Below are 132,443 nucleotides of genomic sequence, written 5' to 3'. Positions count from 1 at the left end.
CTCCCTCCCCTAAAGTCTCCGGTCCCCGTTCGCACTCACTTACTCAGGCAACCGTGAGACTGCTGTCGGTAAGGGGTCTGTTCGCACACCTTCGTTCTTGGAGATCAGTGAGCTGTGGCTTTTTAATTCTTCTCAGTTTGATAATTGTGGGTGGATGGAGGTAATGGGGCTCCTTACTTCTCCGCCATCTTGCCGCTCCCTGAATCCATTTTTCTAATAGTTCTATTACCATAAATGTTTCCTGCCTGTCCATTTGTGGTCAATCCAGGCTTTCTCCCTCAGACTCAGACACTACTTACCTGTCTCTATGAAAGTGCCTTTTCTGGAAATCTCACATAAATAAATGGTAGGAGTGGAATTGCTGGGTTGTAAGCTTAACTTTGCTATACCAAAATGTCAAACAGACATATAAAGTAGACATATAGTATAGTATAGACATATAGAAAGACATATAGTATAGAGTTTATACTATACCAAAAGGTACTATAGTCAGCAATTCCTCATATAGGTATATACCCCCCAAAATGGGAAACATATGTTCACCTAAAACCTTGCACACAAATTTTCATACTAGTAATATTCCTAATAGGCAAAAGGTGGATGGATAAACAAAAAGTGACAGTATATCCATACAGTGATATATTATAAAGCCATGAAAAGAACTGAACCAATACATAATACAATATGTATAGTCCTCAAAAACATGCCAAGTGAAACAAGCCAGACATAAAGGAACATATTTTATGATTCTACTTATATGAAATGTCCAGAAGAGCAAATCCATAGAAACAAAAAGTCCATTAGTGGTTGCCAGGGACTTAGGGGGGTGGAGAAAGTGGGGAGTGTCTGCTAATGGGAAGGGTGACAGGGTATCTTTTTCGAGTGATGAAAATGTTCTGGAGTTTAATAGTGGTGATGTGCAATGTTATGAATATGCTAAAAACAAACTATACATGAAATACACTAAAAACAACTGTACACTTTTAAAAGGTGAGTTTTATGATCCATGAAATTTTCTTTTAATAAAAAATGCAGCAAACAAAACATACTATCGCATGCAAAAACATGAATAAATCCCCAAAAATAGATAAGATTAAGGGAAGTAATTCAAATGCCAAGGAATACATACTACATGATTCTATTTATGTAAAGCTCAAAAACTATTCTAGATGTTAGGAATCAGGATTATGAAAACATCTGAGGACAGCAGGGTATTGACTGAGAGGGAACACAAGGGGAACCTCGGGTGGCTGTTAATGATCTACTTGTTGATGTGGGTAGTGGTTACATAAATTTTAAATTATATTAAAATATCAAAAGAAAAAAATCAATTGACCATAAGTGTAAGGTCTGTTTCTGGACTTTCTATTACATGTATTTCTTTATGCCAATACCACCCATCTTGATTACTAGATTCATGAAAAATGTTGAAACCAAGTCATACTCTAACTTTGTTCTTTTTCGAAATTGTTTTGGCTAATCTCAGTCTATTGCATTTCTGTATCATTTTTCAAATGAGTGGTCAATGTCTACAGAAAAGTCTTCTGGGATTTTGATAGCAGTTGTGATGAATCTCTAGAACAATTTGGGCAGAATTGCCTTCATAAAAATAGACTCTCTCACTCCATGAACATGGACTGTCTCTCCATTTTATAGACCTTTACCTCAATAATGTTTTGTAGTTTTCAGAGCACAAGGCTTACACTTCTTTGTTTATATTTATTCTTAAGTGTTTTTTCTTTCTGATGCTATTGTGAATTGGATTGATTCTCCAATTTCATTCTTGAATTACTTATTGCTAGTATAAATAAATCCAATTTATTTTGTATATTGATCTTATATTCTGGAATCTTGCTGAACTCATTTATTATTTCTAATACCGGTTTTTGTATGTGTGGGGTTTTTTTGTTTTTTATTTATTTTTGAGAGACAAAGAGAGACAGCATGAGCAGGGGAGGGTCAGAGAGAGAGTGAGAGGGAGACACAGAATCCAAAGCAGGCTCCAGGCTCTGAGCTGTCAGCACAGAGCCCAACGTGGGGCTCGAACCCTCAAACCGTGAGATCATGACCTGAGCCAAAGTCAAATGCTTAACTGACTGAGCCACCCAGGTGCCCCTGTATGTGTGTTTTAAAAAAGATTCCTTAGGATTTATATAGACAAGAGCATACTGTCTGCTAGTAAAGACTGTTTTATAAATGCCAGGGTGCATGTATCCCTTTGAATTAGTATTTGGTAAATATTTAGTAGTGCAATTGCTGAATCATAGGTAATTTATAGCAGCATTATCAGCAATAACAAAATTATGGAAATAGCCCAAGTGTCCATTGACCTATTGACTGATGAATGGATAAAGTGAGATAGATAGATGATGATGATGATGATGATGATGATGATGATGATGATGATAGATAGATAGATAGATGATAGATATAATGGAATATTACTCAGCCACTAAGAAGAATGAAATCTTGACATTTGCAATTATATGGAAAGAATTAGAGAGTATAATGCCTAATGCCAAGCAAAATAAGTCAGAGAAAGACAAATGTCATATCATGTCACTCTTATGTGGAATTTAAGAAACAAAATAAATGAGCAAAGAGGAAAAAAGAGAGAGAGGCAAACCAAGACTCTTAACTATGGAGAATAAACTAGCTGTTAACAGAGGTGAGGTGGGTGGGGGAGTGGGTTAATTAGCTGATGGGGATTAAGGAGTGCACTTGTTGTGATGAGCACTGGGTGATGTATGGAAGTGTTGCATTACTACATTGTACATCTGAAACTAATGTAACATTGTATGTTAACTAATTGAAATTTAAATAAAACCTTTTTTAAAAGTCTGTTTTATTTCTTCATTTCCAATTTGATACCTTCAACTTCTTTTTCTCACCTCCAGTACTATGTTGAAAGGAATGTTGAAGATATCCTTTCCTTGTTCCAAAATTTAGAGGGAAACATTTGGTCTTTCACCATAAGTATGAAGTTTGCTGTAGATTTTTTGTAGCTGCACTTTATCAGACTGAAAAATTGCCCTTCTACTCCTACTTTGTTCAGGGCTCTTCTTTCATAGGCAGGAGTAGATAAGACTAGATAGAATTGAGAATGAGGTAGGGGCTGGATGATGAGCACTGAGATGGTGCTGGGGATGGGGATGGGATGAGTTGACCCAATAGGACAGTTCATCAGAAGATGTTGGTTCTGGGTTCATCAGGAGATGTTAGTTCTGGGGAAGGGTCATTTTGCCCAAAGGTGGTCAAGGTCTGGGGGCCTGTAGGGAGGGGGAAACCTGACTAAAGTGTAGTCAACCCAATTTAACAGGCATTTTGTCTGGATTGGTCAGTTCAGCTAGTCATTTCTGAGTCTGGGTCATCCTTGGTCACAGATACATAAGATCATCTCAAGTCGCATGGGTAAGGCTGGTTCTTTGGGAGGATTTGTTGTTGTTGTTTTCCAGGAACATTGCATCAAGTAAAATTCAGTGTCAGAAACACTAGAGACCTTCCTTTTTTTCCCCCTTTGCCACCAGTCAGGCCTGCAACACTGAGGAGGTCTCTCCTCAACCTAAAAAATATTTGAGAATGTTTTTTTTTTTAATCTCCCTGAGCCACCCATCCTGCTTTCCCCTACTTTGTCTCTCTCAAATGAAATGCCCTTCCCTTAGTTCTGGTCAAAGGCCATGCCCTCCTCAAATGGAATAAGAATTGCCCATGCCTGCTCCCAGATGACAGTTACCCAGGACAGTTCTCTCTCCTGTAGCAGTTCTGAGACACAACGTCAAGGCTAACTATCTGTATGCCCAGCACATAGTAGATTAGGTCATTTATCTTTGGTTTGTTGTTTATAATCTTTTACTGAAGCCTAACACATTCAGAAAAGTACACAAATCCTAACTGTACAGCTCAATGAATTTTCACAAAGGGAACGTGTGATGTAACCAAAATTCATATGGAGAAATAACATTACTAATATCACAGAAGACCCTTCATGCCTATGCCACCTCCAGTCTATACCCGAATGTAACCCCAGCTTGAATTCCCATACCATAGATGAGTTTTGCCTGTCTGAGCCTTAGGTGTACAAGGTGGTATTTTCATGTGACTGACATCTTTCTCTCAACATTATGCCTGTAAGACCCATCCATGTTGTAGTGTGCAATTTGTAGTAGTTTTTCACTGTGAATGCTGCATCATACTACATTGTACAAATTTACTGTCAAATACAACACATCTTGATTTAGGTAAGGAGAGACTTTCTTTAAAAGGACCATTGTAACAAAGGGAGGAACAACTGCAGGAGAAGGAAGGCTCAGACAGGTGAGATCTCAGAGTTCTCAAAGATTAGGCAGAAGGAAGTTCCTCTGATAAAGAAAGTTCAAAAGAATTGCCTGTTAGTGGGTTACTTGGTTCTTGTCCCAGATGCACCAAAGAATCAGAGACCAGAGACCAGAATGGGGAGAGTTTTCTGAGTAGATAAGTGCAGTACACTTTCAAGAATGAAAGTGGGCCACTGCCAGAGCAAGGGTGGCAATGGCCTCAAGAAGCTCTAGTTTCATTCTTTGAAGTCTGCTTTATGTGCATGGAAATTTGACTTTGATGGACATTTATTTTGATGTATTTTATTTTTATTTATTTATTTACTTACTCATTTAAATTTACATCCAAGTTAGTATAGAGTGCAACAATGATTTCAGGAGTAGATTCCTTAATGCCCCTTACCCATTTAGCCCATGCCCCCTTCCACAACCCCTCCCGTAACCCTCTGTTTGTTCTCCTTATATGAGTCTCATGTTTTGTCCCCCCCGCTTGTGTCTTATTATCTTTGCTTCCCTTCCCTTATGTTCATCTCTTCTGTGTCTTAAAGTCATCATGTGAGTGAAGTCATATGACATTTGTCTTTTTCTGACTGACTAATTTCTTATTATTCTTATTATTATTATGCTTCTTCTAAAGCATAATACCCTTTAGTTCCATCTACGGAGCTGCAAATGGCAAGATTTCATTCTTTTTGATTGCCGAGTAATACTCCATTGTATATATATGCCACATCTTCTTTATTCATTCATTCATCAATGGAAATTTGGGCTCCTTCCATACTTTGTCTATTATTGATAGTGCTGCTATAAACATTGGGGTGCATGCATCTCTTAAAAACAGTATACCTGTATCCCTACTAGTGCAATTGCTGGAACATAGAATATTTATATTTTTAATTTTTTGAGGAATCTCCATACTGTTTTCCATAGTGGCTGTACCAGTTTGGATTCCCACCAGCAGTGCAAAAGCATTCCTCTCTCTCCGCATCCTCACCAGCATCTTTGTTGCCTGCGTTGTTAATGTTAGCTATTCTGACAGGTGTGATGTGGTATCTCATTGTGGTTTTGAATTGTATTTCCCTGATGATGAGTGATAAGCATTTTTTCATGTGTCGGTTGGCCATGTGGATGTCTTCTTTGGAGAAGTGCTTCTTCATGTCTCTAGCCCATTTCTTCACTGGATTATTTGTTTTTTGGGTGTTGAGTCTGATAAGTTCTTTATAGATTTTGGATAAAACTACTTTATCTGATATGTTTTTTGCAAATATCTTCTTCCATTCCTTTGGTTGCCTTTTAGTTTTGTTGATTGTTTCCTTTGCTGTGCAGAAGCTTTTTATTTTGAAGAGGTTCCAATAGTTCATTTTTGCTTTTGTTTCCCTTGTCTCTAGAGATGTGTTAAGAAATTTCTGTAACTGAGGACAAAGAAATTTTTGCCTGCTTTCTCCTCTAGGATTTTAATGACTTCCTGTCTCACATTTAGTTTGAGTTTATTTTTGTGTATGGTGTAAGAAAGTGGTCCAGGTTCATTTTTCTGCATGTCGCTGTCCAGTTTTCCCAGCACCGCTTGCTGAAGAGACTGTGTTTATTCCATTGAATATGTCAAAGATGAATTGACCATGTGTTTGTGGGTCCATTTGTGGGTTCTCTATTCTGTTCCATTGATCTGAGTGTCTGTTCTTGTGCCAGTACCATACTGTCTTGATGTTTACACTTTTGTAATACAGCTTGAAGTCCAGTGATTGACATTTTTTATTAACAGCTGGCGGTTATATAACATTTTGGCCTGCACATGCACCTACCCATGATGCATTCTGTTATCATTGTGTTTATTTAATTGGATACTCTTTCCTGCTTTGTCAAAGATTAATTGGCCATACATTTGTGGGCCCAGTTCTGGGTTCTCTATTCTATTCTATTGGTCTATGTGCTTGATGATGACAGCTTTATAGTAGAGGCTAAAGTCTGGGATTGTGATGCCTCCCATGTTGGTTCTCTTCTTCAATATTACATTGGCTGTTCAAGGTCTTTTTTCGTTCCATACACATCTTAGGATTGTTTGTCCTAGCTTTGAGAAGAACGCTGGTGCAATTTTGATTGGAATTGCATTGAATGTGTAGAATGCTTTGGATAATGATGACATTTTAACAATGTTTATTCTTTCAATCCATGAGCATATGGATTGTTTTTCCATTTCTTTGGGTCTTTTTCAATTCTTTTCATAAGTTTTCTAGAGTTTTCATCACACAGCTCTTTTGTGTTTTTGGTTAGGTTTATTCCTAGGTATTTTATGGGTTTTCGTGCAATTGTGAATGATATCAGTTTCTTGGTTTCTCTTTCTGTTACTTCATTATTGATGTATAAAAAACACACCTGATTTCTGTACATTGATTTTGTAGCCTGCGACTATACTGAATTCATGGATCAGCTCTAGTAGGCTTCTGATGGAGTCTGTCGGGTTTTCCATGTAGACTATCATGTCATCTGCAAAAAGTGACAGTTTGACTTCATCTTTGTCAATTCTGATACCTTTTATTTCCTTTTGTTGTCTGATTGCTGATGCTAGGACTTCCAGCACTATGTTAAACAACAAAGGTGAGAGTGGACATCCCTGTCATGTTCTTGATCTAGGGGGAAAGCTCTCAGTGTTCCCCCATTGAGGATGATATAAGCTGTGGGCTTTTCATAAATGGCTTTTTATAATGTTTGAGTAAGTTCTTTCTATCCCAACTCTCGGGGTTTTTTATTAAGAAAGGATGCTGTGTTTTGTCAAATGCTTTCTCTGCATCTATCGACAGGATCATATGGTTTTTATCTTTTCTTCTATAAATGTGGTGTATCACATTGATGGATTTGTGAATATTGAACAAGACTTGTAACCCAGGAATGAATCCCATTTGATCATGGTGGGTAATTCTTTTTATTTCTGTTGAATTTGATTTACAAGTATCTTGTTGAGTATTTTTGCATCTGTATTCATCAAGGATATTGGCCTGTAGTTCTCTTTTTTTTGCTGAGTTTCTGTCTGGTTTGGAAATCAAAGTGATGCTGGCCTCATAGAATGAGTCCAGAAGTTTTCCTTCTATTTCTTTTTTTTGGATAGCTTGAGAAGAATGGGTATTCACTTTGATTTAAATGTCTGGTAGAATTCCCTAGGCAAGCCATCTGGCCCAGGGCTCTTATTCATTGGGAGATTTTTGATAACTGTTTCAATTTCTTCACTGGTTATGGGTCTGTTCAGATTTTCTATCTCTTCTCATTTGAATTTTGGTAGTGCATGTGTGCTTGTCCATTTCTTCTAGGTTGTCCAGTTGGTTGGCATATAATTTTTCATAGTATTCCCTGATGGCTGTACTTCTGAGGGATTGGTTGTAACTGATCCATTTTCATCCGTGATTTTGTCTATTTGGGTGCTCTGTCTTTTCTTTTTGAGAAGCCTAGCTAGAGGTTTATCAATTTTGTTTATTTTTCAAAAAACCAACTCTTGGTTTCATTGATCTTTTCAACTTTTTTTTTTTTTATTCTATATTGCTTATTTCTGGCCTGATCTTTATTATTTCTCTTCTTCTGCTGGGTTTGGAGTGCTCTTGCTGCTCTTTTTCTAGTTCCCTTAAGTGCACTGTTAGATTTTATATTTGTGCTTTTTCTAGTTTGTCGACATAGGCCTGGATTGCAGTATACCTTCCTCTTAAGACTGCCTATGTTGCATCCCATAGTGTTTGGATTGTTGTATTTTCATTTTCATTTATTTCCATGTATTGTTTAATTTCTTCTCTAGTTGCCTCATTGGCCCAATCGTTCTTTAGTAGGGTGGTCTTTAAGCTCCATGTTTTTGGGGGTTTTCCAAGCTTTTTCCTGTGATTGGCTTCAAGTGTCACAGAGTCATGATCTGAAAGTGTGTATGGTATGATCTCAATTCTTTTGTATTTATTGAGGACTGCTTTATGACCCAGTATGTGGTCTATCTTGGAGAATGTACCATGTGCACTTGAGAAGAAAGCGAATTCTGTAGACTCAGGATGTAGGGTTCTAAATATATCTGTCAAATCCATCTGTTCCAACGTGTTGTTCAGGTCCATTGTTTCTTCAGTGATTTTCTGTCTAGTTGATCTATCCATTTCTGTACATGGAGTTTAATACTCCCCTGCAATTAGCACATTCTTATCAATAAGATTATTTCTCTTTGTGATTAATTGTTTTATGTATTTGGGTGCTCCCAAATTCTGTGCATAGATGTTTATAATTGTTAGCTCTTCCTGATGGAGAGACCCTGTAATTATTATATAATACCATTCTTCATCTCTTGTTACTTACTGCCTTAACTTTAAAGTCCAGTTTGTTCATGGCAAGCATCAGGAGGTTTCTATAGGATAAAAAATTTTAGACCCAAGTACTGTCTCCATCTAGAACCAAATACTTGACCTTTGCTGCCTATCTGCTCGTACTCATGGGCCTTTGTCCCACATTTTTCCTTAAGCCCTTCTCTCTAGCTTACTTCTTAACTCAGGCAAATGATTAGTGAAACCGCCCCTCAACCAATAGTGACCACCCTGGCCCAGACAAGCCAGATGAGTTTGAGCTTAACCCCTGACTCTTGCCTGCACAGAATGACTTCAAGAATGACCAACAATTACCTTTACCTCATTATAATACTAAAATCTCCACCCCAGGAGGAGCCCAAGCCTCATTTACATAACATACAATGTTTATATAGGTATGTTTCCTTCAAGTACACACACAACCTTATACCCACCTCTACATAGGATGACAAGGCTTCCCTACCTAAAAATTTATCCTAACCCTAAATAAAAGGAACCCACCCACCCTTGCTCAGGGAGTCCTGGCTTTGGAAGCCATTCCCTATGATCTCTTTATTTGCTACAAATAAAGTTTCCTTTATGACAACTCAACCTGATGCAGTTTCTGACTTAGCAAGAAGCAAACTCACATTGGTTCAGTTAAAATACCAGCACATTCATTCTGGCCTATGAGACAAAGAGGAAAATATTTCATATTGAGGCTATCCCAGGAAATGTAGGACATTGAAAACAGGAAGGAAAAGGGGACCATAAAAACTTCTGAGAAATTAAACACACACACACACACACACACACACACACACACACACACACGAAGCCCTGACATTCAAAAGTTAGCCAAGCACTCACAGCTAGGCCATGTTGTTCTATTAGACATAAGTCTACAGAATACCAGTCTTAGGCACGATTGTTCTGAGACCATGATAAAATGAAACAAAGCAAGGCCATTTTTAATTCTATCTAGGCACAGACAAAAACAAGGTTCCAGTGCCACTCACAAAAGACCCCCTCTCCTAGGCCAAAATGAGTGACTGTTTCCTGTTTGCTTTATCTTCATTCTAGTCTACCGTCTCTACACATAAAATTTATTGGAATACCTAACGTTAAAAAACAACATTCAACATAGTAAAGTTGAAAATTTATTGGCTTTATTCAACAATTCATGAGCTGGGCAGCACCCCATCTTAGCATATTGAAAGAATCTCTAAGGAGCTGTACAAAATGGAAAGCTTTTATAGGCAGAAGGTGGCAGAAAAAGGAAGTTTCTATCAAAGGACATTGTTTCAGGTAGAGCCACTTTCCTTCAAGGGAAGGCAGGGGTCTATCAGGCAAATTATCTCACTACTGCTGACCAGGTAATTCCAGATTGACTGGTTAAAGGTCACATTCCTGAGGGACTGAAACTGCAGTTAGGTTAAATATTAAGTCTTCATTTGCTGATGTAGGACTTAGCACAAGTGACTCCATCTGTGGCCTATTATTTCTTTTTTTACACTAATCACAGAATTGCCCTGGATTTTTGACATCTAATCCAAAGCACCTGGGCCTGGAGTCTTGCATGCTATTCCACTGCTGCACTCTGACCTTCCCATGTTCGTGAGATCTTGTCCTTCTCTCTTCCCAGCTGCCTGCCTTTCCAGCCTCTGCCTCTGCTTACTTGTTTCTCAACTTGAACAGATGTCTTGCCCATGAGTCCATGATTTAACTCCTTGAGGGAAGGAATCTTTGTACCCTTAGGATCTAGACCGGACATGAGCAAGTCACATAAATATTTGCTGAAGAAATGAATAAGTGAAAAGTAAATAATAATAATAATAATAATAGGCAGTAATAATCTTTTATTCAACAAGCAAAATTTTGGGGGCCATGGACCCCTTGGGAAGTCTGGTGAAAGTTATAAATGTCTTCTCAGAATGTTTTTATATGTACAAAATATGTAAGATTATTACAAAGGAACTCAATTCTATTAAAAAGTAATAAAAATATTTTTAGGAATCAATTTGCAATATAGAAATAAATGTGCTGCTTTATTGACACACTTAATAACAAGATATGGACTCTTACCTAATAATTACGATAATTTTCTAAATACTAAGGAGCATAAATGGTAATTCAAGGTATCTACATCAACTATGATGTGATATGAAAACTTCTGAGGTTTCTACCAGTAATAAAGTTACAAGTCCTGTTAATCTTACAGGGATCTGTAGCCTGCATTCATAATAAAAACTTGATTTAAGTTAGTGATCAGGAAAAATATGAGTTCTGTTATTTTTTCCCATCCAGGTTCACAGACCCCGTGCCTGTTACTGATAACCTCCAGAAAAAGCGAACCTCTCTACCTGTTACTTGGGTGTCTTTCACTTCCAACGCTGCAACCACCGCCTGTCCACAGTAGAGGGCGCCAACAGCAAGGCGCTCCCCTTGCACCTCGGAAATTGGATCCCGAATTACCGGCAGCGTCAGTTAAGAGCCTGCAGGCTGTGATTGAAGAGCTTGCAGTTATTGGGAAAGTCATTATAAGTATAACCAAGAATGTTTTATCTAGATGATTAGTTGTATTTTACAAAATATGTGCATCGAGATAGCAAATTATTCCCAAGGTATAAAGGGATTAAGTCTGTCCACACAGCTGCCCCCTGCTCTGTCCAGGCAAGAGGGTGTGCAGTGCCTGCTCTTTGCTTACTTATTACCTTTTGGTTTCCCTTTGTTTCCTAGTACTCATCGTAAGTGTCTATTCTGTTTTATTTCTCACTACAATAAATGGGGCTTGTTCACGCATCCCTTTGGAATTGGTTAATGCAGTGAGCACAGAAGAAATGATACCTTTCTGATGTGCTGGTGGTAGGAAGTGTGAGAGAGTGACTAGAGGGTGGACCAATAATCCTGGAGAGAGATGATTGTGGCAGTGGAGTTGTCCAGAGCTACCTGGTGGGCATAAAAAGCCAAGAGCATGGTGGTATCATTCCCAGAAGCCCGTGGGGGGTGGGGAGGGCAGAAGGTGCAGGAGGAGCTGTTTGGAGAGGGCATGCATTTGTTCTAGTGTGGATCTGGAGCTTGCGGGCCAGGAGAGACTTGGAGTGGAAATGAAAGAGGAAGCCAGGTGACAGATCTAGGCTGGAGTTAAAAATCAAGAGGCGTTGATCCTACTGACAGCCATGGCAGGAGGCATGAGAAAGAATAGAGGCCCAGACCTGTGTCTTTCAGAATCCCAACACAGAGGAGGAGAGTCAGACATAGAGGCTCAGGAGGTGGGACAAAACCAGATGTGGTATCATATTACAAATTCAGTGTGTTGATGCTTCAGAGAATTGAAAAATATGGTGACTGAATAGTGTTCATGGCTTTTACTATATGGAGGTCACTGGCAAATGTTGTGAAAGGTGTAATGTGTATTGTGTGATTCCCTCATCAACGCACATGGATGCTACAGCTTCCACCCTGCCTGAACTTGGGGTTACAAGATGATCCAGTAATTCCACTTCTAGAAACATAACCAAAGAAAATGTAATTTTGAGAGATATCTGTGTCCCCACCCCACTCCCAACTTCATTGCAGCATTATTTGTAGAGGTTGCTGTCAGGCAAACAGGCTTGAGCAATAAAATACAGACAGGCCCATCAGGGAAGCCACCTCAAAATACCGATAGGCCCTAACTAATCAGTGGGCTACTTACAACTAGGCAGTTACCAAAAAAGGGAGCATTCCATAGGTCACCATACCCACGCACCTTCCCTCTTTAAGAATGGTCCCCACCCACTGCCTCCTTCCAGACAGCCTCTTCACTGCTGACCTTCCCACGGCTTCCCTGCAGTGTGTCAAATAAACTTCTATCTCCTTTGTTCTGCCTCGGGTAAATTCTTTCACCTCCAGGCCACTGGTTTCCACCTGATCATCGCCCCACATTTGGGTGGACCCCACAATTATCCAATTGAGAGACACCATATTTGGTGGCTAGCACAGAGAGACTTTGTGTCCACCTTCCCCCCAACATCTGGCAGACCCCACATGAGGAGTTTTTGCCAGTCTGGGACTCCTCCCATTTCTCTGGGAATTTCCCTGCACTTTTCGTCAGTGGACCCACTCTAGTACTCTGGGGAACTGACCACCTCCCACTGAGGTTAGTTTTGGGGAAGCATTCCAAGCCCCAAGGAGGAACCAGCCATACTTCCATTGCCCAAAAGGGTGAGGGATCTCCCTCTTGCCCTTGCAGGGACCCCTCCCTCACTCTCTTTTCTCTCTGGCTCTTCAGCAGTTTAACCCTAGTACCTCACAGACAATGAAGGCCTCCAGCCAGGGTGGCTTCTGGTGTGGTCTAAAAGTTGGTGAGTGAATAGGACAGGCAGTAACCTTCTGATGAGGGTGAAGAGCCCCCTTCCTCTGCTTTCTCACTTCATCCGCTGAAGTCTGCTCCCAGAGTCCAGCGGAACTAGCGCTTGCCCAAGGCAACTTCGCACACGTTACACACTAGGTCAGGACCCTTTCCTGAGGCTAGTTGCCTCTTTACCTCTCTTCATGCAGATCCAGCCACAATTTTTATCTCTAGGCAAGCAAGTTCCCACCCATCTGACTGGTGGGTCCTCCCCCCGCCTTTTTCTGACTGCGACTGGCCAAACTGCCCTCTGGCTCTCCTTGGTGCCAGGGGATGCCCCAACAGGAAGTGGCATACCATTTTCAGTGACCCTCTTCTGGAGGAACCCCCCCCAGTCCCCACCTGGGTGGGATGCCCCAAGAGTAAGTTTCCCTGTATTTGCTGTGACCCTCTTGGTGGGACGCCTCAAAAGAGTCAGTCCCCTCTTATAGGTCCAGTCCTTTTCCAGGTCAGCAGGACGCCCTGAGCAAAATAGTGCCCACCCACCAGTTGAAGCTCCATTCTCTTTGGCAATCTGCAGCAGGTCTTACTATGGAACCCCCTCTCTTCCTTCCACCTCACCCTTGGACTGTGTTCTTAAAAGCTGGAACAAATTAAACTCCCAGATCAAGAGGTATCACCCTCTCAGGGAACTCCCTCTCTTGTAATACTAATTTCCAGCTTGCCCTCCCTTGCTAGAACTCCTCAAAATAGTGGGAAGTCCTATAACTGTTTTGCTTAGTTTTGTGGCCCTAAATCAGGACCCAGACTTAAGAGCCTATTAGGGAATGTGCTTAACCACTAATTAGGCTAAATAAACTTCCTCCTGACATATTGGAGGCTCTCTCACTGTTCCTTCTCCTAAGAGACCAAGGTTACTCTTACTGTATGTGGGGATTCTTCCTCATTCATTTCCTGGGTTAATATGCTGTGATAGTTGGAGCCAACTGTCTTTGGTTAGTTCTACCAGGGGAAGGGGACTCTATGGGATAATCCCAAGCAGCTGCACAGAGTCTGGCATGGGGCTCGAACCCACCAGAGATGATGGCCTTAGTTGAAGTCAGAGGCTTAAAGGACTGAGCCACCAATGTCCCCCAAATTGATTGACCCATAATTCAGTATTTAAACTAACTGAAACTCTTATTCTACCAAGGTTTACTAAAGGTAAAAAATAAGATTGTGTTACCTCTGTTACAAATTGTCAGTCAAAAAGTGACCTGGAGCACCTAGGTTGCTCAGTAGGTTAACTGTCCAACTCTTGATTTTGGCTCAGACCATGATCTCTTGGTTGGTGAGATCCAACTCCATATCTGGATCCTGGCTTACAGCAAAGAGCCTGGTTGGGACTCTCTCTCTCTCCCCCTTTCTCTGCCCCTACTCTGCTCAAACACACACATTCTCTCTCTCAAAATAAAAAAAAACATTTTTAAAAAATGACCTAAAATGATCGTTAATTTTATCTGTCTCAAAATTTTCATGAATAAGTGTTAAGGTAGTCTTTCCTTACCTGAAACTTTTGCTGGATGATAAATTGGGATTGAATTCAAAGGACATCTAAGCCTTTTCCAAATGAGATGAAATACGAAATCATTGATTACTGGACATCAGTTTGTGTTTTTCACTTCCTATTGCGGAGAAAGTAAGGATATTTGAATCTGTTGTTACCACGTTTTGTGCTTAATTGATTCATAAATTTGCCATCTAAAGAATTCTGGTATAACAGTTAACTGTTACTGGCTACTACTTAGTTTTCACTGGAGACTAAGGTTTCTAGGAGTCAAGACTGAAGAAAATAAGGGAAGCAACTCTGTATGTAAGAAAGGCATAAGGAATGGGAATACATTTTTGTTGAAGGTAAGTAATTTTGTCCTAAAATGCGACTGTTTGGAGCGAAATGACTTGGGGTAAAATCTAATTGCAAAGGAAAGTTGTAGAAAGTTTGTGAAGGGAAATTTTTGGAAAAAAATTTTATGTTGCCAGGACAGGCTAAAGTTAAAATAAATGGATTTTGAAAGTACACTGGTGGACAGAGTCCACTAAGAAGACACCCTCATAGGTTCATGATTGCGAACTGGGGAAGATAAAAACGGGCCGGGTCCAGAGGCCTGGAGGGGAAGGAACCCCCTCTGCGGAGAGCTATGGAGAGATGAGGGGAAGAGAAACAGAGGCTGAAACCACTCCTAAAAAAGTCTCTGGAGGTGCATCCACCTTGCTACAAATGGCCATATTTCATTCTTTCTCATTGCCATGTAATACTCCATTGTATATATGTGGAGAGAGAGAAAGAATGTATCATTGGTCTGTTTTTGTTAAGGAAATGTAAACAAGGTTGTTTTCTCTTTTTTCCTCTGCCCTGAAAAAACAGTTTCTATGTTTTATTCTTATCAGGTCTTTGATTTTATGGGTAATCCTATTCAGGCATGTGCTTTAAAACTTTCTTAGGTTTATAAAAAATTTCCCAGAGATTTAAATAGTAAACAAGTCTCTTTGAATAGCTAGGCTTGTTTATTTTGTATTTTAGTTTCAGGTAAAGGTCATCACGTGATATTCTGATTTTTTAAGTGTTATGTGTCACACAAATAACCGAATTCTCTTGTCAGCTACTTCATAATGAACTCTCATATCAGATCATTAGCAATGTCCCTTTCTGAGTTTTTGTCATTTATAATTATTGTTCTGATGCTCTTACAAAAGTTTTGTCTTCAAGGAGATTCATGAAAAGGACTTTTTTTTTTTTGACAAACACAGGCATTTGATATCTTTAAGATTGTAAAAGTGAAATGGGAAAAAAATTTCCAGACTTAAACTAAAATAGGTACATTCAAACTGAACAAGAATTAGCAACATGGTACTAAATGAACTAGAAGAGGAATATAGTTTTGTGACTCTTGTTTGAAACGTTGCTGTTTTCTAATGTTCTTCCAGATTAAGGAAATTTTCTCATATCTATGACTTACAAAAACGTGATAAGTATTCATTTGTAAATTGAAACATTCTTCTTCTTCCATGGCAATCATATCATTTGCATAAGTTCAATGAGAATCTGTTCTTGTAACAGGACACCATTGGAAACATTGGTTGTTTTACCCAGACTTTGACTGGAATGTCCTATTTGAGAGAGACATCCATAGATTCAGATATGACCAGACAGCTTTAAGGAACTATGGTTAACTTTATGAAACGTGGAGTCATAAAGCCTTTGGAAATGTTAGCTTGATACCTTGCTGACAGAGTTCCTAGCAGCCTTACCAGGCTGAGCAAATAATGTCACCTGGAGGGTGCAGGAACCTCAGGATTTTGGGGTTACCTTGAGAAGAGAAATTCACCCAAATCTGAAGGTATTGCAGTCTTGTCTAATGTCAGGTGTTTGGTTTGGCTTCTGGTCTAGAAAGACTACTAAAAGTTCAATTGAGATTCCTCATAAAAAAATTCCAGCAAAGCAAATTTTACTTTTTAAGTTTATTTATTATTATTATTTATTGAGAGAGAGAGAGAGAGAGAGAGAGAGCGAGCAGGGAGGGGCAGACAGAGGGAGAGAAAGAGGATCCCAAGCAGGTTTCATGCTAACAGTGGGAATGGGAACCCAAGTTGGGGATTGAACCCACTAACTGTGAGATCACGACCTGAGCCAAAACCAAGAGTCAGATGCTTAACTGACTGAGCCACCCAGGTGCCCCTCTAACAAAGCAAATTTTAAAAGATCTATATGGCTAATCACTGCTCTTGCTGAGCTTATGTAAATAAATAGGCCAAGTTTATTAAAATTACATTGTTTTCCAAGCATCTTGGTTTGACAATCTCTGGAAATAAGGGTGATTTTAAAGAGAGAAAAATATGTTTTGGGTTGCATGGGTGGATCCATCGGTTAAGCTTCTGACTCTTGGTTTCAGCTCAGGTTATGATCTCACAGGTTGGGAGTCTGAGCCCTGGATTGGGCTCTGTGCTGACAGCTGCAGAGCCTGCTTGGAATTCTGTCTCCCTCTCTCTCTCTGCCTCTGCCTCTCTCTCTCTCTCTCTCTCTCTCTCTCTCTCTCTCTCTCTCTGTCTCTGTCTAATTCTCTATCACACAAACATTTAAAAAAATAATAAAAAATATGTTTCAATAACACACCTTTGTGGATGCCAAGTTCTAGTTCTGATTGTCTTTAAATGTATATGGACTCAGCTGGACAACTTTGAAGTAAATTGCCACAATAGCCCATGTATGAACAATCTTCATGCTGGTTATTCTGTGGGGATAATAACAGGACCCGATGGGGATATGATTATTTAAACTGCTGGAGAATGAAATGGATTCCCCAACAATTATATAACTCAGCTAGCACCTTGACCAAGTCCATGTGGCTAGAATAACAAAATTGCTCCTTAAAAGCCAGAATATACCCCACTTCATAGGATTAACTACCGTTTGTGGAAATAATGGGTGGCCCCACTTTGACTGGATTGGGTGATGCAGGTGGGGATGCCCACGTTCCCAGACAAGTCTTCTATTTGCCAATGATTCTCACATTGAGGACATGTTAAGGCTAGACATCAGAAAGCTTCCTGATGATTTTATCCATTAGCCATATTTGTCCCAGAAGCCACTTCTATTGATATAAAATAGAGGCTTAAGCCAAGCATACAGCAGCCACCTTTAACTCAACGTGCAATCACCCACAAATTCAAACAATGGCCCTTGATAAATCTGACTGCAGCTCATGGAGGAACCTATGCTTTATTAAAACAGAGTGTTATCTATATGCTCCAAATCACCACAAAAATGTGACTGAGTTACTAACTGACATGAATACTCAATTGGTACTTTAAACAATCCGTCTCTTTCCTTTAATGATTGGTGGAACTCCTGGTTTTTGTCAACTATCAAAGGACCCTTAGTTGTGCTTCTTTTTCTTTTTGTTATTCTAATTATACAGTGTGTTATATCCCTAGGGCACGCTGTCTCCACCATTAATGACCACAAAAACTAGTACAGTCCAAAACCTAACCCCTCTTTCTCAGATAATATACATCCAAAATTTACATCCAGAGATTGGGTATACCTTAAGACTTTCACAGGACAGACAAAAAGCCTGTCTGCACTGGGCCTGATCAGGTTCTCTCCACCACTTCAACAATAGAAAAACTTCACAGCTTCTCCTCGTGGATCCATCTTTCCAAAATCAAGACCTCTCTGACCCCAGACAAGGAGCCCTTTACTAAGTACAGCTGCGAGCAGGTGGGAGACCTATGTCTATTATTCAAAGGAGACCCTGGTGATACACATCCAGAGGCCTAGAGCCCCATGAGTCTGGACCATGGCCAATCTCTACTCTCTACATTAGATCATTTTAATGATATTATCTTGGAAAAATGCCCCTAAATAATTTCCTCCCAAAACTCTAACCATTTCTCCTTCTCAAATCCAACACTTCATTCTCTACCTTTCTCTTCAAGGTGAGCTCTCTGAATTTATTTGGTCAGAAATCATAACGTACCTGGAGCTATTCCCCTCCCCAATCCCTTGATGTCCTGCTCTCACAATACCATCATCACCCCTTTGGGAGCTAAGTTTTGTCTTTCTCACATCATAAGCTTCTTTTAGTTTTCTCCTTCCAGGACCATGCAACACAAGGATGGTTTTCCTGGAAAGGAACCTGTTCATGACTATCCCAATTCCTTCCCTTCTTAGGATGCCTGGCCTCAATAATCATACCCCTAGTTATTGGTTCCCTCTCCCCTTCTTTAATTTCTTTGTTAAATCTGTCTCTTCTAGAATTCAACAGTCCCATATACAAATGACGCTTCAACAGAGATTCCAGCCCATATCATCAGAGGCCTCCCAAGTCCCATGGACCTGGCCACCACGGACTTTCACCACAGTTGCCTATCAGCATGTTAATATAATACCATGCTCTAGTCTATACCTGCACAGAACCCTTGACGAACCAACAATTTTACGTAGGGACATCTCTACGACCCTCCTTCAGCAGGAGGAAGCTACTGGGGATGAGACCTCCAACCAAATGCCTTAGATTGCCATTGTTGACCTGTGAAGAGTAATGAAGAGGCTGCTTTTAGGCAAACATACTTGAGCAATGCAGTATAGAGAGGTCCACCAGGCAACCCACCTCAAAATATCCATAAGCCTTAACTAACTTACTTACAGCTACTTACAGCTAGGCATACTTACCAAAAAAGGGAGAATTCCCTAAGTCACTACCTCCTCACCTTTCCTTTTTAAGAATGGCCCACACACGGGGAGCCTGGGTGGTTTAGTTGCTTAAATCTCTGACTCTGGCTCAGGTCATGATCTCACAGGTTGTGGGCCCAAGCCCCATGTCAGGCTCTGAGCTGTCAGCACAGCTGACACAGGAGCCTCCTTCTGATTCTGTGTCTCCCTCTCTCTTTCTGCCCTTCTCCCACTCGCGATCTCTCTCTCTCAAAAATAAACAAACATTTTAAAAATTTAGAAAAAAAAAAAGAATGGTCCACACTCACTGTCTTGTTGCAGACAGCCTCTCTGCTTTCCTACCCAATGCTTCCTTGTGGTGTATTCAATAAACTATTTCCTTTGTTCTGCCTCAAGTGAATTATTTTCACCTTCCATGCCACTGGCTTCCATCTGATCATCACCGCACATTTGGAGGCCCATGTCTAATGGAGAGACACCCCACTTAGACACCACATTATTCACAATAGCTAAGATGTGGAAACAACCTAAGTGCCCACTCATGGATGAATCAATAAAGAAAATATGATATATTTTAATGGAATATTATTCAGCCTTGAAATATAAGGAAATCCTGCCATTTGTGACAGCATGGATGAAACTGGGAGACATTATGCTAAGGGAAGTCAGCCAGACACTTATCTAAGTACGTCATGATCTCACTAATATGTGGAATATAAAAAAGTCAAACTCAAAGAAACAGAAAATAGAGTTGAGATTACATGGCACTGGGAGTTGGAGAAACAGGAGATGTTGATCAAACTTTCAGTTATAAGATGAGTAAGTTCTTTAGACCTAATGTACAGCATAATGACCATACTTGATATATTGTAGGGGTGCTTGGGTGGCTCAGCTGGTTAAGCATCTGACTCTTGATTTCAGCTCAGGTCCTGATCTCATGGTTCAAGAGATAAAGACCCACATCTAGTCCTGCACCAGGTTTCATGCCGTCCTCGAGCCTGCTTGGGATTCTCTCTCTACCCCTCCACTGTGCTCTCTTTGCCTCTTTCTCAAATAAATAAACTTTTAAAAATATGCATATTAGTATACTTAAAATTTGCTGAGAGTACATCTTACATGTTATCACCACACACCAAAAAACTATGAGGTGATAGACATGTTAATTAGCTTGATTGTGGTGATTATTTCAAAATGTTTGTGTACATCAAACATTGAACTGTACACCTTAGATATTTACAATTTCTATTTGTCAACCACAGCTCAATAAAGCTGAGGGAAAAGCTAGGTTATAGAACAGCACTCACTCTGCAGGGCCTAGGGGTGCAGGGGCTTACACACACAGGAGAGCCAGACAATAAAAAAGAAAACCAAAGAGTGACCCAGATGATTTCAGTTACTGATAAAGACCAGGTCAATGTTTGAAAAATCAATCAATGTAATTCCCCATATTAACTAAAAAAGAAAAACCATTTGATTATTTAGTAAATGCAAAAGAAGCATTTGACAAAATCTAAAATCCTTTTTTAAGGGATATTTAATAACAGGCTTTACTTATTCTCCAGTAAAAACTTACATAATGTTTATGATTAAACAACAAGATATAAAGATTACACAAAACATTTTCTGGATTCATAACTTCTTTATTGAGGTATAATTGACTTATAACATTATATTCAATTGTACATAATGATTTTTTTAAGTTTCTTTTTTAATGTTTATTTATTCTTGAGACAGAGAGCAAGCAAGGGAGGGGCAGGGAGAAAAGGAGACACAGAATCTGAAATAGGCTCCAGGCTCTGAGCTGTCAGCACAGAGCCAGGCTCAGGACTTGAACTCACAAACTGTGAGATCATGACCTGAGATGAAGTCAGTCACTTAGCTGTCTGAGCTACCCAGGTGCCCCCAAGTGTACAAAATGATGATTTAATATTTGTATATTTGATAATGTAGTAGATCCTACATCGGTACCTGTTTTTATTAACCAAAAGAAATCCAAAGAAGATTTCATTTTTAAGGAAAAAGCTGTGCCCATACTAATCCAGGTCTTTTGTTAAAGCAAAGTAGTGTAACTCAAACTTTTGGAAAGTGGGCAATACTCTTCACTTTATGCCAGTTTGGTTTAAAAAGTCTCATAGGAATGTTCTACTTTTTTTTTCAATGTCTATTTATTTATTTTGAGAGAGAGCAAGCTGGGAAACGGCAGAGGGAGAGAGAATCCCACACTGGCTATGTGCCGTTGGCACTGAGCACAAGGTGGGGCTCTATCCCACAAACCATGAGATGATGATTTGAGCTAAAATCAAGAGTCGGCTACTTAGCCAACTGAACCACGCAGGCACCCCTGGAACATTCTACTTTTGAAAAGCAGAGAAACCTGTATTGCAAAAAGTCTAGTTAATATCTGTCACTATACATAATTACAAATTTTTGTTTCTTTTTTCTTGTATCTAATATCCATTTTTTTTTTAAAAACTCAGCAAACTAGGAGTAGAGTTGACTCTCAACCCTAGAAAGGGCTGTCATACTCAATGTTGAAAGACTGAAAGCCCTCCACAAAGAAGGAAAGGATTTCCACGCACTTCTATTGAGGATTTTTTTTTTAATTTTTAAATGTCTATTCAGTTTTTGAGAGACAGAGAGAGACAAAGCATGAGCAGAGGAGGGGCAGAGAGAGAGAGAGAGACAGCATCTGAAGCAGGCTCCAGGCTCTGAGATGTCAGCACAGATCAGGCTCCAACCCACAAACTGTGAGATCGCGCCCTGGGCAGAAGCCAGGCACTTAACCGACTGATCCACCAGGTGCCCCTATTTAGGATTGTTTTAGACATTCTAGCCAGTGCAACAAGATGAGAAAAGTAATTAAAGGCATCCAGATTGGAGGGAAGAAGTACAGTTTTCATTTATCATAATGATGTAATAATATCTATGGGGAAAATCCAACAGAATCTCCCCCAACACACAAAAATACTAGAACTAAATGTGTTTAGCAAAGTTGCAAGATACATCATCGATAGCTAACATAAATTGTATTTCTATATACTAGATATGAATAAATGGAAATTGTTTTGTTTTTAAAAATAAAATAAACGGCTAAATTCTGTTGTATTACTTTTAGACATGGCTGAGAAACAAAAATTGTGTGTAATTACTGAAGAATTATAATGAGGAAAATGGTGCAGACACAATCTGCATTTTGCAAGCATTACAGAGTTACAGCATGCCTCAACATCTGAGTACTCATGGTTTGGTTTGGTTTTCTGAAGAAACCGAAAATAAATGAATCATTTCCCCATTGGCTCAGCCAGCCTTTTCAGGGCAGGCCCTAGACTTGGGATAGCCTCCAGCTAAGCAGGTTACCTATGAGAAAAAAGACTCACTCTTAAAACTGTGATGTTTCTCTCCTTTCTCTTCTCTTTTCTAAATCCTACATGGCCTTTATTTGAGAAAATCAGCCGGTTAATTCATCTGTGTCATGTGCATGCGCAAGGGAATCTCAACAATCTCAACAAGTGGGTTTGGCAGCTATTACCTGACTCTTCACACAGCCCCTCCTAATAGGTTGCAGTAATTCCTCAAACTAGCCTCTGGGTAAAAGGTGAAAGCCTTCTTTTAAAGCCATCTGAAGTTTCTTAGAAGGAGGTGTGGACAAGTACCAAATAACATGGGGTTTTTTTTCCGTTTTTATTTAAATTCCAGTTGTTTTACAGTGTAGTATTAGTTTCAGGTATGCAATATAGTGATTCAATGCTTCCATACAACACCCACCACGAGCTCACCACAGCAAGTGCACTCCTTAATCCCATGACCTATTTAACCCATTCTCCCCACCCCTGCCCATCCCCTTTCAGGTAACTATCTCTTTTGTTCTCTATAGTTAAGAGTCTGTGTCTTGGCTTGCCTCTCTCTCTTTTTCCCTTTGCTCATTTATTTTTATTTTCCTTAAATTCCACATGAGTGAAAACAAACAAACAGAATTAAGAAAAATTCCTCATGAGTGAAATCATATGGTATTTTTCTTTTTCTGACTGACTTACCAAAAAGACACGTGTAGATGAGCTTCTTTGGTTTAGTTCCTAAAGGCGACTACACCTGCCTCACGTCCTTCACCTATTGTTCTCTGTTTAAAATTTCATAAAAGTAGGGTGAAATAGCAGGAATTTATGGCATGAAAGTATAATGATTATACTTCTTGAGTATTTTTACAAAGCAAGTTACAAAACAGTGCAAAGTATTTTTGTTAAAATAGTGCATATATTAAAATATGCACGAAAAGAATCTGAAAAGCTCTAAAGCAAAATATTAACCATTGGTTAATGTTAACAATTAACATGGTTGAAGGTGATTTTCATTTTCCTTGTGCTTCTTTATGCTAATTATTCTTATGCCTGTCTAATTCATCTATATTGTACATATATTGATGGAATAATTCTTAAGTGTCTCAAAATACAAATGGGAAGTCCCAAGGAACTAAGACGAACTGGAGGAAGTTGACTGCCCACATGACACCAGCAGCAGGGACAGCACCAAGGTGCCTCTGTTCCTGCCCACTTTGGTGCAATGTAACAGCAAGCGCATTTAGTCTCATGTTGCTGAAAGGACACAGGTCTGAGACAAACTGACTCCATGACAGGCTTCAAGTTTCCCCTCGGACCTTGGAGGCCTAAGTGTCAGTTTCTCAGAATCATTAGACAATAAAAGGGCATAGATTGCTCAACCAGGGACCACCCTAGTAACACCCAATCAGAAGCGGCCAGCTAAAATGCTTACCATTCCTAAGGGCAGGCCTAGAGATAGAAGCTATAGATAATCACTTATTGCTAAAGGCCAGTTACACCCTACATGAAGGTCCTGGGTCCACTCTGTAATTAGTTAACACTCTAAATATTGTGATTGGGTCCCGCCAAAAGTAACAAACACTCCAAGCAATGTGTATGGTTAAAGTTACTACCAATGATGTTAGGCGATAATGATTGGATCACTGCACCTGTGTCTCAATTTCCTGTAACTCCCCCTTCCCAAAGCCCATAAAAACCCTGCTCAGCCCTTGTTCGGGGCTCTCAGCGTGGATCCACTGCGTTGGTAAAGTCTGTGAGCCCAAGTTTAGGCCTGGCCAGCCTAAGCCCATAATAAAACCGCCCTTTGTTTTTACATGTGTGACTCGGTCTCCCTGGTGGTCTCTGGTTTTGGGGAACCATATTGAAATCTGGGCATAACATTGCCAAATGAAAACAGAAGGTTAGCATTCACATACAGGAAGGAAAGAAAGCCAGAACTCCCTCTCTTCACTGCAGGGTCACGTTTTTAACAAGTTACTAAAACAAAAAGACTGAAGGAACTTGGAAAGGCACTTTTTATGGGAGATGCTTCTATATCTGGTTCTTGTGTCTGTAACTGTGATAGGCAGAATTCAAAGATGGGCCCCAAGTTTCCCATGCTGGTGTACAAACCCTGAATACTCCCCTTCCCTTGAGTAAATATGAAGGGATATCATGCCCATGATCATGATACATTTTATGGAAGAAGCAATTTTGCAGATGTAATAAAGTAGTGGTCAGTTGACTCTGAATGAATCCAAAGGCAAATTATGATGAGTGGGCCTGACTTAATCAGGTGAAACCTTCAGCAAGCAGGAAGTATCAGAGGAGGCTGCACTCTTGGCCTAAAGGGAAAAGTAAACTGTCCTATTGTGAAAGGGCCAGTGAGCCAGCAAAGGGGGGGGGGGTCTGAGAGCAGCATCCAACCAACAGCCAGCAAAGCAATGGGGATTTCAGTCATACAACCACAAGGAACTGGGGTCTGTCTACAGCTAATAAGGTTGGGAAAGAATCCTGAGCCTCAGAGAATATGGCACAATGGGCAACACCATGATTTCACCTGGTGAGACTTGAGGAAAGGACCTTGCTAACTTGTCCCCAGAATCCTGACCCACCAAAACTGTATGATAATAAATTTGTGTTATTTTAAGCCACTATATTTGTGGTAACTTGTTATGAAGCAATAAAAAACTAATACAATGGCCTTTTGAATTAGTGAACTCATCTTTTTAAAAAACTGTTATTGTGCAAAAATATCTTTGTTGTACAAATATTTTTATATGTGCAAAGATCTTAAGTATACAACCAAGTGAATACATGCACACATGTGCCCATCACCCAGATCAGGCAGTATGTTCCCAGCACCCAAAAATGTTTCTTCCTATCACTCTGCAGTCAGTATCTGCACTTTTTCCCCCAGGGTAACAGTATCTCTAACTTCTATCAGCAGAGTTTTGCTCGTGCTTGAATGTCTTATGTATGCAATCAACAGAAAATAGGATATTTTATGCCGTTTTGTTCAGTATTAATGTCAGTGAAATCTGTTGTTTGTAACAGTAAACTTGTTTAAGTCTGTCCAGCTGTTGTAACAAAATATATGATTCAAATCTGTATCTACAGTAGGTAGACTTACTGGTGCAAGAAAAAAAATTAATGGAAAATATTGATACTGATCACCAAGTATTGATAGTTATTTCAAGTTGTGGGATTTTGGATGAATTTTGAATTTTTTTTTCTATATTTTCCTGGATTTGCTGAGGTGGTTTTGTTTTTTTAATGGATTTTTATAGTGGGGAGGGAAAGGAGGATTCCCTGTATAGAATTCCATCTAGCGTGTTTTTTCAAGATCGACACCTCCAGCCAGAACCCTTATTTAAAAGGGTGGAAATTGGGGCATTCACTTTCAAATGTCCCCTCTCTGTAAAGAGAGCTTTCCTACTATCCCTACTTTCTAATCTTATACTCTAATAAACTTTTGTGTGCTGTTATTAATTAGTTAATTAACTAAAAATGAAAGGAGGGAAATCTCAGGTAGCAGAGTTGCACGTGTGGAGGCCTCTGACACCCTTGCCACTTCTGAAAGTGCTAGTGTTACTGCCAACCAAAAAATTTATGTTTTTTTTATTATAAAAAGGAGGTGCAAGGCTCTTCTCATTAATTTCTGAAAATAATACACACAGTTTAATTTGAAAAAGACTGAAAACAAGGTGAAATTATAGAAGGCTTGCCCTGCATTCAGGCCCGTTCCCCAAAGTGGTAGAGACTTGTTGAGTGTCTTTCCCAAAACCAAGGAGTGGAGTGTGCGCTTCACTTATCATTCTCTGTCAGGGCTCATGGAGCCCAAATTCCATGCCTGATGGCTCTGGTTAAACTAATCCTGCCGGTCAGGATATGGTTCTGATCTAAATGTGTTTTTTGTTTGTTTGTTTGAGAGACAGAGAGAGGCCGCATGAGCAGGGCAGGGTCAGAGAGAGGAAGACAGAATCCGAAGCAGGCTCAGGCTCTGACGCGGGGCTCGAACCCACGAACTGTGAAATCATGACCCGAGCTGAAGCCCGAAGCTTAACCGACTGAGCCACCCAGGCGCCCCGGTTCTGAACAAAACCTGTAAATTTTCCTCAATGCTTCCTTTTCCTGAAAAACCCTTGTTTTCAGTTATCAGCAGTGAAAAAAGACACCCAAGAAAGCCCTGTAGAAGGGTAGTGTGGCTGAATGGTCCAGGACATTAAAGGAGGGCTCCAGCCTCTCTGGAGGCGGCGGTTCAAATCCAACCGTTGTTGGTTTTTCTCACGTACTGCATGCTATTTTGCTTTGGGTCACAAAAGAGGAATCCGAGACAAAATTGGGAGCGCTCCATCTTCAGTGTCTAGGATTCCGTTTTAGCAGCGTGAGGTAAAGGAATGTTAGGTGCTCTGTGCGGTCTCCATGTGCTCGGGCTGAGGCGGAAAAACGGCTGTGTAAATACCGTTTGTCTCCATCCTGGAAGAGCGCGCATCCCTGTACAAGCCGAAGTGATGTGGAAGTCCTGAACTGGAGCTTGGTATGTCCCATAGAGTCTCCAAATGTACTCCGATGTAATACATTTAAATATGATGGTGGGTGTTATAAATCAGGACCGAGTTTGAATCAGAGTCTCCAAATTTTAAATAATAAAAAAAAGATAAAAGGCCATGCACGTTGTTTCCACCAGTTTTGAACTGGCAACCTTTCACGCGTTAGGCGAACGTGACAACCACTATGCTACGGAAACCCGACAAACTAAGGCTCCCTGTAAGACTCTCGATTATGAAGAAAGCCCCCATGGGTACACTAGATGCAAAGTTTTGCGACTGAGACAGCATTAGATCCCACATCCGCGGAAATCAACCGCGGGCGGCTCTGCCCCCAATCTTTCACCTACGACCCTCACTTGTGGCTCGGTTCACTCACTCTTAAACCTACTCTTCTTCCCAAACCCCAGGCCACTCGGAACTCTTGCTCAACACCAAAACAACCGAGGTAAGGGGAAACCTAGCCAGAAAGTTAGTGGAATTGCAAAAGCGGGCTCGTCCGGGATTTGAACCCGGGACCTCTCGCACCCAAAGCGAGAATCATACCCCTAGACCAACGAGCCACCCGGTGGCTCTTTTCCTTTTTATCAGCTCATAATCTGATTCTCCAAGGAGTAGTTTTATCACTGATTTCTACTTTCGTCATATTTAAACTACTCTCTGGATCAGAGTCTCCCAAACTCGACCTACCCCTGCCCCACAGTCTCGGCATCCGCCATTAATCTCACCCGTAGGGATGCTCGCCCAGCATAAACGGTCTGTGTCCCTTGGTCCCTTTGGAGTCTGGAATCCGAAGAAGCGGCTTACTGGCAGCAGGCAGGAGCAGCAGGCTGGGGCGCCTTTCCGCTTTGGGGACCGGGAGACCTTGCCCAAGAGAACCCAATCAAAGCGCAAGTCTGGAGCCCCAGGGTCTGGGCGCAGAGGCCGGAGGAACCCAGGGCTTCTGGAGAGAACAGTGCGCCAGGTTTGTAGGGAACGAGCGCGGGACGGACTGGCTCCTGATCCGCGACAAGCGAAATGAAGTCGAGGTAGTCCCTTCAGGTGGGGCGCCTGGTAAAAGGGCGAGAGTTTTTCTTTTTCTGTTTTATGAAAATATGAAAAGCAACACACACTTATTTGCAAAAGCTTCACAAAATGTAGGGAAGTGTACGGCAGAAGATGACCAGAAACCCCGCCTCCTTGAGGTGACTGGCTGCGGTGGTGGGTACGCAGCCCGGGAGGTTCGCACTAGAGCGCGCGAGCACAGTGACCACGCAGGCTGAGTGCCCCGGGCCTCGGTCCTCACAGCTTCGTCCTGAGATTGCACTGGAGCAGCCATCGGCTCCTGCCGAACCAGGGTCCTGGGCTGTGCGGGCGCTGTACTCCCGCGTCTCAGGCTTGCTTTCCCTAAAAGGGCTTTAATTGCACTGGGTTATTCAGTGCATACACCAGTGATTCTGATTCCCTGCTGTAAAATTCACGAAAATCCACTGAGAGCTGGCCCAAAGGTTTATATTTGTGCAGCCACCAGAGACATTTCCTACACAATGGCAGTTACAAAAAAGGAGTGGGAGACGAATGGCGGTTAACTTACTCCAGGGTAAAACAGTGCTAATTTATCTACTGCCACTCCACGATCTTGTTCATCCCTCAGCAGCATTCGCTGCTCCTCTCCGCCTTTTCCTTGGAAATCACCATGGTAACCCGCCTCTTCGCCACATGGCGTTGGCATTGTCCTCCTCTCCTTTCGCATGCACAAAGCGTTAGATGGGCTCTCTTCCGTCCTAGGCCACCTTGTGTTCTCGGCCTCCGTTACTACCACCTCTGTGTTGTAAGCATTTGCTTCTCTTTTCTATGGAATTATATAAAGAAAAGTGAGAACAAATGTCCACAATTTGTAACACCTGCCCTAAAGACTGTAACGGTCACATTTACTTCCGGTCTTTTTTACCCATTTAGTTTTTCTTGTAAACAAAACAATAGAAGCACACAACTGCTGACGTTCTGACTTTGATTTATTTATTTATTTATTTATGCTATTAAAGGAAGTCAAGTGTACAAAATGAAACTAAATCCCCAGTGAACAACGGGGCGCTGCCCGATAGGCAGAGCCAGGCTCACTGGGGGTCTGGAGCACCATCCCGCCACGGGCCTTCGACCTGACCAGGCAGCCTTGGCTCCGGCAGAGGCGTCACCACGCCTCGCCGCGCTATCCCAGCCCGCAGGAGTCCTCTCTCCGAGTCAAACGGGACCTTCAGAAAGGTCCCCATGTGGAAACGCGGCTGACTCCTGACAGCACTCTAGCACCATTTGGGTTTCGAAAAAACCCCGGCCCGGTGCAATAGAGTGGAGAAAAACACTTGCGGAAACCTGGGTAGATGCCGGAAAAGAGGTGAAGGGGAATAGGTGGGGAGCTTGTTGAATGGCGGCCACAAGCCTTTGCACCAGCCGGCTCCAATCCGAAGAGCCAAGAGTGCTTCAAGAGCCGGACCGACACGCCCAGGGTAGGCACCCGCGCGTCCCGGGCTCCTGGGACTCATCGACCCCTACGTGCCTGCGCTACTGGACTACCACCTCACTATGGAAGCTACATTGTGCGGACCAACGGCGAGCTAAGACTAAGGTTTAATTAAACCTAGTCCCCCTCCAGACTAAAACAGATTCCCAGGGTACGTTGTTGAGAGGTGGGCACAGACAGGTGGTTACCACGTAACGAAGAAGACAAAAGAGACTAGCGTGAGTCCCTGGCCTGAGTGGGTAAGAGGAGGGGAACGGAAAGACCAGCCACGAACTTGCAGAGAGCGCGCGAAGTTTACGAGCGAAGGACCGCTGTGGAGAAGGCGCGCGGAGCCAGCGGAGCCTGGGATCGCAAGGTCACGGACCCAGTGGGTCTGGCTCTTCAAAAAGCTAAGCCGCTTCTATCCGGTGGGCATCTACGGGTCAAGGAACAGCCAGCTCTGCCTAAGGCCTGGCCTCCCAGAAAGGCGGAAATTTCGTGTTGGCTCAAGCATCTTCGCTTTTCCACGTTTCAGGAAAGGGTGAGGAAAAATGCAGACAGGCCCCAGCGAGATTTGAACTCGCGACCCCTGGTTTACAAGACCAGTGCTCTAACCCCTGAGCTATGGAGCCAACAGCAACAGCGCGACTTGCGCAAAAGCACTTAATACTGTCACCATCTGCCGCGCAGCCGCAATGAACCAAAAGGAGGAGCTAAGCAGTAAGAGGCAGGCCGGAGTCACTCCGCGCCTAAAACCCAGTTTGGTCCTCGCTGCCTCTCCGGCCACATCAAAAAGTGTCAGTGGCGTAGGCCAAGCCGCAAATCCTGGAAGACAGATCCGATCGTGTGCTAGCTCTGGCTGAGAGAGATAGGGTAAGAGTACTACAGGACGTGGACGGGGGCGGGGCCTCCAGTGGGCGCAGCAGTCTCCCCCGGGCTTGGGTCTCAGGGGCAAAGACCCGTTGGATAGAGAGGCTTATCTTGTTTGAGAGTCCGAAGTCACGGCTGAGAGGGAGGAGTTAGGGTAAAGGTGTCTGTAGGCCTGTTTGGAAGGAATCCAGGTCCTCGCTGGTAGGGTGGACTGGCAGTGGGCAATGAGAGAGAGGCTGAGGTGCTGGAGAAATCAGAAGGCCACGGCCTGAGGAGGTGCTGGTGGGAAAAGGACTGGATAAGGGGCGGGGTCTCTAGCCCCTGCGGCACCTTTAGGCAAGTTAGGAAAAGGCAACCTTTGGGGCCCACCTTAACTCTGGAGGTGCTGGTTTGTAAGGGTCCCTAAAGGCCCAGGGGATAGAGGGCAGGGTGAGAGTCCAGGTGAGAGACAGGAGCCCTAAACCTGCAACGGTCAGAAAGTGGCGGCTGTACAAGATATGGAAGCAGCCCAAATGTCCATCATTGATAAATGGATAAAGAAGAAGTGGTATATTTATATACAATGGAATGTTATTCAGCCATAGAAAGGAATGAAATTTTGCCATTTGCAAGGACATGCATAGAGCTGGAGAGTATAATGGTAAGTGAAATAAGTCAGAGAAAGACAAATACCATATGATTTCACTCATGTGTGGAACTTAAGAAACAAAACAAAACAAATGAGCAAAGATAAAAAATAAGACAGATCAAGAAAATGACTCTTAACTATAGAGAATGAACTGATGGTTATCAGAGGGGAGGGGATGAGGATGGGTTAAATAGGTGATGGAGACTAAAGAGTGCACCTGTCATGATGAGTACAGAGTGATGTATGGTCATGTTGAATTACTATATTGTGCACCTGAAGCTAATATAACACTATGTTAACCGACTCGAATTAAAATAAAAGCTTAAATTTTACAAAAGGTGGCTGCTGTTAAGTGATGGACTTTGACCTGGTGGCCCAACCTGCTTTATGGTTCCTGCAAAGCCAAATGACTTAGGTCCACAGGCCCCTCCAGTCTGTATGCTGAGGAGTTATTTGAGGGTCTGTTGTCAGGGAACAGGCTCATGCAACTCACAAGCATCTGGAACTAATGGGTGGGGTCAGAAGGATCCAAGTTAAGCCAGGCATTGCTTTCAGAGACCCCAACACCTAAGAGATCTTAGGATCCCAAAGGACAGGAGAGAAAATTACATACAATCACATATATCCTCATAGCAGCATTGTGACATCCAAAGTCACTGCACTGTCTTGTTGACCAAAAGAGAATATCTCAATGTGTGATTGTTACTGTAACTGTTGTTATATTTCTTCAGATATGTAGATGTCTATGTAGTTATTTAACTCTGCCAACACACCTACTTCGATAGACACACAATCACATTCACAAACACAAAAGCTAAAAATATACACACAGTCACTCGCATGTACAGTCTCCAGACCTTGCCCTACAGGCACCTCCACCAGACAGCCCCCTTCTGTGACTGGAAATATGTGTTGCAATACTTCAGCACAGTTGTTATGTGACCTTAAAGGGATCTGTGTGTGATACTCAATCCAAAAGCCATACAAACCCAGATAATATCAGGGCTTGATGATAACATTAGGGAATTTAATTAGCAAGTGAACGTTAAAAAAAAAAGGTGCAGGGGGGTGTACTTGGGGAAATGAGTAGTATTCAAATACATGGATTGCTTGCAGTGTTCTAGAGCTTCTCCATGTATGAACACAACATAGGATTCACCTTCTGGAGTGCTACAATGATACTGGAGGCTGGACACTTACGTGATCCTGACCCCAACACATAGGACATTGGATTTGGATTGCCTGGTGCTATGTCCACTGGGTCTGCCTCTAGAACAGTGTCGTGTCTCCCCTATAAGACCCCTGGATACAAAGTGTGCTTGAAGCATCTTAGGGACAGAGCACAGAAACTCTATGATGCTTGCAGACCAGGCTATTCAATTGTCACTGTCCCTACATGCCTACATATCTGTCTAAACAGGACAGAATTAGGTCTGAGACTGGCTCTCATCTAGCCAGGTAGGTGATGGGGGAGGAAAACTATGACCCTTACCTAAATATGGAGTGGCTAATATTTAACAAATGAAAAACAGAGTATCAGCAAATTGACCTAGGTCTGTCTGCAATACCTAAACCTATGCACATACTGATAAAAGTCCTCTCCAAAATCCACACACACACACACACACACACACACACACACACACACGCCTGCCCCCTCAAGCTGAGATATAAACACATGTGCACACATTTCTCACATACTTAAACACACCTGATCACTTAGTCTAGCAGAAAACTTTCCTACTACTTGTGCTCTTTCACTCAGACTGGAGGAGTCAAGAATGAGCTAAGCCACCCTAGAAATGAGCTCAGAGTTTGTATTTCCTTCTCCTCATCCCCCTTGCCAGGGGAGCACTAGACAGGAAATTGCCCACAACCGCCTCCCAGAAGCCCGCCCAAACAGAGGCTGGGGAACAATTAGCCAAGGGAATTATACCCCACACCAGGGCACAGGTTGAGCAGACCTTGGCACCAGGATCATCTGCTCTTGGCACACATTTGGCAAGTTCCAGAAAGAGTATGTCAGGGGCAGGTTTGTGCTCTGTGCTGATGTTAGTGCATCATGCTGATGTTAGTTGCATCTGTAAAATTATAAGTGCTGTTTAATGCTTCAAAATTCCATAGCATTTGGTCTCCTTACTCAAAGGAGACTATATTTTGGCATTTGAAAAAGGTTTAGGCATGTGTGAGAACACGTGGCTGTCACTGTGGCAGAGGATGTACATATCATTCTGTATCATCAGTAAGGGGTATTGGAAGGTAGCCGTGACAAATGCCGTTGTTCTGGGCTTTCCTTTCATGTACAAGTCAAGAATCTCCTTCCAGTTCTGTCCAGGCTGTTCTCTGACCTGGGAGTACAGCACTCCTCCCTGAATAAATGAGGTCAGGCGAGCTGGATGAATCCAGGTATCTGAAGGCAGAGCTGGCAGCTGACAAGAAGGCAAAGCAGAAGTGGTCATGAACCTGGCTGGCTGGGCCTGAACTTGCCTCCTTGCACCTGAGGACAGTACTAGACTCGGTATTGCTTCAGAACCAGAGGCCCTGCTAAGTCCAGGTAGTAAGCTTCAGTGATGGGAAACAGCTTTGTCAATAGCTGGATTCCTGTCCTCACCCACCTCCAAGTCCTCACAGCTCAGGCCAAATCCACATGTCAACAACAGGCAGAGGACAGGCGCCAACGGTCCAAGGCATCTCCTTCTCTGCTCAGCTGACCACCGAACCCTTTTCCACAATCGCCTGTTCTCTGTCCCCAATGTCGTGGTCTGCAGGAGCCCAGGCCAGTCTGGAGGGCAGGCCCACAGTAACCAGGAGCCTCCGCCAGAGGGCAGCATTGCTCCCCATGGGCAGCTAGCAGGGAGAGCCATTCACTCTCGACATCCCCTCTGGGAGGCCGGACACAGACCAGATTCTCAAGGCCAGATTCGCAAGTAGGTACCGGTGGAGCAGACGGAGAAAAGAGGGAACACGCGCTCGTGGAAGTTGACGCGGAAGGTGTAGAGGTGGCGCATGTCCTCCACGGCGTAGAAGGACACGGCCCCCACCTCCAGATCCAGGGCCACCCGAACGCGGGACAGGTGGCCACAGCTGAGGGGCGTCCGTTCGGGGCTAGTCACCGCCCAGTACTTCCCGCTGTTGAGCTGCAGCGCCCAGACGCCCTCCTCAGGGGTGAAGGGCGTGAGGCCCTTGCGGCGCACGCTCTCTCGCGCCACGCCGAAGGCCCAGCCGTCCTTGGAGCCCACTTCCACCTCCCAGTGGTGCCGCCCGGAGGAGAAGCCGCAGGACGCCAGGACTCGCGTGTTGGTGTCAAAGCGGCGTGGGTGGCAGGGCAAGTCCTGCGCCCGCTGTCCCAGGCGCACGCTCTTAAGATCCAGAGAGAGGATGAGGCGGGGGTTGGCAGTGTCAGGGTCCAAGGTCAGCTCCACTGAAGGCAAAGACAGGGAGAGACGTCCGATGCAAGCCCCTGCCCAGTTCCCGTCAGTTGCTTCTCCTCCACCATCCCCCCCCAACAAGTTGAAGCCAAACAAATGGAATACGTGAACCTAATTTTGATCACAATTTGAACAGATCGACAAATACAATTTAAAAGACAATCAGGGAATTTCTAGCACTAGCTATTGGAAAGAATCATTACTTTTTCTAATTGTGATTATGGTTTTGTGGTTATTTTTTTAAGTCTATCTTTAGAGATAACACACTGATATTTATGGAAATAACGTATCCATGATTTGCTTCCAAATAATCCAATGAGAAGAAGCAAGTAGGGGTGTTTATGAAAAATATCAGCTGACGGTGTTGAGAACATAATATTCATTATGCTCTCCTACTTTTGTGTATATTTAAATTTTTCATAATAAAAATGTAAAATATACACATTTGTCATAAGTACTATGTTCTGGGACTGCTCTATGCCCTGGGAATCCCACAGTTCAGTATCCCTGCCTTCCTGTAGCTTCCTTTCTTGGGGGAAAGGGAGGAGAGACAATAAATGGTAAACAGGGACATTAAAAGGAGTCAGGAGAGAAGGCTGTAATTTCAATTAGAGTGGCCAGGGAAGATGAAAAGGCGTCAGTATGCATTTGAGCAAATATATAAAGGAGGTGAGGAAGCCAGGTATGTAGCTGTCTAGAAGAAGCATATTCCAGGCTGAGGCCCAGCCAATGCAGTCCAAATGCCTTGAGGTGGGGATGTGCTTAGTGCATTTCTGGAGCAGCAAAGAGCACTTGTGGCTGCAGAGTAAGCCAGGGGAGGTGTGCAGTGAGGTCAAAGCCTGTGAAGCCTAGAAGTCTATACAGAGGACTTTATTGAGTAGGAGGGCTGTCATAGGGTTTTGTGCAGAGGAGGGTCATGATCTAACCTGGTTTAGATTCTTCCAAGGTAAATTCTGACATGGGTAGGTCAGTCATCATCATCAGAAATATGTGCCCCCTTCTGCCCTCCTGCAGGTTTGGATCCCACTCATCCAGAGCTCTGGAGTAGTAAGAACCTCCTCCCTTCATGTCTTCAATCTCCTCCCGCTTTGCCTGACCCCTGCACACAAGCCCTGTCCCCAGGAGAGAACTCTGTCTGTCTGGAAGGAGGAATGGGGAGAGAGGCTCTTCCAGATGTCTGGCCCACAACTTATAGGCCTACAGGTCCCCCTGAGACCTGAGGGAGCCAGACCTGGGAGGCAAGGATGAGGGGAGGGCAGAGGCAGGCAGGCAGAAGGAACCAGCCATGCACAAAGCCTAGAGAAACAGTCATGGGTGGGAGTGGATTCTCTACATGGCCAAATAATGGGAACTCACTATCACAAGAACCATCTTACCTTTCTCCTCTTTCTCTAGCTCTCCCCGAAGATCCTCTGAGGAGGAGAAACAAAGCAGGGTATTCTTAAATGACTCAGGAGAATGTCTATCTGGCAATGGCAATGAATACCACCTCCTCTGACATTTATAGCCCCACTGGCTTACTCACTCCCCTGATACCCCAAAGGCTGAGAGTTAATGTTCAGATTCTGCATCAAGTGTGAGGGGTCGGGAAGCTCTACCCTTCCACTTCCCGCTCGTTTGCCTGAGCTAGTCTGAGCTGAGCTCTCCCTCCTCATCCCTCTTTTTTCCCCAGTACCCCTCTACCCTGACTATCTTTGGGGGAATCTTTGTGCTCTGGGGGGCAAGGGCTGCTGAATGGATTTGCCACCACCATCTCCCTGCACCAATCTGGCCTTGACACACCCTAACTCCTATTTTCTAACAAACCTTCTGGAAATCCACATTCCTGGGCCCCAAAACTACCAGAAACACTCCATGGCCACCAGCACTGCATGGCCCAGCCCCAGGCATAGGCCCTACCTTTGAACTTCTTGAGCAGCCCCTTTAAAACAAAGGTCTTGAGGGAAACATTCCAGACTTTATTCTTCATCTCAGAAGACACTGTGGTTGGCTTGGGGCCAGGCACATTGCTGCATCTACAGGACAAAGACCCTGAGGAAGGCCCACAAACACTGTCCCACTCCCACCAGGCTGTGACAATTAGGATGGCAAGGTCCTCTTGGTGGAGAGAGGTGAGAAAAAAGAGGCTGATCTTGGCAACAGAATATCCAGAGCCAGGCTGGTGGACATTTGCTTGGGAAGGTACATGGGTAAGGCAGTGTGGGAGTTGAGAGTGAGAGGTCAGGGGTGAGGGGATGAAGAGAGAGAGCTCAGCAGAAAAGGAGAAGAACCAGCTTGGAAAGACCTAAGGAACTCATAGGTCCACTCACCTGCTTAGTGTGTTTTTGAATTCCTGGAAAGAAAGATGAAAGAAAGCCAAATCAGCACCAGGTAATCTCCAGTTACTTTTGAGAAAATAAAAGTGACCCCTTGCCCTGCTTCCAGAAGAATATGCAACTTTTTTTTAATTTTTATTTTTCTTAGTAGGCTCCACAAGCAGCTTGGAGCCCAAAGCGGTGCTTGAACTCACAACCCTGAGATCAAGACCTGATCTGCGATCAAGAGCCAGAGGCTTAGTCAACCAAGTCACCCAGGCACCCAGGGATCTAGGTACTCCCAGAGGAATAAGCAATAGGGTGTACCACTCCCTACCACCTTTATGGGCCCAGGTGGCAATGGCTTTCTGCTGTGGCTGGCTTCTGTCTTATCAACTCCCTGCCCACAGCTTTGGAAATGCTCCCTTCATTACAGAATTATCACTGGAGCCTGGGTGACTAGGGTCCAGCGTTACCTCCCCTCTCTACACCACCCCAGATAAATCACAGCTCTTATGTAATGACTGGTTACTCATACCAGCATCTTTAAAACTTTTTTTTTTAAGTTTATTTATTTATTTTGAGAGAGTGCATGAGTAAGTGGGAGAAGGACAGAGAGGGAGGGAGAGCGAGAATCCCAAGCAGGCTCCTTGCTGTGAGTGCAGCACTCCACACTAGACTCAGTCCCACCAACCATGAGATCATGACCTGAGCTGAAATCAAGAGTCTGACACTTAACCAACAGAGCCACCCAGCCCCCCCTTTCAAAATTCATTAATAATTTATTAGTAATATTAAGTATTATTGAGAGAGAGAGAATGAATGAGGGAAGGACAGAGAGAGGGAGAGAGTATGACTATTTCTTTTAAAAGGAAATAGAATAGAAAATGTCAAAGTGCATCCCATGTACTAAAGTATTATTTTCTGAGACTTTTGTCACAAAGTTTATATACTGGAATGTGATATAAGCCTTGGCATATAGCTCTTTGGACCTACTTTATGTCTGCTATATAGGATACTGCTCAATACATGAATCGTTGAGTTAAGCCAGTAAGATCTTTATTGTGACTTAAGATCAAGAAAGTTTTATCACATCATTTTAGACCTTTAATCACAGAAGAAACAGGGCAGTTTTCTCCAGTCCCCTTTTGCTCAAGCATGTGATTCTACTAAACTCACAGTATCTAACTCTGTTCTCACTTGCTGTTTATGATGCCTTAGGATAAATGATCCTCTGGCCAAGCCAGACTCACCTGGAGAAACTCAAGGTCAGGCTTTCGAGATGTCTCCTGGATCTGGCTGCTGAGCTTGGAGAGCTGGGTGATTTCACCCTCCAGCTGAGCTATGTTCTCATTCTGCTTCTGTGTCACCTCCCGTGACAGTTCTTCCAGGCGGCCCAGGAGCCGGCCCTCCTGTTCCACCAGGAAGGCCCGCAGTGCCTGGAACTCTGCACCCACCTTCTCTCGCTCAGCTGCCATCTGCTTCTGTCTCAGGAGAGAAGTTGGAGAGGCAATGGGACCTGGGCATCAAGATGTAGAGTTTGGACAGGAGACTCTGAGCCATCCCACAGGACAGAGTTCCATCCCCCTCACTGGTCAGGGTTCAGAGGCTCACCTACACATACCCACCAAGCACATCCTCGAATTTAAATACCCCACCTCTGAGTACAGAGCAGTTTCAACACAGGCTCTTGCATCCCCTGTCACAGACGTGCTCTGCCATCAATCTAGAGCAACTTACACTTGCCCCAGAACCATGCTGGGCTGTAGTGTCCTCATTGGAAAAGTAGTTTTATTAAAAAATAAATCAGTACCTCCCAGAGCCACTGCAAGAATTAAACTGAGGTTACTTCCTCCCACCCCTGAACACATTTATTTTGAGTTAAAAACTAGACAACAGGCCCAAGACGGAGTCACTCATGCTAGGTACCCCATCAGGAAACAGAGACTTAATTACAGTTTCAGTTCTCCCAGAAATGGAACCCTAAACCAGCCAATCATGAGTTACCTGAACAGCATTAGTTGGATAACTGCCTGATAAACAGGGAAAGTAACCTTTGAATAATCAATCTGCTTTTTGGCCCAGTATAACTTCCTTGTGTGTGCTCCCTACTGCCTATAAAAATCTCTTGCCTTGCATAGCTTTTCAGAGCTCTTTTTCTTTTTTTTTTTTTTCAGAGCTCTTTTTCTATCTGCTGGATGGAATGCTGCCCAATTCATGAATCATTGAATAAAGCCAATAAGAACTGCAAATTTTACTCAAATTTTGTCCTTTAACATGTGTCACCCCTCCAACTTTCACTCTTCACTTTATTTCTTTTTAAAGATCGCACGCACAGTGCCAATATGGTGGGGCCCTCTGTTGTCACCCAGAGAGGGCCCACCTGGAAAGTGCCCTACTCACCAGGAGCTCCTTGCTCTCCTTCTCTTCAGTGGAACGAGACACCTCATAGTCTTCCAGATCCTTCCTCAAGACCTTCAGCCTGGACTCCAGGAGTTCCTGCAGGAGGGTGAGAAGAGGACTCTGGAAACCCCTACATGTTCCTTCCCAGAGCCATCCAGGAGAAAGAGAAGGCTCTCTTCACTGAAGAAGAGGAGGCAGGATTGAAGGCCTATCTGGATATTGGGATGGCTTACAGCCTGCACAGACACACAAAGGGGTACGGGTCAATTGAAGGGTGACTCCAAAGGCTTCAAGGTCTCACTTCCCCAAGACCATCTGTGCAGAATCTGGGCTGAAATGCAGGCCCTTTAGTAGCCCAAACTGCCAAGTTTTGTCCTCTGATTTCCTAATCACCATCAGAAAGACGTCTGGGAGGGAGTGCTCGCGGGGATTAAGGAGTAAAGAAAAATTGGGGCTCTGTGCCTGAAACCTCCATGCACACCCAAGTAAGAAAGTAGTAAAGAGAGGTGTCCCAAACGCATATCTTCAACACAGCCGAAGACAGCTTTTGGTGCTCTGTTCCACCCAGGAGTCACCCACTGCCTTACCCCAACCTTTTGGGAAGGTCGTCCCATTAGGCCCCAGGACGTGAGGACGTTGCACAGAGCCACTCCCAGAGAAAGGGCGGAGAGTGGGGGCAAAGGAAATATGGGCGTGACCGAGACACCGCTAGAAGCCAGGGACAGACCAAAAGAAAATTGCGAAGTCTGGGGGCATCAATAAGGCAATCCAGTAGGGAGCCCAGAAGGAAGCTCCAGGTGGGTGGGAGGATGATACTGGTGTTGTGTGGGTGACACACCGAGTGCTGCGATCAGTCCCAGAGCCTGTGGAACAGGAAGAAAGAAGCAGGGTCTGTCTCACCGGGGCATCCTGCCTGCCTGCCAGCGGTCTGCACTGTCTGCGCGGAATTCAGGACCCGAACTGGGGTCCTGGGAATCTGCATGGGTGCTGCCGGCCCTCACCTTAGCTTCCTGAACAGCCTCGTCTAGCGGCAACACTGCGTGCGCGCGGTGTTCGCGGGCGCGGTCGCACACCACGCAAATGGCGCGTCCGTCGTCCTGGCAGTAGAGCTTGAGCGGTTCGCCATGCTGTACGCAGCCGGCCACCGCCGCCTCCGGGGGCCGGTGTTCTCCGGGCGCGGCCGCAGGCAGGCTGAAGCGCCGCAGCAGCGTGGCCACTGAGGCCAGCTGCCTGTTGGGCCGCAGCTGTCCGGGACGCACGGGTTCTCTGCACTGTGGGCAGGGCAGCGGACAAGGCAGCGCGCGCGGTACTGCGATCGTTCCTGTGCCGGGACGCTCCCAGCAGCGCGCGATACAGGCGCGGCAGAAGCTGTGACCGCACTCCACGGACACAGGCTCGCGGAAGAGCTCCAGGCAGATGGAGCATGTGGCCTCGCCCTGCAGCTCTGCCGCCAGTGCCAACGCCTCGGCCCCGGAGCCGGGGCCAGTCCGGGGCCCCACCGCCGCCATGCGCGCCCTTAGCGCACAAAGTCCGGCGGTGCTGGAAGAGTCAAGGGATCCGACAGTATTCGGACTGGAGTGGGGAGGCCGGATCGGGCCTCCGAGTACCCACTAGGAGAAGAAGGGCGGGGCTGACGCCGGGCTGGCGGAGACTTGAGCTGAGGGCTGGCAGGGCCAGGAAGCTAGAGGGGAAGGAGAGAGTTGTGGGCGGGCCAGACCGCGCTGCTCAATCGGATCCAAGCGCCGGCTAGCGCCTTGAGCCTCGGCTCTGGGCCGCTCAATCACTGGCTTTGGTTTGTGGCCTCCTGGGTCCCCTGGAGCCCTCTGTCTGTCGCCCCCCTAGCTCAGCCCCTCAGCAGGCCTCTCTATTCTGGGTCACCCCCAGCCTGGCCCAGTTAGCCGTGGGAAACGGGCCTGGACACGTGGGAGCACACACCCAGCCTGGCTCCACTCCTGGTTGCCGCCTAAGGTCGACCCAGCACGGCCAGGCCACGGGCCCAGGGCCCAGGGCCCAGGCCACAGTGTCAAGTTCCCGGAGTGCAGGTTTGTCCTGGTCCTGTGCTGAGCTAAATTTAGTGTCTGGAACCTGGCTCTTGCCCCCACCCCCAAGTCTGGCATAGATCCATTTCCCACTGGTGTTCTCCCCCTTGTTTGTTCTTTATTTAATTTTTGGCTTCGGATAGATAATGCATTTACAATGAATTTTCCCACTTTAATTTCCTTCCCGAATAAACCAACTCTTTACTGTCCCTCCAGAACTGCCTGGAGTATTTGCTTCCACCCCCTTTTCCCATTCCCTCTGGAGGCCACTCAGGGCAGGCTTTAGCCACCACCCTCCTCAGAAACTGCTCTTGTCAAGGTCACCAGTGACCTCAGCCATCCTATCCTAAAGGCATAGGCTACTTCTCAGGCCTCACCTCACCTGCTCTCCTCTGACTCTTCCTTCTTGCTGACACTCTTTCCTGTCGCATTCCAGGATACTGTACTCCCTGGCTCACCACCCACATCTGTGGCCGCCTACATTTTTCTTGGTCTGTGTCTGGTTTCCTCCTCCTCTCCCTGCACTTGCTTAGCCCTTGGACCTCTGTGTATCCTCACTTGTGATCGCTTCCACTTTCTTGGTTTGAAATACCCTCTCCTTGTGGATGCCACAATACACATCCCTACCCAGGCTCCCTTGGGATGCCTGGCTCCCACATGCAACTCCAGGGAACATATTCTAAGGGATATCACTCCACACTCACTGTATCCGCAACTGTACTTCTAATTTGCTTCTCCACTTGTTCCTTCCACAGTCTTCCCCCATCCCACCCCATTTAATAGCAACTCTATCCCTTCAGGTGCTCAGACCAAACTGGGGAGTCCTCTATGACTCCCAAAAGGAAAAATTGCAGACACTACACACACTCCACTCTCAGTCCCCAGTGTGTCCTCACTCTCTCACATCCTCCACTGCACCATTTTCAATGATCTAATGATCACAACAATTCTGTCACACTGTTCTACCTTGTCTTCACCAGGCTGTGAGAACAGTCCTGTTAAAATGTTAAGTCAGATCAAAGTTAAGTTCTCCTCTGCTCAAACCCTCCATTGGCTCCCACTTTTCAAAGTAAAAGTCCAAGTCTTTACAGTCCTCTAAAGGCCTTATCAATTCTTTGACCCCATAACCTGCACCCAGCCTCTCTACCCCATCTCCTATCACTCTCCCCTGTTGGTTGATTCCTCTCCTTCCACATGGACCTCCTTGCTATTCCTGAAGCATGCCAGTAAGATCCTATCTCAGGGTCTTTGAACTGGCTTTTACCATTACTTGGACTTCTCTTTTCCGGTACTTGCATGGCTTACTTCCCACCTCCTTCAAGCTTTGTTTCCAATAACCTCTCAGGGAAGCCTGCCCCACCACACTGTTTAAAATCACACCTTACCACACTCTAATCTTCAATGCTGCCTCTGTTTTCTAACACTCTACCTCCCTCGTCTGGGATTTGAGCTGTTAGAGGGGATGATTGTGTCATTTTTGTTCGCGGTTACACCCCCAGATTTCTAGAGCAGTTCTTGGCACATGGTAAGCGATCGGTAAAGTTTTCTTGGAATGAACTGATTTAAGCGTGGCTCAAAATTCAGATATACAGAGCAGTTCACAGAGAAAAGTGTGTCCACTCTCTACGCTTCAGTCTGTTCCCCATCCCAAGCGATCAACTTCGCAATTCTGAATTATTTTATACAAATATTATGAATTTTACTACACTCCCTTTCCTTTTGTTTAACAAACGTAGCAGTCTGCACACAGTCTTCCTTCCTTCTCTTTTTCGGATCACAGTTCATTTTGGGGATTGTGCCCATGACTTGCCCCTGCCTTCAGGTGTTTATGCCCTCTTCTTCCAGCGAACGTCCCCTCAGTGGAGCTCTGCTTGCCTGGAATCAGTAGAGGACTCTGAAACACAGCTCCAACCGCTACCCGACTGACTGGCTTTGCAACATCTGAATTATCTCAATCAGCCATTCACGTAGCCGCTTTTTGTACTAATACACGGCCAAGTGAGTATGTAGAGAGGCTGCTCTAGAGGTGGGGATGTAGCTCAGTGGTAGAGCGCATGCTTTGCATGTATGAGGCCCCGGGTTCGATCCCCGGCATCTCCAGCGCGGAGTATCGCGTATGTTTTTTCACCAGTTTTGAAACCAGGCGTGTTTGCAAAGCCTGGGAAATAAACTTAATATCTTGGAGTTTGCGCAGGTTGGATGGGGCGGCGACGGGACCCGCCTACTCGAATCCCCAGATAATGCCTCAGAACTCCTGATTAAAATGTCACAGCGTGAACTTGCCAGTGCCAGAGGATGAGCGCGTTATCCGTCCTTAGCTCGCTTCGCTGCACTTTCCGGGAATGGAAAAAGCTCAGGTCGCTGGCAGAGCAGAGTAAGCGGAAAGCAGACAGGGTAGGAGAGGCAGTCAGGTAGGATCTGCGGAGTGTGAGTTCACTAGGCAGCCAAGCCGCCCGATTAGATTACAAATAATCCGACCTTTAAATTGGAGCTAGTCTGAATATTACCTTGAAGTAAAATTTATTGAGAATAACCCCGCGGGCGCCCGGCTAGCTCAGTCGGTAGAGCATGAGACTCTTAATCTCAGGGTCGTGGGTTCGAGCCCCACGTTGGGCGCAAGGTATATCTTTTGTACTTGCTAGTGCAAATTGATTCACTTTGATTTACTACCTCCATTGCTCTGGACCAAAAAACAAAAACAAACCCCCCCCCCCCACCTCATTCTGGAAATTTCCGGTGTGCAGTAGTCACTGGGCCTTTTCTTGTAGTTACACGTTTGTTCATGGATTGATTTATCCTTTACTGCTAGTAAAGTGAACTTTATATAAGTATATGTAAATTATTAGTTTTTTTAAATTGTTAAAATATGCAAAATAAACTTTACCGTTTTAATAATTTTTACATGTACAGTTCTGGAGCTTTTCACAAATTCACACTGTTGTGCAACCATCTATCTCCAGAACTTTTTCGTCTTTTCCAACAGCATCTCTACTTAGGAAATACTGTCTCCATTCCCTCCTTCCTCTAGCCCCTGGCAACCACCTTTCCACCATCTCTATGACTACTCTAGGGACCTCATACATATATTTGTTCTTTTATGACTGGCTTATTTCACTTGGCATGGTGCCTTCAAGGTTCATCTGTGTGTGTCGAAATTTCTTTCTTTCCATAATACGCTACATTATTTTTAACTGTTTATCTGTCTGTAAACACTTGGTTAGTATCCTTCCATTTTTTGGCTATTGTGAAGAATGCAGCTATTAGCATGGGTGTGCAAATATGTGTTTGAGTTCCTGCTTTCACTTTTGTTGGGGATATACCTACAAGTGGAATTGCTTGTCATACGGTTTCTTTTTATCTTTTGAATTTTAACTCCAGTATTATAACATATGGTATTTCTATGTTTAATATTTTTGAAGGATCACCATACCATTCTCCATAGAATTCCACAAAATAAGTTTTTAAATATCTTTTGAGTAGGTTACACACTGGTTAAAAAATTGAACCATATATCAAAATATTCAGTGAAAACTGTCATCTTCTCTCCTTAAGTAACAACTTTTGTACCTGTGTATATATTCTTCCACAGTTACATATATTTTGATGCAAATATTTTTCTATTTTCCTCTGTTTTATACAAAAAGATAATTACAACTCTTATATTTGGAGATCTTTCCATCTCAAGACATAGGAAATTTTCTAAATCTCTTATTTCTTTGTTTTTGCAGCTGCATCATATTCCCCTGTAGACAAATCACAGTTTAACAAATCACCTACTGATGGACATTTATGTTGCTTCTAACCTCTTATAATAAATTCTGCAGTTAGTAATATGTTGTGTTACTTTGCACTTTTGCACTCATATCTGTGGGGCAAATTCCTAGAAGTGAGATTGCTGGGTCAAAGCTTAAATGTGATTGTAATTTTATAGAAATAGACAAATCACTGGACTGTGGATTTTATAGATTGATATTCTTTCCTACTAGCCATGAATCAGATTGCCTGTTTCTCCACTGCTTTGGTGGCAATGGACTGTTTTATCAAATCTAACATGATTCTACTCCCCTTAAAATTGCCAGGGTCCCTTACTGCCTGTCCTACATAAGATGATACCCATTGCAGGGCCTACAGGGCACTGCCTGACAGGAACAGGGAATCTCCTTTTGCCTCTCAGAGGAGCATACTCAGGCAAAAGATTATGAAGATCACAGTGTCAATCCATTTATGAATTCTAATACAATTCTATAGGACAACATTATTTTTTCTTTTTCAGGCCTGGTTCTGTGAAGGATATTATGTTTCCTTCATTTGCAAAGCCACAACATCTTTGGAAAGGCAAATTCAGTTATTTCTTACTCTGCAGATTTTCTCTCTTGAAAGGGAAGAATCCAACCAAACATAAGAAATTAAATTTGTATGTGACTTTCTGTTTGGTCTTGGTGTCACATGGGGCATGTGTAAATTATTACATCATGGGGGCACCTGGGTGACTCAGTGGGTTAAGCTTCCATCTTCACCTTCGGGCGTGAGCTCACAGTTTGTGGGTTCAGGCTTTGCCTTGGGTTCTGTGCTCAGAGCCTGGAGCCTGCTTCAGATTCTGTGTCTCCTACTCTCTTTACCCTTCCCCCACTCATGATTTCTTTCTTTCTCTCTCTCTCTTTCAGAAATAAATTTAAAAAATTATTAGATCATGCATGTAAATTGTGGTCTACAATAATTATACATAATTTATATATAAAGTATTAATTCACCATCCACTTGAATATTTTTATCTAAAACCTCATTTGAAACAGAAAATTATCTCCAGGTTTAAAATATTTATGGCTATTTTCTAACTAGTCTAAAAATACTCCCGTATCAGCTCTTTCTTTAACAGTCAGTGGTTTCCCTTTACTGGCTTGACAAAGTCATTCTCCTAGGGTCTCCTGATGTGTAGCATCAAGAGAAATGGCTCAACCGCCATCAGATCCTACCCTGTTATTTCATTGCTGTTTATATTATGTCACATTTGTTAAGGGTACAAAGTCCCCTCAAGAAAAGCCAGGTCTTGGCCACATGCTGGTGTCCTGGGGAATGTGCATTTGGGATAAGTAGGAAGACAAAATGTCAATCAGAGCAACCTAATTCTGGAAGACTGCATGCCAGAGGAAGAGTGGCCAAAGAGATGACCCAGAATGACCTCCTCCATTCTGTGACAGGACCAACTGGATTAAAATCACTGGGTATTTTGGGAAACTCTCTCTGCTGTCATTTGAGATGTTTAATGTCTAAGGGCTAGGGAGGCTTTTGAGTATGGAAAAGAGTACATATTTGTTCTGTGATTAATATTAAATGTATCACAGTTGTCAATGTTCAAGCCTAGTTTTTCTCAAGGTTTAAAATTCAACTTATAAATATTTTGCTTTTCTTATAAAGCTAGCACATTTTGGAACAAGAAAATCACTAGGTCCTTTCTCTAGTTACTTCACTAGTGCCTTCATGAATTGTGGTTATCGAGAAAGGCATCATCCCGAACATCTCAGCCACTGGTGATATTTTCTCTTAGACATTTCAGGTAACAGTTGTGGATGTAGCTATCTGCACCCTCATTGAATGTGGAGGAGAGGGAGGCCCTGATTAGACCACAGGCGCAGTGTAGAGCCGGTACCTGAACCTTAGTTGCTGCTGCAGTCTCCCTGCTTTCACCACCAACTCATAGCAGTTAGAAACCGCAGGTGCTAATGGAGGACCAGGCGGAGGGAAAGAGGGAAAGAGAGTTGGGGAGAGAGAGGGACAAAAAACCTGAGACACTATTGAATACTGAAAATGATCCGACGGTTGAAGGGGAAGAGGGAGGGGGGAAAAGAGGTGGTGGTGATGGAGGAGGGCACTTGTGGGGAAGAGCACTGGGTGTTGTATGGAAACCAATTTGACAATAAACTATTTAAAAAAAAAAAGAAGTACACAAGTCCAGTTATAAATAAATAAATAAATAAAGTAAGATTAAAAAAAGAAACCTCAGGTGCATTGTCTATTTGGAATCTTCTGAATGAACCTATGTGTTCATTCGTCTGTCCTTAGAAACTCCACATTGAGGTCCTACTGTATTTCTAATTACCCTGGGAGGCCTCTAAGACTACGGATCCAGTATCCTCCATTCCTTTTTCCTTGTAAACAAAAACAGCATCTAGTGGGGATGGAATCATCAGAAGACAGAGCCAAGGAGGTATAGCTGTGGCTCCTTATCCTCCAAGTCCCCGGTCTTCCTTCCCTCATTGAATCCATCAAGCACACTCCTACCTCAGAGACTTTTGACCCCCTGCCCACTCTCCCAAAGACCTCTTCCCAAGATCTTTGAAAGGTTGGCTCCTTTTTATCTTCCTGACACAGCTTATTTTCACTTCCTTTTTTTTTCTTTTATTTTTTAAACTTAAATTTAAATTTATTTTTTAAAATTTAAATCCAAGTTCATTAACATATAGTGTAATAATGATTTCAAGAATATAATTTAGTGATTTAGCACTTACATATGACACCTGGCACTCATCGTAGCAAGTGTCCTCCACAATGCTCCTCAAACGTTTAGCCCATCCCCCCACCCAGCACCCCACCAACAATGCTCAGTAGCCATCTCTGTTTGCTTACCACTCTCATTAATTTTTTCACAGTCCTTATCACCTTCTGAGATAGAGACAGTGGGGTGGGAAGAGATGGAGGTAGAGATAAAACTGGAATTGTGGAAGAGAGGAAATTGTTGAAGCTGGGTGATAGGTACTTGGGTTTCATAATGCCAGTATCTCTACTTTAAATTTTCTATTAAAATTTTTTTAACAAATAAAGCAAAAGGGAATATAATTACTTATGAGTGAGAGGTTAAAATTTTAGGTAGATAATTTTGTAGAGTAATGATGTTGAGGCTTATTTGAAAAAATATAAAGATCTAGAAAAGTGACAATAGAACCCTCAGTACTAACTCATATCCTTTAAACAATTTCCTTGGGGTCCTCGGAAGCAGGGGAGCCAGAAACTTGAGCTCCATGCACTGTCCTAGCACTTAGATTTGGCTTTCTTCTTTCACTTTCTACTGAAAAAAATGGAAGCTCTCTCAACATTCTCCTGCATCTTTAGGCAGGAAAAATTACAGATGGGTCCAAAGCGTGAGTAGCTTCCAGGAAACAAGGATGCTTTCAAATGGTCAGGGCAATGCTGAACAGATAAAGGGGCCAATATGAAGGGGCTCCCAATGACAAGAAGCTACAATTTAAGTATCAAAAAGAATAATAATTAGCATTAATTGAAACAAGATGAGCCTAGGAAAGCTTTAAAAACCATGATGACAAGTTAGCATTAAGTGTAACCCAAAAGAAATATGACTCAAAGCAGACAGCTTCCTGCATAGCTTGTTGCCCGGCCCAGCTGGGGTTTTGGTGTTAATTGTGTTGCTTTGGATTTGTTTACTATCTCCACAAGGAACAGGAATAAAAACTCTTAGATTAAAAAAAAAAAAAAAACTCTTAGATTAGTTGAGGCACAAACCAAAATTCACCTGGTAAAGAGTGATTGAGTGATGGTACTGGCTTCCCAGAGTCCTGAGGCCACCAAGAAGATCAGTTTACGGCGGAGGGGGGAGGTGCGATGAGTCCAGGAGACTCTAGCAGTGTAGTGTAGAGCCTGGAGCCTGCAGTGAGCAGCATGTACTGACTTGCCTCAAATCAGTTGGTAAAACACGAAAAAAAGCAAGAGGGAGAGGGAGAGGGAGAGGGAGAATGAGGGAAGGGAAGGGAAGGGGGAAGGGAAGGGGGAAGGGAAGGGAAGGAGGAAGGAAAAGGAGAAAGAAGAAAGAAGAAGGAAGGAAGAAATGGGATCAGCAGGGGAAGGAGAAGCTTTCTCCCAGGTGTGATCCAGAATCCTCACTCTTCCCTCCTCTGGGTCTCTAAGTTCCATGGCTGGGCTCTAGCCTTCTTGGTTGGATGAGTGCATCTGTAAGTTCTGGGAAGGTATACAAATAAGTATGAAAAAGCAATGATAAAGAAATGGTTAAGATATTGATTTTTTTTTCTTATGCTATGTTTGGTTATGCTTTGTCTGCATTTAAGATGTGTGAAACTTTGAAGACAATTTGATTTACAACTTTGATGTTTTATTTAGCTTTCCAGTTTAACAAAAGTGCTAGGAAAGAAGTTGCTCGTCAAATCTTTAAGTGTGTCTTGTCAGGTATGAAAGTGTGAACCGTATTTTCCAGGGTGTGAAAACAGGCTGCGCTGCAGAGGTCCACAAAGTGTGCATCTCTACCGACATCTCTCAGGCCTGGAACACTGGCCTGGAGGCTGAGAGCATCTCTGGGCTGCTTCTCTAAAGCCTTTTTCCCCTTGACCTCTAGAGCCTGCTTCCCAATACACCTGAGGCATCTCACAGGATCGAGGCTGATGAGCTTCAAGTGAGGAATGGTGAAGAGGGCGGCTGACCAAGATCCTTGACCTTTGACCTTTGGACTGCTCTCTGCCGCTCAGGAGACACTGGACAGTGGGAGGAATGCGGGGTAGATACCAGGTGGTTTGCATGAGGAGGCACGTGGGGAGCGAGAGTAAGGCGCCACTTGGAAGAGCAGAGGTGGCCCTACTCAGGACAGGTGGATGCGGAGGGCCCAAGCTGGAAATGAAGCCAGTCGGTGTAGAATTGTTTGTGGTAACACCCATAGTGAGGATGGTGCAGCCATTGTCGTTGGTTCCACTTGGCCAATCACTAACGGTCAGCTGGCAGAACCAATGCAGCCTCCTCGACTGTGCTTACTTGAATTTCTCCACGTGCCCCACGTGCCCTGTTTCTTTTCCTCTTCTCCATTCTTTAGGTCTGACCTCTATTTCCTCTACTTCACCATTCCTCACCTTACATGATGTGTCTGTGGCTCAGAGGCGTCACCTGTGAACAGGAAACAACAATATTAAGTTCCCCGCAGGATTGATAGGTTCCTCTGAGGCAGACACCTACTCTTAGGCAGACACCTACATTGTAGGTAGTATGGTCGTTATCTCCGCAAAGATCTTACCTGTGAACACTTTTCCCTGGCCTGACTTCCACCATGTATTTCCAGCTCATTCCTTTTTGCACTTTTCAATATTTCATTCGCGGTTGCATGCCATTCCTTCCCTTTTTTTGTCTTTTAACCTGCCAGGCTTGTACGTTCTCTGAAGAAAGGTGTAAAAACATAGACCACCTTCTTTGTACCACAGATCTAGAGACCTGAACTGTATTGGTTGAAGTGAAGTGGTCATGAATTGGAAAAGACATGAGTACGTGAAAAACTATGATAAAGTATCTATTCATATACGCACATATATTCCAAGGACAAATGACCGAAAGAGAAATTCATTCAAATTGTTGAACAAAAGTAAGTACCAGCTCTGTTTCCGCCCGGTTTCGAACCGGGGACCTTTCGCGTGTTAGGCGAACGTGATAACCACTACACTACGGAAACCCGCGGTGAGCAATTCTTTCCATGCTCCTTCTAAGACGTATGATCGTGGGAATGGCCCCGGTCTCCGCGGAACCTGCGAGCGGAGTCCTTGGACTCCTTTTTCCTGGTTTACCAAAGCCTCTCACTTCCACTGTGGCACTAACTACAGAAAGCTCGATCCCTTAGGTAGGTCTTGAAATCAGTCGCATTCTGCAATTTAAAAACCCCAAACGGCAGTAAATGAAAGCAGCGGGTCTCTCAAGAAGGAAGGTAAATGTGAGTGACTTCGGATGTTTGAATACTAGATAACTTACTCCATTTTGTCTCTTCCTTCTAGGAAGACAGCGGGAAGGTTTAAATTCTCACTCAGTTTGTGTTGGATTGAGACTAATGATTTAAAAGATTAAAGAAATACTAAATGCATTCAAAGAATACGAGACTTGAATATATTTCGTTAAAATGTAAATATAAATAAGCCAAAAATAAAACTGTTTTTACGTTATGCTTTCAAAATAATTGTTTAACTTATGTAAAATTATCTTTTAAAAATAAAGGGGACCCAAGTGCCACAGAGCCGGAGCCCGAGCTGCCTCCGCAGTCACAGCCACGGAAATTCTGGCTTCTGGAGTTACGGTGAATGATGAACTAATCAAAGTTTTTAATGATATGAAAGTAAGAAAATCTTCTACACAAGAGGAGATCAAAAAAAGAAAGAAAGCAGTTCTCTTCTGTTTAAGCCATGACAAAAGACAAATAATTGTAGAAGAAGTAAAGCAGATCTTGGTGGGTAACATTGGTGATACTGTAGAGGACCCCTACACACCTTTTGTGAAGCTGCTACCTCTGAATGATTGCCGATATGCTTTGTACGATGCCACATACGAAACAAAAGAGTCTAAGAAAGAAGACCTAGTATTTATATTCTGGACTTCTGAGAGTGCACCTTTAAAAAGCAAGATGATTTATGCTAGCTCTAAAGATGCCATTAAAAAGAAATTTACAGGTATTAAACATGAGTGGCAAGTAAATGGCTTGGATGATATAAAGGACCGTTCAACACTTGGAGAGAAACTGGGAGGCAACCTAGTAGTTTCACTTGAAGGAAAACCCTTATAAAATGACAGTCAAGTGCTATCTGGATCTTAAGGAGCTTCCATTTCTCCAGCTCAAATCAACTGAAATAGTATTAGGTGTTTTTTGTTTTTGTTTTTGTTTTTTTTCTCTTCCCACTTGGTCCTTCCAATACAGTGAATAAAGGAAATACCATTCATGTGAGCAGCCTATCAGTGATTGCCATTAGACTGTTCAATACGGTTACTTTTATGTAGAACCCAAGGAATGACTACCCGTCATATGTTAGCCAAAACAACTGGTTATATGCCTCCCTTGCAGCAAGCACTACAATGAAAGTGATTGTCGATAGCTTAGAACACTGCAAAGAGTAAGCTGATCAAATGCCTTGAAAGTATTATCCGCTGGTCAGATGGTAAACTTTATTCAGTATTATTTATAGTTGCACTTGATTGCAGTTCTGTGAGGCTCGAGCATTCATACACCTCACCTGCCTTGGCAAGTCTATGTTTGTGACATGGCGGCACACTGGGCATTGAAAGCACTTTTTTTTTGTAATGAGTATAACCCACCCCCTCTCCCCCAAAAGGAATGCCAATTAAGTTTTGTTAACTGTGTCATCAACTTATCCTAGTACCTCAGTATCATTCCTGTTACCTGCATATCTTAAAAGAAACAGCTGTTATTAATGCCTTTTTGTTTTCCATTGAGTGTACACTACTAAAGCAGTGTAGGAGTTCATGTTTACCATGTAAGTTGTGCAACACTAAAAATATTTTGAATATCCATCATGATGGCAATTTCTGTATAAAAGAGCCTTAAATGGAACATTGTTTTTGAGATCAAACTCCTTACCCTCACAAAAATGGCCACGTTGCAATAAAAATGGTGGCATATTACAAAAATAAATAAATAAATAAATAAATAATAAAGGGGAAATTGAAATTATAAATATCAAATTTTAACTCAGTGTTATTTAAATAAAGCTGAATATTTAATTAAATTTTGGAAATGTAATGAAATCTTTTAAGTATTTTGTAAAAACAAAACTAATCAATTCTAGCATTGAATATCCAGAATTGGGATAAGGCTTAATGCAGGTGTATGTAGATCTATATATATGCAAATGTAAGAGCAGTATAGATTATTTAATATTGCAAATGTTTTTTTGGTAGCCTAAGCTGATTTCAGAAGACCTTCGGAGCCAGGAATTGGAATGGAGTCTGAGTCCGTCTGAGTTGGGATCCTTGACTGGTCTTCAACTCATAAGCTGCTCTTGTCCAAGTCTAACTCTTGGATTGAGGTCACCAGGGGCCTGCTGGTGGCCCAATGCATAGATGTTTTACTACCTTCCCTTATTACAACATGTATGGAACTTGACTTAACCAATCTGTTCCTCCTTTTTTGCACATCTTAGCTCCCTTGGCTTTGGTGGAAGCTTTGCTGCTAGTTTTACCCCTATTCCGACTCTTCTCAATCTACAGAAGGCCATCTCCCTGTAGAGTCTCGTCGCCATTGACAGTTTGACCTAGCTTCTACCCCTGTGTCTGTGGCTCCAGCAATGACCACTCTCCCCAAGTTTCAAATCCACATGTTTTGGACATGACCTTTTAGACATCTCCCCACCTGTTCAAGACTGAACTCATTACTTGTCTCTCACCGCTGACCCCATTCCTCAGTGTTAGAAGGTTGACAGTTAGTACCAGCATCCTCTAAACTGAGAAGGCACATTAAGATGGAAAAAAGGAAGCAAGCTACTCCCTTACTGCTTTCACAGAGTTTTATTCAGAGCAACTTACTGAAAGGGAGATTGGGTGAGCACAGAGCACCCAGGCCGAACCAGGCCGTTCTCCACCCACATTCTCCACAGTTATAGTCCAGCCAGTCCAGACCTTAATCCCTAGATTTTATGTTGTGAGGGGTATGGCAGTGAGGTCATAGGGCAGTTATTTAAAGTAATGTCTTCTGTGTGCCACTTCAGGGAAGGTCAGAAAAAGCTTAAGAGCAGCCTGGATCACTTCCAGATAGGATTACAAACCGGGCCTGGCTGGAGACAAGCAGTGGAAGGGGTGAAGAGGAGAGAGAAGGAGGAATTGTAGCAAAAAGCTTGGAAGGATATGGGAGATGGACCAAGAAGCTGGTCCACTTGGGTTTCCCTTTAATAAAAAGCCAGTATCTGGTAGGAATGTTTTCCATTTCCAGTGAAGATAGCTAAAAAAAAAAACAAAAAAAAAAACCAAAAAAACCCAAAAACAACCCTGAAAAAAAACAAAAAAACAAAAAAAACCCCAATTTGCAAATGAATCCATTCTTGTACAAGAGAAAATGTCAAAGTTGAAACTCTTGGGACACAAGTTTATTTAGACCCATTAATTCCAAGATAAGACCACAGTAGGAGTAACTCTCCAGGAAGGCATGAGTGAGCTAGGATTGTACCAGCCAATCTACCTATTTTACAAACTATGACCAATTCCTGTCCAGATTGCCCTCATAGGGTGCCATGTGAAACCCTCCCTAATTCCCACACACTTCTGAGACTGAAGGCCATTCGAGCCTTTGCTTAGCAAGTTTAGTAACTGAGCTTTACATGATTAACAGACTTCTCTTGTGGTCTGGAGTGTATGTGAGAGAGACCTCTATGTCCAGAAAACAGAAAATAGGCTGAATTTGTGGGACTAAAAAAACCCAGTTAACATAAAGAAATGAACTTCAACTGAAGGAAGAACTTCATGACAAGTAAACTGAGGATGTTCAGGTTAGAATGTTCCCAAATAAAGGATATTTTTACATTCCCCTCTGTGTGGGGCAACATTTAAAAGATGGACCCTTAAAAAGAGAATATGCTGAAGATGAGGGTGTCAGATTAGGAAGAGAACCTCTTTCCTGACGAAAACAAACATAAAACCCGGCGGTGGTAAGAGCTCGAGAATGCCAGTCACTTAGGTGATCACCACTCTGGGGGGCCTCAAGTCTCCTCCCCCCACTCCCAGCCCGCAGCTTCCCCTTCTCGTCAGCTTCCAGAAGCCATGCAGTAAGCTTCCCTCCGTGCGCAGCTCGCCCTGGACACCAGACGCCTTAAAGGGTTGACCGTGCTCGGGCGAATTTCAGCAGGCAAAATGGTGGCCTGAGACATAGGCCCCTGAGGCATTTGTCCACTAGCGCCCAGCTTCACTCTCTTTAGGCCAGCGAGGCATTCTTTTGTTGCGCTACTACTGATAAGACACCAATCTAGTTTCCTCCTGCTTGGCCAAGGATGCAGAGGCCCACTCGGTGTGGGAACTGCAGAAAACTTTTGTTGCCTGCCTTTGCATCAAGGGTTCTTCCTTCTCCTTCAAAAGAGCTTGCGCCCAACGTAGGGCTCGAACCCACGACCCTGAGATTAAGAGTCTCATGCTCTACCGACTGAGCTAGCCGGGCACCCGACACCTTGCCACGTTCTACCTTGAAATTCTGATATCCACAGGCAGAGATAATGGCACACTTCAAAAGGCGACTGATTGTCCTAGTGACTAGGGCCAGAGGACCAGAAGCCTAGGATCCCGGAACCTGGGAGAAGTGGCTCTGCCGTCTTCCCAGAAGAGCAAGAGCGCTGAGGTGCCAGACCTGAATTTACATTGGAGCATTTGTGGAGGGACTGCTGTGAGCTCTCTCCTGCTGGGGTCCGGGTTCACTGAGTGTCTCCCAGAAAAAGAAACAGACATGTCCTTCCCTCTAGTGGGAGGGCAGCGCTTTCTCCCCGGGAGGCAGGAGAAGCGTGGCCGAAGGGGTCACCCTCTAAATGAAAGGGAAACTTAAGAGAGCTGCTGTTTGTTTTCGCCAGGCTTCGAACGGGGTACCTTTTGCATTTGAGGCGAACCTAAGAACCACTACAATACAGAAACCAACCCCCGCCCATTGTATTTGACTAACACCTAACATCTAGAAGCTACACTGGGGCGATGACAGGGTTGAGTAAGACCGGACTTGCAAGTGACAGGCGTTCCCTGCACTGCCGGCGGAGGTGTGTTCAGGACTCGTAGCCACACTTCTTTTGACATGGCCTCATACAGTTGTTCACCCATGAGGATTCGTGGTTTTGGCGTGTGCAGGACACCCCTCCGAGGGCGCAGGTGTTCACTCGGAGTTTCCCCACTAGGTGGAAAGCGCCTCGAGGACAGGGTGAGTTCTGCGTGCGCAGCCCTGGCATACTGCAGCGTCTGGCACTCACCGGGAATTCTGTACATGAATTACATTCCTGTAACTACCCCCGCAGTTTTTCTCTTTAAAAAAAAAAAAAGCCTCAAGTATTATTTCAATCACCCAAATAATCTATTTGGCAGAGATGCTTACGAAGCAAAGCGGCATCTTTAGTAACATAGTTTTACAGCCAGGATGGGATTCTTAAAAAAAAAAAAAAAAGTTAAAAAAAAAATCCACAAACCCAATTTCCAATTTGAGCCCATGCTATTAGACTGAGACTCCATGAAGACAGACTTCGAGGTAGTCTGGACGCAAAGCATGCAGAGTGTCCACTCTGAAAGTGTTGAATGACTTAACTGTTAAGCAACATAGCTTTGAAATCATGTTAACTCTAATTTCACAAAACCCTCTGATGGCAACTATTATTCTTATTTTATAAGAGTAAACACAGGCCTACAAAGATACCAAATACATTTTTAACACTCCTTCCCTTTTTCTATACTTTTCAGCACCTTGCTTTTCTCACTTCAAAGCAAACTGTGAAGGATTCCCTTTCTACAGCTAAAGTGTGTTCCACTGTGTGAATGTTTATGTAATGATTTCACCATTCCTTTATTGATGGGCAGTTGGAAAAGTTCATCTAAACGATACGAGATTGACCAGACGGCGGTTTCTAAAATGCGTGCGGAAATACCAACGATATCAGGGGAGGTTGGAGAAGATCTCCTGTCGCCTTCCAGATCCCTCTCTGAGGAATTGAGTTCCCAAACAACAAAGTCTTCAGCCTAGAAGGGCCGGAAGTACTTGAGAGCCCTCACCGGGACCCGCCCCTCCGCTTCCGGCATCGGCAGTGGGGAGTCCCTGGCGCTGTCCTCCTTGTCTGGTTAGTAGGATGGCGCCGGGCCGACGCGGTCGTATCACCGAGAGCGGACGGCCGTTAAGAGCCTCCACTTTCTCCCAAAGTTTATCTCCAGTGGCGGGGGATGGGGGAGGCCGGTCCTTCCAGGTTGTCCGCGTTCCCTGCTCCTTCCTATTACGGAGACGTGGGCCTCCATCGTTCTAGCCCTCTCGTCCTGTTCCCGTGTGCCTGCTAGAGCGTCTCCTCGCCGTTTCCTGTCGCCCAGGGGCCCGGGAGGAAAGAAGGGGGCGTAGCGCTATCGCGGAGGGAACTCGCGAGCTTGGGTGACTCGCAGAAACCGGAAGTGTTGAAAGGCTGGCCGGAAGTGAGGGGGCGGGGCCAGGAAGTGAGGAGGGGCGGGGGTTTATGAGGAGGCCAAGGGAGCGTTAGGACAGATTTGCACTCAGGGCCACCTGAGGGACTTGGCTGTAGCGCTCAGCTCTGTCCCCTCCCCTCTCAGAGACACGGTAGTCGTCTAGGAGTAGGGAACTCTGTGGAGGGGTGGGTTGTCGGGAGGACCTTTCTGTGTCTGCGATTGAGGCAAGGTGTGGAGAGTCGGGGTGGGGGTGGGGCCGGGTCGTCAGGGCGTCTGAGAGGGAAGACCCCCCCCCGCCCCACCCCCCCACCGCCCATCTACACTGGCTGACTGGACACTAAGATGGCTGCCGTTGCCATGGCACCCAACCCTGTGCAGACCCTTCAGGAGGAGGCGGTGTGCGCCATCTGCCTCGATTACTTCACGGACCCCGTGTCCATCGGCTGCGGGCACAACTTCTGCCGAGTGTGTGTAACCCAGTTGTGGGGAGGGGAGGATGAGGAGGAGAGGGACGAGTTAGACCGGGAGGAGGAAGAGGAGGACGGAGAGGAGGAGGAGGTGGAGGCTGTGGGGGCCGGCGGGGGGTGGGACACCCCCATGAGGGATGAAGACTATGAGGGCGACATGGAGGAGGAGGTCGAGGAGGAAGAGGAGGGTGTGTTCTGGACCAGTGGCATGGGCGGGTCCAACTGGGACAACATGGACTATGTGTGGGAGGAGGAGGACGAGGAGGAAGATTTGGACTACTACTTGGGGGACATGGAGGAGGACCTGAGAGGGGAGGATGAGGAAGACGAGGAGGAAGTGCTGGAGGAGGACGAGGAAGAGGAGCTAGACCCCGTCACCCCACTGCCCCCGCCTCCAGCCCCTCGAAGGTGCTTCACCTGCCCCCAGTGCCGAAAGAGCTTCCCCAGGCGGAGCTTCCGCCCCAACCTGCAGCTGGCCAACATGGTCCAGGTGATTCGACAGATGCACCCAACTCCTGGTCGAGGAAGCCGTGGGAACGAGCAGGGCATTTGTCCCAAACACCAGGAAGCCCTGAAGCTCTTCTGCGAGGTGGATGAAGAGGCCATCTGTGTGGTGTGCCGAGAATCCAGGAGCCACAAGCAGCACAGTGTGGTGCCATTGGAGGAGGTGGTGCAGGAGTACAAGGTGAGAGAAGTAAAAGATGGGAGTTTAGTGAGGGTGGAGGGGAGCTGGGAAAAGGAAATATGTCCCCTCCCACTACCCAGGACTTCATGCACTGGTGAGCTGATTCTCCTTTTCTAAGCATTTATTGGCATCAAGGTGGGTTGGAGTGAGAAGGATCCTGTACACAGATTAAGTAGAACTGTGAAGAAGACAAGGGAAGACCCACTTCCTCAGAATAATTGGGTAAAGCCAGGGATGCTGTATCACTGGGCTGCATCTCTTGGGGAAAGCCACTGATATTTCACACTTACATTGTCCCTAAGTGTAGGAGTACAGATGACAGGCCCCTCAGGCTTTACCACCAGTCTCATTTTCCTCTGAGTGAGTTTTCAGTCTCTCCTTGACTCAAACCCCTAAAGATAGGCCCCAACAGGAAAGGGCCCCAAAGAGCAGGACTGTAGGAATGACTACTGGTGTCAGACCCAGATGCTCTGCACTTGCCTTTTAATTTGCTTCCCACTTACCCCGTGATATGGCTTGGTTCTGTCCCTGAGGATATTAGGTCTGCATTAGTCTGATGTACTGACTAGAAGTTCTTACCTTTCCCGAGAATGCAGATAAAAGGGAGAAGCTTTTAAGTCAGAAGACCAGGCTCTGCACTTACTCACCCAGGCATCTCTAACTTTAATTTCTCCAGGATTAAAAGTTAATATCTACTGAACAGGTAACTTACTGTGTACACCAGGCACTGTACTAAGCACTTTTCATGAACTATCTCATGTAAAATTTCAAACAATCCTGTAAGTTTGATATGGTCTCTCTCCCTGTTATACAGATTAGGAAATAGATTTAAATAATATACACAGAGCCACATAGCTACTAGTAGGTGATGGACTTGGTTATGACCTGCTTCCGTGCCCCTGGATGCTGTTAACAGTGTCACCACCATTTAGATGTCTGTTGTAGATTTTCCTAACATGTGACTTATTGGAGTTTGATTCTAGTTTGGTTAATACTTTGCACCTTACTTTTTTGGGATATAGGTAAAGGAGATTGGTCTGTGAGACAGTCAACACAAATAGCGCTACTTAGTGAAGGCTGGGATGGGTTTGAAACAGTGGGACCAGGAGGAAGAGAGGGTAGCTCCTGTGTGGTCTGTGCATTACCCCAATTTTAGAGTAATGAGTCTAGAGCTTCTCAGCTGTGAGTAGTACAGCTAAGACAAACTTACATCCTCTCATGACTAGTAACTATCCAGCTAGGGGAGTTTTCAAAAGTACAGTGGGCCCTACTACTTACAGATTCTGAGTCAGATACAGGGAGAATATCTTTAAGAAAGCCCAGCCTAGCATTGGAATCACTGCATTGATATTGATAACATTACCTGTTTAGGCTCTGTGTTATTAGGTGAGGTTATGATTTCCTTTTGTCTTTTTTTTTTTTTAATCTTCTCTTGGCTCCTAGTTAACTCTACCTATCAATGGGTAGTTTGTTAATTAAATGTTGGGATGGACTGTTCATGGGCATTCCACCCCTTCTTCACCCTCCTCCTATAGGACTCTTCTGAAGGGCTTCTGAAACTGGATTTTAGTTTGTGAATTTGTGTTAGCCATGTCTGTTGTATGCTAGTGCAGTAGGGCTCTGCAATTTGAGGAGGCCACATAGATGCAAATAATCTGCCATTAACTGATCAGCAAATGTAAATACATAAATTGTTATTTAGAACTAATTTGAGTGATTCTGTTTTTAACTTACAGGTTATTTTATAAGTAGTTTATTCCTTTCAAATATGTACACTAACTAGTGCTAGTTTGGAACAGTGTTTTGTAGAAATATTTCTTTATTGAATAGGTAATTATATGGATGATGTATAAATAAAGCTCCTAAAAAGGTGACAGTCCTTGAAAATTTCTCTTAAATAGTACTTTGTTTGGATTTGTGCTCATGAGTTTGTTAGTAATTTATGAAAAATATTAAATGGGAAATTTAAGCATCGTAAATTCTGAATAGGATTGGAAAAGAACAGAAGGTAATATCAAAAGACAAAACTTTTTGGAGTTTATGCTACTTTCATATTAGGGAGTGATTGTAATATTATTAATGTAATTTTTTCTAGAATCACCCATCTTGTGCAACCACCACTGCCTTTTGTACTCTCTCTGGGTCAGTAATGTCTTTAGTTCAAGGGTCATTATCAAGTTGTCACTGGCAGTTTAGACATAGGTAGAGAATAGTAGATAACATTGATCTTTACTATGTGCCAGACACTGTGTGAAGTGTATTGTCCATAACATGCATTCTGTTATTCCCAATTCCCAAGTATGATAAGGAAATTGGAAGTGTTGCTTGCTTCAGGTCACCTGGCTACATTCAGGTTTAGATTGGAGTTTAGGCTTGAGCTCTTCTGCTCTGTATCACACCTGAAGGAAAAAGGCAGAAGTAGTAGAATACATAAAAAAAAAAAAAAAAAAAGAAAGAAAAAAATCAGGTTGGGCCTATTTCTCATCTCTAACAGCACTTTAAAGAAAAAGATTTTGGGGGCACCTAGGCAGTTCAGTTGGTTAACCTCCAGAGTCTTGATTTTATCTCAGGTCAAGATCACACTGTTCATGAGATAGAACCCTATGTCTGGGAGCAGGGAACCTGCTTGAGATTCTCTTTCTCCCTCTCTCTCTGCCCCTCTCCTGCTTACGCTCTCTCACAAAATAAATAACATTAAAAAAAGAGGAAAAGATATGTTACAAGGGATTGGAACATAGAGCTCAAGTACATATTTGCTGTAAAGGTTAAAAAGGATTTTTGTTTTCCATTTATATTTATATAATAATTAATTTTTTAAATGTTTATTTATTTTTAAGAGAGAGAGAGAGAGAGACTGAGTGTGAGCGGGGAAGTGGGAGAGAGAGACGGAGACACAGAATCTGAAGCAGGCTCCAGGCTCCGAGCTGTCAGCACAGTATTCAACCAAGGACCAGTGAGATATGACCTGAGGTGAAGTTGGACATTCAACCAACTGAGCCACCCAGGTGCCCCAGTAATAATTTTCTTTTTAAAGTGTATTTTGAGAGAGAGCTTGTGCAGGGGTGGGGCAGAAAGAGGGAGAGAGAGAATCCCAAGCAGGCCTTGTGCTCTACTGGAGGCTTGAACCACAAACTGAAATCATGATCTGAACCAAAACCAAGAGTCTGACGCTTAACTGACTGAGCCACCCAGGTGCTCCTTGTTTCCCATTTAGTAAGTAATTGAAGGGAGAGAGAGCGCACATGAACAGAGAGGCATAGATATTAAAATATGTTAAGTGGGGCCCCTGCCCCATAAGGAGCCATTGTGTCCTGGTAGAGACATATTTATAAAAATCATTACAGTGTCTAGGAAGTATTGTAAATGTTCCTTGGGATGACAGAGGAAGTTGGGGGCAGGGAGGACCATGCTCAGGTAGCTGGTATTTTAAAGGAAGAATGCCTTGGGCCAGGTGGAGAAAGGAAATCAGAAAGAGGGAACAGCATGGATGAAGATAATGGAATTACACCCAGGGAAAGACGGATAGTTTTATGTGGCTAAAACTAAGAATCTGTGTCAGAATGGGTAAGTGTAGTAGAGGAGGCTAGAAATGTAGAGGCAATGAGAGAGCCTCATATCTTGTAGGTGTGGAGAACCATTGAAAGATCTTTAGCACAGGCACAAAATCATCAGAAAAGTATTTAGAAACAAAAGTTATGAGGAAGATTGCTTATGAGGGCTGGAATATTCACGTAAGGACCTTCTGTGGTGAGAGGCTCAAGCCAGGTCCACCCCAACTCTGGGTATGGGGCTCTGTAGTCATCAGGATCCTACTTACAGATCACACACTCAGGGTTTCTGTACATGAGTGCAGGCAGAGGGTTGGAGGCCTTTGTCATCATCTGAAGAGAAGAAAGGGGAGGAAGAGTATGATGCTCATCTGATACCTGTGATGGGGATCAGGCTTTGAACCCCAACGCAATGCAGGGAGGATGGGGGAAGTGGGCGCTGAAAGCAGATACCTCTCCTATCCAGGCTTCTAACCTTCCTTTTCTCACTCCCTCAGGCCAAACTGCAGGGGCATGTGGAACCCCTGAGGAAGCATTTAGAGGCTGTGCAGAAGATGAAAGCCAAGGAGGAGAGGCGGGTGACAGAACTGAAGGTGGGTGAATGTCTTTGGTAGGGCTTACTGGCTCTGTGATCTGGGCAGGAAAGATGGGCTGCCTACTCTCACAGGTGGTGACAAGATTCGCTGAAGAGGCACCTGGGAGAGAGGTAGACACATTCCCAGGGTCCCAAAGAGCAAGGGGCCTTAGAGGGTAAGGGGGTACATTTGTTCCTAAGTTCCAAAATGGAGTAGAAACAGTTCTAGTGCAGAGAGTTTGGATCCTTTGTCCAAGGCTGCAGAACAGGCTTACCACCCCAGACACCTTACTTCAAGGCCTGTGCCCACCAGGCTGGATAGCACAGAGGGCAAAGGTGGATAAGGCAAAATCCACATAACAGCCATCAGAGAAGCTCAGGTCCCAGAACAAATGGTAGGTGGTAGGCAGAGCAGCCCTGAGCCTGGAGGGGGTTTGGGGGGCATGGTATTTAATGGAGGATAGGAATTTGTGAATGTTACAGAGACCTGGTCTTCTCTAGTCCATTGTTTCTCAGTTTTCTTGATTGATCACCCCTCCCCAAGGAGTATTTTTAGGTGTTTTTTCCCTAATACCACCCACCCCACCCCCAACTCTGTACTTGTTTTTGTAAGGTCAGCAGAAACTAGACTGGCCTGGCACTGAGCTTTGGAGACCAAGCCAAGCCATCCTTCTTGTCTGACCTTTTCCCTCATCTTTCCCACACCTACCACCCTGGCCAGTGGGTGGGTCTTGCCACTTCCCAGGGCTTGTGTTTATTTTTTTGCCACCTACACATTAGGGACTCTGCTGTTGGCAGTTGCCACACACTGAGTGGAATCTGAGTCTGGGAGTCAGAGAGTCCTCTTGGCCAGGTGCTCATATTGAGACTTCTTGGGTCCTGGGATGCAGAGAGATGATGTCAGGATCTGAGTGTCACTGGGAGAGAGAGTGAAGCTGATTTTCCTTCACTCACTTGGCCAGTCAGAACTTCCTTCCCCACTCTGGCCTGTCCTTCTTTGTCCCAAGAATGTCTCTAGCTGATGAGACCTGGGTGGAAAGCATGCCCACTATCTGGGATTGTCCAGGCCAGGCAAATGGGTTGAGAATAGGCAGAAGTTTTCTCGGATTATGTATAGAAGTTACCTACACAATGGTATCCATGATTTAGCCTCTTGGCTTTTAAAGTGTAAAGTAACATTTGGCTGTTTGCAAAGAAAGTTTGCTAGACTCCTGATCTAGAAGGATTAGGTGACTAGTCCTAAGGTCATTAGTGGTATAGTCATATAGTCGTATCTTGATATCTGAATTTTTAATTTATTCATTGCAAAAAAACTCTTACCAAGTACGGGTGCTGTTCTGGGGTCTAAGGACCCTGTGGCAAACAGCTTACACAGTGGGAAAAGGATGTTAAAAGATACTTCAATGTAAACAACATTTCAAATTGATATCAATGCCATGAAGACATATAATATTTATGGGGGATATGATACTTATGAGGGTGGTCCTGATTTAGATCTGGTGGGGAGGGAAGGCTTCTTTCAGGGAATTAAAAAATTTTTAATACATTAATTTATTATTGAGAGAGAGAGAGACAGAGCATGAGCATGGGAGGGGCAGAGAGAGGGGGAGACACAGAATCTGAAGCAGGCTTTAGGCTTTAAGCTGTCTCCACAGAGCCTGATACAGGGCTTGAACTCATAAACCACAAGATCATGACCTGAGATGAAGTTGAATGTTTAACCGACTGAACCACTCAGGCGCCCCTCTCGGGGAATATTTTTAAATTTAGACCTGAAGAATGAATCAAGTTAGGTAGCCAGGGTGGAGATAAGTAGGTAGAAGTTAGTGAGTTTGCGACCAGTGCTTCGGAGTGTGGGAGTGGTGCCTGGTAAGGCTGGGAGGTGGGGGAAGGGACAGGGGCCTCTTTCCATTTGGGATGCAGAGCTCCATTACCTTGGACTGAGGGGCAGCAGTTGCAAAATTGGAAGTTTATGTTTCTGTGTGTTGAGGTGGTATCCACCATCCCCTTTGCATCATCCCAGAGCCAGATGAAGTCAGAGCTGGCAGCTGTGGCCTCGGAGTTCGGGCGGCTGACACGGTTTCTGGCTGAAGAGCAGGCAGGGTTGGAGCGGCGCCTCCGAGAGATGCACGAAGCCCAGCTAGGGCGTGCAGGAGCAGCGGCCAGCCGCCTGGCGGAGCAGGCTGCCCAGCTGAGCCGCCTGCTGGCAGAGGCCCAGGAGCGGAGCCAGCAGGGGGGCCTGCGGCTGCTCCAGGTGAGCAGTGCCCCCTCCCCTGTCTCCCCCCGCCTTCCCCCCAGCACCCTGTATTTGCTCTGTCAGGTAGAGCTTACCAAACATCTGTCCAGAGCTGCCTCTCTTCTCATTGGGAGGACCTGTGATAATTTAACCTAAGACCAAAGGGTTTTTTGAGGTGGTGTGTGAGTGATTATAACCAGTGAAAAAAAAGAATTGTATAAAAAGGGTTTTAAAGTAGAGTCAAGGAAAGAATTTTTGACAGACATCCTGAGAAAGATGACCAAGTTATGTTGTGAAAATTCTTTTACTGGGGTTGAAAATTCTATTATTGGTCTCACAGCAGGATGAGATAAGTGTGCTAGGGCACAGGGATGATTGAGATGGATACACACTTATTGAGGGTCTTGAGGGTGCTTTTTCTTACTCCCTGTTCAAGTTCAGTCCTTTCTCTGGCTGGAATCAGATTGGGAGAAAGGAGCTGTCTTTGTGCAGCTGACTCTCTCTTTGTCTCTTTTTCCCTCTCCCTTTTTTTGTTTCTGTTATTCCCAGGACATCAAGGAGACTTTCAATAGGTGTGTTGCCACCCTTTATCCTTTGTGACCCAGTGGCATCTGGTTCCCCATCCCTACCTCTCTTGGATATCCCGCTCCTTTCCTTCCTTCCCCAGGACCCGAGTTTCTGCCTCCTGGACCCTCCTCTCCTTCCCCTCAGCTTCTGCTCTTCCCTCTGGGAATATCATGGTCCCACCCCCTGCCCGGTCCCCTTCCTCCAGGTGTGAAGAGGTACAGCTGCAACCCCCAGAGGTCTGGTCCCCTGACCCGTGTCAACCCCATAGCCATGACTTCTTGACAGATGCCATCGTGAGGAAAATGAGCCGGATGTTCTGTCAGGCTGCCCGAGGTAGGGAGGTCACCTGTACGACCTTCCTTTTCCTTTCCCTTCACAGACCTGAGATTGGGTTCTGAGGGGGAAGTTGGGCCTGGGGGGAAGATTAGGGCTGAGGTGGAGCAGGATACAGGTAGGGCAATTGGGGCTTCAAGCCAAGAGTAGTTTTTGTCCTAGCCCAGGTAGGTGTTGATGGTAGGAGTGGAGGTGGATAGCAAGAAGAGCCAGGGCCAGAGGGAAGACTTGTCCAGTGTCCTGAAAACCAGAGTGGGGAAAGAGTTGGAGCCCATAGGATCTAAAGTCTGGCCTCTAGGATGGGGTGGGGTGAGGACCACTGGAAGGCAGGGAGGGTGGGAGGGAAGGAGGCAAAGGGGAGGGCAGTAGGAAATGCTGAATCTTGGAGTTGGCTACTGATGGGGAACAGTTGTTCCAGCCCTGGCATATTTGTCCTCCCCTCCCCCTCCCCAAGTGGACCTGACGCTGGACCCTGACACGGCTCACCCGGCCCTGATGCTCTCCCCTGACCGCCGGGGGGTCCGCCTTGCCGAGCGGCGGCAGGAGGTTGCTGACCATTCCAAGCGCTTCTCAGCCGACTGCTGCGTATTGGGGGCCCAAGGCTTCCGCTCTGGCCGGCACTACTGGGAGGTAGAGGTGGGTGGGCGGCGGGGTTGGGCGGTGGGCGCTGCCCGTGAATCGACCCATCATAAGGAGAAGGTGGGCTCTGGGGGATCCTCTGTGGGCAGCGGGGATGCCAGCTCCTCACGCCATCACCATCGCCGCCGCCGGCTCCACCTACCCCAACAGCCCATGCTTCAGCGGGAAGTGTGGTGTGTGGGCACCAACGGCAAACGCTACCAGGCCCAGAGCTCAACGGAGCAGACACTGCTGAGCCCAAGTGAGAAACCACGGCGCTTTGGTGTGTACCTGGACTATGAGGCTGGGCGCCTGGGCTTCTACAATGCGGAGACTCTAGCCCACGTGCATACCTTCTCAGCTGCTTTCCTGGGCGAGCGTGTCTTCCCTTTCTTTCGGGTGCTCTCCAAGGGCACCCGTATCAAGCTTTGCCCTTGATTAGCCTGCCACCCGCAGGGGCCCCTCTGGATAGCACTTGAGGGGCGGGTGGTGGTGGAGGGTGTCCCGTAAGTTTGGGGGCTCAAAGGCTCCTTCCACTGTGTTGCTCCCCGCTTCCCTTTGACCCCAGGCCTGCTTCTCCCTCTAGGAACCTAAAGAACCCTCCTGGCCTGCAGCTTGGCCTTCTCTCACCTGCAATGTCTGTCCAACAGGTGTGCATGGGTCCCTGATGAGAACAGCTGCCTGGTTTTTTTCCCCTCTGTCCACCCAGGGTTGGAGTTTTGACTAGGGGGTTGAGGGGAGACCTAACTCCATTACTTAACTTCCCTTCCCCTGCCCCTACTTTTCACCTTTCTTGTCAGTTCCCAGGCTGGGATATTTGGGCAAGACTCCTGTCTGCCCCAATTCCATTTTCTGATGCAAATTTTAGCTAAGGGATTTGGAAGCTTTTGGGGGAGGCAGGTTTGGCAAAAGGGTAGAGCTCGGTAATGTCTACTCTCTGGGGGAAGTAAGGAGGGATTCTAGACTCCTTCCATCCCCAACTTCTACCTCCATAGACTGGCCAGAATTTAGCTGGAGATCTGGAATGGTCGATATGAATGAAACCACATACCATTATATTACACAATAAATTATTTTCTCCCCCATCCTTCTTCTAACACTCACACTAGGAGTAAAGCTTACCCCACCCAGCCCTTCCAGGTCTTTTCACTGCCAGGCTCCTTTCCCCTTTGTCCAATGAATCCTTGTGTCCTTATCCAGCTTCATGTCTTTAGTTTTCTCCATCCATCTGGTGAGCCCTGACTGAGAGCCTGGGGACAGAGGGTTTGGATCCCCAGGAGCACCTTGGGTATAATATATTTTTCTAGTAACCCCTTGCCTTCCGTCACTAGTCAGCTTTTATCCTTTGCTTTGAGGGCAGAGGTCAACTTCTGTTCCTGGGGGAAAGGGAAGATGGGTTGTGTTGTGGAAATAAAAAAATTTGCTTCTTTTGTGGAGTCCTTTCCTTTTAGATGGGCAAAAATAGGATGTAGAGCCAGTGTTTCTTCTACAGCAAGCCAGTGCCTCCAGTAAACGTGATGTCATAGAACTGAGGACTGATTGTACCTTCCCCATAACTTGCTTTTTGCATCACTCATTTTATTTCCACAGGTTGGGATGTTCATCCTCTCACCCCATTTGAATAGCCTACATAGTATTTCGGCACCTTCTTCAGCATGCACTTTTAGATTGTTTGCCACTTCTTGTCTATCACTGCTTTGAGGCTTTAGGATTCTGGCTTTCCCAACAATCTTTACATTTCTAAAGTCTTTCCATGTGAGTGTCTAGCTGAAATCCCATAAAATGGAAGCTAAAGCCAGAGAGGCTGTATCACCTTTCTGGCTGGAAAAACTGATTCTGTACGGCTACTTCAACATGCTATTTATTTTTGTTTCTTAGCCACTACCTGAGAAAAAGCCAGCCATGATTGTATTTATGAATATCTGCAGACTACATAATTTTTAATCAACAATGGGGGGAGTAAAAAGGACTTGTTCTTAAGTAGCAACTCTTTTGGAAGAGTTCCCTTAAAGACGAAGGGCTCAAAAAAATCTCGTTTAACAAAAAGACCCAACTTGACTATACTGACTTGAGTTTCAGAATATTTTATGTTGAGGAATGACAATGCCTATTCAATTATCTCTTATGTTACAAGTTGGAACTGAGATTTTACTATTCCCAAGGAGCATTTTCTCCAGGCTTAAGGGAGGCCCAAAGGATTTATACCTGAGGCACAGGACATTGTGATGCAGCATAGCATTAGAAAGTAGCTTTTTTACTTATCAGAGAAAGACACTAAAAGTCAGCAAATTAATGTTTTATTTCCCAAGCTCTGCCATGTATTTCTAGCGGGTGCCAATGGTCACCTGCCACACTCGCACCAAGTTGTCCGTGTAGCCAGCAAACAGAGTCTGCAAGAGGGAAATGACAGGGATAACATCATGTCAGAGTCATAGAACTCTGCATTCATAGTTACAAAGATGGCCCTTCTTTTAAGACCCCCAGTCTTCTAACCACCAGGTTATAGGCTGTATTCCTAGACAAAACAACAGCTGGTAGGTAGTAAGGACTTATACTCTTGTAATATGATTAAGTTATTCCAAGTGTTAAATGAAGGTAGGTAATCACTGCCTATTAGATCAGTTTTCCTTCCGATGCGGGAAGAGGTATTCTGTTCACTGGTAAACGTAATTTGGTTCTCTCAAATCAACCTGGCTAATTTGGTCATTTCATTTTATGTCAAAGACACTCCAACGGCATAAAGGGGGAGAGAAGGTAGAAGCTGAGTTACTTAACTGGAGACCCACTTACCTGGCCATCAGCAGACCAGGCCAGAGAAGTACACTGGGGTGGCTCTGCCTTGCTGCTGGTACTGATAACTTCCTGTTTCAGTTCATCTACAATGATTTTGCCTTCCAAGTCCTAGGAAAGGGGGGAAGTCAAGGTAAGGAGGGATTCTGCTAGAGGCAGCTGGGGAATAGAGGCCAAAGATGTTGCCTAAAATGCACAGGACTGCCTCCCTGCCCCCCACCAGAATTATCTAGACCCAACAAACAGGTCAATTATGCGGAGATTGAGTAAACTGCCGTAATTTGTGATGCCCTTTAGAAGGTACGCATCCTGCACCACTGCAAATCCCAATCCTGGGAAGTTGTAACTTGTTCTTCTTGGTTGTCTACTGATAGCCTGATGATCAGCAGTTCTCCAGGAAGCTAGAATCCCAGCAGTGACATATCAGGAAATCAGAACACTGCCATGGTTCAGAGTACAGCCAGGCATCAGCCTCAACTGTAGCCCACACTCACCCAGATTTTGATGCTGGGGCCTGTGGCAGCACAGAGCCAGTATCGGTTGGGACTGAAGCACAGGGCATTGATGATGTCCCCACCATCTAGTGTATAAAGATGCTTGCCTTCATTGAGGTCCCACAGCATGGCCTGGCCATCCTGAGAAGATAGGGAAGGGAAGTCAGGGCAATATGAAATGTATTTCAGGTGTTAATCTCCACTGTCTCAAGATTCTGTCTTAATTTTTATCCTCCCACCCACAATTTCCCAAAAGCCAATGTTTCAAATACCAGTTATTGATCTCTATATGCCATTCCTTTAATGCATGACACTTCATCAACCCTACCAAGGCCCTGACAACTTCTAAAATCACTACAATCCAAATATCAATACCTTTAAGAAAACAGCTTTACTGAAAAATCTTTTAAACAGTATGCCTTATCTGTCATTTTTAGAAAACATTCTTCACAAATATTTACTCTTGGATTGCTACCTCATTATCTTCAGTTTTCTTTCTAAAACACTGTCCCCCATTGAGTAGAATATTTTCAGCTCATGAATACCTTCCCTCCAGAGGCACAGAGGGATCCATCTGGAGAGACTGTCACAGTGTTCAGGTATCCAGTGTGGCCAATGTGATTGGTCTTCAGCTTGCAGTTTGCCAAGTTCCATACCTAGATTTGGGAGGGTGGGGGGTAATAGGTGAAAAACCTGGCTCTGAATCCTCTACAGTCAGGAGGGCTCAGGCCAAACAAAGGCATGGCACCTTCTTTAAATGCATTTTTGGATATGGTGGCCATTTTTCATTCTAGCAGTAATAAAAAACGTTAAAAGAATGTCTTAGTTACCTAAGGACAAGATTAAATAAAAAAGGTAACAAATGCCTTGCTTTACAAGGGATACTGGGTTCAATTAGCTACTTTATACCAAGTATCAAACACACACTTAGAAAACAGCAATAGGAAACATCAACTAAGGGACAAAACTTTCAAAGTTAGAGCCTAGGACAACCTAGGAGGCAATGGGAACACCTTCTGGCTGGTAAAGGTCCTACACCATGACTCCAAGCTCACCTTGACCAGTTTGTCCCAGCCACAGGAGACAATGATGGGATTGCTGCTATTGGGTGAAAAGCGGACACAAGACACCCACTCCGAATGGCTCTCATCCTACAGAGGACAGAAGAAATGAAATAAGGAGAAACTATCCTGTCCCATGATACTAGACCCCTTACCCCTTCCCTTAGTTACATGGGAGGTATACTGATGGCTTTGCACTCACATTCCCAGAACCCAAATCTTTAACATCAACAGAACCCCTTTAGAGCCCAAGCCAGGCCTGAAATCACCACATAATGCCAAAGTTAAGAAGGGTCAGAGAGTCTTCATGTACTTTCTGCATGTGCCTTCACTGTTACCTGGACAGTATATTTGCATACACCCAGAGTATTCCACAGCTTGATGGTTTTATCTCGGGAGCCAGAGACAATTTGGCGGTTGTCAGAAGAGAAAGCCACACTCAGCACATCCTTGGTATGTCCTACAAATCTGCGTGTGGTGGTACCCCTGAGAAGGAGGACTTGGTCAGTCTCTAGACTCTGCAAACATTCTTCCACATCAGACTTTCCCTGGTCTTACTGGAGCTCCCATCACTCACATGACCCTGGATATGGGTCTGATCACAACAGGTCCATAGTTGAGCATATGTCAGAGAATCCCTTCAGAATTGCAGGACATGTCCTCACTCCCACGTGGGGATTGGCTGACAGTGTCATCTGTCATCACTAGGATCCTCCAAAGACTGAGCTCCCAAGATAAAACATGTTCAAATCCTTGCCTACTCTCAACCACAGTATGTGGCAAAACTGCTCAACCAGCCCACTCTGAAGCAATTCTGTGAAACTAATTAAAAGCAATACGGATGGAAGCCAAACAACCCAACTACTGAATCTAGATACTCCTTGCCTTACAGTTCCCACGACCTCCCAACAGCATCTACCTCATTTTTGCCCAGCCTTTCCCCAGTGCCCCAGAGTTAAATGAGCAGCTACTTGCGTTGTGAGATCCCAAAGACGAAGGGTTCCATCCCAAGAGCCCGAAAGGGCAAACTGGCCATCTGAGGAAATGACCACATCACTAACAAAGTGGGAGTGACCCCGAAGAGCACGCTGTGGGATTCCATAGTTGGTCTCATCCCTGGTCAGCTTCCACATAATGATGGTCTTATCTAAGGGGAGGTAACACAAAAAACCCGGTGAGGAATCCCGCAGCCCACTTATCGACCCACTGGATAATCCAGGGACCCTCAAAGTCAAGGGTGGATTTACAAGAAATTAAGGACACTCAAGGAGGGAGGGGAACTGCAGGCCGACAGAGCCAAGTGATTCACTATTCCAAAAAAGTCAAGTAAAACTAAGTAATGCCACTAGATTTTAAACTCAAGTGTGCACAACTTTAGCAGCTTATGGATGCCCGTTTCTGACATTCAGATCAATTCAATGTCTGAATCTTATCTGAGGTCTAATGTATAATAAACACTACTGCTTGAGGTCCGAAGACTGAATGTGGGGTTCCTACAGTTATCACTGAGGGGGCCAAAAGTGCTGGATTTAGTTGCTTTACACGCTACAGGGCTGGAAGCTTTCACTGAAACATCTTGGACTACACACACTTTCCGATTAAGCGTTCAGACATGATCCTAACCTCAGATTACGGTGTGGGCAAACAATAGTGTTCAAACAAGAGAATGACAAGAAAAAAAAAATGAGGACAGAAAAGAAACGGGCCTGCAAGGAGACTGGAGTCACTAAGTCCCCTTCCTTGGGAGTCTATCCTCGAAAAACCACGCACAGGGCCGGGCGGCAGCTCAGAAACAGCCTCTGGGTCTCAGCACGTGCACTCAGATGGCATGTTGGGGTCATCACCGCCCCGCCCGACCCGTAGGCTCCTGGGCACACTCATCCACACCCGAGAGGAGGTGAGCAAGAAGGAAAATCCCAATCCTGCAATCCTGACAGCCACAAGCTGATCTACGTCTCGGCCTCTGCGAAGCGGAAAAAACCTTATGGGCTTATTCAGGCCGAGGCTTAGGCCCAGATCCGCAAGCCCCAACTCACATGCGGACGGAGTTATCCGGACCGCCAACTCGCGCCACTGGCAACTCCAGGCAACATGCGCAACCCACTTATCCCTCAATCCCCTGCCCCACACCTCAGCCCGTACCTCGTGAGGCGGACAGTATCATGTCCGGGAACTGGGGAGTGGTGGCGATCTGAGTCACCCAGCCATTGTGGCCCTTGAGGGTGCCACGAAGTGTCATCTGTTCAGTCATGGCGACGGCGAGTGCGGTTGTCGCCGCGGCGACAAGGATGGAGTTGGATAGCTCAGACACTGGCACCACAGCTGCTCCAGCCGCTGCCCTGTAAAGGAAAAGAGAGACAAGGTTCCCACCGGAACCGGAAATCCCCGCCCGCTCGAGCAAAATGACGGTCCCATAGTTCATTTCTGCTTAAGATGGCGGCGCCCGGTAAGGGCATAGAGCCAAGTGAAATTACAAAATTTCACGGTCCCCTTACGCCGCGCAATATAGTTTGGCAGTGCCATAGATAAACATTCTGAAACAAACTCGGTCAAGTGTTTTAAAAGACCCATCAAACGTTCACTGGGACGTGATGTCTAAAAAGCTGAAGAAGAAAAGTGCACGGCACATTCCGGTCTGGATAGCCGGCACCTTTGGTGTTCCCACGTGGCACAGTCCGAGCCCCGCCCTTTCCGCGGGGTGGCTCGGAGGGCACGCTGAGAGAGCGTAATTTCTGGATGAGAACTGCAAGTAACGGTAAGCGATATGAAAAATATGGTATTAAATTTTTTAAAAATGCACTGTGCTCACTTTAACTCTGTTAAGCCCTAACAGATTTCTATTTAAGAGGGCAGCTCTTCCCTCAAGAGGTTTTTGCTCTGAGGGAATTGGCTGAGGCACTCCCTGTCTGGAAGGACTTAGTACAGGCAGGAATAAGACGAAAATGGGTTACAGAGCGGAAAACCTGGGAGGAACGAAAAACCGGTCTGTGGGCTGCTTATCGGCCACCGGGCTCTCGCGTGGGGAGGAGTGCGGAGAGCCCTCACAGAATCTGATAGGCTGCGAAAGGAAGGGCCTCCGGGTTCTGAATTCTGGGGACTCGAGACCAAAGCCGGCACTGGGCCTAACCACCTCACAGAAAGGCCGGCTGGTCTCAGGGTCCAGACGTGCCCCGAAGGAGGTGCCCTCAGACTGAGAAGCAGTGGAACATGGTTGCCTGGCTGTCTACTGCCCTCTCACTTAACCGCTTGGTTTGTGAGTATGTAGTGCCTCCAGCTATGGCACATCCTTGACATTAATATATGATGCTGGCTGGCAGTGCCTTTCTCAAGTATTTTTAATTATTTTAAGTTTATTTTTTTAATAGAGCGCGCACGCACATGATTGGGGATGGGCGTGGAGAGAAAAGATCCCAGGCAGGCTCCATGCTTTTGGCAGAACGCTGGACCCTAGGCTCGAACTCACTAACCCTGAGATCATGACCTGAATCAGAATCCGGAGTCAGATGCTTAACTGACTGATCACCAAGGTTCCCCTTAAATACTTTTTAAATGGGCTCAGGGAGTGACTATCATCTATTAAAAACAAGGGGGGATTATACATAAGTATTTACTTTGTAATGTGTATTAATTTTAGTTTCACATCCGTAAAATGAGGTTGGGAATAATAGTATCAACCTAAAATGGTGCTGAGGAGATTAAATGAGTTAGGTAAAGCACCCAGGGCACCTTGGTGGCTCAGGCAGTTAAGCGCCCAACTCTGGATTTTGACTCAGGTTATAATCTCAGGGTTAGTGAATTCGAGCCTCGTGTCCAGCTTTGCACAGACAGCATGGAGGCAGCTTGGGATTCTCTCTCTTCTCTCTCTGCCCCTCCCCTACTTGCACTCTATCTCTATCAAAAAATAAACTCAAAAAAAAAAAAAAAAAAAAAGGATAAAGCTACCCAGAATGATGCCTGACAAAGTAGGCAAACTTAGCATTTCCTTGGTGTCAGTTTCTGTTTTAGGTCTTGGGGAAATACACTTGTGAGCCAAGACAGTGGGGACCTGGTTTTTTGGGTTCACATTTGATGGGATGAGTGGAACGGAGATTGAAAGATTGGAGCAAAGAGAGGAAGGAGAAGTAGGATACAGCCCTGTGGCTATATGAAGGTTAATGTTCCAAGAAGGGAACATATGTGGAAAAAGTCTTGAACTGGATTGTTGCAGGGGCTGAAAACCAAACAGTGAGATGGAGGTAAGGGGCAGTTGACTAGAGGGCCAGCAGGCTTGGGGAACGACCATGGCTCCTCAGGGCTCATGGTTTGTGGATTCCAGTTCCATGTTGGGCTCTGTGCTGACAGCTCAGAGCCTGGAGCATGCTTCGAATTCTGTGTCTTTCTCTCCCTCTCTGTCTGCCCCTTTCCTACTCATGCTCTGTTTCTTTCTGTCTCAATAATAAATAAACATTTAAAAAATTAAAAAAATAAAACAAACTTCCCAGGTCTCTCACACAAGCTCAAGGAGATGCTTTTAGACATCTCTTGGTTCCTTTCCAGAAGAGGGCAGTTCCCAGGCTAGCCCCACCCTACCCCAGTCCCACCTTTGCTTGGCCCCTTCTCCCTCCCCACAGGCTACCAAGCAGGAAATTTCTTGAAGTGCCCTTGGCCTCCCCTAATTCTGTGGGCCTCTCCCTACACCAGCCCCTTACTCTGTAAGAGGGTTGTGTCAGCGCCCCCTCCTCTGGGGCTAAGGGAGGGAATTCAGGTTTTCTCCTGGAGCCCATCAGTACTGGTCTGGCAATGCCAGTGGAGGAGAGGGAGAAATGGAATGTAGTGGACTTCCCTGGATGACCAGATTACACTTTTCGGGCTTTCCACCTCGGAGTTTTCCTCCAATCACTGCCTGGCCTCCCAGCAAGCCACAAAGCCATTGAGGAAGGAAGCATGGCCTCAACTCTGGGCGTAGCAGCAGCCTTTCCTTCTCAGCCCCAGCTGGAGTTGACCCCCATACGCACCTGCTTCCCTCTGGGTCCCCACGGTTCCCTGCTAGGCATATGGGCCCATCTGGACTCCTAATGCCTCAAGCCCTGTCCCTTGCAGTGGGATGATTCCCTTTGGCTACATGATGCACGTTTCCCTTCCCTCAAGGGGTCTATTTCCTGTGCAGGCTGTCCTGGGCTGGGCCCCTGGGCCAGATGTCTTTGATCTGGCCTCAAGGAGGTGGAAGCCTGCTGGAGGGCCCCACCTGGCTTTTGGGAAAGTTTCTCTGCAGAGCCATCTTTCTGCTCCTCAGGCTGCTCCTCCTGCAGGGTTCCCCACCCACTTCTAGTCCCAGCCCCAGGGCTGCCCCTCCTCTCCCACATCCACACTGGCACCACCTGCATTCCCACCCAAGGTAAGCATCCCAAAGGATAAATTGGAGATGCTTTTCTGAGGAAGTCTGTCTTTTCTGCTGGGAATTCCTAAGACCCACCCAACTGAGAGAAGCCCCTCTGGTTTCCCTGCTAGAGGCCCTTGACCTCTCTTCTAGGAACAGAGACCTGTATTCACTCCTGCCAGCATTCAGGAGGTGAGCTAGGTCTTCCTTTGAATGTGGTGTTGATGACTATTGTGGGTGATAAGTGAGGGGTTGAGGGAAAAAGATGTGGCCAAGACCAGAGGGCCCACTGCCAGCTGAAGCAGGTGACTTCCCTTCATTCTGCTGTTCCATAGCAGTTTAAGTGTGGTTGGCTCTGGCCTATACTCCTTTTGTGGGTACACTGGCTCTCCTCTGCTCCTCCCAACTATCAGTTCTTTCCCACAGAGAACACATACCTTGTTTTGCCTGAAAGGCCCACTATGTTCCACCTCCACTTTTTTTTTTTATAACGTTTATTCATTTTTGAAAGAGTGTATGTGAACAGGGAAGGGGCAAAGCGAGAGGGAGACCCAGAATCGGAACCAGGCTCCAGGCTCCAAGCTGTCAGCACAGAGCCCAATGTGGGGCATGAACTCACCAACCTCGAGGTCATGACCTGAGCCGGAGTTGGATGCTTAATTGACTGTGTCACCCAGGTGTCCTTCACCCCCAATTTTCTTAATCTAAGCTTCCTTCAGGTTTCAACTCAGGTTGCCACCTCAGAGAAACCCTCTGTGACCCTCAGGTCTATGTTAGGTTTTTGGGTTCATGCCCTCATAGTGATGATGTGCTGGACCTTCATAGCCCTTAGCTAGCTCATTTTGCCCTTAGTTGAATCCCTCAGGGCTTTTCTCAGTGCCCTGAGGTCAGGGATTGGTCTGTTTGGGTTTCAGATGGGAAGGTAGGAGAAAGTGAAACCCAAGGCTTGGCTTCCACAAAACTGAAGAGCAGGTATAACCAGAGGGTGTTTAACTGCACTAGAAGGCAAAGAGCTAATGTCATAGTGCAATTGAAGGTAAGGCTTTCAGATGTGTAGCAAGTCTGTGTAAAGACAGGTCCCAGGTATAACCACAGGAGTAGTGAGGACCAAATTTAAACAGTCTGACTTGTGATACAGCAGACAATAGCTGAACCTAGTAGGGAAAACATTCAGTAAACAGATGCCTATCTAGTAAATAGGGATATGCCAGTTTTTCCTCAATGTTTTGGAACCCATAACGCTCTTTTTTTTTTTTTTTATGAGAACTTAGATTTATTTTTTCTTTTATAGTTTATTGTCAAGTTGGTTTCCATGTAACTTTCCAGTGCTCATCCCGACCAGTGCTCTCCTTCATGCCCATCAACCCCTTTCTCCTTTCCCCCTCCCCCATAAGCTCTCAGTTTGTTCTCAGTATTCAAGAGTCTCTCATGGTTTGCCTCCCTCCCTCTCAATTATTTTCCCCCCTTTCCCTTCCCCATGGTCCTCTACTAAGTTTCTTCTGTTCCACTTATGAGTGAAAACATATGGTATCTATCCTTCTCTGCCTGACTTATTTCACTTAGCATGACACCCTCAAGGTCCATCCACATTGCTATGAATGGCCTCATTTCATTCTTCCTCATTGGCATGTAGTATTCCATTGTATAGATAAACCACATCTTCCTGACCCACTCATCAGTTGATGGACATTTAGGCTCTTTCCATGATTTGGCTATTGTTGAATGTGCCTCTATGAACAGTGGGGTACATGTGCCCCTATGCATCCACACTTCTGTATCCCTTGGGTAGACCCCTAGCAGTGCTATTTCTGGGTCATAGGGGAGTTAATTTTTTGAAGAACCTCCACACTGTTATCCATAGCGGCTGTACCAGTTTACATTCCCCCCAACAGTGTAGGAGGGTGCCCATTTCTCCACATCCTCGTGAGCATCTATAGTCTCTTGATTTGTTCATTTGAGCCACCTTTACCTGTGTGAGGTGGTATTCTCAGTGTGGTATTGATCTGTACTTCCCTGATGATGAGTGATGGTGAGCATCATTTCATGTGCCTGTTGGCCATCTGGATGTCCTCTTTGGAGAAGTGTCTGTTCAAGTCTTCTGCCCATTTCTTCACTGGATTATTTGTTTTTTGGGTGTGGATTTTGGTGAGTTCCTTATAGATTTTGGATACTAGCCCTTTATCTGATATGTCATTTGCAACTATCTTTTCCCATTCTGTTGGTTGCCTATTAGTTTTCTTGATTGTTTCCTTTGCAGTGCAGAAGTTTTTATCTTGATAAAGTCCCAATGGTTCATTTCTGCTCTTGATTCCCTTGCTTTTGGAGATGTTTTGAGTAGGAAATTGCTGTGGTTGAGGTCAAGGAGGTTGTTTCCTGCTTTCTCCTCTAGGGTTTTGATGGTTTCCTGCCTCACATTGAGGTCCTTCATCCATTTTGAGTTTACTTTTGTGTATGGTGCAAGAAAGTGGTCCAGTTTCATTCTCCTGCATATTGCTGTCCAGTTCTCCCAACACCATCTGTTGAAGGGGCTTTTTTCCATTGGATACTCTTTCCTGCTTTGTCAAAGATTAATTGGCCATATATTTATGGGTCCTTTTCTGGGTTCTCTATTCTATTCACTGGTCTGTGTGTCTGTTTTTGTGCCAATACCATACTGTCTTGATGATGACAGCTTTGTAGTAGAGGCTAAAGTCAGGGATTGTGATGCCCACCGTTTTGGTTTTCTTCTTCAATATTACTTTGGCTTTTCGGGGTCTTTTGTGGTTCTATACACATTTTAGGATAGTTTGTTCTGGCTTTGAGAAGAATGTTGGTGCAATTTTGATGGGGATTGCATTGAATGTGTAGACTGCTTTGGGTAGTAATGACATTTGAACAATGTTTATTCTTCCAGTCCATGAGCACAGAATGTTTTTCCATTTCCTTGTGTCTTCTTCAGTTTCCTTCATAAGTTTTCTATAGTTTTCATCATACAGATCTTTTACATCTTTGGTTAGGATTATTCCTAGGTATTTTATGGTTTTTTGTGCAATTGTGAATGGGATCGGTTTCTTGATTTCTCTTTCTGTTGCTTCATTATTGGGTATAAAAATGCAGCTGATTTCTATGTTGATTTTGTACCCAGCAATTTGCTGAATTTATGGATCAGTTTAGCTTCTGGTGGAGTCTGTCGGGTTTTCCATGTAGAGTATCCTGTTATTTATGAAAAGTGGAAGTTTGACTTCATCTTTGCCAATTTTGATGCCTTTTATTTCCTTTTGTTGTCTGATTGCTAATGCTAGGACTTCCGGCTCTATTTTTCATATACTTAAAAATCTCACATTTTCCCTCCCATGTTATTTAAAATTTCACTATGTATCATGACTAAAAATCAAAGCAATGGTAATTTTGGAAGGCAAAAATTTATTCAAAGATGTGATAACTATGTCACTGTTAAGCCTTATCTTTCTTGGGTGGTGAAGAAGATGAAACAAAACATAAGCTGCTTTAGCAATATTCTCGTAATGTTTTCTCCCCACAGCTAGATATAACCACCCCCCACAAAAGCTTTTAAAATATTGAGAGAAAATGGAATAACAAATGTAATAAAGTCTTCACATATGTTTAGACATTTTATATCCTAATTTTTCTAGAGTGTCTGGAAGTGTCTAGTCAAAACAGTCAGACTCTGAGTTCCACATACTCCTCTTGAAGTTCTTCCAGTGAGGACCAAACATCAGTTGAAAACATTTTTTATAAAAGCTACCAGTGGTTTTTAAGAACAAGGTCAAGAACAAACCCAAAATAGTTCTGGATATTTCATGTTTTTATCTTAAAATAACATTCAGAAATCTAGTCCTTGAAAGATTGGCCAAGCATATTTGAAATTTTTAGCATGAGTTTGCTATGTGTAGCTGGATTTTTGGCAAGTTTTGCTTAAAGCATTTCATAATGAGCAGTGATGTTGGTGTTTGCCTATTGACATTTCAGGGTCAATGTATTTTAAGCTTTAATCCATTACCTTCTGCCAAACGTTTTATCTTTTGAAAATTTAAAGTATGGATTCTCTTTAGATGGTGTTCCGAAATCATAGGGTTATTTTGTCATTGGTATTTCAAAATCAGTTCTGTTCATAAATTCAGCTGAGTAAAATTGTTTAACAACCAAGGAACCTTAGTATGTAACAGAAAACACTCTCAATGGCATTCTGAACAGATCTTCAAAAATCAAGGCAAACTAGGATCAAATCTACTGTTTTCCACAAGGGTTATGGTGACAGCAAGGTGAAGATTTCTTGTAGATTATGGGCCAATCAATGGAAGTCAATGCTTAGTGGGAATTGCTACAGTACATCTTAAACACAGTTTTCTTCAGTTCTTACCAAAAACCCAGATTTAGAACATTCCATTATTGTAGCACCACCAATGTATACTCATAATTTTTCTCGAACCCAGTTCATTTGATATAGTTTCAAAAATACTTTTCTTTAGTGGTCACGTATTATGTTTATAAAACCACCACAACTACACTTTTTAAAGCTTGGTTTTATTCATAAGCAAAGCACACATTTTTATCAGTAGATTTATCTCAACAGCAAAGAAGGATGAGCTGAAGTTTTATAACCTGAAGTTGGATATGTTCAGTCATCATTTCCGAGTTAAGGCTGTAGAAGTAGATGACTAAAGTCTGGAATTCATCAATTTCCTCTCAGTTGTGGCAGCACTTGGAGTGCATGGCTTCACAAGTTTCTCCCTGTTTTTCTCCTTTGCAATTAAAAGCACTATTTAATATTATGCTTTCATAGCTTTTAAAGATTGTTGTTAATATTCTAATACTATCCAATCTTAAAAGCTTCAGAGAATTGTGCTTTGCAGAATACCCCACTGTTTTTAATAGCATAACTTTAATAGTGTTTGGCATGGTGTCACTGCCCAACATTTTCAGGTAACTGGTAACAACTGAACTGAAGAAGATGACCCTATCTTCTGCATCATAACGTGAATATATAGTTGATAATAGCCTCGAAAAATTTTTTGGCTGCTATCTTTAGCTACCTCAAAGGAGAAAACAGAAAAAGGAATACTGATGATGGAAGCATCTAGTTCCTCTTGCAGAACAATGAATGAGTTTATTGGTGGCAGCTGGGTGGCAGGTCAATACAGGCATCCAGTTGTGCCTGAACCCCAAGAAGTGAAATCTTTGTTCATTTCCTTTTTATACACCCATCTGCCACCTAAAACCTGACACCATTTAATGGTGCCCTTGGTCAATCTAAGTGCTTTTACTTTCATAATCCTCTGATTCTAGCTTGTAGAGTCATGATGAACTCTAACTCATGGGATGGGCAAAATGGAAGATGTAACTAAGTAAGCTTTTCAAAGCTAAAAATCCTCTTTTTACACAAAATGAAACTTTAAAAGTACATTGACTTTGAAACAATATAACTTGTCTTGGATATGCAATAAAAATAGCAGTATAAATATTTAGCATCATACCCACAATGAACATCTGTGGCTACCCAACCTGTTTCTGTGCCTCATTAATTTTAGGCCTTACTCTGAATGTTTCTTGTTCTACCTTTGTACTCTCACCATCCAAGGAGTTCTTTTATAAACTCCCCATATGTGCAATGCTATATAATTTGTGAAGGGAGAGAGAGAATGCCTTTCTCTCCTATTCTGAAAATCACTGACCTATTCCCTTGACTCTACAAGTAACAACTCCCTACTCAGTCCCTAAAACTAAAAAGCCTGATCACCTCCAAAGTGATTTAAAAAATGTGTTCAAGGGGTGCCTGGGTGGCTCAGTTGGTTAAGTGACCGACTTCAGCTCAGGTCATGATCTCACAGTTTGTGGGTTCGAACCCTGCATCAGACTCTGTGCTGACAGCTCAGAGCCTGGAGCCTGCTTCTGATTCTGTCTCCCTTTCTCTGTCCCTCCCCCACTCCTGCTTTCTCTCTCTCTCTCAAGATTTAAATATTTTTTAAAAATTAAAATATAAATTAAAAAATATGTTCAAGTGGTAGCTGGCAAAAATTCACTGTAACCAGAACTGTGTGATGAATAATGCATAATATAAAGTAAACCATTATACAAAAATAGTCCCTTATAGTGTTACCTATTATGAGTGTTTTATTCAGTAAAATTCTTAACTGTGCTACTGGTATATGTTGAACAACAAGAGCAGTAACAAAACTACATCACCAATTACTCAAAGTTTATACATACATAAAATAAAAGTTTTAACCTCTTCAGTGTAATTCCTATGTTTGGCAATACCATCTACCTAAATTCTGGTATATGTTTGAAAATAAAAGTTTTATTTTCTTTTAAATATTCTATATTTTGAAATGAATTATCCCCAATTTCTTTAACTTGGTTTTGCTGTTTATATTTACTTGGTATGCTTTATAAATAACTCAAGTTTCAAGTGAGTGTTATTTGGCTTCCCCAGTTGAAAAGACCATCTCTTTTTCCTAATTGGGCTGTCAGTGAAATTTTGGGTTTCACAATCCTTACAGAAAATTCCAGCAGAGGAATGAAAGGTTACCTTCTTTCCTCAGCTTCAGTGCACTAAAAACCAGAAGTATAAGACATAGTTTCTTCTGGAGGCAAACTTTATTACCCTAGAGGAAAGCATGGCGCTAGGGTTGTCCTTAAAGTCAGGTTTGTGTGATGGCATTAGCAGTGATCTGTAGTCAAGATTGTAGGGTCTTACTGTGCACTTACCAGTAACTAAATTGAAGGGTAATGATAATAGCTAATGTATGACACCTTAGGACAATATTTGTGTTTTGACTGCAACCCAGAGTAAGCAATACATTTTACTGTGAGACCAAGTATACATAGGTGTACATATAATTTAAAACTTTCATAAGACAATGTTTACCTTACTATGTTCCATGAACTCTGATATTTTCTGTTTAATTTTAAATAATGCTGGGCATGACACATTTATTTTAAGACCCACTAATTGGTCAAAATCCACAATGGGAAAACCACTGCTATAGGAGAACATGAGGAAATAGATTTTATAAACTGTAAAGCACACTGAGATGTCAGCAGCTGCTAATGAATATTCAGGGTAAGACTTTTTGGGCCTGAGACATTCTCTCCTTCCGTGAGTACTGGGAGAAGTCACATTCACCTAGGCTTTTGGTAAGGAAGACATTACTTAAGCAGTCATTGAGACAATTCTCTATTTCTCAGGTCAGGAGAGCAATGTCTTAAGTAAATCAGAACCCAAAGCAAAGACAAATTAGAGGAAAAGCAAATAAAAAAGCAAACATCTGTTTAGTGCTTTATGGTTTATAAAAAAAACTTTCACATATGTGGTCTCTTTTAATTTTAACAAGCCTAGGGGAAAAGTAAAGGTAAGAGGTAAAGACCTGTCCACGGTTAGACAGTAAGTGGCAGAGCCAGGTCATCTCATCCTAAGTCCCTCACTCCTTTTACTATGATAAAATACCAAGAAAGGAGAGTTTTCAAGACAGGAGGCTTGTTTTGATCCATCAAAAAGATGTTTATGTCCCCTGCCCCTCTCTACAGGGAAAATAGACCCTACTGAAGGTGAGGAAGCAACCTCAGACCTTGGGAAGGGGGTGTGGCCAGTTGCACTTAGTCCACGACTCCCACCTGGCATTTCAGCCTGCCAAAACCAAAACCAGTGACTTTTTTTGTGTGTGTTCCCCCCCACCCCCAGTCATCTGTTTTGACCTTTTGTGCTCCGGGGTCTCAAATGTCTATTATGTACAAGTATTACTTTCCATTCCTATGTGTTAAGGGTCCTGGAGTCTTGGTCCGGTACAGACTCAGGACCCAAAAGAGGGGAATTTGGTACTAGGGATATGTCACCCATACCCAGATTGAAAGGGAATAACAAGAGTGGTCAGCTTTGGTGCCTTTGCTCACCTTACTTTGGGGAAGCCAATCAGCCTCAGCCAGCGTGTCATTTGTCCACATGTGCCCATGTCTCTCCACTACTGTGCCCTTATCTCTCACAAAAAAAGAGATTGGACTAGCAAGTGTCTGCCTCCCAGCTCCCCTTGTTTTTCTGTCCACTCCCCTCAACCCCCTACCCTCTTTCCCCCCTTGTGCCTCTCACCTTGTACTCCTGCACCACCTCCTCCATTAGCACCACATTGTACCATTTGTGGTTCCTGGATTCTCGACACACCACACAGATAGCCTCTTTGTCCACTTAACAGGAGAGTTTCAGGGCTTCCTGGTGTTTGGAGCAGCTGCCCTGGTCATTAACTCAGCGTCCGCGATTGAGGAGTGGGGTTCATTTGGCGAATTATCTGGACCATGTTGGCTAGCTGCAGGTTGGGATGAGAGCTGTGACCAAAAAGCTCTTTTGGCACTGGGGACAGATGAACTGACGTGGAAGGGCAGGAGGTGGGGAGGAGGAGGAGGAGCAGGCATACAGCTCTTCTTCGTCTTCATCGTATTCTTTCAGTATCTCCTCTTCTGGGTAGACGTCAATTCTCAGGCAGATGTGGCATTCTAGAATCGAACAGTGCAGTTACTTGCAGGACTGAGGCTGCAGTGGATGGCTTGTAAGGAAGCCTTGTATTTGGTGGGCATAGAATCTAATATTATTCATTGAATACCTACAACTTACTATTTATTCATCAATTCATTCATTCATTTGACACATCATCACAAAGCATGACTCCAGTGAGGCCACACTGAATTCTGCCCTAAATATGGTGGCCTGGAAATAGTTGTGGTTTGGGACCAGACTCCAGAGGGTTAGCGGTAAGATTTGTGTCAGCAGAGGGGTATCCCAGGGTGGCCTGAGGACTAAAAGTCTGACATAGCATTCCTCCCATGGAGAAGATGTCTTGGCCTCTGTGAGTGAGGGGATGATGGAGACCTCATGGTTCTGACCCAAGGCCAGGCCAGTCTGAGCTGAGAGAGAGAAGCAGTTCCCAAGAGAGCTAGGGGAAGTAATGCCCTGCTGGGTGAGAAGGTTGCTTTTCCGATGGGTCTGTGAGGTTTTGCAAAGCTGTCTCCCGGTCCTTGCCAGATTTGGAGGCCCCTTTACTGCTTCCACGGGTGCTCAGAGCCCTTCTCACTTGCCCTCCTGCCTCTGTCTATGCCTAAGACTGTGGTGGCAATCAGGGGGCACCAAGGGGAACACTTGGGGCTCAGATGAACTCCCTCTGTGTTTGTGTCCTGTCCTCTCATGAGCTTCTCTCCTGGCAGGGGTGGTTGAGGAAAGAACCAGAGAGGCAGGCAGGCATCTGGGCTGGTCCAGCTGGGTCCAGAGCCCCTATCTTTGGTTGAGATCACTGACCAGCCATGGCTAAGCAGAGAAACAAAAATGGGAGAAGGGGCAAGGCCTGGTTTAAGGGAGATCACCCTACTTTCTGGGCCTGTTCATCCCTCTGTGGAATTAGACTCAGGACTCCCAGGTCCACCTCCTACCTGGCCATGAGGTGCTGGTTGAATCATGTTCCTTTGCCTCAGTTTTTGCAGGTACACCAGACTTAAACCAATATGTGCCTGGGATGTGGGTGGAAGAGAAAGAGAGATGTGCACTGGAGAGAGCTACATCCTGGACAGGAAGGACTGTAACGTGAGAGGCAGGGGGAGGCAGCATAATGATGGGGTTTGTGGGGAAGAGAGTGTCAAATTATCAGGGGCTTGTAGAGGTGCTATATGGGGTTCCTTTAGGTCTAAAATATATTTATGGTTCCACAGGCAAAACACTAAACTAGTCTGTAAGGGAAATATGATTGAAACAAAGCTGAAGGGATGCTCAGTTGCAAAGATCTCGTAGTCCAGTTATAGAGTAGATACTTCCTTAAGGTCAGGATGGTGGTGCCTTTGACTACAGGAAAACCAGATTCTGTCAGGGGTGTGAACTAGAAGTTACTGGGTTAGTAGGACACAGGAAAGGGGAGAACGGCCCCCTTGTCCCAGGTCAGGGGGCAGTGTAGTGGCCATCCCTCTCCTTGAGACACTTTGGTCTACCAGGCCCTGTCCCCAGAGCCCCAGGTTCCCATGCAGATGTCAGGTCCCCAGCTACCGGGAAGGTCAGGTAGGTGGAGGTTGAGGAAAGGCATCAGGAAAAGAAAGTGAGGTGAAAGAAAGGAATGGATATCTAGGGCAGATACTGACAGCATAGCCTAAGCCCTTGGGCAATTTCTAAAGTAAGTAGCCAATGAGGCCACTCTGATGAGTGAAATGACCCTATCTTTTGGGTGGCAGGTGGCTGGGGCTCTGCTGCTATCCTGTAGGCACCATTCTGAAGCTGTATCAGCCCATGGCCTCTCTGCTCTCTTTCCTCATGGGAGAGATGGTTCTACAATCCTGCAGCCCCAGAGGTACTCATTTCTACACAGAGAGATGTGCAGAACTGACCAGGAAATTCTAGCCCATTCTGTCCAGGGCTCATGCTTATAGAAGCCAGTGTCAGTGGAATGAGTATCTCATCTAAGTCTCCCTGAGACGGGGGTTTACAAACCTCCTGCATCAAAGAAGCCACACAAACTGCTGGTCTAAGGCCTATGCTTTCCTAGGTGGGATCGATGCTGGAGGATAGGGTGGGTAAGGTCGGCTGTGGATGAAAGAGCCTGAAATCTTTGGGGTAGGGGGACCGAAATGTGATACAGATACACCAATTCAAAGTGAGACTGACTGACCAGAGCCTCTTCCCATCTACCTCTCCACAATTACACTGGGCGCTCATCCTCCTCAGGGATGAAGTTTTGACCTTTGCTCAGGAAGTCCTAAGCACATCTTCAAAGGTCAGCACAGGCACTTGTGCCTTCCGTTGGTGTGGGCCAGACCCACCTTGTGCCCCAACGTTTTCACTGTATAGTCAGACAAGTGTACAAATAAAATATTTATTGCCACAAAACCTTTTTAATACAGGTCCACAAGCCCTTACCTGAAACCCTTGGGACCATATGTATTTAAGAATTTAGAATTCTTTGGGCTTTAGAAAATGACAAAATGTAGATGCTGAATATTACATAACATCTCCAGAGGTTGGGACGACACTCCATAATCAAATAGATCAATAGTTCTACGGAAAATTGCGAAAAGACACACTGGCCTACAAATAGCTTCACTTCACTTCAGTTTGGGTTTTGATGCCAAAATAAGGAAGGAACTTCTGGTTTTGGGTCTTGGATTTCAGACCTGCAGATAAAGGGTTGCAGACCTGTACTTATGTACCCATTTACAGAATGGCACAGTTGTCATTGAGGTTTTCAGTGCAGTAGTGAAGTGCCCAGACTGTAGCCACAGACTTCTTGGCCTCATGTCCTGGCTCTGGCATGAACCAGCCATAGGATTTTGGGCTTCAACGTCTTCACCTGTAGCACAGGATTATTAATTCTCCTGCATAGGTGTGCTATGAGGATTACACAGCTTAGTACATGTAAAACTGCTCAGAACCCTGCTTTGTATGTGAATAACACAGCATGGATCATGATGGCATCACTAAGACAGGCAGACAGACATTTAAGACACATTTTTAGTATAATCAGATAGTACAAGCTCAGTGCTGAGGTCCTTCAGGCCACGACGGCAGGCTGAATCTTTCTAGTATCACACATCTTTCACATCCTTTGGCTTGGGGCCTCCCAGGGCTTCAGACACGAAGGTTTCAGAAGTCCTCACAAGAGGCTCAGTCATGCCTTGGGGTCCTACAGAGAGGCAAAGGGTGCCCTGTGAAGAGCCCAGGCTTGTATCCTTTATGCCAGTGGAGTGGTCCCTCTACTGTGGCTCGGGAGTCCTCTCCCCTTGCATGTTGGCTGGCCATGAGATTGGAACTGCTCTCTGAATAAACAAAAACGTGTGCTCCCCAAGAGATTCTTATTTACAAAGGAGACATGGGGTGTCTGCTCCACTGAAAAATGGAGAAGGTGAAGCCAGACCTTCCCCGGATACACCCTTAACAAGAATTTCCACAGCACATAGTGAAACTTCTCTTCCCCTTATTGTAAAAGTAACATGTGCTAATTACAAAAATTCAAACCACTGAAGAGGACAGGAAGAAAAATACTGACTGTATTGTTTCCCATCCTTCAGCTGCCCTGGGCTAACAACAGGTCCCTGGGCACCTGTCCCTCTGAACTTCTCATACACACAAAGACACCCCTTGCCACACATACACCCTCACACACCTTCACTCCCTACACACCCTCACAAACCCATCCTCACCCTGCTGGAACCACATACCCTCACACCCCCCAACACTTCAATCTTCTTTATAAAAGAAAATTTACATGCACATAAGAACACACTTCTAAAAGGAGGTAGGCATTTGGCCACTTCTTCCAGCTGCCAGCAGATGGATGCAGGATGCTGCCCCCATAACTCCTTAACCGTTCTTCTGGTTCTTTTTTAACTTCCCATAGCTGTGGTTTTCATGTTGGAGAATTGGAGCTGAGAATACCATCACTGAACTCAGAGTACCTGAAAGGCTCAACTGGGATTTACACTTAACATGAAATTATTGTCCATATTGTCAAGTGTGAACCGATCTGAGGTTCTGCCCTCCTTCCCATCCAAACTGGAGACAATTACTTTTAAAAGGACTTCAGGAAGATGGCAAATCTTAGTGGCCCAGACTTCTTGTGATGAGGCTGATGGATTTGGGGTGGGGTGCGCCTTTCACAGTTGGATCACCACTGCCAGCCAGCTAGGACACTGGAGGCCTCCAAATACTATAAAACACCTTCTTGATCTGTGACAGTGAACTTGTGTCAGCAGAGCAGCTGAGCAGCCTCTATGATCACTGGGCTTTGGGAATTATGAGGCTCTTCTCCATCTGCAGGGAGAAAGTAGGGAGGTGACCCAGACTGCTCCCTAGCTCTCCTTGAAACTCAGCAGTGGCTCCCTGGAGTGTTCCTTGCCCCCACCATCTGGCTCCCAGATGGTGGGAAGGAGCGGAGAGCAAGGGATGAGGCCATGCTGGAGACAGAAAGCTCCCACCCACCGCCCTGCCTCCACTTTTGGTTTTCAGGCATCTTAGCCATGCTTGGGAGCACCTGGGGCTTGTTTGCAAGATTCCTTATTCCTAGCTATGGGAAAGAACACAAAAGGAAAGACTAGGTGGGTGGTAGGTAGAGATGGAGTCCCGAGTGCCCACCTTCCACTCCCTCTCCCCGCCCCCAGGTCTTTCAAAGGTCAGGCCTAGTGGTCTTCCCTGGCTGTATGATCCACAGTGTCTTTAGGGCAATGTATGGCTATTGGACTTTTCCACAAACAGGGACAGGGGTTCAACAGTAGTTGCTGCTCTCCAGGAGAGAACAGTTCTGGTGGAAGGGATGGGAGCAGAGCATTCCTCCCTACAGGGTTGGGTGGGATATAAGGACCCTCCACCACTTTTTTTTTCTTCCCTGCCAACCTGGAGAGCATTGCTTGATGAAGATCAAAATTCCAGCCACCAGCAAGAAAGTGATGGTGAAGATGGTGAAGAGGGAGAGAACCACAGCACTGGTTATCCACTGATGAGAGGGTGCTTCTAAGAAAGGCAAAGAAAAGGAGGCATCAGCCCCAGGCTATGGGACTGTCTCTGGGTTCCCTGGGACTCTCCCCTGCTCCTCCTCACCCCCTCTGCCAAGCCCATTTCCTCACCCCAGGCCACAGTGAGCGTATGGTTCAAGCTGGAGTGCCGCACATGGCAAATGTACCCATTCTCCATCCTGGCTGGCACCCGCACGGCTGTCCACGTCTGGTAGGTACCGTCTCCACTGGGGCGTATCTCCACATACTCAGTCTCTTGAACCAGTTCCTCCTCCCCCAGCCACCAGCTCAATGAGATGTCCTGTGGATAGAAACCCCAGGCCCAGCACCTCAGTGTGATGCCACCATCGTCAGCTGTGTGTCTTGTCACCTGCACTGTGGGTGGCTCTGCAGAGAGAGGTCAAGGGAGAAAGGCAGGTGAGAAGCTGCTGTCTGCTCATTCCTCATGCCTGATCCTGGGTTCCTCTAGCATCTTCCATGGTGGAGGACAGGGAGGAGATGGAGACAAGGTCTCTCTCCAGGAAGAGGCACTCAACCAATGTTGGAGGAAGGGATGACCCATTGCCAACCATCTAAAGGGGCATGATGTTGGGAATTTACATAGGGGGGTATGTGACTTCCTGACTCTAACCTCAAAGGAGATCCTGGGTGGAGTTTGTCTTGTGTTGACAACCCCCTTCTATGCACAGAAACCCTTTGGTTTTCTCAGACATTACATACTTCACCAGTGACTTCTTGCACATGGTAAGTGCCTAACAAGATTGTTAAGTGAAGGCAAAAATAATGGTCCTTCTCTCACTTTGGAATGAGGTGGTCATGAGTGAAGCTCTGGAGCCAGCTGGCCTGGAATTGAAGCCCAGCCTGATTTCCTGTCCACAGTCCCCTAGTCTCACAGGCCAGATGGGGATTCTTTGTTCTTTCCTCTCAGGGTTGTTCCAAATGACATAATCCAGGGGTGATGGTTCATTTTATGTGTCAGCTTCATGGGCCACACTGTGCTTAGGCATTTGGTCAAGTATTATGCTGGGTGAGATTCACATCTGAATCAGTTGACTCAGTAAAGCAGATTGTTGTCCCCAATGTGAGTGGGCTCCATCCAATCACTTGAAGTTCTGAACAGGACAAAAAGTCTGAGTGAGAGGGAATTACCCCTGCCTGACTACCTTCAGCTGAGACATCAGTCTTTTCCTGCCTGTGGACTCAAACTGAAACACTGGCTCTCTTTGGTCTCCAGGCTTGCCAACTGCAGATCTTGGAACTCCTAAGCCTCCACAGTCACATGGGCAGATTCCTGAAATACATCTTTCTCTTTCTCTCTAAACACATCCTGTTGGTTCTGTTTTTGTGGAGATTCCTGACTAATCCATCAGGTGATTTGTTTGAGATGGTGCTGGATGAGAGCTCAACACTCATTTAAGACACCAACATGGTGCTCCTTGGAGGCAGGGGCTATTGTTACCACCCCTGTAATACTGATGAGGAAACTGAGGCACAGAAAGGGCAAGGTCACACATCTAGCAAGTCCTGGAGCCAGGATGTGATCTGCAGGCTAGGCTCCAGTACCTGAGCCCTGACCCCTCCAGACTCTGCTCTCATAATCACATCTTCTCTTGATGTTATTTGCCCTGCCTTCCATTCAAGGAATGCCCTCCCCATTGCCTTAGCTGCTTTACATTCCATCAGTCCATCACCAAACATCCATGGTGTGTTGGGTGCTCTGACCAGCCCTACCCACTAGCGGCCTGTAAGGCAGGCACCCACCCTCCCTAGGGCCCATTCCAGTCCTTGTATCTCCAGCCCTGCTGGCTAGAGTCAGGAGTTTAGGGCACACCTAGAGTCTGAGGAGCACGTTTAACCTGAGGGGTGTGGGGGCAAAGAGCCTCAGCTTCAGTAATCCAGGGACTGGCCTATGGTGGGTGCTATCCCCTGGGGCCTGAGGTGCACTTCCCAAGGAGAACCACAGGATGTTAAACCCACAAAGGCCTTTATGAGCCACCTAGTTTAGCCTACTTATTCTATACATGAACAAAACGCCCAGAGTCAGGGCCTCGTTCACCAAGATCATAGTGTGCGGCATGAACTCCCCATTCTACCTCACCTGGAATGAGGGCCCAAAGGCCAAGCTTCTGTGCTGCCCTACATGAGTAAGCCATTGGCTCATCAGCCTTCTTTATGGGGCCCAATGGATTTGTCTGAGCCAGGAGAACACAGCCTGTCTCCTCACCCCCCAAGACCCTCGAGAACGGGACTGTGGGCCCCTCTGTTGCCACAGGCTGCACCTTACCTTTCCGGGTGAGGCTCTGGCTGCCCAGCTCCAGGTACCTGCGCAGGGAAGTGAGGCAGAGGCCCTCCAGGTAGGCCTTGTCGTACTCAGCATAGCAGCGCTCTGTCTCCCACCAGCGCTTGGTCTGCACAGCCACAGGCTTGGCTGACACCCAACTCAGAGTCTCCAGGTCCAGTGACAGGTGGTCCTGCCCATCAAAGCCAAACTGCCAGAAGCTGCTGGTACGGCCGTCCTCCTGGATCTCACAGCCAAACATTCGCTGAGTGCTGTGCATGCCTGTGCACGTGGGCAAGAAGGCTGTGGTTTCCATGATCTATGGATCGTATCCCTGAGAGCTGAGGAGAAGCCCACCACCCATGGGTGTCTCCGAAGGGGTGGGGGAAGAGTGGTGCTATTTGCAAAAAATGCTCCCTGGGTATTTTTCATAAGCAGGCCAGGGCTGAGAAACTTGTTGGGCTTCTCATGTGAGAACACTTGAGTACATAACTACAGGAATCATTATTAGGAGAACTCTGCTATTTATGGATGTAAGATGTCCTTGAGATGCACTCGTAGTAAGATGAAATCACACCCCAATTTCAGAGATGTAATAGAAATGTTGAAATGTGAGCCTGGCCGCTACCACAGCACCTGGCGGCTAGTTGTACTTATTATCCTGGGGCTCCTGGGCTAATGTGTAGCTTGTTCCAGTCTCGGGCTTTTACATCTACTCCTTGTGAGGCCTCTGGGACCTGAGGCTTCACTTGTTTGGGTTTCCAGGCACAGGATGGGAAAGGGCTGTGAACAAGTGCCCCTCAAGCACTACATTCAGCATTAGCAGCAGCCAGGCAGGGGCCATAGGGTTCTTCAGAATCAGTTGTGGCTCCAGCAGCCAGCACAGCAAGCATCCACAGAAGCTAGGGCCCCACAATGCCTCTCCTTCAGCTACCTCAGCAGACTGTCAGAGGCAGAGGCTTTTCCCTCCCTCATCCCTTCATCCTCCCCAAACACTTAAATCACACCCACCCCCAGGCTCTCAGACACCAAATCTGCCATGCAGGGAGGGAAGCCAAATGAACTAGGCAGACAGCTGAGGGTGGGAAAGAGAAGCTAGTTAAGGACACCTGCTCTACCCAGTGTCAGCAAGGAATAACATTTCTCACAGGCTTCCCCTTCCTTATCGCAGCAAAGGCTAGCTCGTGCCCCCTGCCAGCTATGCATCAGGAGCATGCCTTGCAGCCTCTTACAGGGTGCCTAGAGGGTCAGCAGGTAGAGTGTGAAGGAAGGAGGACGCGGGGTGTCAGGAGCCTGTGACGCACCCCTGCTGTGGTTGTGGTAGCCCATCACAGTCCATGTCTCCACCTGCTGCACCTTTGCCCAGGCCCTCTGCTTCTGCGCCTCTGTTTCCCAGTACTGGGCGTCCACAGCTGCCATCCATGGGGCCTGGGGCGTAGCCCTGTCCACATGACTGTCATAATGGATGAAGGGCTGGTCGTCCACGTAGCCTACAGCCAGAAACTGAGGAAGGCCTGGGCCTGGCTCTGACAGGGCCAGGTAGTGGTAGTGGAGAGAGTGTGTCCCTGTGAAGATATGAAACAATCAGGCTCCTATGCACTGCCAGGATCTGCACCACAGGTTGGGGCGACTGACGGGGTTGGCAGTGAAACTCATCCAGAGTATTTGCTAATCAGTAAGAGCAAGAACTGGGAATTTCGGTTAAAAAAATTAAGGTATCCAAATAGTTTAAATAAAGAAGCAATCAATCAGGCGGGCGAGCAAGCAAGCATTGAAGCCAAAGTTTATATGCTCAGGCTTGTGGACACTATTTCTAGGAAGTTTCTCAGCTCCTCGCTCAGGGCTTACTTACTCTGTGAGTGTGATTACTGGTTTCCTGTCACAATAAAAAAGGTATGATTTAAACAATTGATTGTTTTTAAGCTTAATTTACGTGAACTTATTCATTCCCCCCAGAGATGCCTGATAAAGCTGAGCCCTCACTCCTGGCTTAAACCATTGCTGCCAAGTTGGTGGCATCCTGACTGCACTCCCCACTTACTCCTGTTCCCACAGCAGACAGTGCTAGCCATCTCTTCTCTACATCTAAATGCTGCCCTGAGGTTTGTTCTCCACCATCTCCAGAAGCACCGACTCATCCATTCACCTTGATGCTGGAGATGAACTCTGTTTAGCAGCCAGGCCTGATTCAAGCTATAAAAACAAATGCTGTATCTTTAAGAAAAACTTAGCCCACCTTTCTTAGACACTCACTCCCAGAGACTCACCCAGGGCTCACTCCCTTCATTTTTAAGAAAGGTTTTGCTCAAATGCTGCTTTCCCAGTAAAGCCTTCCTTGCCCACTCTGTTATATACTTACATCCCCAGCACTCCCGAAAGTATTTTTCTCTAGAGCATTATTACCACCTGCTGGCAAATATGCACTTTACCTGTTTATCTTGTTCACAGTCTGTCTCTCCCGTGTAACATCTGTTCCCCAAGGGCAGAGATTCCTATAAGGATCATTCTCCAGGGGCGCCTGGGCAGCTCAGTCAGTTAAGCGTCTGACTCTTGATTTCAGCTCAGGTCATGATCTCATGGTTTGTGGGATTGAGCCCTGTGTTGAGCTCTGTACTGACTGCATGGAACCTACTTGGATTCTCTCTCCCTCTCTCTCTGCCCCTTGCTCATGCTCTCTCAAAATAAACTTAAAAAAATTTTTTTTTGATGATCATTCTCTTTTCCCAGCCTGCAACAGCTGGTGGCACACAACAGGTGTTTAATATTTGAATATTCAGATGTGAAAGGAGGAGTCAAATGCATCGCCATCCTCACTGCTCCTGCTACTTTACAGCCACATCAGACTCTGCCCAGGCCCTTTGTATCTGCAGTTCCTGCTGCTCCACCTGTCCTCTCAGCCACTATCTCCTCAACCCTCAGGTTTGAAGATCAGGTGTCCCTTCCTCCAGGAACACCTTCTGATTCCACTCAGACATCCCTCACAGGTCTCTGGGCTCCCTATGAAACTGGGCTCCACAAGGGTGGGCAATACATCTGACTGTGCTACTAGTGTTTCCATGGGCTTTGGAAGAATCCCATGCTTGGCATACAGTGGACCACTTCCAGCATTTATTGAGTTGGACAAAAAACAAGAACATGAAAGGCAATGATGATGATCAGAGCTGTCATTTTTGGAGAGTGACTGCTGTGTGCCCTTCACCAGTCTAACTGCACCAGTCAGTTGGTCCTTAGGATAAACCTAGGAAGTTGGTGTGACTGGCCCTGTTTCACAGATGAGGGAACTGAGGCCCAGGGGAGGGCAAGTACCACCCAAAGTCATGTATTAGAAAAAGAGGAGCCTGGATTCTCCCCGCAGATTCTGCTTTTTCTTTTTCTTTTTTAATGTTTATTTACTTTTGAGACAGAGACAGAGACAGAGGGTGAGCGGGGCAAGGGCAAAGAGAGGGAGACACAGAATCCGAAGCAGGCTGCAGGCTCTGAACTGTCAGCACAGAGCCGATGCAGGGCTTGAACTCACAAACTGTGACATCACAACCTGAGCCAAAGTTGGATGTTTAACCAAATGAGCCACTCGGGTGCCCTAAGCCTGCTTTTCCTAAGGTTAGGAGGAAGACAGAGGAGCCCTCTTCTTGCACTGGTGAAACCTCCTATAGGAAGTGAGATCAGTGCTGAAAGTGTTTGAGTGAAGAGCTGATACAAGGTCTGGACTGTTGTGGGCCTCCTGGGAAGGGGCAGAGTCTCAGGGTGCTGTTTCCTTGCAAACCACCAAGTTAAGGTTAGTGGGATGCTCCTGGGCTGGGAGCTGTGAACAGGCCTTGAACAGAGGCTGTGGCTTCTCTATGTTAAGGTGACCCATCTGCTCCTTGGCTCTGATCTGCAGCAGCTCTGCTTGTCCTGGGGGTGATGGAGGGCAAAGAGCCTGTGCCCTTGGGTAGCTGCTAGGCCTCCTGGGGGGGGGGGGGGGCCATGCATGTTGTAGTCTCTGTCCTGCCTCCTCCACAGCTAAGGGAGTACCATATGGTAGGCTGAATCATGCCCCCCCCCCCGATATCCCTAGAACCTATGAATATTACCTTATATACTAACAGGGATTTTGTAGACATGATTAAATTAAGGATCTTGAGATGGGGAGATGATCCAGGATTGTCTAGGCAGGCCATAAATGTGTTATTATGAAAGGGAGACGGAGGAAGATTCCATGAGTATCAGAGAAGATAGTCTAGACTAGATATGAAGATGAAACAGAGAGAGAGGCAGGAGCATGCCATGAGCCAGGGAATGCAGCTTTAGAAGCTGGAAAAGGCAAAGAAATGGATTCTTCCTGAGAGCCTTTGTAGGGAGCTTTCCCCACCACCTTAGTTTCAGCCCAGTGAAGCCCATTTTGGACTTCTGACCTTTAGAAATCCAAGAGAATAAACGTATGCTGTCTTAAGCTACCAAGTTGTGGTCCCCCTCCTTTTTTTTAATGTTTATTCTTTTTGAGAGAAAGATTGAGAGAGAGAGAGCAAGAACATGCACGTGCACAAGCTGGGGAGGGGCAGAGAGAGAGAGAATCTTAAGCAGAGAATCTGAAGGAGGCTCTAGGCTCTAAGCTGTCAGCTCACAGCCCGATGTGGGGCTCAAACCCACAAACTGAGATCACAACCTGAGCCAGTGTCAGATGCTTAACTGATGGAGTCAGCCAGGCACCCCGTGTCCCCTTGTTATAGCAACTATAGAAAACAAATACACATAACATGAGACTAAAGTCTGTGTGTCTTGTGAGTTTGGTGGGCAGTTCAAGCCCTGGAGGTTCTGCTGCCCTGAAAGAGAGAGAAGGATGCACAGTCTGGGAAGAGGTATACCTCTGAAAGCTATACCAGTCTTCAGGCTGCCACTAAGACTGAAGCCCAAGGGACTTGGAGTGAGGGTGCGGGGTCCCAAGTATTCCCATCACCGAAGCAAAGAGGCTGCAAAGGTGCTGACATGCTCTTCCCTAGGTGTGGGGAGGTGGGAAAGAACAAGTGATCCAAGTTCAGGCCTCCAGGTAATGTTACTATTTATTAATGTTAGCTGCTTTAGTGGCCGGTTACTTTTGTTTTAAAATGAGGGGAAGTCTATCAACATATTATCTTTTAAAATTACAAAACAGTTCTAAAGCACTTAGGTGCTGGGCCCTGTCCTGAGCACTTTATAAAATTTTGGCTCTTTGCCAGGAGAACAGGAGAAACCTAATGGAGGACCATGGGGAGGGGAAGGGGGAAAGAGAGTTGGGGAGAGAGAGGGACACGAAACATGAGAGACTACTGAAAACTGAAAATGAACTGAGGGTTGAAGGGGTAGGCGGAGGGGGAAGGGAGGTGGTGGTGATGGAGGAGGGCACTTGTGGGGAAGAGCACTGGGTGTTGTATGGAAACCAATTTGACAATAAACTATTAAAATAATTTTTTGGCTCTATTAACTCTCTTAACAATTTTATCAGGAAGATACTATTGTGCCTGTCTATGACACATGGGGAAACTGAGCCCCAAAGAGGCAAAGTCACCTGCCGAGCTCACACCAGTAGCAAAAAGCAGGGCCAGACTTCATATCCAGATTCTCAAGGTGTCCCCTAGCCTGCACCTGCCCTTTAGTGAACACACTGCAAAGACTGACAGTGTGTGGCTGGCTGGGGGCACATGAACAGCACTCTCCCCATGGGTATCTCTCCACTCTCTGCCCTCCACAGATGCCACCCTGGACATGGTTTAAGCGGCCTCAGCTCTACCCACCCTGGCTCATGTGATCTGGCGGGGCCTTCCCTGTTGCCCCATTCAGCAAGTACTTTCTGAGCACCTACTCTTTGGCCCTCTCTGAGGCCCTGGGGATGTCAGAAAAGTAGAATAGCCCAAGTGCCTGCTCTTAGGAAGCTTACATGAACGTAGGATAAGCAAAATAAATGAATAAAATGTATGACAGGCTGGACAACAATAGGTTCTGAGGGGGAAAAAATAACAGAGCTACACAAAATGTTAGGGGTGGAGTTTAAAATTTTAGAATAGACAGGGAAGCACCCCTCCCCGCAGAGGAAACTCTTTAATAAAGACCTGAAAGAGCCCGCCATGTAAAGATCTAGGAGAGAACATTCCAGGTCTGCAGAAGGGAAAGCCAGTACAAAGGGCAAAGGTCCTGAGGCAGCAGCTTTCTTGAGGTGTTCTGAGGTTTTTGTAATAATGCAGGGGAAAAATAAAATGGTGGTGTGACTCAGTAGCTATAGGTAGTAGCAGTAGTGGTGAAAGAAGGGGTTGGATCCCAGATCCTTTCCAGGCTTGTCCAGATGGTGTCTGGAATGGCCTGGATATAGCCACTGGACTAACCCTCCTTGCCATGGGGGCTCTGGTTTCTGGCATCTGCTCTGCCTTGGACTTTTTCACCCATGGCCTGCACTTTGGCATCTGGTCCCCATCCGGGAGTCAGGGAACTATTTAAGGACAAGTTCATTATTGTAGACCCCTTGTTCAGCTGACTTCCAGGTACCCCTCTCCCGTACCCAGTGAGGCGGTCCACCATTCTTTCTTCCCTGAAAATCCCATTGTTGTCTACTCTGCCTACTGGATGGTCCTGGGAGTTCAGCCTGCTCTCTGTGGGAGCTCCCATGCTCCCATGCCCATACCCATCTTTTGCTCCAGGAGGATGGTTTGAGCTGGGACTAGATTCTTACTTGCTAACTGGATCCAAGAGGGATCCTCATTCTTTGGGCTCCAGCCCACAGTTAGGCAAAAGAAGCTGAACAATCATTGGGCTACCTCTGTAGCTTTGGAAGTAACACCCTTGACAGGCTGGGGTCAGTGCCAGGCACTGTGAGGTCACAGCAAGAGGAAGTGGGGTCCACATGGAAGGTGACCAGGGGACTCTGCTCATGCTGTGACATGGCCCAAGTGGCCACATGCCCATTGCTGCCTCAGGCTCTGTGTCATCAGCCACCCCTTCCCTCACTGCTGAGTCCTGGTCACTGGGCCACATCACCAAACCCCCACCCCCACAAAAGGATGCTCTCTTATGCACAGCCTCCCTCTTTCTTTGACTGTGGTGGGGGATGAGGTGCCCTATCCCTTTCCTTTTGAGACTTTTTTGTATCTGCCCCACCTCCCTACGATACATGTGGATTGCAACTCTCTAGCTATGTGACCTTATTTCACAGATTCAGGCTTTGGTTTCTTCATCTGTGACCTGCTCATCTGTGACTGGAGTTTGGTAATAAACATAAAGAAGAAGTATAGGCATGGAGGAAGGGTTCTGTGGACATTGTTTTCTTAGCCTTAGTTCTTTCCCATCTGGTAGGGAGAGGTGGGCATGGGAGAAAGAGACTTGGAGTATGGGGGGACAAGAGTGGGGAAAGATACCTGAGTGAAACTCCCTCTGGGGCACCCTCCAGAAGATCTGGCTTCTGTGTCCCCCCACCTGAGCAAAGACAGTCTACCAGGTTCCCAGACTCTGGACATTTCCTCCTATAGGCTTGGAGGGAGGGGCTCCTGGTCTCTTCCATCCTTCCTCCTTTTTCAGAAGGTGGGCAGAGCCTTACCTCCAGGCCATGGCTTGTTTTCTAACTTCAGGTCGGCCAGTTCTGCCATCACCACCTTTGCTAAGGAAGTTGGGTCATCAGCTACCACAGGCAGCCCCCAGGGACTCTCTGTGTGGAGGAGAATGAAAAAGGAAATATGAATCTCAAGGTATAAGCCTCCTACACATCCTTGTCTCTGCTTGGAGAGATGGTATGAAATGACAAAGAGAGACACGTTGCAAGGGAAGAGGGACATGGGAGCCTCGCCTCAGGAATGACGGGAAACTTACTTAGTATGCAAATGTAAAATCAACAGCGCTGAGTTCTGGGTCTTGGTGCCAGAGGTTTATTAGTATTAATTCATTGCATTTTTACTGCATTTCTGTGAGGTAGGCTGTTCCCACTTAAGAGGGACACCAGGGCTGGGTTGCCCATCCCTCTGCCAGAAGATTTCCACCCAGCTACCCCTGCAACTCCTGGAAGCTTTGACAATTCTGCTGTGGATATGCATTTAGTTGGTTTGGAGGGAAGAGGAGACGATACTAGCAGGCATTGACTCCTCCCAGGTGATGCTCATGTGCTGCCAGATGGAGAGCCCATGCCCTCTTGGCTCTGCCTGGCCCTGCCCACTCTGTCCACTTGTTCACCTGGGCCAGTCCTGATCTCTCCCCTTGCGATGTTACTCCTTTGGCAAACATCTGCTGAGCACCTACTCCGAGCCAGGCACTGTGCTAGGTGGGGGTATATGTGGGGACAGAGAGAAACCAAGACAGACATGGGCCCAAGGAAGCTCAGTTCTGAAAAGAAGGTAGCAACTGAACAATTAAGTAAGTAGGTCCAATAAGGTGAGCAGGGCTGATGTGTGTTGTGCAGGAAGTACCAGGCACCAGGAACACCTGGGGGTGGGAAGGTGCTGGGGTCAGGGGCCTTATAGGCTGCGACCTAGAGGAGATCTCACCAGCTGTAACCTACCAGGCAGTGAGGTTGTTGAGGAGGGAAGAGCATTCTAGGCTAGTGAATCTAGTGTGGTTCCAGGACCAGCTGCATCAGTATCACCTAGGAACTTTCTAGAAATGCAAATTCACAGGACTCGACCTAGTCCTACTGAATCAGAAGTTCTGGCAGTGGGGCCCAGCTTTCCATAGTTCAACAAGCACTCTGGGTGATCATAAAGTTTGAGCCACTTCAGACTTCCCCCTGCAGCACTCATGATATCTGCCCCCATGAAAGCCACTTCCTCATTCCCTAGCTTCTAAAGGGAAAGCCTGGCATCCAGGAGTTTTGTGAATGGGCCATCTGAAAACGCCTGGCTACCTCCCCTCTGTGTGCCTGCCATTTCCCTCCTACAGTTGGGTAAATCCCAGGGTTATCCCTCCACACCTTTCCTCCTCTTTGGATTGGGGTCCCATCTCCCTAATTCAACCCCAGCCATTCCCTACCATATGGCTACAGGGCCGATATGCCCACACTCATGACCATCCCTGCCACAAAGAACTAGAATCACCCACATGCCCCTATATCACACCCGAAGACTCAGGGGTGCTGTAAGTAGGATCTCTAGCGGCTGTATGTAACCTGAAAACCAAGACTGGTTATACAATCTTGGCCCAGAGACACAGTGGCCCATGCCCTTGGGGTCACTCAAGAACCAAACTCTCCAATCTTCTTCCCAGACATCGAAGATGATTCTCCTTCAAGTGTTTTCCATGGGGAGCTGAGGGCTGAATCCTTCTGTAGATATATCCTGTTGAGTTTGAGAGCCTCAACTTGGAGGAAAAAAAATAACCTCTCTATTTCCACTAACCTCTGACTGAAATTCAGCCTTTCTCTCATGATGAATGACGGCAACAAAGCTCAACAGGATTAGCAGGACCTGTGCTATTGCTTCTCGGCCTTTTGGCTAAGATCAAGTACAGCAGAACCTGTGCTTTGTTCTTGGGCAGAAGCCACAGGTGTTTTTGAATCACAATACAGTTGTTGCAGACACCTGGAAATATGCTTTACTCTCACTACTTACAAATTCTGGGAGTTGTTGCTATTCAGTGCATTATTTAATGTGTTAAATCAGAAGCATACATACTACATATAACACATTTATATTTCTAGTTTAAAGATTTTAATAGCTTTTAAGAAACAGATTCCTTGGTAATCCTATATATTTCATTTTATGTATTAAAAACATTCTGAGACCAGGTCTAAGGCATAAAAAAGTTAAGAATTCTGACTTTTGGGTAGTCCGGGTGGCTCAGTCAGTTAAACTTTATACTTAAAAGCTCAGGTCATATCTCACGGTTCCTGGGTTCGAGCAGTGCATCAGACTCTGTGTTAACAGCTCAGAGCCTGGAGCCCACCTCAGATTCTGTGTCTCCCTTTCTTCCTTTCCCTTTCCTGCTCATGCTCTGTCTCCCTCTCCTTCAAAACTAAGTAACATCAAAAAAAAAAAAAAAAAGAATTCCGACTTTTGATCCTGCCATCTAGGGTCCTCAGAGCTGTATATTAAATCTGTTAAGAGTCAATTGAGAAGTGTTCTGTGATTTTATTTTTTAAAATTTTTAAAAAAATTTTATTTTTAAGAGACAGTGTGAGCAGAAGGTCAGAGAGAGAGAGGGAGATACAGAATCTGAAGCAGGCTCCAGGCTCTAGCTGTCAGCACAGAGTCTCACGCGGGGCTCAAACCCACCAACCGTGAGATCATGACCTGAGCCAAAGCCGGATTCTTAACCGACTGAGCCACCCAGGCACCCCTGTTCTGTGATTTTAAATGGTTTCTTGTATGTGAAGCACTTAGAATAGAGCTCGGCGTAAGGGTGCCCAGCTATTGCTACTTCTATGATGGTGGTCACTTCCAGGTCTGTGCTAATAAATGTTTGCGCAAACGTGCGGCCCGGGTAGGCGGTGCCTTATGGGAGCCCGGGAGAGTCCAGGATGAGGTCAGGCCCAGCTACTAATACCGGAAGAATTAAAATTGGGAAAGAATGGAAATTCCGGACAAGGCCAGAGAAATCCTCCTCACCCAACACCCACGCTAGGGGACGCTCGGGTAACCCAGCAGAGCTTCCCCAAGACTGCAGGGAGACCGACCGCGAAGGCGGGCGTCTGCCGGAGCTAGCTAGCAGGGAGCATGTCTGCCGCCCTCACATTCCTGACCCCACAAGAGCTCCCCCAGGGCCTTCTAGAAGGACCTAGCTCCAGAAACCGAGTGGCGTCCAACAGAGGTGTCCACGGGGTCCCCTAAGAAGGTGTGGCATCGGCTGCGTCCCAGGCCAGGGTCACCGCCAGCACCCCGCGTCCCGCCGGTTTCCCGCATACTCTAATCCAGACTCGGATATTCACAGTGGGAGACAGCAAACAGGGGCTCCCCAGGGCCCAGCGTCTCCTACAATCCTGCTCTCCAACTCACTATCCTCGTTCCCCAAACCCGGAAGTGGCCTATCTCTCCCTGTCTCCCCCAGCCCCACCCGCGCCCTGGTGGGCTACGACTGGGGTTCGGCCCCAGGCCCCCCGCCTCTCCGCCCAGTCACCTGCGGTGAGCTCCTGCACTAGCCACAACAGTTGCAGGAGTAGCAGCATTGTCCGTGGCGGCGTCCAGACGTGCGCGCTCCCGACGATCCTCGAGCCGGGGTCCGCGAGACTAGCGCGCTTCCTTAGGGCGTCGATTTCCCCGGAGTTGGTTCTCAGCTGTGGGGTCGGTGGCCTGGCGCCAACCGGAGGAAAGCGAGAGCTCACCTTTGGGAAGGCGACACTCCAGCGAACTCCCTGCCCAGCTCCGGCTCCTTTCAATCGCGCCCGGCCCCTCAGGCTCGGGCTCCGGCTCCCAACGCCATTGTCACCGCCCCGTCACCCATAGCTCCTCGGTGGTGTTATTGTCATTTGGAAATTTAGGCAGGTGTTTGCATAATTGTCATGTGATTCGAAAACACCAGTGGTTTCCGTTGAGGACACAAGCACAAGTCTTGCTAACACTGCTGAGCTTTGCTACTTCTACCCATTATAGAAGAATGGCTAAATTTCTGCTAGAGGTTTAGTGAGAATGCAGGTTACTTTTCTTGTCCAAGTTCACAGACCCCCTTAATTCTGACCAAGGATCCTCATGGTTTTTGATATTTGAAAATTTCATGCGGAGGACTTTGGTGGTCCTGACTGGGATGGGTCCGGGTAGTTCCTCGCACGTCAGAGGGCGGGGCCAGAGATGCCAGGAGCCTAGCCCTACCGGGTCTCTGGGCCACTCTGCGATGATGCTGTGATGTCTTGCGGGCCCTTCACTAAGGAAGAAGCCAGATTGTAATGATTTGAATCGAGAGCACATTTGTCAACTTTTATATTCCCAAAGGAACACTTGGAGAGGATTGAGCAGAGATACAAGGAAGGTGGGCATCAAAAATCCAGTTAATCAAGTAAAAATATTAAAAGGAATAAAACTGTAAAATTCATGTTTGTCTTATGATATGATTATTATATTCACAAAGGTTGTTACATATCTGCAGATTAGCATTGGGAAAATCAAGGAGAAAGTTGTTTTTCTAGACAATCCAGGTTTATTTGGGGGGCCAAACCAAACCCAGTTAGTCTTGGTTTGTTTCAAGGTATAAAGGGTGACCAATTTGTCCTGGTTTTAGTACTGAAAGTTCTGCATCCTGGGAGCCCCTTCAGTCCTGGACAAACCAGGACAGTTGGCTGTGGGGGAATGATGGGTGTAGTCATAAAGAAGCAGGTCAATGGCATTTTTGCTTCCATAGTACACACTGAATCTTCCAGGAAGGCAGCTACACTACAGATGAAAGGGAAGTTGGTGGAGTGGGGGGCACCTGGGTGGCTCAGTCGGTTAAGCAATTAAGCTTCTGACTTTGGCATAGGTTATTATCTCACAGTTTGTGACTTTGAGCCCCACATCAGGCTTGCTGCTCTCAGTGCAGAGCCCACTTTGGATCCTCTGTTTCCCTCTCTCTCTGTCCCTTCCCTGCTCTCTCTCTCAGAAATAAATAAACCTTAAAAAAAAAAGAAAAGCTAGAAGGAAGGTGGTACTTTGTATTGTAGGCTACTTTACTAAGAATGGCTTACCTTCTGCAGCACTGGATGGCCCATACAGCACACTGATCAATGGCATTTGTAGCTGTTGTCTGTTGTATTTATAGACATTTTACATATCCAGCAAGTGCATGACTAATAATCATGTTTTCTATACAGTCAAGCCAAACATTTACCTTTTTTTTTACATTTACCTTTTTTAAATTAAATTATTTTTCATGTTTACTTAATTTTGAAAGGGAGAGACAGAGCACAAGTGGGGAAGGGGTAGAAAGAGAGGGAGACACAGAATTTGAAGCAGGCTTTAGGCTCTGAGCTGTTAGCACAGAGTACATGGTCTGGAACCCATGAATTGCGACATCATGACCTGAGCTGAAGTAGGACACTTGATCATGACCTGAGCCAAAGTCAAATGCTTAACCGAGTGAGCCACCCAGGCGCCCCCAAATATTTACATATTGAAACACATGTTATTGTTGTATTATAATTTAATTTTGAATACTTTCTGTTACAATTAGGGCATTATTTTGATTTTAATTTTTAATTCTATGTGTATATAGGTTAAATTATCTTCGGATTTCCCTTCAAGATGCGGAAGAGTGTTACAAAACCTTTGTAGTAAGGAGAGCTTTTCTGGTGGGGCTCTGACACACACCTGGCACAGGTGAAACCTGGATCCTGGACAGGAAGAGGGGCCGGGTAGGAGATAGCTTCTCAGAAGTGGTGACAGTTGACCTGAGTCTTGACAGAGAAGATAAGGAAGATGAAGGTGTGGGATGAAAAGCAGTTTGGAGGAGGTAAATACAGGTATACCTCAAGGAAGGCAGAGAGGTGTGTGGTGAGCTGAGGTAGCTGATGGGGAAAGGGAAGGCCAACCACAGAGGGCCTTGAGTGCCAGGCTAATGAATCTGGATGCCAGCTTCAAGGCTCTGTAGGGTCACTGAAAAGTGTAAGCTTCCAGACCAACCCATTTATTCAGCTGGCAGGGGTATATACTTTGTACTAGGCACCCCATCAGGCACTTGGGACTGGCAGAGCCAGGTGAGTTCCCTAACAGTAGAAAATCCACAGTCTGGAAGGAGGTAGAATTACATTAATTATCCTAAACCCAAAAGCCAACACCAACACTGACCGAGGATGGGCTGCACAGGCCCTATTTTAAACTCTTTTCTTACGGCTGTCATACAGTCTGCTCAATAACCCCCTGAAACAGGACCATCATTATCTATATTTTGAGGAGGGACAAATGGGGAATGAGGCAGATTGAGGTTAAGTAGCCTGCCCAAAGTCAGGCAGCTACTAAGAAGCTGGACTGGGATTTGAACCCAGGCAGTCTGGTTCTAGCTGCCATGCTCTTAATCATTCCATTTGTGAATGGGTAAGGGATACACAGCACCCTGAGAATGATGATAGAGGTTCCCGGGGGACACTAGGAGGGAGTAGCCTAATGGGGGTTTTACAAAGTATGTCCTGGTGGCTGTCTTTCTGTCACTGGAGGATGGGAGATCAGCTTTGTGAGAAAGGAAGAGAAAGACCCCATAGGCCAGCCTCCCTCAGCATCTCCATGGATAGGGCTTTCTGAGAGGTCTGGGGAAACACACTGGCTATGTGCTCGGCATTTCCTCCAGGAAAGAGTCTCTGGAGCTGTTTCTGGCCCCTCCTTCTTGCCCGGTTACAGTCTTGGCTCAGAGACACAGTGGCCTACTCCCCTGGGGTCTCTGTTCCAGGGACATTGGCCAAACTCCCCCTCATCTCTGGCTCCACTTTTTCCACTAACCTCTTGCCCAACATTCAGGGTGATTCTCCTTCAAGTTTTTCCCAGGAGGAGCTGAGGGATGAATCCTCCTATAGGTACATCTCAGACCCTCAGATTCCAGATCCCTCCCTGTGGCACAGGACACCTTCCAGAGCTGAGTAGCAGAATCATAGGCCCACTCCTAGCAGGGTGGAGAGGCCCATCATCAAAGTTAAGTTCTTAAAATCAGTTACCTTATAGCTCAAACAGTAAGCTAAAACCAAGTCAGTTAGCAAGTTAACCAACAATTATGAAGCTGGAAACGAAGGCAGGGAAAACACTACCTAGTTTTTCAGAGTGCACTGGGCCAGGATTTCTGCTGGTTGGTACATTTGTATGCTTCTGCAGCATATGCCAGCCTCTGTTGAGAGAACCCTTAAGACCTGGATTCTCTGAGACCTCTTTTGCTTGTCATAACCCCTTGTTGCAGGAAGAAAGGATCACTCAAAAGATGAGATGGAAAGCTGAATCTATTTTGTGCTTAAGCACTGGAGGGCTTGTAAGACAGTCTCTTTGAGCAAAGCAGAAATGACCTGGCATAGGTTTTTGAGAAGCACAGTGCTCAGGGATTGGGGGGTTTTTAGAGTTGAGAGGGTTTATATTAAATTTGAAAGTGGTGGCTGTCATGCGTCAGTTGCTGATGAGTTCACCTTCAAAAGTGTGGTCACTGGGGCAAATTGTCACTGATGGCTGATCACATAGCTTGAAAACAGGATCTGATGGCTCCATGTTACCGTGCCTACATGGTAACAGGCCTTGTGAGAGTTTTTAATTCTCATCTTTCACAACCTTTGGCTAAGGTGTCATCTACCAATAATAGGCTTCTTGGCCAACATCTTCTCTGCTCTGGCCTGAGACCTTCAAGAGGAGGAAGAAGCTTGGAAGATGGCAAAATAGGATACATTTCTCCTAGGTAGTATCAGCTGCCTCAAGGGAGTGCAGTGTCCTTTGCCCAAGAGCAGGAGGAAACCACAAAATGCTTTGGGCCACAGCCTTTGCCCTCTCTCATGCCTCCCTCACCTCCCAGGTCTGCTTAGCCCACCTTTAGGGAAGGATGAGGCAAGAGCAGAAATACTAAAGGTTGTCCAGGTCCACAGTCAGGAGGGATACTGGAGGATGGATGGAGCAGAAGGAGAGAAAGGCGTGGAAACAGATGAGGTCTCCTGGCTGGTGAGGATACAAAGCTGAAGTGAACATGTCCTGGCAATCTTGTGCTGGGGGTGCAGCACCTGCAGCATCAGGATGATGTGTCCATTCCAGAATAGCACGGGGCATGGCTGGGACCCTGTAACCCTGGTGGGACACATAGCCTTTCAAAACTCACAGACCTCTTGGAAGGGCCAGCTCCACATTGAAGGTCAAGTATGAGTCAGCACTCCTGCCCCCATGCCTGGCCTGACTGGAGAGGGCCATCCCCTCCCCACCACTACTGCAGTGCTGTCTCTCAATGCTTGTGTTTGGAGGGAGTCACTTCTCTCTGACCCTCCAGAGAGAAGGAGGGATGGGGGGTGAGGAGGGACAGGAAGACTCAGAAATTGCGGGCAGCACTAGCCCAAGTATCTGCCACCTAGGACAATCATCCTGTGATCCTGTGACCCCAAACAGTAACTCAACCTGGCTGATGCAGGTAGATCAGCCCACACCAGTTTCCCAGAATGCTGGGAAGAGGATGGGCAGTTGGAAGAAGATGAGAGGAAGAAAGAGATAAGAGTGTTTCCTGCTTGTGTTGTGGGGATGCTCACAGGGCATTGGGCAGGGAGAACCACTGACTGTGGTCATTGACTGTCTGTGGTAGGAGGCCACTCCTATGCAAGAAGGACTTACCTGCCTTTGGTAAGGCTCCTTCTCATACGTTTCAAATCACCCCAGAACATGAATAGGACAGAAGGATAGGAGGCTAAAGGAGGATTAAGGGAACAGGAAGATAGGAGGGTGAAGAGGACAAAATGACAGGAGGACAGAAAGACAGGTGGATAAGGTGAGCAGGAGGACAAGAAAGACAGGAAGCCAAAGAAGACAAAAGGACAGGCAGGCAGAAGAATGAAGAGGGCAGGCAGGTGAGGAGGATGAGAACAGAAGGACAGGTGGTGGAGGGGGACAGAAGGAAGGGATGTCAGAGGATGAGAAAGAAAGGAGAAGGAGCGACCCAATGCTGTCAAGCAGCAGAAGAAGGAAGTGGTCCCACAGAGACTCCTGTAAGGGAAGGAGGACAGGCCAATGATTTCTTCCTTAGAACCTAGTCCTCATTTCCAGAAGGTATTATCAGGCATAAGGCTGGCCATGTGGTCAGGTTCTGGAACAAACTAGAGTGCTTCTGAAAGAAGGAAACCCAGCCTCATGGAGGTTTGTCCAACCAGTCCAGGAAGGGTGCCTTCTGACCACCCCTCGGGCCCCCTGCAAGGAATCCCTACATGTGAGAAAGCAGATTGGACAAATGGACTGGACCAAATCTCATGATTTGGCTGTTTGCTTTTCTGAGGGATCATTAAACTTGCTTTCCCACTTCTGGGATTTCCTTCATGTGAAAATTAGCTCTAGAGTTCACTTTTGTTTTTCTGTTTTTTAATAATTAATGTATTGAAGGAGACTGCTTTTTTTGTTGTTGATATTATTTACTCAGATGCTGTTTACAACTCACCAAAGGCAACATTCTTGTCCCTGAAAGAGCCTAGGCTAGAACTTGAAATGTTGCCAAAGAGAAACAGAGAAAATTGATTCAGACCAAGTCTCCTGGGTTCTGTGACTACAGGGGATTTAGGAACCCTCTGAAACTGTCAAATATTGAGTGTGTGCATTGTGAGATGTTGTTGCTTAAAGATTTAATAATATTCTCAAAGCGTATTTGACCAAGAAAAGGTGTCAACTGGCTCCAAAGGATGCTGCCTCAAATCCTTTCAAATGAAACAATTCTGGAATCCCATGGATTAAAGAGAGAAGTGAAGAAAAGAGAGGATGGACTTTGGAGAAGGAGGCAGGTAGAGACAGAGAGACAAAGACTGAGAGAGAGAGAGAGTTAGGGGGAAGGTAGGCACAGTGACTCACATCTCAGGTTCTATGGACCCTGCCTGTGTTTTAAATCCAAATCCCTATGTTGATAGCAGTGGGCTAAAAACCAGCCTGGGGACCAAGGATCATTGTCCAATGAAAAGCAACAGCCAAACTGATTATGCATCATCAGCTACCAGGAAGATTAGTCCTAGTAACTGTTAATGAAATAAAAACACATCACCAATTTTCAGGTCAGATTTGTCCTAACAGTTTAGAAAAAAAAGAGAGTGTAATTCAAGTTTGTTAATTTACTCATTTATAGGAATACTCATTTGGTCAGCTGACTAGTTAGTCTACCAAGTGAGTAGTAAATGAGCTTTTACTTTTTCTGAGCCATTATACACTTTTGATCTGGTACAGCAATCTGACAATTCAACATTCATATAACTCCTTTTCCCCAATGTTCACTTGTTCTGGAAATTTGTTTTTATCCCTCTGTGAGGAAAAAAAAATATCTAAAGATGCTGGAAAGGGAATGGGAATAGAGAAGTGGAGTTTTAGGGGCACCATTGAAGCTTAATGTGGACCTTGGTTTTTGGGAGGAGGCCAAGAAAGGGCTAGATTATCCAAAGGGGGTGCTTTCTGAGTGAAAGGTGTGTGTATGTGTGGGTGCACATGTAGGAAACTTGAAAATGGGTTAGTCCCACGCTTGTGCTAAATGTAATTTGGTGGGGAAAATCAGGCCAATGAGGATCCCCTGATTTCAAGGGTGTTTAAAAGTCAGGGACTTCTGCCATTTCTGCTACACCATGTGCCCATAGTAATCTGAAAGTGGAACTCGGGGTGCAGCACCCAAGCATCAGAGGTATGTGTCCAAACATGCAGGGAAGCACGGCTTTGATCAATTCCAACTGGAGGACAGCAGTACAACATCAGCAACAGCCTGGACATGAGGGTACTTTGGCTGGCAGTTCTGGAAAGCAGAGGGGCAAGGAGCCCGGCCTTCTCAGGTTCTTGCCTGCCCTGTGCTGCAACCCCACTTCCCTCCCCCTTTTTTCTTCTCTTTCTCTTCCTTCACGCTCCACCCTGGGCTCTACAGAGAGGTTCCTACAGACCTGTGTGTGTCACCAGGCAGGTATACCTCAGCTCCTCCTGGGGTACACCCTCCACTGTCATTCACTTCTAAAAAGTAAGTCTGGTGTCTAGTGTCTCCTCCCAGGTCCTGCCTCCATGTGCTCTATATCTTGGGTAGGCTCTTTCCTGTCTAGTAGTCATCCAAGTATGATATCTTGAGGGAAGGAGCCAAGAGCTCAGGCTTTAAAATTATTTCTTCTGCATCTTGGTGACTGTGTGCATGTTTGTATGGTACCTATGCTAATGGAGAACTGGAAGTGGAGCAAAAGAAATGAGATTAAGGTGAGGCAGAGACTGGAAAGGCTGTATCCTAGAGCATTAACCCCCACTCCCATAAGCTGGAAACTGGGGGGCTGGATTAGGAGAAACCACTTCCAGAGCCAACTATTTTCTGAGTTCCTGACCTCTATTAAGGCTGTGGCATATTAAACCTATGCCAGGTTAAAGGAGGAGTGGGAGTCAGAGCTCAACATCATTCATTATAGCTTCAGTATAGATGGAAACAAACCAAAGTACATCTGTGGAGGTTGGCTGCATATGTGATAATTCATTATGGAGTAGGTAGAGTATTATTTGTCATGAAACAATGAGAATGCTCCACATGTCATGAAACAATGAGAATGAGTGTCTGTTATGTCACTTCTGGGCAAAAATAGGAATTTCTATTTATTTTCTTGTATGTGCATAAGGGAATTATAGAAAATATTTGGACAAGAATTTAAAGCCAACATATAAAGAAGACTTATGTCATATTCACAGATCAGAAGCTTCAATATTGTAGCTGTCAGTTCTCTTCAATTATTCCTTTAAAAAATTATCCTCCAATTTTATTTTTTCACTCTTTTAAATTTGAGTGTAATTGACAGACAATGCTTCTGAGTTTCAGGGTACAACATAGTGATTCAACAAGTTTATGTATTATGCTATATTCCCCACAAGTCTTCACACATTACTAGTACAATATCACTAAATCTGTATCTTTTATTCCTGTGACTTTTTCATTTTATAACTAGAAGTCTGTATCTCCCTCTCCCCTTCACCCATTTTGTTCAACTTCCTATTCCCTTCTGTTCTGGTAACCATCAGTTTGTTTATGTATTTATAGGTTTGATTCTGCTTTTTGTTTGCTTATTCATTTTTATTTTTTAATGTATTATATACTATTTTTTGGAGAGAGAGGGTGAGTGCACAATTTGGGAAGAGGGACAGAGGGAGAGAGAGAGAGAATCTTAAGGTCAGCCCAGAGCCCAACGTCAGGCTCGATCCCACAACCCTGGGATCATGACCTGAGCTAAAATCAAGAGTTGGATGCTCAATCAACTGAGCCATCCAGCTGCCCGGTCTTTATTCATTTGTTCAATTCCACTTATGAGTGAAATCCTATAGTATATATCTTTCTCAGTCTAACTTATTTCACTTAGCATAATACTCTTTAGGTCTGTCTATGTTGTCTCAGATAGTTAATTCTCCTGTATTATTTTATGGATTCAATTCAATACCAATCAACAACAGCAGGATTTATGTATGTATGTATGTATGTATGTGTTGTTTTTATTTTATTTATTTTTTATGTCAAATCTTAATTTAAATCCCAGTTAGTTAACATATAGTGTAGTATTAGTTTTAGGCAGAGAATTCAGTGATTCATCACTTACATATAACACCCAGTGCGCATCACAAGTGCCTTCCTTAATACTCATCACCCTTTTAGGAGCATTTAGTCCATTCACACTGTTATGAAATCTCTATTTCTAAATAATTTCACTGGAAATGTTCTAAAACATTTCCATCACCTGAAAAGGAAACCTGTATCCATTAAACATTTGCTCCTACTTTCTGCCTCCCCCTGACACTGGTGACCACTTGTATTTAGTTCCTATGACTACTGTAACTGGACCACAAGCTGGATGTCTTAAAACACCAGGAATTTATCTTCTCACAGTCCTGAAGACCAGAAGTCTGAAGTCAAAGTGTTGGCAGAGCCATGATCCTTCCAAAACTCTAAGGGAGAATCCTTCCTTGCCTTTTCCAGCTTTCTTGGTTTGTGGCAGCCTCACTCCAATCTCTGCTTTACCTCCATCTTCACGTGGCTACCTTCCCTCTGTGTCTTTTCTTCTTTTAATAAGGATACCACTTACTGAATTAGGGCCCACCTTAATTCAATACATCAGCAAAGACTCAATCTCCAAATAAAGTTACATTCACAGGCACCGGGACTTAGGACTTCAGCATGTTTTTTGGGGAACGCTATTCAACCCATTCCACCACCAAATGCATTCTGTCTCTGGATTTACCTATTCTGGGTAGGAGATTTTGGCACCCTACATGTTAATTATAAAGTTACCACTCATCCCTGAATGAAAAGCCAGAACTTTGAACTCCTAGTTTTCTCCAATGGACTTTTCTTTTATAACAGCTCCTCCCACCTTCCCCTTTTTCTCTGTAAAAGAGCAGCCCTCTCCTTTGTTCTCCAGACTTGCTTATTGTTTTGCCATAACTTGCTTGTCCTAAATTGTAATTCTTTGCTATTCCCCAAGAACCCATTTTTGCTGATAAAATAACTGATGGTTTTATCTTTAAGGGTAATAGCTCTTTAGTAAGTCAAGTCCCATTCCTGTCCTATCCCCTCATTCTATTCTCCTCCCACACAAGGGTATTTGTCTGCTTTGAAATGACATCATTAAATTTATTTTGCTTTGAAATCATTAAATTCATTTGTATCTTTAATAAATCTGTGTTGTGGTTTATATTTATGTTATATTTATTTATTTTTAAAGGTTTATTTATTTGAGAGAGGGAGAGAGAGGGAGAGAGAGAGAGAGAGAGAGAGAGAGAGAGAGAGAGAACCCCAAGTAGGCTCCACACTGTCAGTGCAGAGCCTTACTCAGCACTTCACCCCACCAACCCTGAGATCATGACCTGAGCTGAAATCAAGAGTCTAATGCTCAACTGAGTGAGCCACCCAGGTGCCCAGTGTTTTTATTTTAAATTTACACAACTAGTACTATTCTCTGAAATAGATTCTTTTTTTCTTCTTTTTATCACAGCATTATAACCTATGTCCATTTTTCCATGAGGACAGTGGGAACAGAGAGTTAAAAAATAGAGTTATAATTGCAAGGGGGGGGTGTCCCAAAATGGAGCTGGGAGGTCATTGGAAACATAGAGCTTATGCACATCCACACCCTCATGGAAACTGAACTCTCACACCTGGGTCTTAACCACATACCCATATCCTGGAACATTTCTATGTATTAGATAGTCAGCTTAAACTGACTTAAAACATATAACACTGGTATCCTTAACTTTCAAAAACAATTTAAATAACCTTGCAGTTTGGGCCTTTATAACCCCTAATTTATTTCTCAAATTGTAACATGCATTCAATTCCTTGTGAATCTGTGTCTCCTGAAATTGCAACTCCTAAGACCCCAAATAAATGCATTGTTGGTTCTTATGGCCTCAATCTGAAATTTGTTAACATCAGACATCTACATGGTATTCCACTGTGGTTCTCCTTGCATAATCTCCCCTCACAATGGGTCTCCTCACCTTTCTCATCTTTGATAGGCATAGAGGAGTGCCCCAGTTTTGTTTTAATTTCCATTTTTCCTCACAACACTTGATTTTGAGCAATCTTTCATATACCTATTGGCCTTTTAAGTTTCTCCTTATCTCCTTGTCTTCTTGTATTGCCTCTTATAGTCTTTATTTTTCCATTGTGCTTCCCGTTCCTTTCAAGTTGTATAATATATCCTGGCCATTGACAGTTGTTTTAAACATCTTTTTCCCCATCTGTTCCCTTCTGTGTGTATATGGTGACTGTTACTGAAGAGGAAATTTCAGTTTTGGTGTCATCAAGGCCAACAGTTTTCTTAGATTTTTGCTCTCAGGATTAAAAAAATATCATCTATTTTATTTTTTTAATTTTTTTGTGTGTTTGAGTGTTTTACTTATTTATTTTTTAAATAATTTATTACTAAGTTGGTTTCCATATAACACCCAGTGCTCTTCCCCACAAGTGCCCCTCTCCATGACCATCATTTCCCTTACCCTTCCCCCCTCCCTCTTCAGCCCTCAGTTTGTTCTCAGCATTCAAAAGTCTCTCATGATTTGCCTCACTCCCTCTCCCCAGATCTTTTCCCCCCTTTTCCCCTTCCCATGGTTCCCTATTAGGTTTCTCCTATTAGACCTACGAGTGAAAACATAGGGAATCTTTCCTACTCTGCCTGACTTATTTTGCTTAGCATGACTCCCTCCAGGTCCATCCATTTTGCTACAAAAGGCCAGATTTCATTCGTTCTCATTGGCATGTACTATTCCATTGTATATATATATACACCACATCTTCTTGATCCATTAATCAGTTGATAGACATTTAGGCTCTTTCCATGATTTAGCTATTGTAAAAAGTGCCCCTATGAACACTGGGGTACATGTGCCCCTATGCATCAGCACTTCTGTATCCCTTGGGTAGATCCCCAGCAGTGCTATTGCTGGGTCATAGGGGAGTTCTATTGACAGATTTGTGAGGAACCTCCACACTATTATCCAGAGCAGCTACACCAGTTTACGTTCCCACCAGCAGTGTAGGAGGGTGCCCGTTTCTCCACATCCTCACCAGAATGTATAGTCTCCTGATTTGTTCATTTTAGCCACTCTGACTGGCGTGAGGTGGTATCTCAGTGTGGTTTTGATTTGTATTTCCCTGATGATGAGTGACGCTGAGCATCATTTCATGTGCCTGTTGGCCATCTGTGTGTCCTCTTTGGAGAAGTGTCTGTTCAAGTCTTCTGCCCATTTCTTCACTGGATTATTCGTTTTTCGGGTATGGGGTTTAGTGAGTTTCTTGTAGATTTTGGATATTAGCCCTTTATCTGATATGCCATTTGCCACTATAGTTTCCCATTCTGTTGGTTGTCGGTTAGTTTTTTTGATTGTTTCCTTTGCCTTGCAGAAGTTTCTTATCTTGATGAGGTCCCAATAGTTCATTTTGTTCTGATTCCCTTGCTTTTGGAGATGGGTTGAGTAGGAAATTGCTGTGATTGAGGTCAAGGAGGCTATTTCCCACTTTCTCCTCTAGGGTTTTGAGGGTTTCCTGTCTCACCTTCAGGTTCTTTATCAATTTTGAGTTTATTTTTGTGAATGGTGTAAGAAAGTGGTCTAATTTCATTCTTCTACATGCTGCTGCCCAACTCTCCCAACACCACTTGTTGAAGAGGCTGTCTTTTTTCCATTGGAAACTCTTTCCTGCTTTGTCAAAGATTAATTGGCCATACACTTGTCAGTCCAGTTCTGGGCTCTCTATTCTATTCCATTGGTCTATGTGTCTGTTTTTATGCCAATACCATACTGTCTTGATGATGACAGCTTCGTAGTAGAGGCTAAAGTTTGGGATTGTGATGCCTCCTGTTTTGGTTTTCTCTCCAATATTATTTTGGCTATTCGGGTTTTTTTGTGGTTCCATACGAATTTTAAGATAGTTTGTTCCAGCTTTGAGAAGAATGCTGGTGTAATTTTGATGGGGATTTCATTGAATGTAAATTGCTTTGGGTAACAATGACATTTTAACAATGTTTATTCTACCAATCCACGAGCATGGAATGTTTTTCCATTTCTTTGTGTCTTCTTCAATTTCCTTCCTAAGTCTTCTAAAGTTTTCAGCGTACAGGTCTTTTGCATCTTTGGTTGGGTTTATTCCTAGGTATTTTATGATTTATCGTGCAATTGTGAATGGGATCTGTTTCTTGATTTCTCTTTCTGTTGATTCATTATGGGTGTATATGAACGGAACCAATTTCTGTATATTGGTTTTGTAGCCTGCGACTTTACTGAATTCATTGATCAGTTCTAGAAGGCTACTGGTGGAGTCGATCGGGTTTTTTCCTTGTAGTGTATCATGTCATTGTGAAAAGTGAAAATTTGACTTCTTCTTTGCTGATGATGCCTTTTATTTGCTTTTGTTGTCTGATTGCTGACAATCAGATGCTAGGACTTTCAGCACTATGTTAAACAACAGTGGTGAGAGTGGAATCCCTGTCGTGTTCCTGACCTCAGGGGGAAAGCTCTCAGTTTTTCTCCATTGAGGATGATATCAAATGTGGGATTTTCATATATGGCTTTTATAATGTTTAAATAAGTTCCTTCTATCCCGACTTTCTTGAGAGTTTTTATTAAGAAGGGATATTTTATTTTGTCAAATGCTTTTTCTGCATCTATCAACAGGATCATATTTTTTTCTTTTCTTTTGTTAATGTGATGTATCACATTGATGGATTTGTGAATTTTGAACCAGCCCTGTAAACCAGAAATGAATCTTATTTGATCATGATGGATAATTTTTTTTCTGTTGAATTCGATTTGCTAGTATCTTGTTGAATATTTTTGCATCCATATTCATTAAGGATATTGACCTGTAGTTCTCTTCTTTTGTTGGGTCTCTGTCTGGTTTAGGAATCACAGTGTATGTGCTTCATAGAATGAGTCTGGAATTCTCCTTTCCATTTCTATTTTTTGGAATAAATTGAGAAGGATGGGTGTTCACTCCCCTGGGAATCCATCCAGCCCTGGGCTTTTATTCGTTGGGAGATTTTTGATAACTGATTCAATTTCTTCACTGTTTATGGGTCTGTTCACATTTTCTAACTCTTCCCGTTTGAATTTTGGTAGTGCATGTGTGTTTAGGAATTTGTCCATATCTTCTGTGTTGTCCAGTTTGTTGGCATATAGTTTTTCATAGTAATCTCGGATGATTGCTTGTATTTCTGAGGGTTCAGTTGTAATAGACCCATTTTAATTCATGGTTTTGTCTATTTGGGTGGTCTCTCCTTTCTTTCTGAGGAGCCTAGCTAGACGTTTATCAATTTTGTTTATTTTTTCAAAAAAACAACTCTTGGTTTCATTGATCACTTCATTTGTTTTTGTGGATTCTATATTGTTTATTTCTGCCCTGATCTTTATTATTTCCCTTCTTCTCCCAGGTTTGGGGTGTTCTTTTTGCTCCCTTTCTAGTTTCCTTAGGTGCTCTGTTAGATTTTGAGTTTGCGCTTTTTCTAGTTGGTTGAAATAGGCCTGGATTGCAATAAACTTTCCTCTTACGACTGCCTTTGCTGTGTTCCAGAGAGTTCGGATTGCTGTATTTTCAATTTCAGTTGTTTCCATATATTTTTTTAGTTTCCTCTCTAAATGCCTGATTTGCCCAATCATTCTTCAGTAGGGTAGTTTTTAACCTCCACATTTTTGGAGGGTTTCCAGGCTTTTTCCTGTGATTGATTTCACGTTTCATAGCATTGTGATCTGAAAATGTGCATGGTATGATCTCAATTCATTTGTGTAATGGAGGCTGTTTTATGACCCAGTATGTGATCAATCTTGGACAATGTGCTATGCGCACTTGAGAAGAAAGTGAATTCCCTAGCTTCAGGATGCAGAGTTCTAAATATATCTATTAATTCCATCTGTTCCAGTGTGCCATTCAGGTCAATTGTTTCTTTAGTGATTTTCTGTCTGGTTGACCTATCCATTGTTGTAAGTGGGGTATTAAAGTCCCCTGTAATTAGCACATTCTTGTCAATAAGATTGTTTCTGTTTGTGATTAGTTTTTTTATGTATTTGGGTACTCCTGAATTTGGCGCATAGATGTTTATAATTGTTAGCTCTTCCTGATGGAGAGACCCTGTAATTATTATATAATGTCCTTCTTCATCTATATTACTGCCTTTACTTTAAGGTCCAGTTTGTCCGATATAAGTATGGCTACTTCAGCTTTCTTTTGGTGTCCAGTCACATGGTAGATATTTCTCCATCTCCTTACTTTCAGTTTGAAGGTGTCTTCGGGTCTAAGGTGAGTCTCTTGTAGACAGCAAATAGATGGATTTTGGTTTGATCCATTCTACTACCCTGTGTTGTTTGACTGGAGCATTCAGTCCATTTACATTTTGGTTTAGATTCACTGTGTTCTCTGTAGGGTTCATGTTTGTACTGATGTCTCTGGTGTCTTATATTCCTTGCTACCTTTCTCTCATAGAGTCTCTCTTAGGATTTCTTATAGGGCTGGTATGGTGGTGATGAATTCTCTCAACTTTTGTTTATTTGGGAAAACCTTTATCCCTCCTTCTGTTTTGAATGACAGGTTCGCTGGATAAAGAATTCTTGGTCGCACATTTTTCCTGTTCATCACATTGAAGATTTCCTGCCATTCTTTTCTGGCCTGCCAAGTTTCATTAGATAGGTCTGTAACCACTCTGATAGGTTTCCCTTTGTATATTCGGGCCCTTTTTTCTGTAGCTTCTTTCAGAACTTTCTTTATCTTTATCTTTTGCTAGTTTTACTATAATATGTCATGCTGAAGGTAAGTTCAGGTTATGTCTTAGGGGACTTCAATATGCCTCCTGAATTTCAATGTCTTTTCTTTCCCCAGTTTGGAGAAATTTTCATCTATAATTTGATCCTGCACCCCTTCAGGACCTTTTTCTCTTTCTTCCTCTTCAGGAACTCCTATGAGATGGATATTGTTTTGTTTGATTGTATCACTCAGGTCTCAAATTCTCCTTTCATGCTCCTGTATCAATTTCTCTCTCTTTTTCTTGGCTTCCTCTTTAGCCATAACGGTGTCTTCCAATTCACCTATTTTCCTCTCTGGTTCTTTAGTCCATGAAATGACAGCCTCCATTTTATTATTAACCTCATTTATAGACTTTTTTTTTTAACTCGTCACAGCTATTTTGAAGGTTCCTAGTCTTTGTATCAATATCTTCTCTGATGGCTTCTATGCCTTTTCAAGCCCAGTGATTAATTTCATGACAATTGTTCTAAATTCTTGTTGAGTTATGTTGTTTGTGTCTGTTTTGAGCAGCTCTGTAGCTGTGATTTCTTCCTGGAGTTTCTTTAGAGGGGAGTTCTTTTGTTTCATCATTTTGGCTAGCTTTCTGTCTCTTGTCAGTTTTAAAAGATTGTTCTGCACTGTGAGCCTATTAGTATTTTTCTATTAAAGGAGGCTCTTTGTCTGCCTGGGTCTGTCATTTAAAGAGATGTTCTTTTAATTGTGTCTCTCGGTTTCCCTTGTTATGCCTCTGATTAATTTATTTCCCTACTCAGTGATATTTGGGACTTTCCACTCACGATGTGTGCTTTGGCTTGTTTCTTGAGGTAGTCCTTAAAAGGAAAACAGACAGACAAACACTCAGGGAACACAAGCATGCAAACACACTGACAGAACAAGTAAACAAGCAAACCATAAGGGGAAAGGAAAAAGAAAAAAGGAACAGGAAAGAAAACAGAATACTGGGAAGGAAAAAAAGAAGCCTGGGGAGACAGCAACAGCCAGAGATCAAGGACAGTCTGAGAGCATAAAACCTGCAGAGAGGAAAGTTAAGAATGAGATAGAGGAAAAAAATATCTGGATGGTAAAAGTTGATCCAAGCACAGTAAGGCATAAATGTTGGTCTCTTCCAGACTCCAGGGGGAAAGGGAGAAAAGAAGGAAATAGTAAAATAGAAAAAACAAGGGAAATAATTAAAAAGTAAAAATAATAAGAAAAGAAAGAAAAAACAATTAAAAATAATAAGTAAATACACAGCAGCTCTCCAGTTCAGATGAGCATGGCTTGATGTACGTGGTTTGGGTCTCAGGGGCTCCTCTCTGTGGCCCTGCCTTAATGGATGCTGGGAGAAGAATGGCAGCGCCCCAAGCCCCCCTCGGACCATGCGTTGCCAGCTACTTTCTTGAGTCCAACCTCCTTGTGCCATGGGCGGGTCAAATTGTTTCAGTTTTCTAGGTTCTCCAGGTTTCTAAGTCCTAGTCCATGCACTTTCCTGCTGCCACCACAGTTAAAATGATTGTGGCAGGCGGGCGGCTTTCTGTCTGGGATTGAGTAGGGGGATTATGGAGCCAGTGTTCCCCCTGGCTTTGCCTGAAGTTGGCGAGCTGCCAGGCCAAGGGAGAATAAGCCCACTGAGAGGAACGGATTTCTCTCCCCACGCCCAGGGGCTCTCAGTCCTAGGGGAAGTCTCCCCTCTCCAGAGATCACTCTATGAGCGATTCAGTCTTTCCTTCTCTTTCCCTTGGCTCTGTGCCACCCTGCACGTCAGTCCCACATGTGGCCCTCCGTGGTTCTGAGGTGCCCTGCCCAGCGCTGCACAGTACTGTGCCACCTCTGGACACATGGCTCTCTGCAGGCCTGGCGAGAAGTTACTGGGTGCTTTCTCTCCTGGCTTCTCTTTGGGCCAGCCCTCCCTCCCCCAGAGTATTCGGTCCCAGTTCACACTCATTCAGGCATCCATGAGGCTATTATCAATAAGGGGTCTGTGGGCGCACCTCCATTCTTGGAGATCAGAAAGTTGTGGTTTTTAATTCTTCTCAATTTGATGATTGCGGATGGGCAGAGGTAATAGGGCTTCCTACTCTTCTGCCATCTTGCCTCCGGTCTTTAGTGTGTTTTTAAAGGCGAACACTGATTCACTCTTGTGCTGGGAGAGGATAAAATGCTCACGTGTGTGAAGTGAGGATCTTTTAAAAAATTTTTTAATGTCTTTTATTTATTTTTGAGAGACAGAGAGAGACAGTGCGAGCAGGGGAGGATCAGAGAGAGGGGGAGACACAGAATCTGAAGCAGGCTCCAGGCTGTGAGCTAGCTGTCAATACAGAGCCTGACATGGGGCTAGACAACACAAACTTTGAGATCATGACCTGAGCTGAAGCTGGACACTTAACCGACTGAGCCACCCAGGTGCCCCTATTTTATTTTTTTTTAATAAAAATTTACTTTGAAACAACTATAGATTCATTTCTTTTGCTTTCAATTGTAGCCATTCTGACAGGTGTGAGGTGATATTGTAGTTTTGATTTACATTTCCCTGATGATGAGTGATGTTGAGCATCTTTTCATGCATCTTTTGGCCATCTCTAATGCCTTCTTTGGAAAAACGTCTATTCAAGTCCTGTACTCAGTTTTTATTTAAAAAATTTTTAAATTATTTTTTCTTTTAAAAATTTTTGTTTATATTATAGTTAGTTAATATATACTGTAATATTAGTTATAGGACTAGAGCTTAGTGATTCATCACTTACATATAACACCCAGTGGTCATCAGAGTGCCCTCCTTAATAGTCATCACCTATTTTGACCGTCCCCCACCCACCTCCCTTCATCAACCCTTAGTCTGTTCTTTATCATTAAAAGTCTCATGGTTTGCTTTCCTCTCTCATTTTCCTATATGGTTCGTCTGTTTTGTATCTTAAATTCAACATATGAGTGAAATCATATGATATTTGTCTTTCTCTGTGACTTATTTTGCTTAACATAATACACTCTAGTTTCATCCATGTTGTTGCAAATGTCAAGATTTCATTCCTTTTAATGGCTGAGTAATATTCCATTGATATTCTCTCTCCATTCATTTTGATGGACATTTGGACTCTTTTCAGTAATTTGGCTACTGTTGATAATTCTGCTATAAACATTGGAGTGCATGTAACCCAATGAATCTGTATTTTTGTATACCTTGGGTAAATACTTAGTAGTTCCTATGTAGTTCTTTTCATCTCCATAATTTATTTATTTTATAACTAGAAGTTTGTACCTCTTACCCCTTCACCTATTTCACCTATGGCCACCTCCCTTTGGCAATTGTAAGAACATAGATCTGAACTTAACAGACTCCATGACAGGCCTCAAAATCCCCCTCTAAACTAGAAGGTCTAAGGTTCAGTTTCTCCAGAACTATTAGGCAGTTACACATTACCCGAGGCAGGCGAGACCACCTTGCGGTATCCAATCAGGGAAGGCCAGCTACCTCTCCCCACATTCCTAAAGGTGAGGCCTACAGATAGAAACTTTAGATAGGACCCTGTTACCTAATGTTAAAGTTAACCCAATAGTCACCGAATAAGACCCTGAACTCGCTCTGTAACTGGTTGATTACAAAGATACCCTAAATGTTGTAATTGGGTCCCGCCAAAGTAACGAACACACTGAACAATGTGTATGGTTAAAGTTGCTGCCAGTACTGTTGTACCATTATGATTGGGTCACTGTACCTATGTCACAATTTCTTGTAGCTTCCCCTTCCCAGACCCCTTAAAAACCCTGCTCAACCCTTGTTCAGGGCTCTCAGCACAAATCCACTGCGTTGTGAAGTCTGTGAGCCTGAGCCCAAGCCCGTAATTAAGCCCTTTGCCTTTGCATGCATGCCTCGGTCTCCCGGGTGGTCTCTGGTCGTTTACAATACTGCGTTTTGGGCATTACACAATCACGTTTACTCTCTGTATCTGCACCCAGCTACATGGTATGCTCACTCTGCACTGTACTAAGAGAGAGAGATAGGGTTCCTGGTGCTCAGTTTCTGTGTTTGGGTCCCTCTTTTACAGTAGTCTTGCTTGTACCCTAGGTGATACCATGTCTTTTATAATTAATACATTTTATTATAGTTTTAATTAATAAAATTATAATATTGTTGTTAATAAATAATAGGATATATGTTTGGCTGACCACTGTGTGAGAAGGAATAAAGTAGATCCATGCACATGAACACAAAGAGATGCCCCAAACAATACTGAGTTAGTAAGTCAGGAACTGACCCAGTTAGGGGATTTCATGGAATCATAGACACGATTGATGAACTCATTGGTCATGGTCATTGGTGATTGAACTTAGTCTCTTGACCCCCTCACCTCCCTGGAGGTTGGGGGTGGGGAGAGGAAGGAAGGAGGAAGCTGAAAATTCCAATCTCTAACCTTAGGTTGGTCTGTCTGGCCAACACCTCCCATCTTGAAGGCTCTCCACCTTAAAGTCATCTCATTAGCATACAAAAAGACACTCCTATCACTCAGGAAACTCTAAGAGTGTCAGGAATTCCTTCTAGGTAACCCCTCACCCCAGCTGTACCTTCTGTGACTGTCATCTAACCAGTTCATGACCACTTATTTTGAAATTTGTATGTGATGGTTTGTCTTTAAATGGAGCAGCAATTGTTGCCATGCCTCAGACAAAAGTGAGAAAGGACGAGTCCCATTCTGATGTCTATTACACTTACCTTTTCACCATAAAAAGAAAGAGATACTTGAACAATGAGAAGCCATTTCATCTCAAAGGTGGAAGAATAGCCAGTTTGTTAAACTAAAGCAGGAAGTGGGCAAGACTGAACCTGCCTTGCTTTGTGTACACCTTCTCCCTACAGCTAGATCTAAAATTTGAGGTGTCACAGGCTCAGTCCTTCTTCACATGCTTCTGTTAAAAAGAAAAATCATAGGTACCTAATGGAGTAATTTAAGTTAAGGCCTCCATTCCTGGCTAGTGGTTCCCTGAGAGACCTTCCTCCCTTTGGAGGGCAATCTTGACTAAATAGTGCATTCATTGCTAATAAACCCTTTACTTTTTAAAGCCTTCTCTCTGCCTTTAAAAACATTTCTTTTCTGCAATTCAGCAGAGCTTTCTATTTGCTAGATGGGATGCAACCCAATTCATGAATTTTTTAATAAAACCAATTAGATCTTCAGATTTACTTGGTTGGCTTATTTTTTTAATTATATCTATTCCCTTGGTTATCTTGTTTTGTGTCATCCAGTACCAATTATAAACTGTCAACTCTTAAATTTTTCTCCCAGGCCTTTCCCCTGACTCCAGACCTAATATTCCATTGTTTATGCAACACCTTCCCCTTGTTATGTATGTCTAGGATGATCTGAACTAACTGAACATGCCCAAACCTAACTTGAGCACCTACCCCTTTTTCCCTTCCACTTAATGGCACTGTCACCCCCCATTTGCACATGAGCCCATCCATACAGTCTTTGTACTTTCCTGTTCCACATCCACGAGTCTATTGAGAATCCAGTGCTTTTTATTCTTGCCATTATTGCCCTGGTCCAAACTACCATCATCTCTACCTGGAATTATTGTGGATAGCCTCCTAGAAATGATCCATGAAAGAGTTCAGTACGCAGTGTCCCTAAATAGATAGCTTTGATTATCCAAAGGATATAAAAATACTGATTTGAAGGGGCACATGCACCCCAATGTTTATAGCATTGCTATCAACATTAGCCACATTATGGAAAGAGCTCAAATGTCCATCAGCTGATGAATGGATAAAGAGGTTGTAGTATAAGTATATACAATGGAATACTACTCAGTGATCAAAAAGAATGAAATCTTGCCATTTGCAACAATGTGAATGGAAGTAAAGGGTGTTATGCTAAGCAAAATCAGTTAGAGAAAGACAAAATATTGTATGATGTCACTAATATGTAGAATTTAAGAAATATAACAGATAAGCATGGGGAAGGTAAAGAAAAATAAGATGAAAACAGAGAGGGAGGCAGGGCACCTGTGTGGCTCAGTTGTGTCAGCTCTTGCTTTCAGCAAGCAGTTTGTGAATTCGAGCCCCACATCAAGCTTTGTGCTGACAGTGTAGAGCCTGCTTGGGATTCTCTCTCTCTCTCTCTCTCTCTCTCTCTCTCTCTCTCTGTGTCTCTCTCTGTCTATCTCCCCCCCCTTTCTCTTTGCCCCTTCCCAATTCTCTCTCTCTCAAAAATGAATAAATAAAAAGAAAACAAAGAGGGGGGCAAGTCATAGGAGAATCAAAGAACAAACTGAGGGTTGCTGGAGGGGAGGTGGGTGGGGAGATGGGCTAAATGGGTGATGAGCAATAAGGAGGGCACTTGTTGGGGTGAGCACTTACATACATCACTTATTGTATATAAGTGATGAATCACTGGGTTCTACTCCTGATGCCTGTATGTTAACTAACTTGAATTTAAGTAAATAAATTTTAAAAATGACTGCTTTGGTGGTATATTGATTATTTTGAGCCGAAGTCACTTGAAAAATAGCAATTCCAAGAAGAAGCTTTCTCTGAATGCCCTTATTTGTGTAAAGACAAATCTTCCAAAAGGAACTCAATTGTCATCAACACCCTGCCTGGGATTTCATCAACCATGGAAGAGTGACTCGTTACAGGAGAGGAAAATTGAAGTCCATACCACATGCAGACAAACTTTATCACAAGCTATCATACCTCCCATTTCTTCTTCAAAGACCCCATTCATCTTTACTAAAAACTATTTACTCCCCACAAAGGACTACATTTCCCCTCTCATTCCCTTATTCAGATGGTAAATGAGCTCTCAAACCTATCAAATGTTTGAGTACTCGATTTTTTTTCCCAGTGGTACCCCTATGTTATGGTATAGTCAATCTTAATAGATTCGTATACCTCTGTCCTGTCACTCTTCCAGTTGTTAGTTTACTTCACTGACCCAGCTATGGGACCTAGGGGGGTGGAGGGAAAGTGTTTCTTTCCCTATCCCACATCTGCCCTGGCCTTTTTTCAGGCAGTCTTACCAGAAATAGCAACTGGTGACCTTTCTTTATAGGACTCCTTTCTGTCCACAACCTGCCACTGGCTTTGGCCTCACTGGTGGAAAAATATACTCCTTGAAGACCTTTCCTGTGTTCCGTATGCATTTCCTCTAATTTCTGCTTCCCCCTCTCACTGTGTTTTGTCTCTCTGTCACCTCCCTGTTTCCAATAGGCCAGACTTGTTCCCACCTCTGTTTCTCTGATGTTATGGCTCCAGATAGTCTCCAGGCTCACTATTTGCTCCCTTTCAGGGGTGCCTCCCTGACCACCCTAATTAATCTGCAGCCTTTTCCTGCTGGTGCACCACCGGCATACTTGACACCACCTGAAAGATTGTTTATTTTCCATTTTTATATACTCGTCTTTCCTTTTTAAAAATTTTTTTAACGTTTATTTATTGTTGACAGAGAGAGAGCATGAGTATGGGGGGGAGGAGAAAGAGGGGGAGACAAAGAATCTGAAGCAGGCTCGAGGCTTTGAGCTGCCAGCACAGAGCCCCATGTGGGGCTTGAACTTACACAGCACAAGATCATGACCTGAGCTGAAGTCAGATGCTTAACCGACTGAGCCACCCAGGTGCCCTTTGTCTATTCTTTTTGGTCCTACTGTCTCCCCCACTCATGAAGGCAGGCACTTTTGTCTTGTGTTCCTTAATTTTTCTATTCTGCCCAGAAAAGTACATAATAATACACTCAATATATACTTGTGAAATGAATACATGAAGACGGAAGTGTTTGAATGGAAGTGAAGAGTAGATGCCTACAAGTTCCCACCTTTTAAGAACCCCCCATGTACAGAAAGGATGAATCAAGATTCTGATGAGCATAAGATGAGCTTTCTCCTTTGAGGATAGGGTGGATTTTCTTACAGTTGTCACTTACAACTTAATAAAGTAGAAGTCACTTACTTACTTCTACTTACATACTTAAGGGAGCTCCTTTACTCTCCACAGACTGACTCATTGCAGACATTTTTATATTCTTTCTCCAGCATCCCCTGGGATCCATTCTGCCATGTTACTGAAGTGTATGCCCACCCAGGATGTTCAGGTGCCTCAGGGGGCTCCTTTCTTGGCAACAATCCCTGGAGGATGACCAATTGCATGTCGAGCCACCAATCAGGAGGAGAAGAGCATCATAGAATTCCAAGGGACAAGTCAGCAAAGGAAAAACTTCAGGCAGAGACTGGATGTTGAAGGATGTGGACATCCAAACTCCATGCCCTCAACAAGTTTCTGCCACACTAATTCCTGCCCTATTGTTCAAACTTTACAGAACTGGAGGTTGTGTGTATGCTTCTGCTACACAGTATTTTCTTCAGTAAGAATCAGCTAACCAGGGCAAGGCTCTTGGTAGAATTTGCAGGACCTTGTCATCCAGCCTTTAAGAGTGTGTTCACTAATGTGAACAGAGGGAGAAGAGGGAGGGAATGTTGGAAATTTATAAAAATAAAACTTCACATGTGCATGTGGTCAAATATTTCTCATTTCATTTTCTTAAAAGCTCTCTAAGGACATTATACAACCATATCTGTATTCAGATAAAGGATCTGTGTTTGGGACATTGAAATATATACACCTGTAAGTCTTGCTAGGTGACATCCCAGGTATCACCAGGGGCCTGTTCCCTTGGCCTTGAGCAGGTTCTCTACCCTCCCATGCTCTCTGAGACACCCAGGAGGTGGCATGGTTCACTGTACAATGAACACACAGATTTTCCTCTAGCCAGCACTGGCCATCAGCTCTACAGGCACAAAGTCAACATCCCATCACTCCAGGTGCAGTTTGCTCACTCACTAACTCTGGAGAGAAAAGATTTCTGGTGTCAGAGATCATGAATGTTTCCACTAACACAACAGAGAAATGCTGAATCTAGTGAAACACTCCTGGGAGCCCCTGACACAGGAACACTCCACAGACCTGTCCTCCATAGGAAATGCAGGTACTGAGTGCCCATGAGTTCACTGCAGTGAGCAAGGAACTGGAGAGCCTGGGTAAAGTGTGAAATACAGCAGGAAGGACAACAGCTTCTGACTTGAGCCCCTCCCTCAGGAAGACTTAGCTGATAGTTAAGGGCCCACATTTACACAATATGAAAGTGAAACTATCATTTCTCTACAGAGCAAGGAGTTCATTAAACATGAAGGTCTTGTGACTTCAGGTGGCCCAGGGAGTAGGGAGAGGGCAGAGAGACACCTGAGGCTATGGGACACATGTCACCAATGATCCTTGTGAAGTTATCTAGCCAAGACTCCCCTGGGAGCACTGGGGACAGGGAGGAAGGCTGTGAGTAAGTTTCCAAAGCTTCCAGTAAGTGAGAGATGCTTTTCTCATCAGAAAGGGGAAATCCTGTAACATTTCTCTGTGTTTCTGTTTCTTTCATTTTTAGGAACTCTGTTGCTGGCTGCCACATTGTCACCCTTGGGCATGGATGACACTTCCAGGTCATGGGGTCACCTCTCACGAACAACTAAAGGAGGGACTCTGAAGAAATTTGGCAAAATATCAAAGAGGAGGACACAGAGAGGTAGGAAGGAGTGTGGACTCTAAGATTTAAAAAGAACAAGAAGGAAATACCAAAGTTTCTTTAGAAGGAGAACATAGGAGTATTTGCTGTATCAGATAAGATTTATTTCAATGCTATAGTATCTAAAATATTTGGATGCTGGTACAGGGATCGATCAACTGAACCACAAAAAGGAACACAGAGCCATGTATAAGATTCAGGGATGTGTGGAATTTTGTTGCATGGGAGAAATGCAGGGAATGTCAATGGGTATAGAAGGCGCTACTTAGTAAGTGGAGCTGACAAACTGGTTCTCTGTATACACAGAGTTACTGAATCTCTACGTATATCACTTATGATAACTCCAGATGAGTTTTTTTGAACATTTATTATTTTTTTAAAAAATGTTTATTTATTTTTGAGAGAAAGAGAGAGAGCACGAGCCAGGGAGGGGCAGAGAGAGAGAGGGAGACAGGACCTGTAATAAGCTCCGTGCTGACAGCAGAGACCATGAGATCATGACCTGAGCCTAAGTCGGATGCTTAACTGACTGAGCCACCCAGATGCCCCTCCAAATGGACTTAAGACCTAGATCTTAAATGGAAACTGTAGAAGAACATATAACTGTTCTTAGGAAAATATTTCTTAACATTTATTTATTTTTTTTGGGAGACAGAGAGAGACAGAGCATGAGCAGGGGAGGGGCAGAGAGAGAGGGACACACAGAATCGGAAGCAGGCTCCAGTCTCTGAGCTGTCAGCACAGAGGCCAATGTGGGGCTCGAACCCACGAACTGCAAAATCATGCCCTGAGCTGAAGTCAGATGCTCAACCAACTGAGCCACCCGGGCACCCTAGGAAAATATTTCTTAAATGAAGTGATACACAAATAAAGATACCAAGATGACAGCTGCATAAAACAGACTGAAAAATGCCATACCTTAGAATGAAAAGCTCCCTTTCATGAAAACAAATACAAAAAGAAAATTTAAAAATTTCCACAAATCTGGAGAAGATATTTGCACAAATGTAGTCAATGGAAAGAAGGTATTAAAAAAATTCAGAGTTCATTAAAGAAAAGTGAAACAATACATGAAATGGGAAAAATGGGGAAAAGACATGGACGGTACTTTCTTAGAAAAAGAAATACATTAGAGAAAAAAAACAGAGAGAAATTGCCATAGATGAACTAGTAGTGAGGCAAATGCATTCTGAGATGATATTGTACATTAATTCAATTGAAAAGTTTACAAAGTTGAACAAAATAGGGTATTGGTAAGAATGTGGATTGAGAGATCTCTCAAACATGGCAACTGGGAATGTAAATCAATACAATCACTTTGAAAAAAACAGTATGATTGAATCTTATAAAACTGCACATTCATGTGCCTCAGAGCTCAGATTTCCACTCTTAACACTGTCCTTAAGAGTCACTCTGCAAAACTGTACAGGAAACATATGGACATGTGCTTTTAGCAGAAGTCTTCATAATTGTGGAAAAAAAAAGAGGCAATAGGCATTGATAGGGAATGGGTAAATAAGTTGAGCTACATAGTGTTGAAAGGAATGAACCATAGTTATATAGAGGGGAATTAATCTTTTAGCATAGTGTTAAGATTAAAAAACCAGTCAAATACCCCTTAAATAAGGCTTCAGGAAAACTAAATCATATATTGTTTAGGCATGCGTATGTAAGCGGTAACACCACAAATAATACACAAATATGCAAATATACAAATCATAAATATGTACTCATGATATTGCTACCCAAGGGCTGGGGACAGAACTGGAGTGAATAGGAACAGAGAGATTGGTATAAGTTGTTAAAGATGTTCTATTTCTTGGGATGTTTGTTCAGTGTTTCTCATATTACCCAAGAAGGTAAAAGATTTTAAAAAGAGAAATATCTCAGTGATTTTTTTCAGATTCTTGCTGTATATATTCTTTTGTGTGTAGTCGGTCATGATTCTCTTCCTCTTGAGATATTTTGGGGACATTAGAGAAATATTCTTTGTCTGACATAGAAGGCAATCCCTGTTATGATGGGAGAAAGACTGAGAAATCATTCAGGGTGAAAGCAGGGAATAAGAGAGACTGAAATTCCAGATAGAAACGACTGCAAGGAAAGATGCAAGCTCACACATGAACTTGACAAGTAGCTCTGGATGTAGATGAACACACACAGACAGCCAATCACAGCCCTCAGTAGTAAGGTAAGGAATACGTCTGAGACTCAGGCACCCCGGTGGTGATGAGGCTCTTTGTAGTGGGTGACAGAAAGCTCCCATTTGGGGACTCCCCAGAGCTGCACTTCTTCCCAGCAGTGTGTGAGAATCACTCTGGAACTCGTGCCCTGTTGGGTTACTTCTGGTCTGCAGTGCCTGCAGCACCCAGCGGACTAGGGCTTGATGCTCCATATGCACACCTCAAGGTCAACAGTAAGACTTACTCCTCCTGAGTCAATGTTAAGGCATCAGGAAATATTATGTATGGGGATATTGTTACATTCCTTCTGTCCACAAGAAAGGGAAGTCAATGGTTTCTTATGCCCAGAGCAGAAGCTCTGCCTGTGAAGAGAGAGAAGTGGCTGGATCCTGAGATTAACATGTATTTGGGTGTGCATGTATACTAAAATTGGCACACATTATCTAGCGCCTCATGCCTGAATCCCTTGTTTGTTTTAAGCTTTATAGTTTAGGGTGGAATTTAAGTGTCAGTGATATCAAGAGGGATTAACATCATAACTGGCAGTTTGCAAGGGACTGGGAAGAGGGAGGTAAGAGTAATAAGCTGGAGTAGAATCTGCCAGGGGGAAGAGGGGTGGGATTTAGGAAGGTTATGAAGAATAAGTTGAACTTAAAATCTACCTGCTGCTCAGATCCAAACTGACCACATACTAAGAGACCGACACACACAGACTCATACCCATGTGCACAAACATTGTGTGTTTCCTGTAAATGACCAAGAACAAGGACAACAAAGAGATGCTTAGCAGATTGTCCCGCTGGTCACTTGCTCAGAGCTTTGCTGCTGAGATCAAGCTTACAGCTCCTTCTTCTCTGGTCAGTAGTGGCCACAGTGCTCAGTGGGCTGGGGACTGATACCCTGAGTGTACACCTCACAGTCCACAGTCAGACTTTCTGGTTCTGAGTCCCTTGTGATCACATGACCCTTCCTCAAGACAAGATGTGGGATGAGCACTCTAGGGCCCTTACCAAGTGAAATTACTTTCTGGCCACCAGCACAGCTACTGCCTCTGTAGGTGAATTGGAGGTCTACAGGCCTCTCCTAGGCTCCTTCTCTCACATGGAGCAGGAATCCATGGTCGAATATGGAGCCCACGAGAGGCAAATAAAAATTTCAGACTCACTTGGGGTCACAGTGCAAAACTTTTCTATGTTTGGGTTCTTCTTTCCAAGCTAGTTCATCTCTTAGAAAACTGATATGGTTTGGAACTGGGCCCATTTTAATTAAAGCACCCCATCTTTTGGGTATGCAACCCCCTCTCCTCCCATAGTTTTTGGAGAAACTAGCATATCTGCTGTTTGCATGATTATCCTTTCAATAGCTGAAGGCTAAACTAGGAAGCTGAAGCTTCCATCTGACACCAGAGTAGGGACAGGGACCTGAGTAATCAAAGCAGGGACAGAAGTGGGGCATAAAAGAGCTTGTCTACTGCCATCAGGCTGGGAGTGGACCAGCAGTTTCCAGGCAGAGTGTGTCTAAAACCCTCTGCAAGTTTGCTAACTATAAGCAGTTGCTGAGATGGAATAAATGAGTGCATTCCTCTTTACCACACATGTTTTAGTAAGCTTTTGGGTTGCCATTGTACATTGTTCTGTGTTGATAAGATGAAGCCTCTGAGATTTTGATCTTAGGGAATAACACATGCTTGAAGGGGCATGTAGTCATGGAGATCAGAATGGTCTCTAAAATGTGCAGACACAAAACAGACATTTGGTGATGGAGGGAATGGCTTAGGAAAGGTCCTATCTCCTGCTTCCACCCAGGTGAATAGAGGTTCTGTTAGTCTAATAAGCAATATCCAGACCCATAGAATTGAAATTGAAATGGAAAGCCTTACTAGCTAAACAATTCTTGGGGACCATATTATTTTGTGCTTCAGTTAGATGAACCCAAAATGCTTCTGTGAGTCTGATGTCAAGGAAACCAAGACCATCCTGAGGAAATCCTTCCCTCTGGTGAAAACTGGCTTATGAATAGTCCAATATGCTCATTCTCAAGTGGAAGCCAGGCTCCTCAGGTCGTTTTCTCAGTAGAATATGTTTCTTCTCTACTAGAAACAAAGAGATTTAACCTAAAACTTTCTTTTATTTCTAGAACAGCTAATTAGGTCCTTGAAAGCAATTTAAAAATTGCCCTTTTGTGTCGGGGCAGCCAAGTTTTCTGTCTGCCTCAGGCAAGGATTATCACTCCGTTGAGTGAGCCAGTAAACAAGATTTGCATCTGGAGGCTGGAGATTGCCATTTCCTGGTCAAAATAACTTTGGCGACTGTCTTGCTGAGCTAGACGTGAGTGGCCAAGGCACACAAAAGATCAAAACCGTATTCAGTGTTAGTTCTCCATCCCCCAAGA

The 132,443-nt window shown here is 44.5% G+C and overlaps 4 protein-coding genes, 8 non-coding genes and 1 pseudogene across 25 annotated transcripts; 4 read left to right on the top strand and 9 right to left on the bottom strand.

Moving 5' to 3' along the window:
- Positions 1-27,507: 27,507 nt before the first annotated feature.
- Positions 27,508-27,579, bottom strand: TRNAP-UGG. The gene has a single exon. It is a non-coding gene; the product is annotated as a tRNA-Pro (tRNA).
- Positions 27,580-30,051: 2,472 nt separating this feature from the next.
- TRNAT-UGU lies at positions 30,052-30,124 on the bottom strand. Its single transcript has one exon. It is a non-coding gene; the product is annotated as a tRNA-Thr (tRNA).
- Positions 30,125-32,793: 2,669 nt separating this feature from the next.
- Positions 32,794-40,776, bottom strand: TRIM7 (tripartite motif containing 7). Of its 9 annotated transcripts, XM_029941705.1 has the most exons (8): positions 40,117-40,207; positions 39,703-39,978; positions 39,116-39,211; positions 37,966-38,196; positions 36,728-36,750; positions 36,318-36,433; positions 35,795-35,830; positions 32,794-34,411 (listed from the first exon to the last, which is right to left on the bottom strand). In XM_029941705.1, exons 2-8 carry the CDS (start codon positions 39,727-39,729, stop codon positions 33,900-33,902), a joined length of 1,041 nt encoding a protein of 346 aa, XP_029797565.1. In that variant the 5' UTR covers positions 39,730-39,978; positions 40,117-40,207; the 3' UTR covers positions 32,794-33,899. The 9 variants fall into 9 exon arrangements, with proteins under 9 accessions (XP_029797565.1, XP_029797564.1, XP_029797566.1 ...); XM_029941704.1 differs by lacking the exon at positions 39,703-39,978 and having other exon boundaries at positions 40,117-40,776; XM_029941706.1 differs by lacking the exon at positions 40,117-40,207 and having other exon boundaries at positions 39,703-40,084.
- A 2,406-nt stretch (positions 40,777-43,182) lies between these two features.
- On the top strand, positions 43,183-43,254 carry TRNAA-UGC. Its single transcript has one exon. It is a non-coding gene; the product is annotated as a tRNA-Ala (tRNA).
- Positions 43,255-43,697: 443 nt separating this feature from the next.
- On the top strand, positions 43,698-43,770 carry TRNAK-CUU. The gene has a single exon. It is a non-coding gene; the product is annotated as a tRNA-Lys (tRNA).
- A 6,765-nt stretch (positions 43,771-50,535) lies between these two features.
- Positions 50,536-50,608, bottom strand: TRNAV-AAC. Its single transcript has one exon. It is a non-coding gene; the product is annotated as a tRNA-Val (tRNA).
- Positions 50,609-51,238: 630 nt separating this feature from the next.
- On the top strand, positions 51,239-51,703 carry LOC115294591 (annotated as a pseudogene).
- A 3,299-nt stretch (positions 51,704-55,002) lies between these two features.
- Positions 55,003-55,075, bottom strand: TRNAK-CUU. Its single transcript has one exon. It is a non-coding gene; the product is annotated as a tRNA-Lys (tRNA).
- Positions 55,076-56,667: 1,592 nt separating this feature from the next.
- TRIM41 (tripartite motif containing 41) lies at positions 56,668-67,509 on the top strand. Of its 2 annotated transcripts, XM_029941695.1 has the most exons (7): positions 56,668-58,203; positions 62,249-62,344; positions 64,349-64,579; positions 65,111-65,133; positions 65,334-65,461; positions 65,916-66,091; positions 66,666-67,509. In XM_029941695.1, the coding sequence occupies exons 1-7, from the start codon at positions 57,394-57,396 to the stop codon at positions 66,804-66,806; spliced, it is 1,605 nt and encodes a 534-aa protein (XP_029797555.1). In that variant the 5' UTR covers positions 56,668-57,393; the 3' UTR covers positions 66,807-67,509. The 2 variants fall into 2 exon arrangements, with proteins under 2 accessions (XP_029797555.1, XP_029797554.1); XM_029941694.1 differs by having other exon boundaries at positions 65,916-66,775.
- Positions 67,510-68,359: 850 nt separating this feature from the next.
- RACK1 (receptor for activated C kinase 1) lies at positions 68,360-72,783 on the bottom strand. The gene is made up of 8 exons (XM_029941693.1): positions 72,567-72,783; positions 71,400-71,571; positions 70,763-70,910; positions 70,419-70,514; positions 69,909-70,019; positions 69,364-69,504; positions 68,870-68,980; positions 68,360-68,469 (listed from the first exon to the last, which is right to left on the bottom strand). The coding sequence occupies exons 1-8, from the start codon at positions 72,673-72,675 to the stop codon at positions 68,404-68,406; spliced, it is 954 nt and encodes a 317-aa protein (XP_029797553.1). The 5' UTR covers positions 72,676-72,783; the 3' UTR covers positions 68,360-68,403.
- LOC115295088 lies at positions 71,058-71,136 on the bottom strand. Its single transcript, XR_003910312.1, has one exon. It is a non-coding gene; the product is annotated as a small nucleolar RNA SNORD96 family (small nucleolar RNA).
- On the bottom strand, positions 72,207-72,274 carry LOC115295097. Its single transcript, XR_003910320.1, has one exon. It is a non-coding gene; the product is annotated as a small nucleolar RNA SNORD95 (small nucleolar RNA).
- Positions 72,784-86,601: 13,818 nt separating the features above from the next.
- Positions 86,602-102,922, bottom strand: LOC115293982 (H-2 class I histocompatibility antigen, Q10 alpha chain-like). 5 transcript variants are annotated; one of them, XR_003909695.1, is made up of 8 exons: positions 102,566-102,922; positions 99,066-99,173; positions 92,830-93,090; positions 91,532-91,807; positions 89,359-89,634; positions 89,129-89,245; positions 88,023-88,549; positions 87,333-87,422 (listed from the first exon to the last, which is right to left on the bottom strand). XR_003909695.1 is itself a non-coding variant. In XM_029941688.1 (7 exons), the coding sequence occupies exons 1-7, from the start codon at positions 102,612-102,614 to the stop codon at positions 87,325-87,327; spliced, it is 1,185 nt and encodes a 394-aa protein (XP_029797548.1). In that variant the 5' UTR covers positions 102,615-102,922; the 3' UTR covers positions 86,602-87,324. The 5 variants fall into 5 exon arrangements, 4 of the variants coding, with proteins under 4 accessions (XP_029797548.1, XP_029797551.1, XP_029797550.1 ...); XM_029941688.1 differs by lacking the exon at positions 88,023-88,549 and having other exon boundaries at positions 86,602-87,422; XM_029941689.1 differs by having other exon boundaries at positions 87,333-88,549.
- Between the last annotated feature and the right edge of the window lie 29,521 nt (positions 102,923-132,443).

This window comes from Suricata suricatta, chromosome 6 (genome assembly GCF_006229205.1).
Source record: "Suricata suricatta isolate VVHF042 chromosome 6, meerkat_22Aug2017_6uvM2_HiC, whole genome shotgun sequence".
NCBI lineage: Eukaryota > Metazoa > Chordata > Mammalia > Carnivora > Herpestidae > Suricata > Suricata suricatta.
This window is presented reverse-complemented; position numbering and strand designations above follow the sequence as displayed.

Excerpts from the sequence above, each read along its gene's own strand:
- TRIM7 (XM_029941704.1), bottom strand. The coding sequence starts at position 40,623 with ATGGCGGCGGTGGGGCCCCGGACTGGCCCCGGCTCCGGGGCCGAGGCG. Across the intron at positions 39,212-40,116 it reads AGGCTGTTCAGGAAGCTAAG|GAACTCCTGGAGTCCAGGCT; the intron begins GTGAGGGCCGGC and ends ACCCTCCTGCAG. Across the intron at positions 38,197-39,115 it reads AGGAGAGCAAGGAGCTCCTG|AAGCAGATGGCAGCTGAGCG; the intron begins GTGAGTAGGGCA and ends CTCCTGAGACAG.
- RACK1 (XM_029941693.1), bottom strand. The coding sequence starts at position 72,675 with ATGACTGAACAGATGACACTTCGTGGCACCCTCAAGGGCCACAATGGC. Across the intron at positions 70,515-70,762 it reads TATGCAAATATACTGTCCAG|GATGAGAGCCATTCGGAGTG; the intron begins GTAACAGTGAAG and ends TGTCCTCTGTAG. Across the intron at positions 70,020-70,418 it reads GCTGGGACAAACTGGTCAAG|GTATGGAACTTGGCAAACTG; the intron begins GTGAGCTTGGAG and ends TCCCAAATCTAG.
- TRIM41 (XM_029941694.1), top strand. The coding sequence starts at position 57,394 with ATGGCTGCCGTTGCCATGGCACCCAACCCTGTGCAGACCCTTCAGGAG. Across the intron at positions 64,580-65,110 it reads GGGGCCTGCGGCTGCTCCAG|GACATCAAGGAGACTTTCAA; the intron begins GTGAGCAGTGCC and ends TGTTATTCCCAG. Across the intron at positions 65,134-65,333 it reads ATCAAGGAGACTTTCAATAG|GTGTGAAGAGGTACAGCTGC; the intron begins GTGTGTTGCCAC and ends CCCTTCCTCCAG.
- LOC115293982 (XM_029941688.1), bottom strand. The coding sequence starts at position 102,614 with ATGCTGCTACTCCTGCAACTGTTGTGGCTAGTGCAGGAGCTCACCGCA. Across the intron at positions 99,174-102,565 it reads AGTGCAGGAGCTCACCGCAG|AGAGTCCCTGGGGGCTGCCT; the intron begins GTGACTGGGCGG and ends TCCTCCACACAG. Across the intron at positions 87,423-89,128 it reads CATCAAGCAATGCTCTCCAG|GACCCCAAGGCATGACTGAG; the intron begins GTTGGCAGGGAA and ends GCCTCTCTGTAG.